Source organism: Daphnia pulicaria, chromosome 5 (genome assembly GCF_021234035.1).
Source record: "Daphnia pulicaria isolate SC F1-1A chromosome 5, SC_F0-13Bv2, whole genome shotgun sequence".
Classification (NCBI taxonomy): Eukaryota; Metazoa; Arthropoda; class Branchiopoda; order Diplostraca; family Daphniidae; genus Daphnia; species Daphnia pulicaria.
The window spans coordinates 1-101043 of record NC_060917.1 but is presented as its reverse complement, the minus strand read 5'-3'; the positions used below and the strand labels follow the sequence as shown (position 1 = coordinate 101043).

The 101043-nt window shown below is 39.7% G+C and overlaps 18 protein-coding genes and 4 long non-coding RNA genes across 32 annotated transcripts; 13 read left to right on the top strand and 9 right to left on the bottom strand.

The window, feature by feature from the left end:
- Positions 1-10224: 10224 nt before the first annotated feature.
- On the bottom strand, positions 10225-12771 carry LOC124340758 (COBW domain-containing protein 1-like). 2 transcript variants are annotated; one of them, XM_046793366.1, is made up of 13 exons: positions 12470-12771; positions 12302-12398; positions 12100-12191; positions 11971-12030; positions 11815-11852; positions 11700-11746; positions 11497-11583; positions 11389-11433; positions 11270-11326; positions 11147-11204; positions 10940-11074; positions 10720-10873; positions 10225-10623 (listed from the first exon to the last, which is right to left on the bottom strand). In XM_046793366.1, exons 1-13 carry the CDS (start codon positions 12690-12692, stop codon positions 10562-10564), a joined length of 1155 nt encoding a protein of 384 aa, XP_046649322.1. In that variant the 5' UTR covers positions 12693-12771; the 3' UTR covers positions 10225-10561. The 2 variants fall into 2 exon arrangements, with proteins under 2 accessions (XP_046649322.1, XP_046649323.1); XM_046793367.1 differs by having other exon boundaries at positions 11147-11189.
- Positions 12772-13089: 318 nt separating this feature from the next.
- On the bottom strand, positions 13090-17198 carry LOC124340759 (ankyrin repeat domain-containing protein 16-like). Of its 4 annotated transcripts, XM_046793371.1 has the most exons (8): positions 17115-17198; positions 15155-15369; positions 14966-15084; positions 14092-14346; positions 13818-14026; positions 13564-13744; positions 13380-13386; positions 13090-13242 (listed from the first exon to the last, which is right to left on the bottom strand). In XM_046793371.1, exons 2-8 carry the CDS (start codon positions 15319-15321, stop codon positions 13218-13220), a joined length of 963 nt encoding a protein of 320 aa, XP_046649327.1. In that variant the 5' UTR covers positions 15322-15369; positions 17115-17198; the 3' UTR covers positions 13090-13217. The 4 variants fall into 4 exon arrangements, with proteins under 4 accessions (XP_046649327.1, XP_046649325.1, XP_046649328.1 ...); XM_046793369.1 differs by lacking the exon at positions 13380-13386; XM_046793372.1 differs by lacking the exon at positions 13380-13386 and having other exon boundaries at positions 14092-14253.
- Positions 17199-17265: 67 nt separating this feature from the next.
- LOC124340757 lies at positions 17266-21571 on the top strand. Of its 2 annotated transcripts, none has more exons than XM_046793365.1 (9): positions 17266-17449; positions 17772-17912; positions 17979-18125; positions 18192-18386; positions 18445-18663; positions 18727-18822; positions 18890-19008; positions 19077-19369; positions 19429-21571. In XM_046793365.1, exons 2-9 carry the CDS (start codon positions 17808-17810, stop codon positions 21024-21026), a joined length of 2772 nt encoding a protein of 923 aa, XP_046649321.1. In that variant the 5' UTR covers positions 17266-17449; positions 17772-17807; the 3' UTR covers positions 21027-21571. The 2 variants fall into 2 exon arrangements, with proteins under 2 accessions (XP_046649321.1, XP_046649320.1); XM_046793364.1 differs by having other exon boundaries at positions 17266-17624.
- Positions 21572-22051: 480 nt separating this feature from the next.
- LOC124340435 (EKC/KEOPS complex subunit TP53RK-like) lies at positions 22052-22930 on the top strand. The gene is made up of 2 exons (XM_046792961.1): positions 22052-22344; positions 22422-22930. The coding sequence occupies exons 1-2, from the start codon at positions 22146-22148 to the stop codon at positions 22886-22888; spliced, it is 666 nt and encodes a 221-aa protein (XP_046648917.1). The 5' UTR covers positions 22052-22145; the 3' UTR covers positions 22889-22930.
- LOC124340434 (dehydrogenase/reductase SDR family member 4-like) lies at positions 22921-24381 on the bottom strand. Its single transcript, XM_046792960.1, has 7 exons — positions 24150-24381; positions 23902-24079; positions 23753-23830; positions 23539-23685; positions 23327-23461; positions 23198-23253; positions 22921-23131 (listed from the first exon to the last, which is right to left on the bottom strand). The coding sequence occupies exons 1-7, from the start codon at positions 24272-24274 to the stop codon at positions 23017-23019; spliced, it is 834 nt and encodes a 277-aa protein (XP_046648916.1). The 5' UTR covers positions 24275-24381; the 3' UTR covers positions 22921-23016.
- Positions 24382-24593: 212 nt separating this feature from the next.
- LOC124340436 (U6 snRNA-associated Sm-like protein LSm1) lies at positions 24594-25311 on the bottom strand. Its single transcript, XM_046792962.1, has 3 exons — positions 25146-25311; positions 24902-25086; positions 24594-24838 (listed from the first exon to the last, which is right to left on the bottom strand). Exons 1-3 carry the CDS (start codon positions 25195-25197, stop codon positions 24662-24664), a joined length of 414 nt encoding a protein of 137 aa, XP_046648918.1. The 5' UTR covers positions 25198-25311; the 3' UTR covers positions 24594-24661.
- Positions 25312-25390: 79 nt separating this feature from the next.
- On the top strand, positions 25391-28917 carry LOC124340427 (GPI ethanolamine phosphate transferase 3-like). The gene is made up of 4 exons (XM_046792953.1): positions 25391-26003; positions 26067-28117; positions 28187-28406; positions 28465-28917. The coding sequence occupies exons 1-4, from the start codon at positions 25698-25700 to the stop codon at positions 28615-28617; spliced, it is 2730 nt and encodes a 909-aa protein (XP_046648909.1). The 5' UTR covers positions 25391-25697; the 3' UTR covers positions 28618-28917.
- LOC124340430 (ornithine aminotransferase, mitochondrial-like) lies at positions 28573-31412 on the bottom strand. The gene is made up of 8 exons (XM_046792956.1): positions 31307-31412; positions 30385-30617; positions 30188-30317; positions 29791-30109; positions 29615-29707; positions 29277-29549; positions 29063-29201; positions 28573-28996 (listed from the first exon to the last, which is right to left on the bottom strand). The coding sequence occupies exons 2-8, from the start codon at positions 30602-30604 to the stop codon at positions 28830-28832; spliced, it is 1341 nt and encodes a 446-aa protein (XP_046648912.1). The 5' UTR covers positions 30605-30617; positions 31307-31412; the 3' UTR covers positions 28573-28829.
- Positions 30879-32221, top strand: LOC124340438. The gene is made up of 2 exons (XR_006918038.1): positions 30879-31588; positions 31660-32221. It is a non-coding gene; the product is annotated as an uncharacterized LOC124340438 (long non-coding RNA).
- LOC124340431 (4-hydroxyphenylpyruvate dioxygenase-like protein) lies at positions 32020-34524 on the bottom strand. Its single transcript, XM_046792957.1, has 5 exons — positions 34330-34524; positions 32803-33740; positions 32530-32681; positions 32344-32456; positions 32020-32282 (listed from the first exon to the last, which is right to left on the bottom strand). The coding sequence occupies exons 2-5, from the start codon at positions 33566-33568 to the stop codon at positions 32108-32110; spliced, it is 1206 nt and encodes a 401-aa protein (XP_046648913.1). The 5' UTR covers positions 33569-33740; positions 34330-34524; the 3' UTR covers positions 32020-32107.
- Positions 33869-36213, top strand: LOC124340432 (BTB/POZ domain-containing protein KCTD9-like). Its single transcript, XM_046792959.1, has 8 exons — positions 33869-34097; positions 34172-34293; positions 34680-35202; positions 35266-35401; positions 35484-35543; positions 35610-35712; positions 35778-35808; positions 35879-36213. The coding sequence occupies exons 1-8, from the start codon at positions 34044-34046 to the stop codon at positions 35993-35995; spliced, it is 1146 nt and encodes a 381-aa protein (XP_046648915.1). The 5' UTR covers positions 33869-34043; the 3' UTR covers positions 35996-36213.
- A 43-nt stretch (positions 36214-36256) lies between these two features.
- LOC124340426 (adhesion G protein-coupled receptor A3-like) lies at positions 36257-41554 on the top strand. Its single transcript, XM_046792952.1, has 3 exons — positions 36257-39117; positions 39187-39906; positions 39980-41554. Exons 1-3 carry the CDS (start codon positions 36439-36441, stop codon positions 41402-41404), a joined length of 4824 nt encoding a protein of 1607 aa, XP_046648908.1. The 5' UTR covers positions 36257-36438; the 3' UTR covers positions 41405-41554.
- LOC124340428 (general transcription factor 3C polypeptide 5-like) lies at positions 41551-43791 on the bottom strand. The gene is made up of 8 exons (XM_046792954.1): positions 43459-43791; positions 43197-43381; positions 42935-43122; positions 42640-42846; positions 42397-42572; positions 42086-42329; positions 41864-42014; positions 41551-41802 (listed from the first exon to the last, which is right to left on the bottom strand). Exons 1-8 carry the CDS (start codon positions 43638-43640, stop codon positions 41597-41599), a joined length of 1539 nt encoding a protein of 512 aa, XP_046648910.1. The 5' UTR covers positions 43641-43791; the 3' UTR covers positions 41551-41596.
- Positions 42323-43034, top strand: LOC124340437. Of its 3 annotated transcripts, none has more exons than XR_006918037.1 (3): positions 42323-42527; positions 42597-42840; positions 42900-43034. It is a non-coding gene; the product is annotated as an uncharacterized LOC124340437 (long non-coding RNA). The 3 variants fall into 3 exon arrangements; XR_006918035.1 differs by having other exon boundaries at positions 42328-42527; positions 42607-42840; XR_006918036.1 differs by having other exon boundaries at positions 42336-42527; positions 42623-42840.
- A 196-nt stretch (positions 43792-43987) lies between the features above and the next one.
- LOC124340429 (RCC1-like G exchanging factor-like protein) lies at positions 43988-45978 on the top strand. The gene is made up of 8 exons (XM_046792955.1): positions 43988-44209; positions 44269-44441; positions 44497-44602; positions 44668-44947; positions 45012-45184; positions 45292-45453; positions 45541-45800; positions 45865-45978. Exons 1-8 carry the CDS (start codon positions 44077-44079, stop codon positions 45940-45942), a joined length of 1365 nt encoding a protein of 454 aa, XP_046648911.1. The 5' UTR covers positions 43988-44076; the 3' UTR covers positions 45943-45978.
- A 346-nt stretch (positions 45979-46324) lies between these two features.
- On the top strand, positions 46325-47517 carry LOC124340763. Of its 2 annotated transcripts, XR_006918178.1 has the most exons (5): positions 46325-46490; positions 46609-46681; positions 46758-46897; positions 46967-47301; positions 47371-47517. It is a non-coding gene; the product is annotated as an uncharacterized LOC124340763 (long non-coding RNA). The 2 variants fall into 2 exon arrangements; XR_006918177.1 differs by having other exon boundaries at positions 46609-46897.
- An 857-nt stretch (positions 47518-48374) lies between these two features.
- LOC124340762 lies at positions 48375-50152 on the bottom strand. Its single transcript, XR_006918176.1, has 3 exons — positions 49943-50152; positions 49443-49882; positions 48375-48970 (listed from the first exon to the last, which is right to left on the bottom strand). It is a non-coding gene; the product is annotated as an uncharacterized LOC124340762 (long non-coding RNA).
- A 2354-nt stretch (positions 50153-52506) lies between these two features.
- LOC124340761 (acyl-coenzyme A thioesterase 13-like) lies at positions 52507-53847 on the top strand. Its single transcript, XM_046793374.1, has 4 exons — positions 52507-52912; positions 52978-53162; positions 53337-53464; positions 53532-53847. The coding sequence occupies exons 1-4, from the start codon at positions 52817-52819 to the stop codon at positions 53555-53557; spliced, it is 435 nt and encodes a 144-aa protein (XP_046649330.1). The 5' UTR covers positions 52507-52816; the 3' UTR covers positions 53558-53847.
- Positions 53549-73453, bottom strand: LOC124340760 (receptor-type guanylate cyclase gcy-5-like). The gene is made up of 24 exons (XM_046793373.1): positions 73218-73453; positions 73127-73148; positions 65824-66032; positions 65044-65281; positions 63555-63701; positions 62992-63147; positions 62799-62911; positions 62503-62736; positions 62306-62388; positions 58809-59046; positions 58559-58723; positions 58305-58458; positions 57967-58135; positions 57745-57903; positions 57576-57671; positions 57270-57517; positions 56169-56369; positions 55712-56108; positions 55470-55641; positions 55233-55386; positions 55090-55167; positions 54991-55025; positions 54379-54586; positions 53549-54291 (listed from the first exon to the last, which is right to left on the bottom strand). Exons 3-24 carry the CDS (start codon positions 65972-65974, stop codon positions 53838-53840), a joined length of 4050 nt encoding a protein of 1349 aa, XP_046649329.1. The 5' UTR covers positions 65975-66032; positions 73127-73148; positions 73218-73453; the 3' UTR covers positions 53549-53837.
- Positions 73454-74608: 1155 nt separating this feature from the next.
- LOC124340481 (BSD domain-containing protein 1-A-like) lies at positions 74609-76633 on the top strand. Of its 2 annotated transcripts, none has more exons than XM_046793016.1 (9): positions 74609-74711; positions 74804-74879; positions 74972-75037; positions 75094-75198; positions 75257-75562; positions 75624-75768; positions 75843-76028; positions 76092-76219; positions 76288-76633. In XM_046793016.1, exons 1-9 carry the CDS (start codon positions 74686-74688, stop codon positions 76288-76290), a joined length of 1041 nt encoding a protein of 346 aa, XP_046648972.1. In that variant the 5' UTR covers positions 74609-74685; the 3' UTR covers positions 76291-76633. The 2 variants fall into 2 exon arrangements, with proteins under 2 accessions (XP_046648972.1, XP_046648970.1); XM_046793014.1 differs by having other exon boundaries at positions 76089-76219.
- A 3060-nt stretch (positions 76634-79693) lies between these two features.
- LOC124340480 (chloride channel protein 2-like) lies at positions 79694-93064 on the top strand. Of its 2 annotated transcripts, none has more exons than XM_046793013.1 (20): positions 79694-80274; positions 88043-88325; positions 88411-88539; positions 88970-89103; positions 89197-89353; positions 89432-89535; positions 89614-89635; positions 89704-89788; positions 89857-89958; positions 90024-90258; positions 90341-90503; positions 90582-90812; positions 90883-91020; positions 91094-91214; positions 91275-91530; positions 91615-91745; positions 91814-91952; positions 92016-92243; positions 92320-92440; positions 92510-93064. In XM_046793013.1, the coding sequence occupies exons 1-20, from the start codon at positions 80218-80220 to the stop codon at positions 92794-92796; spliced, it is 3123 nt and encodes a 1040-aa protein (XP_046648969.1). In that variant the 5' UTR covers positions 79694-80217; the 3' UTR covers positions 92797-93064. The 2 variants fall into 2 exon arrangements, with proteins under 2 accessions (XP_046648969.1, XP_046648968.1); XM_046793012.1 differs by lacking the exon at positions 79694-80274 and adding an exon at positions 87256-87415.
- Positions 93065-94539: 1475 nt separating this feature from the next.
- On the top strand, positions 94540-101031 carry LOC124340460 (chloride channel protein 2-like). Its single transcript, XM_046792989.1, has 18 exons — positions 94540-94865; positions 97107-97389; positions 97463-97591; positions 97650-97783; positions 97850-98006; positions 98072-98175; positions 98260-98281; positions 98351-98435; positions 98512-98613; positions 98749-98983; positions 99056-99218; positions 99312-99542; positions 99617-99754; positions 99818-99938; positions 100004-100286; positions 100354-100475; positions 100589-100712; positions 100774-101031. Exons 1-18 carry the CDS (start codon positions 94800-94802, stop codon positions 101029-101031), a joined length of 2757 nt encoding a protein of 918 aa, XP_046648945.1. The 5' UTR covers positions 94540-94799.
- The last annotated feature ends 12 nt before the right edge of the window (positions 101032-101043 follow it).

Below are 101043 nucleotides of genomic sequence, written 5' to 3'. Positions count from 1 at the left end.
TATAAATCGTTATATGCTGAAAATCGCATAGTGTCCTGTTAACTTTAAGGGGTTGCCTGTTCCGGTCAATCTTTTTAATAGTTCGAAGTTGATGTCAGATTTCGTAGCATTCTAAAACACTTGTTAGTGCTCATTAAAAATTCAAAAGTTCAAAAGACTTTTTCGTGCGTACCGAGCCTAAAATATCCGGCTATTATTCTAACGCCATAATTTTAATTCATCATTGATAATCATGATAAACTATTTTCCGGGAAAAAAAAGTTTGAACAATTCTTAGGCAGTTAGGCTAATATGAATATCTGGCTCACCAAGCCAGTTCTATAGCCACTGCATCTACAGCAGTATTAGTATCGAAACTTTAATGGGATTTTAAAAAAAATACTTGGGGTCGAAAGGAAAGAGATTTTAGTGGCGAGCCAAGATTTACTAATTCCACATCCATGCACAATCATTCAAAAGGAAATATTAAATATCAGAAAAACGAACTGAATTACTTGTAAGCGTAATGAGCTGATGCAATTTATTTTTGTACCGGCTGAATACGATCGAATTTTTTCAAGAGTAACTAACAGTTCGATTTTATCAGTCTTCATGTAAGGTTGTTAAACATTCAAATTCATTAATTTTTTGTATCGTATTCATCCGATTCTGCCGCCCGATTGAAACAACAGGTTACTCAGAAATAGTGCAAGAGAAAAGAGACCATTCTCCGTTCTCAAACATATATTTTTGGAGACCTCGACAAAAGTATGGTATTCCTTATCTGAAATGGAATTTCTCCAGAATATCAATCGTATTTAGTTGAAGAGTGAAAGGCGTTATGATCACGTAATAGACTTCCTTCTGCCGCTCAATCCTTTTTGCAGATGGAAGATGATGTCAGAGTTCATATCATTCTAAGATGCTTGTTAATGCTCATTAAAAATTCGAATATTTAACGTAGGAAAGAAAAAAACAAGGCTGCAATAAGCCCCCCTAAATATTATTTATACAGTTAACCGATCATGCATATGAAGATTTCATTGATTTGAGATTTAGTGGGCAGAAAACGACAGCACCCAGCAACTCGTAATAAATGTGAACACACACAACTATTTTCAGGATTGAATTTGTGTTTTGTATCCCGTCCAACAAGGCCGGTATTTTGTGGTCCCACAGTTTATGTAGTATGGTCTGGTATGGTAAACGGGAGAAAGGGTTTATGCCTTCCTTCTTCGGCTCACGAAGCCAGCTCATGACGACAGCAGATTTACTAATTACATTCACACAGAATTATTTAAATTAATAACCAATTTTCAGACAAATGAACTGACTTGCTCATAGGTGTATTGGGCCGATGCACATTTAAGTTAAGGTTTATTAATCATAATGGACTTAGATAGTGTCATTCTACAAGTAGTAATAGATTAGTCTGTCCAAGATGCAGTTACACCGTATTAGGCATTAAATTTCATCTTTGCAGATATCAACGTTCCAATTGCATGACATCCTACACCTAATTGCTTGTACAAGAGGTTCTTTGCACCGATTGAACGCAATTATATTAGATGAGCGCATAGAGTGCAGAACGGACACACTTTCAAATTTAACTGGTAATCATCCAGAACTTAAATCGTTATAAATAAAAAATCGCACGGTGTCATGGTTATTTCAAGGGCTTGCCTATGCCGCTTAATCTTGGACATAGTTAGAAATTGATGTCAGATTTCGTAGCATTCCTAAACACTTGTTAGTGCTCATTAAAATTCAAAAGTGAACGCTAACAAATGAAGAGAAAAAAACCTAAGCCGCCCTAAATGTTTTTTATTGCAGTTAACCGATTATATACGAGGACTTGATTGATGTGACATTTAGTGGCAAATACCGATATCCAACACCCGTCTGTGTCGTGTTTTGGCGTGAATAATATTTTTTCAGACTTTATCGTGCGTACCGAGCCTTGGCTATTAATATCCTATTATTCTAACACCATAATTTTATTTCATCATTGATAATCATGAAAAACTTTTTGCCGGACAAAAAAGGTTTTAACCATCCATATAGGCTATAGCTAATATCAATATGAGTAATATCTGGCTCACAAAGCCAGTTCTATAGCCAGTACATCTACAGTAGTATTAGCATCGAAACTTTAGCAGGATTTAAAAAAAAATTACTTGGGGTGTGTCCGAAAGGAAAGAGGTTTTAGTGGCGAGCCAAGATTTACTATTTACATCTATGCACAATCATTCAAAAGAAAAATCAAGTTTCTAACAAACGAACTGAATTACTTGTAAGCGTAATGGGCTGATGCAATTTTATTTTTGTATCGGCTGAAAACGATCACATTTTTCGAGAGTAAATAACAATTCGATTTTACCAGTCTTCATGTAGAATTGTAACACTTAAGCCTAAGCAATAATTTTTTTTTTTTCGTAAACATCCGGTTCTGCCGCTCTACCTATCACGGATTAAATAATAGACTTCTACCTCTGTCTAATTATTCTCTGAAGTAGTCGGGCATTAACACGGTGGGCTCTTATTTTACTGGAATTCCTCCAGAATATCAATCGTTTTTAACTGAAAAGTGGAAGGCGTTTTTGTAAAATAATAGAGTTCTTTCTGCCTCTCTATCCTTTTCGCAGATGGAAGACGATGTCAGAATTTATAACAATCTAAGATGCTTGATAATGCTCATTAAAAGAAATTCGTAAATATAACGTATGAAGAGGGAAAAAAGGCTATAATAAGCTGCCTTAAATGTATTTTTTACAGTTAACCGACTATTCATACGAAGATTTGATTGATGTGAGATTTTGAGGCAGAAAACGATACCCTGCAACTCGTAATAAATGTTCACACGCAACTATTTTCAGGATTGATTTTAGCCCGTTCAACGCCGGTATTTTTTTGGCTTAAAGTGTATAGGTATAGTAACGGGGGAAGGGTTGAGACCATCCTTCTTTGGCTCACAAAGCCAGCTCATGACGACAGCAGATTTACTAATTACATCCATGCACAATTATTCAAAAGGAATACCAATTTTTTTACAAATGAACTGAATTGCTTATAGGATAAAGGTCCGATGTAAATATACATTAATGTTTACTTTACTCATATATTGTAGTACAAGAGACACATAATAGGTTAACTTTGATTAGTCTTTGTTAGATATGGCTAGAAGGTTATATGCAATGGATTTAAATTTAAGAACGTAATGTTCGAACTGTAATTTCCGATGAAGTCTCTATAAGCCTTGATGTACACCTTAATCCATTACCATCTTCGTTCAATCGCTGCTATAGAACGCTATCGTAGTTATAATCGAGGTCCGTAATGTAATAACTGGAAAACTATCAGAACATAAATTTATGTTTTGTTTAAGGTTGCATGGCGTTATGTTCACTTGGTGGGCTTACCTGCGCCGGTAAATAATTATCGTAATTCGCAGTTGACGTCAGATTTCGTAGCAATCCAAGCCGCTCTTTAGTGCTCATTGAAAATTCAAAAGTAAATGATAAAAATGAGGAGAAAAATCAATAAGCCGCCTTAAATATTTTGGAATACAGTTAACCGATTTTATATACGAGGATTTGATTGATGTGAAATTTAGTGGCAAATGACGATATCCCGTAAATAACTTCTGTGTCGTGTGCTGACGTGAGAAATATTTTTTAGATTTTTTAGCGTGTACCGAGCCTTAGCTATTGATATCCTATATCCGTCTAACGACATCATTTAACATTTTTTTGTTTAACTTTTGCGTGATTTAAAAATAAATTTCACTTGGGGTTAGTCCGAAAGGAAAGGGATTTTAGTGGTGAGCCAAGATTTACTAATTACATCCATGGTCAGTATAAACAAATGGATAATCATATTTCAGACGAATGAACTAAATTGCTCGTTGATTTTATAGACCATACCCATTTATTTTCATGACGATTGAATACAATCACAATAATACAAGAGTAATTCTAATGTTGACTTTTAACAGTCTTGATATGATGTTGCCACGTGCATATATACATTGATTTTCATTGCTGTAATGCGAACGCACGGATCCGTTGAAATTTTTTCAATTAGATCTCGGATCTTTAGAGATTCGGCACACTCTTTAAAATAAAGTGAACTAGGCGGCAGTGCGGAATAGTTCAACCATACTGGAAATCTTCCAGAATATTAATTGTTTTGTAGATGCGAAATGAATGGCGTCACGTTCCCTTTAAGGGCTTCCTTCTGCTGATTATTAATATTCGCAGATGGAAGTTGATGTCAGGGTTCATGGCATCCTAAGACGCTAGTTAGTGTTCTTTAAAAATTCAAATATTTAAAATATGATATGAAGAAAAAAAAAAGACTATAATAAGCCGCCCTAACTGTTTTTTATTACAGTTAACCCATTATATAATATATACGAAGACTTGATTGATGTGCGATTTAGTGGCAGAAAACGACACCCAGCAACTCGTAATAAATGTGTACACACACAACACCGGAAATTAGAATTTTCTTTCCGTCAAATTGTTCTACTGCGCTGAATAAACACACCGATAAAAAAAATTAAATAAAGAATAAATAAAAAATATAGAATATAGAATATATAAAATAAAATATACATAGACTTTCGCTTTGAAAAAAAAAGAATCAATGTTGCGATTAAAAAAAAGAGAAGAGAATAAATGATGGGTGAAACGGTGCGGACAGCTGACAGATGCTGAGGCATTATCGATGGATTTCCACGGCTGTTGGTCGGGAGGTGTGACGCTCCTACGTAAGGGGGGGGAGAAGAGACCACATCATCATCATCATGGAACACACACACAAAAAAAGACGGTAGATTCTAGCTCTGTGTGTGTGTTTAATCTGGAACGATTAAGTCTGTGTACACACACACAACTAAACATCGAGTTTGTGTGTGTTTGTCATCGTCGGTTGAAGGGAATATAAGAAAAGGTGCCCGATAAAAAACGAGCGATGGAAAGGGGAAAAATCGTATGAGAGCCGATGCGAACACACACACAAGCACAGCATAGAGCGGACGACAATGGCCGCGATGCGGCTGTTTTGTCCCGCCATGTATTTAGTCATTGAACGCGCGTATACGCGTGGGGCAAATATGTGTGCAAGCCCCGTCGTGCCGGAGGGATTATAAGCGCAAGTGGGGATAGGGATTACGTAACCTTGTGATCACACTGTGACCGTCATGGACTGGATCGCGATTCGAATGAAGCGCTTTATATAACAAACACACACACACAGGAGGGTCTCATCTGTGTATAGACCGTAAAGATGAGATGCATTAAGGTTTATTTTTTAGTCCACGGCTGAGTATTTGATCAAACAGTTTGTTCAGTTATTGAATTGATCTTCTCCTTTTATAGAGGGGGGGCCACCTATATTGAGACATGTGGGAAGGTATATAACATAAAGAAACCCACAAGAAGATTTCTTTAAGTTGATCGATTGCCGTGCACCTTGATTTACTTTCAATTTAATCCGAGAGTTCTTTATGATTCAATTGGTATAGATAGGAGCTAGACGAATCCAATCAAAACAGAAACAGTTGGTGTAATTATTGATTCAAAAAACGAAAAGAGTCTTGACCGGGCCTTTTGGCAACTTATATTAGAGAGGCAACTGTGTTGGTTGTGTGTACCGAAAAACCAGCCAGTTGGTAGTAGTACACAATCGGCAGCTAAAGGTTAGACATAAGGCAAGAGGCTCAGCAAACGTCCCTTTGTTCGGCAAAGAAAAGCAGCAAAAGTTCCTTTTCTTATAGTCGTCGTGCGCAAGTTTAACAAAGAAAAAGGGGAGAAAAAAAGGCCGGGAGTTTTTCCTTTTTTCTATTCTATTTTCTATTCTTATAGATTTCTGATCCGATTGGCGTCCACAATCAAAGCTCTCTACCCCCTTCACCACGCCCACCATCCAAGAGGAACATTTACGAGTGATGCTGTAAAAGAATAGAGACGGCCGGAGAGGACAATGAGAAAATGGCTGTCGCTGGATAGAAAGGTCTGTCAGCTCTTATATTGTGCTGGGTCTGCCGTATATATATATAAAGTCGAAAGTGGATGCTCATCGTCAATCTTTTCGATTGGGAAAAACGACGTTCCGCCGTCACGGCCTTCCCTCCGCGCCTAATGATCCCATGCGCCGCGCGTCCAAATTAAACGGATCAATTAAGATAGAGGGTATATAGGACACACTAGGCATAGATACTCCGCCAAGTGATACAGAACACACCAGCCGCCATGTATATACACGTAAAAAATATAGGCAAGAAAGAGAGAGAGAATAGATGAGCTTCAGCAGCCACACCCAATTAGATTCTCTGGTGACCTTTCGATCCCGCCGGTGGCACAGCGAGGGAATAGAGTCTATATAACTTGAGCTAAGGGATGTATAAGGTCGTCTCATCTATATGGCCAATGAATTCTATTACACGGCGCCGACCCATATCGATGTAAATGTTAAGACTCCGACATGTATACACCTATTTGCTCGCGACGCGCCCATCACGAATCCCGCCTCCCATCCTCCCCTTGGCTCCCTCCCTCTCTTCCGCTATACAAAGGATGAGATTGGCCAAGGGGTGGGGAGTTGTCCATTGAGGGAGGATAGTCTTCAATTGCTATTCACCGAGTCCCCCCCCCCCATCATCAAATGGGGCCCAGAGTGAATCCACTGTATCCAGTGTGTCTTTTCTTATTCCAGCATCATCATTGCTGCGCTCACCTTTTTACTTCAATTCCTCATTGCTTTTGTGTCTGTGTAGAATTCTGTATAATGTCATTGATTAAATAACCCTTCCATATTCAACTGTTTGCTTTACTATTATTAGGAATGAAATTTTATTTGATTGACAATTCCAGAAAATTCAATTTAAATCTATTGCGCGAAGACAATTAAATGATGTGGCTAGACTCCAAGATTGTTGTCATGGCGGATGACGTAACCCAAGCAACTTGGCAATTGTCTACAGTATTTGCTTGACTCCGGCTCATGGGGTTTTCGTCAACAGATTGGGTTTGGGCACTAGCTCATTTGAATGACAATCGCATCTATATATAGATGCGGAGAATGCAAACCCGCAAATATATAAGAGACAGTCCCAAGTTTACGGCGCATCCCCCCCCCCCCGCCCTTATATTGCCTTTCTATATATGTACATATATGAATATCATTTGTCAGCACCTTCCAAAAAGGGTATACGTATAGTAGACACACAGAGAAGGCGGAGGAGGCGGCCTATATATTCGATGTGTGCTATTTGGAGAAAAAGGGGTGTTTATAGAGGACATTTAATCAAGACTCGGTGTCACTAATACACTAGGCGACAGCAGCTCTCTTTCATCCCTCACCCCCTCCATCACGCACAACAAGGCAAAGAAGAGTCTATTAATCACTCTTAATGAATTATAATAATGCCATTCTGTTGGAGGGATGATGCTGCGGTTGACTGTCAAACGGGGACATCTGGTGCGGTCGCCGAGATTGACCTCCCCCGCAATCGACGTCAATATGACACACACACACAAACGCCAGACGGCAATGTTTGTCAGTGCGACTTTTCGGGCTATTTTAGAACATTTTTTTTAATGGTTATTTCACGCGTCCCCTCTTCGTTTTGTGTTTTTTATGAGGTGCACAACTGCGTCACCATATATAACCGCTCTCCAATCGACATTGTTAGTCAATACGCGCCGGGCTATAGCGTTATTCATCTCTACGCGCCTACTATTTAGATCACTCCCCAATATACTTGACTGCCACTTCTTTCCTATTTCGTCCCCCAAAATATCCGAAATCTGTCGCGATCAAAAAGAGTCGAGCCTACTATCATCAGCTTATAGTATTGATAAGCTACTTCAAACATTCAGCCTATACCCGGGGGACTTTTCATAATGACACTATTTAAATATCTACTGCGCACTCTCTCCAACAACTATATCTGTCAAACCGCGGAATCAATTTGATTTGAGTCAGTTTAAACTATGCTGCTAAGCGGAAGGGATCAAATGAATTTTGCTTGGGAAAGGAGATAATAATTTTCCAAATGGATCCGCTTTCAGAATTTCAAATCAGTGGATGTGCGTGTCCGTCCGTCCATCCGCAACGCGATCCGGTGTCGTTGGAGAGCCAATCAAAGTCATTCACTCATTATTATATTGGCCAAGAACTTTTGAGTAATAGATGCGGGTGTCTAATGGATAGAAACCTCCGGTGATTTATGTAAATTACGCTTCAATCGGTTACAACGAACTCGAATGATCTGTGCGTCCTGTGTATGTCGCAGCACACACCGGCGGCAATCGAGTCCTTTTACCAATCCCAAGTATACGCCCTAATAGACATGCCGGCGCGGAGTATATGTGTACAGTTCAAAGCAGAATTGCATAAGAAACCCGTCGTCAATTTAGATTTTCCCAAAAAATTCAAAAGACAGAGAAACGCTGCGATGGAGCAAGTAAAGTAGAGAACCCTGTAATGAAATCACGATTGTGCCTCTTTTGTGCCGTTTTGACGTGCATTATATGGGGCGTCGTGGGGAGTGGCGGCGGCGCAACCTCTTGTGACAATCACGGAAAACGCCAAATGTCATTACAATGGGACTGCTGCACAGTACACACGAATATAAGAGCAAAGAGTATATGTGTGTAAAGAATCGACTGAACGCTGCCAAAGAAGGAGGGGACCGAAAAATGGAAAGTTGGTGGGTACGAGGTGCTTGAAGTGCGGGTTTTTTCATTGAATTATAAGCACTAAGAGAGAGAGAGAACGAGAGAGAGAGAATCGCGCGAGCTAAGGGATAAGAAACGGATCCGAATCGAATTTGTTCAGCATTGCTGACCGAGAGACACTTGAGTGACGCTGCTGTCGGGCCATAGCCATCCCCCCTCCTCATCCCAGCAGTGTATAGTGTGTACAGTATTGCCTTGATGGTATAACGTCCATGTATATAGGCGACGTGGTGCTACTATAAAGCTTAGAGCTCTTTTGCCTCTTGTCTTCGTCGTCGTAAGTTATATATAGTTAGCTCAGAGATCGGCTTTCCAGCCGAACGAGCAGACAAGTTGATTATTTCAGGCGGTGCATGCGAATCTATATAACGGTTGCAAAGCAAAAATCACTTATCTTATAGACATCGTCGAGGCCTCCCGCGGAATGATTCAATTTGGTGTCCCCCTTCTATCCAGCGCGTTCCCCGGCAACTACTATATACGTACTATGATGTACATATGCGGGCACAATCGACGCTCGTTATACACCATCACCATCCTATAGAGCAGCCAGCCCCGGCACTACCCTTTTTTTCTTTTTTTTTTTCTTTTGGCCGTCTTAGCTTTTGGATAGACAAAGAACGCACTAATACAATCCCGGCCCCCGCTGATCCCCGCCCGGCACCCATCCCGCGCCACATCAAAGCAAATGAGACGCATTATTCACCAGCACCCGAAACTAACCGACCAACAAACAAAGAGTTCTTCTTCATCCTCAGAAAACCTTCTTGGCCACATGAAACATATCGACTGCTGCTTGCTGCTGCTGCTCTTCTAGTTCCTCATTCTCTATACTTTGGACTTTTATTTCTTCTCATCTTCGCAGCTAGCGTAGTGCTGGAGCATCAAACGATTGGCAACTCGTTCGTTTTTTTGTTCGATTGTAGACTGCTATTGCTATCTGATTTCAAAGCGACTAGCCAACTCCCAAATGACTCGCAACGCTGGCGCGGATTAAAAACGACTGATGATGCTGTTTCTTTCTTTTTTTTTTTTTACTTTTTCTTCTTCGTCTTTGTTGGTTGCTTTGTGTTGGCTGGAAATACTATCATCATATATTAGGCTATTTCTTCCCTTACTGGCTTAATTCTTTCTCGCGTAGCGCTGATGAACAGCAGCGCTGCCCCAGCTTCCTTAATATTTACGCTCGCTCATTCAATTATCGTTAACGACTCTGCCATTGTCGATATTTCACCGAATCAAGTTGCGATTGATTTTCTTCCTACATGTAGAAAATTATTTGAAACAATTTAATTACGAGATTGTCCTTTTATCTCACGCTATTTCGGCTCCGCCATCTCCTTCGTTATCTATCCGCACCATTTTGGAAGATTGCCCTTGGTCTTGAAAAACTAGCCACGCGTTTTCCAAGTAAAACTTGGTAATTCAACGATTTCTCCAAGGCCGGATCGGCTCATGTTGGACCCACGTAGGCGGGAACCAGCTAAAAGGCAATTAAGAATACAAACGGAGCGGGTCATGTAATTCTCTCGACATCTAACACTGCATGGTCAATGGCATAATTCTTGGAAGGGATGTGGATATTGTAGATTAACTCATTGAAACAGTCAGTTGCGTTTCGCAAACTGATTCCGTGTGCAGAATTCTCAGAAATTAGATTGGAAAGAACATTGTATTTGAAAAGTTGTTGTTGATCCTTGACTTAAGCGGACACCACTTACGGACTGGCGATGCCAACACGGGAAGTGAAAAGCGCCTTGTTAACAAGATTCTAAACATTTCATTCCGAGAATTCAACTTTCGATTCCTTCAAAGTACATCTGCACCAGCCGCCACGTTTAGTCCGGACGAAGAAGTTGCAGCAAGATGTTTTTCAGGACTCCGAGCTCCAAATGGCGACCTGCAAAACGTGAGAAAAGAAAGGTTGGTGAAATAAAATATAACTAGATGGTAGCTATTGGTTTTTTCTTTCAAACGAGGATGTTTATATACTGACCGATAAACACAAAGCGAACATCGGGTTGCGAGCTGAGATCGGCGGTGTTCGTCGCTTCTGGCTTGACTGGCATCGTGTCGTAAGTGTCGTAAACGGCTTGAATGATGACAAAGGACGGTTGAACTGATTCCGGCTGCGAATATCGCACGATACCCTTCATCGAAATTTCAAATTTGGAAACGGTTACATTACTTTATAAGCGTGAACTCAGGATGCGTACCTTTATTCGAAATATTTCGAGGGTCAATCCTAATGAATTCACAACATCTTTCTCCCATAATAATCGCTGTAAATAGGTATCCACGATTTCGGGTGTGAGACGCTCGTTCAATTCCAGTGTCACGCTGCGTACCGACTGGATTGGTGAGCAAAGATAATCGGAATAAATTTATATACAAATAAAAATGTTTTGTTTTTCACAACTCACCAAATCGAGATGACTTTCCGACGAATTAGAAAACTTCGATGGGCTATTCTCAAGAGATCTAAAAAAAAAATGGACGCGAATTAAATTTTAAAAATGTTTCCAAGCAAATATGCAAGATTTTACCTGAGATTAGTCGCTTGATAGTATAGTCCAAGGTCTAATACTTCATCTAAATTAACCCTTTAATAGGAAGATTCTGTTAAGGGACGAGCAATTTAATTTCTTTACTTTTGTTTCTATACCTGCCATGATGAGTGGTGATGAATGTAGCCTCACTATTGATAGTTCTGTAAAATCAAATTCTTAAGGTTGTTTGCTACTTTAATAATTTAGAGAAAATAAGAACGTACTGTATGTGGTTTTTTAATTCTGAAAGCTCCTCCGCTGTGACAAGGTCTTCTTTATTTAACAGGATGACATCCGCAAGGGCAATTTGTCTGAAAAAGGAAAAAAAAGAAACATTTCAGCAACCTTCAATGTAAAAAAGTTTTCTTTTCCTCAAGATCTAGTTAAGAACGCGGTGAAATAATCTCTTAATATTATTGGATTTTACCTTGTGGCTTCGTTAACTGAACCATCCGGTTTAACTTCGTTGATTTGCTACGTTTGAAAAACAAAATTAATTAGCTCGAGCTTTACTTAAATTTAAGAGTTGTGTTATTTCCCACCCTTAATCCGTGTTTGGCGTCGACCAGCGTTATCACTCCTGTAAATTATAAATGGAAAAAGAATTTTTATCAAAGTTAAATTTAAATACAATGATTTCTGTTGGTCACTGATTTTTTTATGGGATATACTAAATAGTGATGTGCTTGTATAGTTACCATCTAAATGAATATCACTACAGAGTTCACTGTCAAGCCAAAAAAGAGAAGCAATTGGTCCTGTAGTATAAAAACCAAATGTCCAATATATAAGGATACAGCCTTCAGTTAAAGGAAAAATACTCATACCAGGATCAGCTAATCCAGTTGTCTCCAAAAGAATGTAGTCAAATCTTCCTTTTTTCTTCATCAAGTTTTCTATTGCTTTAACTCCATTATCTCTGTAAATAGTTAAGGAAATAATGTTTTCAAATAGTCAACCAACAAAAACACTTGTAACACTAAAATGGATAAGTTGTAACAAATAATTGTAAAACTAGTAATTGAGTACTTGACTGAACAGCACAGGCAACCATTCCGTAATTCTAGCCATTCTTCATACAAGTCACCTTGTGTCCCCACAGCAAGGCTTTTCTCAAGAACACTTCCTGTTTTTTAAATAATAAGGCACATGGGTTTGGTGTATATAGATATAGAGCACTATAAAACTCTAACTTACCTTCACCAAATTCGTTCAGAATAACAGCAATTTTTTTTTCGTGCTGTTCAGTCAAGATGAAATTAAGAAAGGTTGTTTTACCGGCGCCCAAAAATCCAGTTACTATCGTTACAGGCACGGTTTTGACAATGGTATTTTCAACCACGAGAGAACTTATCGGCGGACGATTGTCCACGATATCAACCAAATCTGGAATAACATCGCTGTCATCAAAGTTTTCCATGATTCATATCTTTCGTAGGCCTATTTCTTTCACGAGTTTTTTATTTTCACTGCTTCAACTAATAGCAGACGAACTTCCTGGATTTGTTTGTAAATAAAAGACAGACAAAGCCATCTACTGGAAAATTTCAGTATCTTTTATCACCGCTATACAAAGTTTTCTTTTCTTTTTAACCTGCAAAATTCTAAAAGATGTATACTGACAAAGTGCATTAAACATGGAGTAGATCCTTAAATTTTATTTATAATACATGTAAAATTAATTAAATATTTCTCAATGTGTCCATAACCGGAAATGAAATGTAGTCTCTTAAGGAGCCGATCGTGTGACAGTTTCACGCAACTGCGCAAATTTCTCTAACAAAAATCAAATAACGAAAACAGTGATTCATTTGAAACATTTGAAACAAGCTTTTAATTTATTCGCCGATCCACTTTGATAAAAAGCATGCCAATTATTCATCAGTCAGTCACAAATTGTAATTCTACCAGTTTTCTTTCAAGAATTTCCGCACAGCTTATTCGATTATAGCTGTTTGCAACCATCAGGGCTAAAAAAAGAAAAGAAAAATAATTTATTTAACACTAGCTTATTGATAGTACACATTTTTTCGTGCAGAGAGCGTTGCATAACTAAAACATTGCCTTAGGGCTGGGAAGAGGAAAAGATGACGGAACAAAGACTAACCGAAATTCTAAAACAAAAAAAAAAACAAAAAACAAAAATACAAAATGGAGACAGGCTAAATATCTCCGTAAATGGTTGGGGATTCAAATTAAAAAAAAGAAGAAAGCATCTACTAATTGAAGGTAATCACGATTATATTAAGTCTCGGCATCCCAAGAAAATAGGCGGACTAGGTAAAACTTACCCGTTCTTCCATGAGAGTCTTTCAAAGAATCATCCGCTCCTCGTTCTAGAAGATGTTGAACGGCATTCGTGTGACCTTCTCTTGAGGCCAAATGAAGCGGTCGTGACAGATCGTTGGCAGGAGAATTAACATCCGTTCCGCACTCGTCAATTAGAAAATCGATGGATTGAATGCTTCCGGCCTACAGTAGTAAAATAAAGAAATACGGTACAATGAGAAAAGACAAGCAAATTTAATCAAACATTTATATGAACCTGTGCCGCTAAATGAATGGATAATCTGCCCATGCCATCACTGCATTCACAACTGCAAACTTTGGAGTCCACCAAACGGCGAGCAATTTCTACGTGGCCTGAACGCACTGCATCCATTAAAGGAGTCGTTCCGCATGTATCTTTCACGTCCTCCGGATAATTAAGACCGTCAATCAGCAGATTGACAACATCCAAATTTCCGTGAAGCGCTGTTGCATTAAATGGGAAATATCATTCGCTAAAGCCAACAACAGTACCCCCCTCACATTCCTACCTGCTGTGTGTAAAGGTGTTCGTCCATTTTTGCTTTTACTCTGTAGTAAAGTTAAATCTTTGCTGAGTAGATAACTAACGATGGATGCGTTCCCCTCCCGACAAGCTAAATGAAAACTATTCCAACCATCTTTGTTGCGCAACACCGGTGATGCCCCGTGATCTATAAGAAATTTAACGATGACATCATCTTGCTTGGTGCATGCCAACATTAAAGGAGTCCAATCCGCTCGTTTACTCGGGTCGATTTCGACACCTGGAAAGGCGATAGGCGAGTTACATGTATGAGTAGGATAAAGTGTGTGCAATGTGTACGCCAGTGGTTACATTCCTATTGCATAATGACACTATACACCTGATAACCACAAATAAACTAAAACACGGGAAAATGCGAGGAAAATGTCAATTCGATTTCAAATTCTCTTTCGGACTTTGAATTGAAGGATAAGTAGGAAAGTAGCCTAGATTGACCAACGGCATAAGAGATTGCGGACCACATTTGAGGTCAAATAAGTTCCTGTGAATAATTATTTGTAGCTATCGAATAAAAGACTGCAATACCGTAAGAACTTTCGAAACTTGCCCAACAATGGAAAATTATTATTAGATGTATAAAAACATATGTTGCTCTCCAATTGAATCAAATAAATGGAAATTGCCGAAAGTTGAAGAAGCAATAAAAGCACGCGTAAACTTTCTAGTGGCTAAATTTAGCGAAGAGCTTAGTACACTAATTAAAAAGAAGAGATGCCTTTCCTCAAAGTTATTCAGAGACGTTAAACCAATTGCGCTTAAAAATAATAAGTTGGAAAATTTGTCAAAGGATTTCTCCCTTTACGAAAATGACAAGGGAATTGGCGATAACGTGAAATTACCTTGACCAATAAGGTATTCGACACATTTGAAGTTGCAAAATTGGGCGGCGTCATGTAGAGGCCGCTTTCCATCCAAATTTGTCTGTTCCAAATTCATCCCACAATCCTCATGGAGATATCTAATGGTATTGCAAATGAGTGCTCTTAAAAATAGTAAGCTTGGAATCAAGGTTAAATCAAGCACCGAACCTCATTAGAAGAAGATGACCGGTTCTTGCGGCGACATGAAGTGCGGAGTCTCCCGTTTTGTCGTAAACGCACTTACTCCAGTCCAATCCGGAGTTGTCGTTCATTTTTCGCAATGCCTCGATGTCACCGCGGCTGACTGCACGTAAAATTTGTTGCTTTTCATCCATCCTCGAAAGATTGTGATTTTGGCTATATAGGCCTAGTATAGACGTGATCTAGTTAAAATAATAAGTTCAATGTTGAAAGTGTTACTCTTCGTTTGAGAAAAATTCCAGTTAGATTGAGTTGATTTTACATAATTTTATATTGATAATAGACTATTTAAAAAAATGATTTGGAAAACAAAGAAACAGGGCATTCGAATTTTTGCAATGACTTTCGTTCGAACATTTTTCGCAAACGTCGCTATGTTACTTGGGATATATGCTGACATCGTTAAAAAATATTGTGCATACACTTCTTTCTCGGGAAATATGATACTACTGGTTTCTTCAGTTCATTGAACGTGGGAGACTTGGATGGATGCATAACTACCCAAAACGCCAGGGGGCTTTAGTTGCTACAAAAGCTAACAGAGTTGAGCTTTCCTGCCCAACTCGATCCTTCGTGAGTAAGCAGTTCAAGGCGAAACGAGGAAAACAAGGTTGAACAGGGTATAAAAACAAGTTGGGGAAGAAAATCTTTAAAACAATTTTGACTATTGCCTTTTTCTAGCTCTTTAATATGCAATGGTTTTCCCCAGACATTTACAATGCAGATAAACAAAGACCATGGTGATACTATGAAGAACATGGACAAAGAATTATTCGATTGACGAACAGCATGAATAAAGAATTCTATTATCGCATAAATACTAACTGTTGATAGAACGAGTCGAAGTAGCGGGTCTGTCAATTGATAACCAAAGGACAGTTGAATTTGCAAAAGCTTTTTATGGATTTTGTTTACACGAACAATTTAATGCTGGGCCATTATACTTGCCTATCGCCCATTTCGTTTAAAGAAGAAAATTTGTCATATGAATTTATTTCTCATTATTTTAATTGAGATACGATTATTTGAAAATAAAAGCTAAAATTCCTTGGTTGACGACTGGTTCAATATCGTGAAAACGACTTTCAGTACACCCAAAAGAATGTGTTAAAGAAGAATCAGAATGTTCACTATTGCCTGGGGAAGTAGAGATTGACATACAATTACTATACACGAACAGGGTAAGAGACAAGACGACGCTCAAGGTTTGGGAAAATCGTTAGTCCTTGAGAAACGACTGTTACGTCGATTAGTGTACAGTAGCATTACAGAGAAGACAGAACGACGAATGATCTAGCAGGCAAGTTGCAAATACAAATGACAAGATTGCTTTTATCTGATTCGTGATAAAACTATCCTTCAAATAATGGTGCCTGCTTTATCTAAATACATCAACTTTCGATTTTCCTCGGTTTCCCTAATAATTTAATTTTTCCGTTCGCAAGCAGGCATTTTCCTCTTGGGCAGCCAAGAGAAAATCTTTTTGGGTTATGGACGTGACGCGTGCATGAACTACCTAATCAAAACAACTAATCAAAATTTCAGTCGACGACTATATACGAAAGCATTAATAATTTTCGTTCGAAAAGATATTGCGCATTTCGCTTTGGCAGATTTATAGTTCCCTATGGCAAAAACTGGACGACTTTAGGCGTCTGTTCTAACTTTAACATAATTTTTGGCACTAGCCGTCTGCTGTAGCCTTCTTTTTGTAAATTCTACACGTATGTAACGAATAATTCGATCCGATTGTGATATTTTAATCAATTAATTCGTTTAGAAAGTTTATCTTAGTTGCGCAACGTACCCTGGCATGAACCAAGTTAAAGATACATAAAACATTTCTTTACACTGATGGTACGACGCATGATTACATAATGTATACTAAATTAAGTAGATTATATCTACTTTTCGACAAAATAGTTACCAAGTGTAGTTACTAGTCTCTGATCCAGTGTTGCCCAGTTGGGTTACCCAAATTCCTTCCAACTCAATTTTGGCACCAGGTGGCAGCAGTGGTAGTAGACTTTCCGGTCGTCATTCTCATGACGATTTTCTGTGTCCTTGAAAACGCTGTTTGTTAGTGAAGGCCTGTCTTTTTGTTGCATAAAGAGAGGGAAGATTCTGTGTTGACTGCACCAAAAAGAAAAGTGAAAGAGGTTTTATCAGTAACATTTGATCGAGTCTTTTCTCATTTATCCAGTGTGTGAACTAAGTGAATTGAGAAATGTCGCGTTTTCTCAGAAACACAGGCGGGAAAAAGTGAGTTACCAAATCGATGGCGTCGTTGACTGGTTGAGTTTCTTAGCTATTTGAGTGTGTCGTGAAGAGTTCTGAGAGGCCACGCTATGTGATGTCTACTACTTCCCTGACATCTACTAATTTTGCCCCAAATTCAAATTTTCTGAAATTTTGGTGAATCGCCACAATTGCTTTGGTAACGAAATATAGATTCCTTTCCTTTCCCATCGATAACATTTCGTAATTGACGTGGGATGTCGTTGAATATGGGGATTTTAGGGCGGATAACAATTTTTAAAGGGATTTGTGCAACCAGAAATTAAGATTGTGTTCTTCATTTCAGATTTAAGTGAAAGTGTACTGTACAACTATTTGAAAAATGGAGAATAAAAAAGAAGACAACAGTAAACAAGATGTGATGGTCTCAAACCTCCCATTGCTGTTTTCTGATGGCAAACCTACATCCATAACATCCATGTCTGTGGTATGTATACTTTTTCTGGATTTTTGTTTTCGGCCAATAATCATATTTTTTTTTTTGCTTTTTCAGGAGGACCTGCAGTACTTCATACCATTTTTGATTAAATGCATACTGGGGTGTGAACCAACTGGCTGGACCAGATATACAAAATTCAAGTGGTGGCCACCTGATGTTCCTTGGTCACCTATAATTCTTACAAAGAAATATCAGACGGAAGTAAGAATTATCACAAGAGTAAATAAACAATTTATAATTGCAAACCCTCATTCTTTTGTTTCACAGAATTGGAGATCCAAACTTACTACTCTAGTGAGAAATTGTTATAATTATAATGGATGTACATATTTGTTGCAATTTTCTGCAAAGTTGCAAACACTCACTGGAGGTTACAAGTTTGAAGACAATTGGGATGGAACAACTTCAATGTATGATAGCACAAATGGAAAGCTACTGGTTACTTTTCAGAATGAAAATATGGTGAGCTTTGTTAATGAATGGGACCGAGTGTTTGTGTTAACGACTTCGTTCTTTTTAGAATTATGACAAGGGTTTCAGACAGCAATCTAGTGCCTCTCGCCCTATGTTACTTCCCCGATTAAACTCTCCGACTAGTCCAACAAAGCTAAATGCTGGAGCCTCAAACACAATGGAAATAGAAGCTCCAACTGCAGCAAAAATGGTTGAACCCCCAATTAATGACATCTATTTGTGTGATTATTGTGGTGCAGATTTCAGCTCACTTTCGGCCATTAAGGTACTCTATGCATTATGATTTGTCTCGGTAACTTATTCTTGAACATATTCTCAAATATTGAAGGCCCATGAAGCAAAATGTATGGCTGATAAAGCTTTGGAAGCCCAATCCAATAACATTAACACTTTCACTGAACTAGAAACACGGGACATGGATGAAGTAAACATTTTAATTTTACTATTAACTTTTGTTAGATATTTAAATTTTTTACCTTTCTGTCTCTTAGGCACAATTTCTGTGGTATTTGTCCTTGTCCAGTCGTAGTCAAACTTTACCACCGCCTAATGTTACTCCTGCTAAAATTCGTCCGGTTGTAAGAAGGACTTGTACACTCAGTGATAAGAGGTAAATCCTTAATATTTTATCTGATAGCCTTTGATGAAGAAAATGCAACAATCATTATTTTATTACAGATTTACGACAATTCCCTTTTCGTCAAATCTTGGACAAAGCTTCTTCAAGGCAATTAGACTAACACCAACAGCTTCAGAACTCTTGATCAATCGATACGAGCGTTTTTGTATAGCAAAACCAATATTGCTCCGATCAGACCCGCTTACAGGAGAACACACGCAACCACCTATCCCATCAGCAACTACCTCTAATCGCTTTCGTCCAGTTGTGTTTAAAAGAAAAGACGAGTGGGCGCATTCTTACAGCTTCAATAAAGCAGACCGAAGAGAGCGCATGGAGACTATCGCGACGGGTAAACTACTTGAACTAATATTCCATGTGTTTGGTATTAACAATTAATTTTTATTGAAGGATTGAATAAACGCGCCCGTCAGTTACTTCAACGATGTCAAGGCATTCATGTGGTGATGGTTAGGTTAAAACCGGAAGAGATAGATATGTGGACTCGTCCGAAACCTAAACCAAAGTATCCGCCACATTTGCTACAGCCGTGGCTACAGCGAAGCATTGCAAATTTACCTGCTAGTTGCACCATCAGCTTGGCTCCTGTTGATTCGCAAAAAACGTTTCTTCGAAACCAACAAGCTGCCTCACCATCATCAACAATTCGCCAAGTATCAAGAAACCATATTTCCGGGAAATCTCAAGCAAGAGCCCCACCAGGGCTTCTTCCTCTGATCACCGGCACTTGGTCTATGCAACCTGTGCAACCTGTCAAACCCAAGCCCACGAAAAACCAGTTCATATTGCCTGATCTGATTCCAGTTATTAACAGACATTCGAAGACGCGTTCCGTTGATCCAGTCATAATCCAAATGCCTTCTGTCTCCTCGCCAAGATCGGTTGCTGCCTCACCACGTACTCAAATGACTTCGAGCGGTAGTATTACAGATATAGTCGATCTTTGTTCTTCAGAAGACGAAGTCGACGATGGCGACCAGCGACAAGGCAGCAAAGATGTGCTGTCTAATTCACTTGTCTTACCACCTGGTATCTCTATCACCAAAATTAAGAAAACGTCTAGTGGAGCTCAGTGCCACCTTCCAAATTCACGGCCGAATGAAACGGCATCTGAAAAGAATAACAACCGATCACGAAGCGTTGCTCAGTGGCTGGCATCAGCAGCTACCGCGCCCCTACCAGTTTTGACCTTCATGGGCCAGCACCAGCAAGCTATAAAAAAAGATCTTGCTAGGAGTGGTGCACTTGATGTTTGTTCAGCTGATTCGTCCCTACCCATTGTAACACCATTGAAACTAGCGAAGCTTCCTGCTGAGAAAAGGGAACAGATGAAGCAGTCTCTGTTGAAAATTCAAAAAAAGGAGAAAAAATCACCAACGTCAAACAGTGACTCTAGCAGTCCACCAACACAAATCAAGACGATTCAAACTACAAGCGATGTAACAGATCCACTTCAGCTCTCTCCATTGCCGAGAAGTTCCGTCAGCCCTAAAAAGGAATTTTCTCCCCCCCTCAGTGACGAATGCGAGGAACTGAAACACAAAGGATTAAGTGGCCTTCTTTTCTCAAACCAGCGGAATACTCGACGCAAAAGAGAAAAAGAACCCGATTTTCATAGTTCTGACGAAGAGGATTCACTATCTGATGGTCCTAGCAAAAAAGCTCGTTTATTGGATCAATCCTCGTCATCGAATTGTTTGGCACCTCAAGCGAAATTAATCCGTGGCAGCGAAAATTATTCTTCGGTTATCGAGGTTGATGTAGGAGGACCAGATAACGACATGTTCTCACGAGCAAGTTCGTTTGGATCACTAACTCCAGAGAGTAGACTTCCACGGAAAAGACAGGAATTATTTCGCTTGTTAAACGATGAATGCAAGGAATTAAGACGTAAAGGGCTGGAAGATTTATCTTTTGAAGCGAATTCCAATCATCGTGTCACTCGTTGTCGTACAAAATCCCAACCACTGATGTCCGGAAAACGGTAAAATCTCTTCCTTTTCTACTTTATTTTTGCCTTCCTCTACGACTTCGAGCAAATGCGTGCTCTTCTCCGGAAACGTTGTTTAGTATTCAACTTCTTTCGTAATTGTGCACCCAGAATCTATGCGTATATTTTACTCGCTTCTTGTCCTTCCTATCTTTTTCATTCGATGGCATTTCAAAATCGTTTCGAATGTCATTCATTCATATTATGTTCTCAACCTGGAAGATCACTGCTTTTGTTTTATGTACATAACGACGTTACATCGCCATCCGTTTAGCTGAAGGATTCGTACCTTATTGATTTGTTGTATAAAAGTATTCTAAATTTTCGATGCGATTTACGATGTTGATGTCTCGAAACCAACAAGCTTTGGTCGTTGTTGAGCAGAGGTACTATTGGTATCATTTTCTCCCCGTGTTTTGAACAAGTATTTTGAAAGTCGCGCAAACTCAGAAACCGAGACGTGTGATTGTAACGGTATTTTTAGTTTAAATCATAACCATTCTCTCCTTCTGGTTACTTGAAATAAATTCTTTCTTATTTCCAGTTAGGATATGATTGTTCTGTTCTGAAACCTTATAGATTTCACAATTCGGGTTTGCAAATTGGTTTTCGTTAAAAACACTGTAGCTCCCTAAATCCTTAATGTAATTTAATAACTCGTGTCTTTTGGGATCTTTGGTAAGTTAAAGATGTCATAATTCCACATTAATGTGTAAACAATGTATGAAGTTTCGAATTATCAGACGAATTCGATTATCTTGGCTGCTTCTGAAATCTGAATAAATTCTGTTAGTTAGACCAAACAAAATCGATGAAGATATTGAAAGATATTAATGATAAAATGAGCGGGTAGAGGGAGCAAAAAAAGGAATTGGTAAAATCTCTTGCTTTATCCTATTTTAACAAATTTGTGTGAAAAGAAGTGCGTATTATTTAATGGAAAAAATATTCATTGCCACCAGGTAGCGTGTCAACCCCAGATGGCACTGACCGCAGTCGACAGACGGATTGCTTATCTATATGTATGTTCGACAAAAACATTAAAACGTAGTCTGCTACTGCTTGTAGGATCATGCATGGTTCGTGGTAACAGAGCAAGCATTTTGAATCTTGTGAAATGAATATGAAGGAGAGAAATTTCGCCTTGATTAAGCAAGGGTCCGAAGCCAAAATATATAGTGGCACTTTTCATGGAAAACCGTGCATTATCAAGGAAAGGTTTGTGAAGCGTTACAGACACCCACATCTTGACCGGGAAATTTCAACTCAAAGACTAAAAAGCGAAGTCCGCTCACTTGTTCGTTGTCGCCTAGCAGGTAATGTTTTAAAGAATTAACTATAGTTTTCTATTAAGTAATATCATAGTAATCATCACAACTAATTGTTTGATTAGGTGTCCATGCTCCAACTGTGTATTGTGTTAATGTGGAGCTAAATCATATAATGATGGAGCACATTACTGATGGTGTGACAGTTAAAGACTTCATTAAGGATCCTGTTAATCAAAATAGTCTTGAGACATTGGTTTCTACAATTGGAAGTACAATTGGTCTGTTGCATTCCCAGAACATCATCCATGGGGATTTAACTACTTCTAATATGCTGATTCGAGGTGGTGATATTTCTAAAATCACAGTAATTGATTTTGGTCTCAGCTTCATTGACCATTCTCCAGAAGATAAGGGAGTTGATCTGTATGTTCTTGAAAGAGCTATGCTAAGTACTCACCCTAACTCTGAAAATTTATTTGAAATAATTCTTAAGTATTATGCAAAGACAAATAAGAAAGATGGAAAAGAAACTCTAAAAAAACTTGATGAAATTCGTCTTCGTGGTAGAAAGCGTTCGATGGCTGGATAAACGATGAGATCTCGAAATAAAATGCCACAGGATCAGAATTAATGTTTTGTATTTGTTACTTATTATAATAAATCTCTGCATTAATTTGATAAATTTTGAGCCCAAATTGTGTCATCACATTCTATATTTTACAGCCTAGACTGAGCTCCACCAGCAGCAACAATATTTTCTCCAGTTATAAAGGAAGCATCATCTGAGCATAAAAACGAAGCCAATCCACCCATGTCGTCTGGTTGTCCAATCCTGAATTTTGTTAACTCTTGTAAATGAATTGAATATAGCTAAAAATGTACAGGCAAAATATCGTACCTTTGCAGGGGTATGCCTTCCAGGACTTTGTTGCGCACATCGTCATTGTCTACCAACTATCGGGAAAAAATGTAAATAGTTAGCTATAACACCGCTTTCGTAAGGAATTATTTAATGTGGTAATGATACCATTGCGCTGAATTTTGTTTGGATTACGCCAGGAGCAATGCAATTCACGCGAATGCCACTATGTCCTACTTCTTGGGCCAGCACCTTTGTTAATCCCAGTAGAGCTGTTTTACTTACAGAGTAAGCTCCTAGAGCCTTTGAGGGTAAGATATCACAAATAAATTTTGGTATTAGTAAAAATCCAATCAATGATAATAAGATATGCTGTTTACAGAAAATGGTTGAAACCCAGCAATTGAAGAAATAAATATTATAGAACCTCTCCCTCTCTTTTCCATATGTGGAACAGCAGATTTGGCAAGTAAAAATGCTGTTTTGACATTAATATCAAAAATTTTATCCCAGGCATCTTCAGGGCACTGTTTAAAAAGAGTAATTAAGTTTATACTTAGTTGCTAAGTTGTGTATAAACCTGATTTAACTTACACTCAATACTGGTCCAAATACAGGATTTACTGCAGCATTACTTATCAAAATATCCAATCCTCCAAACTTAGAAACAGTCTGTATAAATAGGAAAATAATTACATAAATGAATGAAATGTGATAACAACTTTTAACTTATTTCAAAGTACATCTTCTATCAGTTTTTCCCTATCTTCTTTCAATCCAACATGGCAAACCATGCCAGTAACAGTTAGTCCTTCTGTTTTAAGTTTTGCTACAGCAGCATCAACATTTTTCTGTTTTCTACTGCTTACAACAACTTGTGCTCCGTCTGAAGCTAGTCGCTTGGCGACAGCAAACCCAATTCTAAAAACAAAAATGGTAATTCAGATTAACGCTGATAAAAGTTAATAGATGTTATTGTTATTATACTCACCCATCCGTTGACGCAGTAACAATTGCAATTCTTCCATCTAATTTTTTGGCGGTCGAACTCATTTTCAATGTCGTCGTAGTAAAAAGAAAGCGTCTAGTTAGCAGGCCAGCACTTTTCAGTATCATAACGATAACAACAGATAAAGCAATATATATATAGCAATATCTTCTCAATCAGCCAAAACAAGTGTATGGACTTTTATCCGAATGACAACACTGACAAGAGCTGTCAATTTCAAGTGGGAGGAGCTTACGAAATTTTACATTCAGTGAGCCAATCATGAATGTGCTAGTACTTGGCTTATTTATCACACCTGAAAATTAAAATGTCGACAGGAACTAGTTTTATACTGATAGTTTTTTATATTGGCTAATTAATCTCATTAGAGTTTTCATGAAAAAGAAGTTAATTTTACAATGAATTTAAAATTCAGTTAACCAAAACTATACAAAAGGAATCGTTTATGTTCTTTCCTGTCACGAATCAAAACAATTTCACAGCAAGCATAAAAACTAAAAAGCATCATCATGAGTGTAATCTGCAACAGTTGACTGAAGTCCTAGTTCTTTAAGTCTCTTCAATCTAATTTTCTCCTTTGCTTGCTTCTCGTCTTGCTCCAACCTTTGGGCTTCAAGGATCTCCTCTACACCAACTTGCTTAAGGGGGATTCTTTCTTCTTTCTCCAAATCCTGAATTCAGAAAAGGGACTGTTATAATGTCTGCAATCACAATCTGTCAAAATTAAACATTACGATTTCTCCCAAAAGAGCAACATTTTCTCCTCTGACAATAAATACTCCTCGTGGAATGTCACCATACTCTTTACCAACATGAATCCTCTCAATAGTTCGATGCAAAACCAAGTTGGCAAATTGATCAACACTACGGAGGTATCCTATCAAAGTTCGGCCATCACGTAGAACGACTATAACCTTTTCTAAAAATAATCAAGCATTAGTTCATGACACCTACATGGTTCAATTAAGAAAAATTTACTGTCTAAATCTTCAAGAAGAGTCGCCGTCCCCGGTAATGAAGCGACATTCATTTTCGAAATTTCATCAGCCTTTAAAACAAAACTCGTGCTTTTAGTGCAGTTGGGTCAAGAGTGCATGCGTACGCGTTTCTCAAATCGTCTGCAATCGTCTACGAATTTTTAAATTGTAGATGTAGAAGCTTGAAAATTGAGTCATGCAGCCAGTGACCCCTAGGCCAACGTTGAATTGATTGCGTTTCCATGATATTATTTAAATTCCTTTTTTTTTGAAATATTAACCGACTTTTTAAAATCTCGGAAGTAAATTCTTTCCAATATTTTTTAAAAGAACGAAAGAAGTAAAGAACCAAAGAAAGGACACTCAATTTGCAAGAGCGTGAAGTAGGGGTTGTTGTTTAGCACTCATGTTTACACAAGATTCCTTCGTCTGCAAGTAAATTTGAACGAGACGAAAGTTGCAAAGTTCACTGAAGAAAAATGATTTAGTCTATAATATATGTGCAATTTGTGCATACTATATTTTTAAAAAAAATAAAGTATTCAAATCTAAAATGAAAAAAAGAAACTTGCTTGTTTTTTCCTGGCTCATTTTGTTGTATGCAAATGGGGTGATGTACTTTCTTCAAGGGTTTTTGTTAACTCGCCGAGAAATTCATCTAAAGTCCGCAGCGTTTGACGGTGTTTCTTGTTGTTTGGAATCAAAATACGAGAAAATCATCATTCTTATCATTGATGCTCTTCGCTATGACTTTCTTGTTTACAACAATTCCACAAACAAGAGTAGTATACCAATCTACCAAAATAATCTTCCTGTTGTGGAAAAGTTATTGAAGGATAATCATGGTGTGCTGTATCAGGTATGTTTACAAAATAAGCATTAGGGGATAGATGAATGAGTTCTAATCTAATTTTGTGTACAGTTTGTTGCAGATCCTCCCACTTCTACAATGCAACGTTTAAAGGGCATTACCACTGGATCTTTACCTACTTTTATTGATGTTGGAAGCAATTTTGCAAGTGATGAGCTCAAAGAAGACAATATCCTCAGTCAGATTACTTCGTCAGGATTAAATATTACATTTATGGGCGACGACACTTGGTTGCAGTTGTTCCCAAGGTCTTTTCAACGTGCATTTCCTTTCCCATCCTTTGACGTGTGGGACATTCATACTGTTGACCGAGGAGTGGAACAACACTTGATGCCAGAAATGATGAAACCCGATTGGAATTTACTGATTGCCCACTGTCTAGGAGTTGACCACACTGGTCACCGTTACGGTCCAGAGCATCCTGTCATGCCCCTCAAGTTAAAGGAGATGAACTCTTTAATCGAAAAAATCGTGAGTAACATGAATCCTCAAACACTACTCCTAGTCATGGGTGACCACGGAATGACACGAAGCGGTGATCACGGTGGTGACAGTCCAGATGAAGTCAACGCCGGTTTTTTTGCGTACAGCCCAGGATGGAATATCAAATTCAACACCTCCAGGACAACATCAATCAACCAAGTGGATCTTGTACCAACCCTGTCAGTACTGCTGGGCATACCAATTCCGTATTCAAATTTAGGTTCTGTAATATTAGACCTTGTTTTTCCCGAGCAGCTGTGGAGAGAAACTCGCCCCAGTGAAGAGCACATTATGAAAATAGCACAGTCATATTTCTCCGAAGCTCTGTATTTGAATACCAAGCAAATCTGGCGTTATTTGGAAACCTATAGCCGTGATTCGTCATTTCCGAAGAAAGAATTCGAACATCTCAGCAGTCAGTTTGACCGTGCTGTCCATCTTTTCGAACGTTTACAAATGAAACAGTGTTCCAATTCGTGTACCTCCGATTCAAGTTGTTGCGCTCCGGACGAAAAACTCGAAGAATTCATTCAGGCAGCGCAGATTTTCCTCACTGAAGCTAAAGAAATATGCCGTTCCATGTGGGCTCGTTTCGATCTAACGTCCATTTCTATTGGATTGACAATTTTTACTTGCTCACTGTTTCTACATGCGAATTTTCTCATCGAATCCGAATTGAATTGGATGAAACCTGTCAAATATTTCGGTATCATTGGAGCCTTCCTCTCCATCTTAGTGCACAGTTGGTCTTCTGTGTTGACTCTTGGATTAAGTTTAACACCAGTGTTCGTTTATTTGGTTGGGACTATGCGGAAGATTCGACTTCAACAGTTATTTAAATTTGCTTATCTCGCCCCATTTGTCATGGCTGCTTCCTACACTTCAAACAGTTTCGTTGTTGAAGAACCCTACGTCGTTCACTACCTGGCACAATCATTCATCTGGATTCCGATGTTCTTCAGACGCCAAACGAAAAATCGTCAGTGGATACTTCGGATTGCATTGAGTTTGACAACTCGATTAGGATTGGCCTTTTTTCGCTGCCGTGAAGAACAGTTTCCTACTTGTGAAGCCCACAGCCTTCACAGGAGCCTCAATAGTCTTTCTGGAACTAACTGGATAGTCTTTGCAAGAGTGTCTACAGCATTGGTGTCTTGCATTGCTTTTTATCTACTCTACAAACGATACCTTCCGTTTGACCGCAAAAACTTATTTATCGCCATGATCATCTGGTGCTATTGGATTTTACAAAGTGCGTGTTTTCTGACCGACAGTGACACAATTGGACTCGTGTACCTTCCAAGATTGTTCTACATTGTGTTCATCGTAACATTTTGCCATGACATTTATACGTTTTTATTCGATAATGAACTGGGTAAGATGTCAAACTATCGCAAAAAGATATCTAACCTGGTTATTCTACTGTCAACGCTGGCCATTTTGTTAGCTGGTGATGGCCTGGCCCCAGGTATTATTCTGGCACTGGCTAATCTTGTACTATTCTCTCAACTCTTCACCGGAGAAAGCAATTGCGGAGAGATGTGGCCTCTTTATGGACTTTTGTCATTGCATGGTTTCTTTGCTGGTGGACATCATACTAGCCTCGCTAACATTCCATGGTAAATTTAAATTATATCCTTTTAATTATAGTAACTTTTTCCAGCTAATTACTATTTTTTGGTTTAAAGGGAAACTGCTTTTGTGGGTTTATCCCACTCCGATAGCCAAAGTGAATGGGCTAACGTGCTGCCAGTTTTGTTTGTCAGTTATAGCACGGCATTTTCTATGCTCCTACACGCCATGTCCGTCCCGATCGTGTCACTTTCGAACGTGACACGAAAGAACAAAGACTCGCAAATGTTATTAGTTAATGGCTGGCTACACTTTTTGTTTTTCCATGCTGTGCGCGTGAGTAGGAAAACGAAGATTAAATGAAAGTTCTAATACTACTTAATTTTATATTTAGTTGTTTGGCTGTATGGGCGCTGCAGCATTACACCGCCGCCACCTGATGGTTTGGAAAATTTTTGCTCCACGACTTCTCTACGAGCTACTTTTCGCTGTTTACACTTCGTTGGGAATTGTTGCATCTTTATTCCTTTTTCAGGCAACGATGTAAATATATTTCGTTCTTATCATTTTCAACCCGAGACAATCGATCAAAAGACAAAAAGTATTCAAAGAGGGAAATAATCAATTGAGGGATTGTCCGTTGCCGGCTTTATAAAGGGAAACGATTACAACAGAAAGGAAGCCCTTAGAGAGAAAAAAAAACATTATTGAATGGAAGAATTTATGAAAAGCTTAATCATTTTTTCTTTCTTTCTTTTTTCACTTGACATAGGAGTGAATAACTTTGCGGATGATGGATACACATTCCAGCATTTCCTTTTCATTGATGACCAGTGGTGGAGCAAAACGAATAATGTCACCGTGGGTTGGCTTGGCGAGCAGTCCTTCGTTACGCAGCCTCAGACAAACCTCCCACGCGTCAAATTCTTGAGAATAATAAATTTTATTTAGTAATCGGTAACTTGGGCACGATAAATGAATTTGGTTATTACCTGGCTGGATAACGATAGCATCTAACAATCCTTTTCCACGCACTAATTTGATGACTGAGCTAGGAAGTTCCCTCATTTCATCTCGCAGGATCTTTCCAAGTTTTTCCGCATTATCCGCCAACTTTTCTTCCTCAAGTACCTGTAATCAGCAATTTTTGTTTGATTAAGATATCAGCGAAAGGCCCAAACTTTGAGAAAATGCTGATTTGTTTACTTGCAATGCTGCCATAGCCACTTTACAAGCCAGAGGATTGCCACCAAATGTTGATCCATGTTCGCCTGGCTTGATGGTTAACATTACTTCGTCGTTGGCGAGAGCAGCAGCCACAGGAAGAACACCACCGGAAAGAGCTTTACCGAGAACCAGAATGTCAGGCTTAACATTTTCGTGATCAACAGCCAGACGTTTGCCGGTCCGACCCAATCCTGTTTGCACTTCATCAGCAATCCACAGTACGTTGTTTTTAGTGCACAATTCTCTCACGCTCTATTTTAAATCATCAAGTCATTAACGAATTTGCGCTATAATTTAAGGTGGTGTGATTCTCTTACCCTGAGATAACCCGGATCTGGAACGACTACTCCAGCCTCGCCCTGAATAGGCTCCATCATGAACGCGCAAACGGTAGGGTCTTCCAAAGCAGTCTGTTATTAGCAAATGAAAAATAGAACGGAGAATAATGGCAAATCTAGAGTAATAATCAAAACATAGTCGTGACGGTAGATACCTTCAGGGTTGCCACATCGTTGTAAGGAATGATTACGTAGCCAGGCATGTAAGGGCCGAATCCTGCATAGCTAGAAGGATCAGTGGAGCTCGAAATGGCGGCCATCGTTCGACCCCAAAAATTGCCTTCAACGAAAACAATCTTTGCTTGGTTGTCCGGAATCTTTTTGACAGTATAGCCCCACTTGCGAGCCAATTTGCAAGCCGTTTCGCCACCCTCAACTCCGGTGTTCATGGGGAGGACTTTGTCGTATCCAAAAAGTTTTGTAACATATTCCTCGTATTCTCCTAGTACATCAGAATAGAAAGCCCTCGAAGTTCTAACAGAGAAAGAATTTGCGAATAATTTAAGACCCGTACGTTATATGGCATGCGAAAAATGTAATTGAATTACTTACAACGTCAGTACGTCAGCTTGTTGATGCAACGCTTTGATGATACGTGGATGACAATGGCCCTGATTGACGGCTGAATAAGCGCTTAAAAAGTCGTAGTAGACGCGTCCTTCGACATCCCAAACTCGCACTCCTAAATTGAACTACCCAATTCAACAATCATGGAGACAACAATTTATCATTGCAAATGTTTAACCGACCTTCGCCTCGACAGAGGGCTACGGGCAAGGGATGATAATTGTGGGCACCGTACTTATCCTCTCGTTTGAAAATGGCCTCTGATGCAGCTCCCATAGAGGCGGACAAATCTTCAGCTGTGGCCGCCGATACTTTCGTCGCTTTTGTACGAACTAACGAAGCCCTCCAGCCGTTGATAATTCCGGCCATTGGCCGAATGGTCTTGTTCATCGACGTAGCCATTTCTTTTCAAATCCTAAATTAATTGCAACAGTTAAGAAAAAAAAATAGTAATTATATTTGTGTAGACATGTTCAAACATAAAAATAATAACCTGAAACAAAATTTGCATTATGTCTGTATAGTTAGGCTAGGGAATTCAATCACGCTCGAAAACAAAGAGAGACGTATTCGCATCACGCCATACTACTCTCAATGCATACGCATTTCTTCTCTACTGAGTGGTGTCAGATTACGATTTTCATGCTCTTGGTCGAAAACAGTATTCAAGGTCGGAAGTTATTTTCATTCGGGAGTTCACATCTCTACTGCGTCGGCGTGAAGCATCGCTATCATTTTCTCTACTTGTCGTCCTTCACTATCTCGTAATTTTAAATATTCACAATTTGATTACTGCAAGTCTCAGGGCAATGTTTATCGTTAAATCAAGGGCAACACTTCCGGATTTGAATAAAAAATGTTGAATAACCAAGAAAAAACCCTAAGCTTGTCACAATTGACATCGATCGGTTGTGCAGTCGTTCCATTTACAACGCCTCTTATTGAACCAACAGATTGCCACTTACAGTAAAAATCAGTCGAGAATAGGAGATGGAAATTCCCGCAATAAAGTATCAGAGTTGCGTCAGACCCTGTTTTCCGAGCTATTTTCTATAAGACATAACGGGAGTGCAAAACTGTAGAGCAGAAAGCAGTTCTACTTACGAGAGATTATTTACAGTGCAGTGGAGCAGTCGTCTCAGGTGGCACGAGTGTCCCGGAGGCTGTCGCGAGGTAGAATGTCCGTATTCCTAGCGAAACTCGGTCACTACATTGGACGATTGGCGCATATCCAATGGCTTCTGTGGGTTTCCATCACTTACAACTCCGCCGTTAGATGTCACGTTGTGTTTAATTTGCATTGGTTTTGATCAAATTTAAAATTTTACACATTTGATTAACATATATCTGAATTTTTGCAGTGTCGCAGTGCACATTATTTATCTGGTATTGTAAATCCAAATGATTGTAATCCTTAATATCTTCCAGTATTATCTAATCTGCAAAAATTTAATCAGTCTATTTATTCAGTTCGAAAGTAAAAACAGAAGAAGTTTAATCGCAGTTAATTGCTCGGGTTTTCAACAACATGTACGTAAGTTATACGTAAATGTTTGAAAAGGTAAGAAGATAATTTTTCTTTTAACCCAAGTTAAATTTCCCCTTATCGAAATCCTCATCTCAAACTGTGCCCAGGGAAAAGAGGTCAATAACTAAAGGTTGGCGTCCCCCCCTCTCTCCATGTGTCATCGACTCTTTTAAAAAAGAATAGCACACACCTCCAGGAAGGCTATGTTTTTATGGCCGTCAAGATCTAATCGACATTTAAAAGAATAGAAGAGATGCGTGTTTTCATTGAAAAACAACTTAAAGCGACCTTGGCAACAAAGAAAGTTTATTTCGTCTATATTCAGCTTTGGAAATCTCAAAGTCAACAAGTTGTGTCCATTCAAATCACAAAGATATTTAAACTTGGGCGATATTTTGGTTCTTAATAATAATCTGCCGCTCCTCTTCGATAGATCGGGCCAGTGCCGTTACGTTACCGGCACCAAAACCTCTCGCTCCTTTTCTCTGCACCACTTCCATGAAAAATGTTTCTTCGTTGAACAGCGGGAGCGTGAAGATTTGCAAAAGAAACCTGTTTGATAATTAAAACGTATTAGAAAATCTGGATCGGTACACACACAAGTAAAGCTCACCTGTTATCCTGCACTTCATCGCGGATATCCGCCTCGGAGTCGATGAGAATTCCTAACCGCTGAAATTCTTCAATGTCGAAACCAGCCTCTTGGATTTCTTTCCTTTTAAATTCCTAAACAAAAAAAGATTTTTCATTTGGGGTTAAAACGAGCCACGAAATTTGCATTCCAGTCACATTTACGTACATTGCGGTAATAAGCTGCAGGCGGTGTTCGAAATGGAACCTGTTTGCGGATCATGGCACTCACGCAGCTGGTGATATCAAGGGAGCTGAGACCGATATGCTGAAGACCTGGTCCTCCGTGACCGCCAAGGAAGGCGCCAATGTGCGAATTCTCTGTTTTGCCGTGAATCGCCACGTCATTAAAGAAATACTACGTTCGCTCGTATTATTAGACTTAACAAGTTATTTTCCTACTGACAATTTAGGAAGCTAACATTAGATGATCGAGATTTACCTATTCCTGGGAGAGATTCTGCGATAACAATTTTCAACGATGTTTCATCCATGCCATCGGGATTTGAATTACAAACGCCAGATTCAGCACAGGGCCAATAGTCCATCACTCGTAGTCTCATACCAACTCCGTCTTTGATTACTAAGCCTTCTTTCAGATTTTCAGTTGGATTGGCTCTGAACTTTTGCATGCCCAAGCAGTCTTGATACCACTGAATGATACCCGGCGATTCACCAGGATAGCACACATAAGTCAAATGATCAACATGTGTGAATGGTTCTTCACCCTGAATTTTGCTATCTTCTTCAGATTCATAATTAAATGTGGGGAGGAATGATCCCTTGTACTGGGATTTGTCCAAAAGTGTGTGGATTATGTTGCCACAACAGGAACCAACAATTGAGTACCTCACTTTTCCTTTTTTATCTTCCACTTCTGTGACAGGATGAAATAGTTGTCCTCCAAATTTCTGCATCCTGTCAGTGACACCTTCCAAATTTTTCACTTCCAAAGCAACATTGAACACTGTGTCAACCTCATGAACAGGTGTTTGGAAATAAGAAAATGGCACGAACTGCTTGCTGCTAAGTTTTTTCCTTTCCGTTACGACAAATGTAGATTTCTGACTTCCAACTACCCACTGGCTGCTCAGCAATGTATCTCTCCGTGCTCTCAGCGAAAAGCCAAGTTTGTCAGTAAAGTAGGAAACGATCTTCCTTCCGTTTGCGACACACAACTCAACATGATGTAAGGCATTTAAATGCATTTTGAAATACAACGCAAACACCGAAAAGTAAACCGCGGTTTGAAACTGCTATTTAGTTATCTGTAATTCTACAAAACAATACGTATATGGTTACGTGATAAACTGAAGAAGGTTACCAATCACGGTTGTCGGCCTTTGCAGACGACGGGATTGAATCTGGTCTGAAATTCGTCTGCAAAAAAAAACGACAAAATAATATAAACCTTAAAAATCAAATATTACTTAATTTTGTTTTTCATTTCCTTCGTGAACATTTTCATACAATAAGAAAAATCAAAATAGAGCACATTTTACTGGTATTTTAACTTAGCGTGATTTAATGTAAGTGATATAGGCTTACGTCACAACGCTGTTGTGAATCTTGCAAAACTAATTAACAGGAAAAAATAACATTGTTTTTTCACTTTTTCCTTTCTCTGAAAATTGAATTCTGAATATTTGTTTATCAAAAGGCCTTATAAAGTTTGACTATTACATGACACTAAGAGTGACCATATCTAAGAATGGAAATTCTTTATCAGGCAGAAAGGTTTGAAAATCAAATTTCTTTTTTTTTTTACATTTATACTTCATTTTTACAATTTACTATTTCTAATCTAATAGGTCATTGCAGTTCCCTCAACATTTACTGAATTCCTTGCAGTGGCAAGTCTGTCTCTAGGAATAAAAGGAAAGAGGGTTTTTAACCAACATGGTGGAGAAATACATGACATTTTATTTATAAGGTACATTTGTTAAAAGCTTGTTTATTGCCAACTCACCAGTCCACTTGATGAAAAAGAATAAACCAATATGGATTTCTTCAGTTCATTCACAGTATTGACAGGCAGTCGATTCAGTTGCTTATGTGTGTCTGTTGGAGACAACAGATGTTTTACTCCTTTTATTAGCTATTTAGTTTTTTTTTCTTGTTTTTAAATCCTTAATTTGACCTTGGTAGGATAGGATTACATGTCTTCTGCCTATAGATTATTACTATTAGTTCTGGAAAAAAAAAAAACCTCCATAGGCTATTACTGTCTATAACTGTCTAATCTGTGTGCTATAACTATAAGTAGCAAGGAAATATTTCCAGGTAGTCTAATGATTCTGTTTTGTGTTGTATTTCCAGGGACAACGAACTGCTGTACATATCTGAAGGTGGAGATTTTTGTTCAGAAAAAGAATGGGTGGCCCTGAATGTTGGTGGAAAACTTTTCACTACAACACGGATGACCTTAACAGCTAAAGAGCCATTCAGTATGCTCTCACGGATGTTTTCTTCCGATTCCGGACAATTCAACCTTAGCCCGAGCTCAGTTGATGCCAGTGGCGCATATTTGATTGACCGTAGTCCGACATACTTTGAGCCAATTCTTAATTATTTGAGGCATGGCAAATTAATACTTGACTCTGGAGTTAACGTGCAAGGGGTTCTAGAAGAAGCTCAATTTTTTGGAATCGAGTCATTGGTACCTCAACTTGAATCTCTCGCTGATGACGAAAAGTCAAAGAAAAAGCAGCAACCATTGACAAGGGCAGAAGTTATCAAAGCTTTGGTTCGTACTTCACCAACCACCGAACTTCGATTTCAGGGCGTAAATTTGGCCGAAGCGGACCTCTCTAAACTTGATTTAAGGAGCATAAATTTTAAAGTATGCGAGTCATGGCGACGTAAATATTCTTGAACTTGAACCCACTAATGTATTATGTTGTAGTATGCGTGCATGCGTGGCTGTAATCTGTCCGGAGCAAATTTGAGTTGGTGTAATTTGGAGCGTTGCGATCTATCTGGCTCAAAAATGGATGGAGCCCAACTTCTAGGGGTGAAAATGCTGTGTGCTACATTGGAAGGTAGAACACTTCATCGAACATTTTTTTTATAATAGCTGATTTTATTTTAAAAAACTAAAACACAAAACTTTTTGTTTTTTAGGCGCTTCCTTACGTGGCTGCAATTTTGAAGACCCTGCTGGTAGTCGAGCCAATATGGAAGGTGATTCAGCACTTAATTTCAATTCAAAGAAATTTTTTAATCCAAATGTTTTTGAATGTGCTCTAGGAGTCAACATGAAGGGAGCTGTTCTCGAAGAGAGTAATATGGCTGGGGTAAACCTTCGTGTGGGAACCTTGAAGTACGCAAATCTTCAAAACTGCACTTTGAGGTAAATATTATAAATTTGGTGTTTTCTTCGTCCTTAATAATGTACATATGTAAATTGTTTAACAGGGGAGCTGTTTTGGCTGGAGCAGATTTGGAGGTATTAGTTGTATTAAATACATCTATACTTTCCGGTTATTGGTGTTAAACTTTAAAAATTTATTCTGTAGGGTTGCGACCTGTCTGGAAGTGATTTACAAGAGGCCAATCTTCGTGGAGCAAATTTAAAAGATACAACATTGGAATTAATGTTGAATCCCCTCCACATGTCTCAGGCTATTCGTTGATTATAATTTTTTTCGCCGGTCTACTCCCTCCTCGTTTTGATACGAAATATGAAGCTTTACATTAAATTTTTTTATTTTAAAATCCATAAATGAATTGTATTAGTGGACAGTTTTAACTATGTATTATTTTGTTCCTATTTATTGATTTTAATGATTTAGATTTAGGAAGAGGTGCGGGTTTTCAATTTAAGGAAAAATACAATATGTGGAACAGTAAACTGCGCGGATATTATTGTTTATGTCTACTTGTCTCGAGTCACTGGTCCTAGATGGGTCGAAGTGTCATGGCGTCGTGTGTTAATTGTCTTTCATCTTAGAAAGCCAACGCCCAGAACCACCAACGTTTCCTACAATGTTGGTTGGATTTCACAACGAATTATTTTCCGTGTTATTTTGTTGAAATATTTGTGTTCTGGGAGTGATATTATCTTCAGAATGCAAAAATGCGGGAAAACTCTTCAGTTGATGGCAAGAAGAAGCTCGTCAATAGCGGTGTCCCACTAATACTAACTTTAGTTGTATTATTGTGTGTTTTGGAATCTTCAATAGCAAAAGGGAAAACAGAATTTCCCAAGACAAATGCTGATCTACAAGCCACATCACTTTGTCCATCTGCATGCACATGTTCCGAACAAAAATTAAAGCTATCGCAAGGTAGTGTGGAGCAAGAGCTTAACCCAAGTAATCATAAAGAAACCACAGAAAATCTCAATGTATATAGCAAGATAAAGCCTGAAATACTCAAGAGTGGAATTAAAGTACAGTGCCAGAATCCTGCCTTTATAGTGTCTGTGAAGAAGTTAAACCTGCAATCGCTACTGGTGGAAAATATTGTACAATATGATCTTTCTGGAAACAGCCTTACAAGGTTATCGGGTGAAGACTTTGCGAATGGCAACTACTTAATGCTTCAGAAACTTATACTTAAGAACAATCAAATAGAAGAAATTGCAGCTGATACATTTTCAACATTGAAGAATCTCAAATATTTAGACCTGAGCAATAATTTTTTGACAAATTTTTCCAGTGCAATAATTGAAAATGTTATGAGCTTAGACAGAGTGAAACTAAATGGAAATCCCCTCAAGTGTGACTGTCATCTGAGTGCTCTTCTCACCTACGCGTCGTCACGTAACATCAGACTTCAAGGAACATGTTTGGAGCCGCCTCGACTAAAAGATCGTTCATTAACCAGATTAGTCGTGGAAGAACTAGCATGCCCTCCGGAAGATCCAGTTGGTGTCGAGATCAGACCCAACACTAACCAACTTGTTTTTGAAGGTGATCCATTAAAGCTGAGTTGCAAATTCAAAGCGGGACGAGCTGTTGCACCGAATTGGCTTCATCGAAATGCGAATAACCAAACTCCTACCGTTTCGCCTGGTGGAGCTGTAGAATTAACAACTAGCAGCCGTGGAACAGATCAGGGAACGGAGACCGAAAGCCAATTACTTATCCGTCATCTACTTCCCCGGCATGGTGGTATGTGGGCTTGTTCATGGGGTGGTAGGACTGCATCTGTTGAAGTTACAGTCCTGTCCCTTACAACACCTACTTGTTCCAGCCATGTCACTGCATCCAACAAAGGTCGTTACAGCTGGCCACGCACCATGGCAAACCTCAAGATTACTCTACCGTGCCAAGCCAATCCGAATCTACAGGCCTTCCGGCTGTGTGGAGCACTAGGGCACTGGGAGGAACCAGATCTTAATTCCTGCTTTTATCTCAGTGAGGTTACCAAAGTATTAGAACAGTTTGCCAAGACCAATTTGACATTCAGCAAAACTTCTGCATTGGAGAGTGCTCGTAGATTAAAATCTTACCTCACAGATGTGATTAGCTTGACAGACCCGCACGAAGCCATTTTCGTTACTCAAACGTTGCACAATTACCTTGAAGCCAGTGGAAAACATCCCGAACTACTACCCCTTATTATGGATATCTACTCAATCCTAATAACACAAGATCCGCAATTGTTGGCTGATTCGCGTCACGGACTTGTCGGGCTACTCCAGCAAGCACCTCTCAAGACTCAAGAATTTGAATATCGATCTTCCAGTCTGGTGATTGAAAAGTGTGGAATTATCGGGAAATCTCTGAGTGCAGGAACTTGTACGTGGAGACGAACGTCAGAGACAGGAAGCAGTAAATCAGATTCTAAAACTAAAGCACGAAGTCCTTATCAAGCAAGTTGTGGACAGAACTCGAACGGAACCGGAACAATTGAAGCTTCAGTAAGGGTTCCTTTGATTTCAGAAGGAGCATTTTCGGAGCAGAGTGTCGTACTTTCCTTAGTACTCAGCACGAACGCCTTTGTCAGCGCTAAATCGAAACCACTTGCAACGCCTGTATTAGGGGTTACTTCTGGCCCTGTCAGCAATTTAATCAATCGCACAACACCCTTCGTTATGACGATACGTCTTAGTAGGGCAATTGGCACGTCGGACCGTCTAGTCGGAGCTAGATGGAATCATTACACAGATCAATGGAGTCCAGAGCAATGCCAAACTTTGAAGTCATCAGGACTGATGTCGGAAGGAGACTCAGTAACCTTTCAGTGCTGCTGTGGCTTTGGTTTTTTTGCCGCTTTTACCACCCAGGACGAAGAGGATGAACAAAATCTAGTGGAACAGGTGACAACAAAGAGTGGCAGTGGCAGTATTCCTGGTAGCGCATACTTTCCTGGACAACTACATCTTCTACCATCACCGGTCTACGTGGGCAGTGTCATTGGACTACTGTGCCACCTGACAGCTTGTCTCTGCTATCTGATTCACCGACGACGACTGAAGATGACCCAACCCACTCGACACGCTTTAATTAACACCTGGATATCAGTCGCATTGTTGATGGTTGCCTTTACATTAGGTGTCCGTCCAGTCCTTGGCAAACTTCCCTGTCAGATTGCTGGTCTCTTACTTCACTATTTGACACTGAGTTCACTGCTCTGGATGGTAGTGAACGCATCGAGTTTGTACAAGCACATAACAAAATCATCGCGCACTGATCCTGAAACAGACTCGTCTCTCATGGAGGAAGCAATGGCTGTAGGTCACGATTCACCACCCAAACCGGCTTTACGGTTTTATTTAATCGGATGGGGTATCCCACTTATTGTCGTGGTATGTATTGGAATCTTAAGAAATTCTACTAAAGGTTTTGTAAATTGTAAATCTTCCATTTGTTTCCAGGGAATTGCTGGAGCTATCCATTTGGAACAATACTATGGGCCAAAGATTTGTTTCTTGGCATGGACTCCTAGTTTGGGTGCAGTTGGACTTCCTTCGGCAATTTTAATTTTGCTGATCTTAACATTTCACCTATTAACCTGGTGCTTCTTAAGACACACCTCTCGTCTGGCCGCCATTCATCAGAAACAATTAACAACGCTCGCTGCAGTCGAAGAGCCTGGTGCAATGGCAGCAGCTGCTGCGGCCTCTTCTGATGGAAATAAAGACGTGGGCATGTGTGGGCGAATGCAAAAAGACAAAAAGACTTGTGGACTTCAAGGAGGCTATGTTCCATTAGCGGTCGACGGAGACGTTACCAGCTGCCCATCTAATGTAACCAATCAGGTGACAGAGACGAGCGATCTAGCCTCTCTGTCTAGTGATCATGAGCGAATCGCACTTTTGATTCAACGCGGTGAAGCCGAAGGAGCCATGTCAGCCAACGAAAGCGTAGTTCTTCATTCCGGCCGAAGTGAGAGCGAGCGTCCTCTACTAATTGTTACCTCCTCAGCTGCTTCTAGTAGTGACGACCGATTGGAGGATGGTGCCAAAACGGACGTTGACGATCAAGGGCACAGTAATCCGCTGATGGCCTCGTTCACTGATGACGGTGACAGTAAGAAGCGGGAATGTGCATCCAGCATATCACCCTCTATCATGGAACCCGGGATACAAAATGCTGTAAGAAAATAATATCCTTCTTAAAAGAATCGTAACTTAAACTCATTCTTATTTATTTTCTTAATGATTTCAGATATTTCATTTACCTGTACAAGCTGTTATACCTCCCACGCCGACTGAAGATGCCGATGAAAAAAGCACGTTGAGCCAACTGCGCGGCCAGTTTGTTTTCCTTATTCTTTTTTGTCTTACGTGGCTCTCGGGATTGTGTGTTGTGGTTCGTCCGTTCCGCAGCGTTCTTCCCCACTACGACGAGCTTGTCTCTAGCCTTTGCTATGCCATTTTCTGTGCAGCTACAGGATTGCATGCTGTACTTTTTCACCTTCTTACTAGAAAGGATGTCTGCGCTTCCTGTTTTGATCCGCACACCAAGGAGCATTTAGAATCTATTGTAGCCCTCCCAGCTCCATCCACTCATTCTCATACAGATTTGTCCTCCCACCATAATCATCATCATCAGCAGCAGCAACATCATCATCATCGTCATCAGCAGCAGCAACATCAACATCAGCAACATCACCATTCTCAAATCGGTCAAACACCGGTGTCCTACGCAACTCTTTCACGCCATCCCGAAGTTTCAGATGAGGTAGACCGTGGTATGGAAAGAACAACGGCTGGGCAAGTTCACGTTATCGATCCTGCAATCGCGGATGCTATGAATGTGACCCTTATGGATCCGTCTATGGTGGTCAATTCTTTCTACGATCCTCGTCAGAGTAAAACAGCTCGCCGTTTCTTCCAGAAACAGAAATTACTACAACAAATGCAAAACAATCAACTCCATCGACATCATCCTCATCACCACCATCGACACTCTCGCCACTCGTCCGGTCATTCAATTAACAACGCCCATTCCTATCGATCACACTCATCACATTCACCTATTACAGAAGAAGCTTTACTCAACGCTAGCACTTCAACGAAAGCTAAAGTCAGCAACGTCAATATTCATGTTGAGATGGGAGCTTATGATTGGCATGAACTCCAGTCTCGGTTGTCGGACAATTCATGGGGTAAAAGTGGTAAGCAGATGTTGCCGCAACGAAAATCTGAAAATGGAAATTCAAGAACAGAAGTTGCTTTCGCTGATGAGTCAGGTATTAACGCAAGAGAAGAACAATTAGAATCTCAGCCTGCAACAAACGTCCGCTCGAATGCCAAGACCGATAAAGGCAAGAGAAAACGACACGTAATTTATCATCAGCGAATTCCCAAGAAATCGAAATTAGAGGACCAACAGGTTGGGATGGCGGAAATGGGAACGCAAGTAGAAGACGACGTGATTAGAGAAGCCCAAGAAGCCAGCGCTAGAAGAACTCCTTCTGTTGAGAAACCCGTTTATGTGTTTGTCGACAAAGAGTATCGCGAACGAGCCATTTCTCATCTTGGCTCTCATGACGAAGCTATGAAGACTTTGCCTACAGGAAAGACAAAGAAAGTTTTGGACGAATCTATGGACGAAGGCGCCTATCAGAAAAGAGAAACAAGCGTCTGATTTTTTATTTTATTTTTTAAGAATGTTCGATTGTTACTCCGTTTTGGTTCTACGCTGTATATAACCAACAGTATTGCCCTTTTCAACGCTTTACCTCTCCTCTTTTTTGCCCATCGAACTTTTATATTTAAATAAAGCCGACAGAATCTCTCTCATGTTTCATGTATTATTCGTTAGGTACAATTTGAATCTTCATTTCTTCCCCGATGGTTTGTATTCTTCATCGTCATCTTCATCTTCGCCAGAAGAATCCTCTTCATCACCAGAATCTTCCAGGTTATTATCATCCAATTGCAAATCCTCTTCCTCGCTATCTTGAGTATCTTCATCCTCTTCACCTCCCACAGCATCTTCCTGCACCTTGCTTTTCTTTTTTCGTTTCTTCTCAGGATTTAATTCTAAAGAGAAAGGTAAAATTATTACTTCACAACTAACTAATAGCCTTTGTTTCATTCTTACGTGCAAAACTGTCACTGATGTAGTTGTTCAAAATCCTGCGAGTTTCATCTTCAACATGAGACGGGTACCAACCGTAACGTTCATCACAAGTTTTAGACACCACTGAAGAAGAAAGGAGTTCTTTGATTTCCGGGACAAAGATATCAAGATACTAAAGTTTTGTGCGACAAAAAATAGTTTTAATTCCGAAAAAGAACAAAATAATTTTGAGAATAACCGAACCTGATAAAACATTTGCCTGCACTGTGGAATCATGCCAGGTCGATAGACGTACGAGTTTTCCCCTTTCTTCTCTACTGCATTACTAGAAGTGGAGGAGGTATCAGCAGTTTGTCGAATGGACGATGTTTTGGTTCGCATCGTGCTAGCATATTTATGGGGTTGGTTGTATTTAGAATAACTTCTTTTAGGGATCACTTTGTTTCTATAGTTTTGGCTGATGCGGAAATCGAGTATTTGATAAATCCTGTTATTTAAAAAAAAAGAAGTATTAATCACTAGTTAGAGGGAACCCTATAGATCTATTTTCATACCTAGCTTCAGGATCTTTACGTGGATCATACCCTATACGCACCCATGCGTTTCTCCAAGGACCAGTGGTGAAGTAGTAAGCGACGGATGCCAAAATAAAACGAAGGGAGTTTTTATCGACGCCTGCCACATGGTATGTAAGAGCAGCTTTAGTCCATACGGGTCTTTCTTCAAACATCTTTTTAAAATCGATTTCTATTAGTGACGTTCAGTCCTACTGATTTTTAGTGCAAAAAGATATGTACCCTTTTTATTAAGGCCAGGTCATCTGGCATAATGAAACGGACGGTGAGGTTACAAAGTGCCATATCGCGAGGCTTTGTTGGTGCGGGCCCTCCACTGTAATCGAGAAAGATTGTTTGCATAGCCCGCTTTTTTCTAAGTCGACCAATTACGTTGCCATCATACTGCATTCCTAAGGCATTCACAGTATCTTTCCTGAAGTGGTAATCCTAATAGTACATCAAAGATATAAATTATGCTAAACTTACAGTATGTTATACAGAGAAATATCACTTCATATCAAAGAATTATACTTACAACTGGCAAGTCCATCCGAGAGAATACTGGAGGAGACATGAACACTGGGGCAGCTTCTTGCAACCATTCCAGACTTTCTAACTTTTGAGGAGCAACCAGCTCAAGAATTGACATAAACTTATCAGCAAGTTCTTTTCCATCAGTATTGGCTTTGGCTACCATTGGAAGGTATTGAAAGTCACACAAACCTAATAATCAATTGACATAGCCAAGCAATATTTTTAGATGTTATTAATTAGTCCTAAAGAAAAGAAATTTTTACCTAAAAATTTGTACGTTTTTCTAATGACACCTTCAAGTTCAGTGTGGTATGTTATTTCTTCTTTCTGAGTTAATCTGTTTTTCCTTGTTTTTTTTACAATTTTAAATAGCAAGTTAGACGTCTGGATCTGTTCTCCATGAGTTGGCTTACAAAATGGGTCATCTGGTCTAAATCGCAATTCAATTCTGAAAACATAATAAATGTATTGCCAAATCTTAATTCTCAGAAATTTAAACAAAAATCATGTATAAGTTTAATATACTTTCTATTTTCTTTAGAATGGACAGCTGACATCATTCCAAGTCCACCCATGGTTCTGAACGCTTCATCGTCATTAATAACCCGGCCAGGATATTCAATTGAAACTATTGTGCGATTGAGTTGAGAAACATCTAACTCAGAAGGGTGTTGGGGGCTTGTTTTTTCCCGAGATCCCTCTAACATTTTCAATCAATATTAGCAAGTAATAAAACCTTATCCACACTATGTTCAGTAAGTTTTCTTTTTGCTACAATATCAACGATTCAACGTGGGTTTTTGAATTTTGGTCGTCTATCTGTATTTCGTCTTGGTTCGTCTGTTATGTTATTGTTCAGGCCATCAGGTGTTGCCGTGTTGCGCTTGAGCCGCAAACCCACAAAGAATCAAAGAGATTATTATTATATTACATTAGGTTACAGTATACTATTATTATTTCTTTAAATAATTTATTACATTTCTTGAAATACATCGTTCTAAAGAAGTTAAATTTTATAATTGATTTGTAAAATCTTTTTTGTCTAGTGCAAATGCAATCAGCAGACGACAAGCTCCCTGTGTAACAAATTGAAATTTGAAGAGCTCGCCGGTTAGTCATACTGAATATTTGTTGTTGGTTGTCATGCTTTCATCCAGCATGACGAGAGTTTCTCCACAATCAATACTTCTACGAAAGAATAGCCCTATTCTTAGTTTTATCAGGACAAAAGTTTCCAAGAGATTTGTGAACAAAAGCCAGGAGGAATCACTGCCAGGTAAATGCAAAAGACGGCAAGTTTTGGGAAGAAATCTAATACTTTTTTTTATTATATAGTTTATCAGTATACCTCAGGCAAAAACGAAAAGAAGACAAAAGTTTTCACGTGGGGATTAGCCGAACATGGTGCATTAGGAGAAAGAGAGTTTTTGAAACCAATCAGACAAGGGCGAAGACCAGTTGAATATATGCACAGACCGTACAGATTGGGATTTGCAGACGAAAATGAAGTAAATTATTACTGGCATAAACTTTACACCCTAAAAAACCTACTTTGCATTCCAGGTTACAGATATCGCAGCTGGTTATGGATTTACAGTGTTTGCTGCCAAAAGCAAGAAATCATCATCACAACTTTTTGGAACAGGCCTTAATACAGACTCACAAATTGGTATGCACATAAACACAGTATGATGAATTTCACTAATTTTAATTCACATGGAAATAATATTTTAGGTTATCATTCTGTAAGGAAAGATCACCCATTAGAACTCATTGTAGAGCCTGTTCCTATTCATCTACCTCATGATAAAACTTCCGTCGCCGGAGTTGCATGTGGAAGGGCTCATACTCTTGTTCTTACGGGAAAATCAGAAGTTTTAACACTAGGACATAATGGTTATGGGCAATGCGGTCGACACATAGTTGAAAATGAAGATTATCAGCGTCAGTCAACAGTTCACACAATTCGGATTGACGAAAAAATTTCTCAAGTCGCATGTGGACAAGATCACTCGTAATCGTATCTTTTTTTTTCTTTGCTGTCGTCAGATTACCCATAACAAATTTTCTAATCTTAGGATGTTTATATCAGATCAAGGATCAGTGTGGGCGTGTGGTTGGAGCGCAGATGGACAAACTGGTTTAGGGCATTATAATAATACAGATCGAATTTCCAAGTGTGTTGGAGATATCGTTGGAGAGAAAGTCATTAAAGTGACAAGCAGTGCTGATTGCGTTCTTGCGCTAAATGGTATTAATTTTTGTTAATTTCTTGATTTCCTGATGTGTACTAGTTGAATTGGCATTTTTTTAAAGTTAATTTTTATCATTCTTGTGTTGTTTTTTTCCCCCTCATAGATAAAGGGCAGGTCTTTGGATGGGGAAATTCAGAATATGGTCAACTACGCCTAGCCACCTCCGAAATGCAATTGCATACGCCACGTCATTTACCCCTTCCATCTAGTTTGGGGAAAATAGTTGATGTTGCGACAACAGGGACAGCTTGCTTAATACTAAATGGTATGTGAAATTTAAACAGAGTAAAATCTTTCCATTTTTCCAATTTCAAAAGAATCAATATGAAAATGTAGATAATTATGTAAATAGATGCTGGAGAAGTATTCGTTTGGGGCTATGGAATCCTGGGGAAAGGCCCCGTGGTGGACCGGAGTCAAGAGCCAACCGCCATCCCATTAACCTTGTTTGGCTGTAACGAATTCAATTCAGAGATAAAAGTAACATCTGTATATGGTGGACTAAGTCAATTTGCTGCCATAACAAATACTGGTGATCTCTACATTTGGGGAAGAAATAGATTTGGATCCCTTGGCCTAGGGCATCTTCACAATCAATTTTTCCCTATAAAGGTAATATCCACAAGATTTATCTAATACCTAAATAATTTTTATAGTATTTTGATTTTCTTTCTAGATAAGTATTCCCGGATACGTAAAGAAATTTAGTATTGGTGTAGACCACTGCGTTGCTCTGTGTAAATCTTACGTTTAAATTTATAATAAGTAAAAATAAATGAATTCTATTCGATACTTCATTGATGTAGCTACGCAAATCACAAAACAATCATTTTATTTTAAATGAAAATTTCGTTTTTCATGGATTTCATGAAATGGCTGTTTGTAGTTTGTACATTTAAGATTTAATGTATTTTTTAAATTATTTTTTTCGAAACTTTAATGGTGATATGCTATTTTTTTCGAAACTTTTATGGTGATATGCTATTTTGATTTTTTTTTTGAAAAAAATCACAAAAACAGCCTTGGGTAACTTTGCTACCTGAAAATGACATTCCGATTTACCGGCAAAAGTAGTTGGAAATTTCGACACTAGATGGTGATCGATATAAATGTTTACTTGGTGGTCGAGGAGGAGAACAAATCTAATGTGTTATGTCGATGTCGATAGTTGTGTTTAGTTTGTTCTCGCTGTGCCATTCCCAGTTTACAACAAGTTCCTAAATTTTTCCAACTAACCACAACTTCGCCACTTCAACTTTCATGTAACTTAATGACCGAAGAATTATTGATGAATGAAAAAAGGTAAGAATAACATATCTTATTTTTACTACCACATCAAACACATTGACAAGTTGTAGGACTATCTTGGCATTGACAACAATAAATTATAAAAAGTTTATATTATTCTTTCATCTGACAGGTTCTCCCTAAACTCAAGTTATTGGTACTTCCAAAGCAGTTGATGATTTATTATTATCACAGATTGTCTTTAAGTTAGTTTACATGGAATTTTGAGAATTCATCATGTTGACAGCAGTTTCAATTATTTTTTGTTCATTTTTTATTTAGATTTTGCTTAATCAACTAAATTAATCATCTGGTTTTCTTTCCAAGAGAATGTAAAAGGGCAATTTCACGGTCCCGGGTCCCCTAAGTTCTTTGTCTGCTACCTTGAATTTCCCTCTTTGACTTCAGGTCCACTCTTTGAGGTATCGCTTGGTGTCTGCAATCTTCTTGTAATTTTTTTTTATCTAAAGTAAAATCCATTCTCATTTCAGTTTAATCCTGCGCCGCTATTCAATGGACTGAATCCATTGAACTTGGCGAGTGACGAGAGATTAGCGACTACGTGTTGTCATTCAGCAATCCACTTGCGTGCCGTCCTCTTTCGTCGCTCCGGGGCAGAGGGGAGTTGAGCCTGCTCCAGCTACGCAGCCAGAATCTTTCGACTACCCCTTAGGATAGATTTCATTTACAGGTTTTTCTAAATTTGCATGACAGACTTTATGAAAAGTCATGTCCTTTGAAGAAAACGGACAGTGACTATACATACATTCAATAAGGTCCCTTGTTTGATAACCAGTTGGCTGTTACCCTTTCACTATGATTTGAGGTATTGCTTTCTGTCACAATCTTATTTAAAATTACTGTCATTCAAATAAATTGTTCATTCTGCTTACAGGGTAACTCCGTCGTTGCTTATCATGGACTTCATCCATTGGTGAAAACTGACTAGAGAATGCTGTAATTCAAGACTGATTAGTTGTGTAGTTGTTAGATAAATTAAAAGTGCATATCTGGGCTCCCTTCTTTTCTGTGGTCCCGTTTCCCTAACTAACCACTAACCAACGCCCGCCGGTGGTCACTCACCCGCTGTGAAACCAGGAGGAGGGGAGGGCTCTGGTCGAACGGGGACTTGGAAGGCGCATGATCCGACGAAAACTTTTAGAGGGTCATGAGTCTAACCCGGAAGCCTAGTATGACTAATCGCTCCCCAGTAAAACTTGCCTCGCACTCTTCTCTCCTCTTCCATTTCCAGGTAATCTCCCTGGATCTACGCCGACACTGCATGTGCGAGTTTTAGCAAGCAATCCGCCACCCAATTTGACAAAAAGTGATGGTTTATTTTTGCGGAAAGTGCGTCTGACGGTCAAAACAATTTCTAATTCAACAGTCACATGTAGAATTTTGCATCTAGTCTACTGGTACAAATCACGATTCTTTCGTTTTGATTATTTATGAGGTGTGTTAACAAAAATTGTGGTTAGACCGAAAAATAGAACTAATCCACTTTTTCAGAATATCTGGAAGTGGTTTTAGATCACTTAAGTGTGTTTAGATTTTCTTGTGATCTCAAACACTTCAAAGTATTCTGAAAAGAGGATTAGTTCGATTTATTGGTTACCCACAATTTTTCTTAACACATCTCCTAAATAATCAAACTGAAAGAATCGTGATTTGTACCAGTAGACTAGATGCAAAATTCTACATGTGACTGTTGAATTAGAAATTGTTTTGACCGTCTGACGCACTTTCCGCAAAAATAAAGCATCACTTTTTGTCAAATTGGGTGACGGATTGCTTGCTAAAAAGCCTCGCACAAAAAAAATTGTCTTGAACCGGACGCTCTGTTTATTGAATTATTAATTTTATGTACATTCCAGAATACAAATTGGTTTTTACATGTTATATATATAGTTTATTTACTCAACAATATTATACAGATATTACAAACATTTGTGGGGAAATTGGGGTTTAAGGAATAGATGTTGGTGGAGGCTATCGGGTTTGAGGAATAGATGTGGATGCATGGGTTGGTATATGGATGTGATTAACAAAGGATTTTATTTCTATCTTATTAAACCAACTACGATTTCTTGTTAATGAAAATCAAATCCCCCCCCCCCAATCTCCTCCTCGTTGGTTTCCCAATCGCGAAGGCATGTTTATTATTTGTACAAATTCCCCGTATTACTTTTTTTTTCATCCTCAACATATAAACGGTTAACTTCATAAACGCAAATAGCAATTAGATAAAATACTGGATGTAACTCCTGTAGCATAACACCAGCGATTCAACACCAAGGAACTGTTTCTGTTCCTTTTCAACATATAAACAGTTAACTGTATAGACACAAATAACAATTAAAACTTTATGTAACTTTTGTGCTCAACACCAGCAGTCCGGCACCAAGGAACAGCAACAGTATAACTCGATGCAAAAATTCTTTCACCAGTGTAGGCTGCAACAACATGCCATATTGGAAAGCAACATCACTAACCTATGACCAAAATTGAATTAATGTTTGCATCAATGGAATTTTGTTATTAAATTAAAAAAAAATGGAGTTAACCCAAATATTCTATGGCAAAATTATCTGATAACTATAATTGAAACAAAAATTTACATGAAACTAGATTACTCATTTAAGATTTAAATACAAATTGATTTGAAATTTGTAGAGTACTCTGTAGCAAAACAAAAACATTCTACAGTATCTGCCTATCTTGTTAAGAAATTCCTCTTAACCAATCCATTTCCATAGCAATACATATGATCGAAGGAAAGAGCTGTTGACTTTTTGGAATTTCATTTACTTAAATGTCAAGCTGATATATCCCGTGTTGTTTCAACCTAGGTAGCAATTAAAGTAGTAATAAACCCGGTAGCAATTAGGTAATAGAGAAACAAAAGAGAACTTGGCGAATGTTCACTACACTATCATTTCATGAAACTAAACAACGTTTCGATACCTTAGAACCAACCAAGCAGTCAAGCACCAACGAAGCAGCGGTTGGCACAGTGGACTAGATGATCGTTGGGTCATAGCAGAGCTCTTTCCGAAATCGGTAGACGAGTTTGAGATGAATCCGTAATTCTCCTGGCGCGAATCGAAGGACGGAAGGGTGCCGAGTCCAAGGAAACAAAAGATGAGGTAAACGACGATCTCCGTGTCCATGCCGATTTGCCTCACGTTCAGTTAGAATGTTCCGGTGAGTGCTCCCTATGATGTTCAGCAGATGGAGGCCCATCAACACTACCGTGGCGGTGCCAAGGAGTATCAATGTAGGTTGGGGGCCAGCAAAGCAAGTAAGTAGAAGGATAACTTTCATGATGAGAACTCTGATATACGACGGTTTAGGTTACGTAAAGGCCACTGCCGCCGAAAGAAGCATGAGATGCCCAGATGAACCTTAAATATTTGTGAAAGATCGTAGAAAAGAAGTGAAATTTAGTTACTATTACGTTGTACCTAAGAAGTGAGTGCCAGAATCAGGAGCCGATCTGTCAGTGTCGAATGGGTAAATAACGCCAACAATAAAGTTGATAATGACGGCCAGATTGAAGAGAATTTGATTCTAGATGGACATGGGCGAACTGACTTGGAGACTCCAAGCTTTATGAACCAAATTGCAGAGATAGTCTTCGACAAGAATTACAGTCGAGCTGAATTTCTAGTGAACGGCCCCTTTGTTTCTTGTTCTGACGGTTCCGGGACCACAGGTGGGCGTATTTGACAGGTGTGACTGGCTCTTGCAAGTCCAGCATTGATTCAGACATGATTGATTCCATAAAACGTGAAGCATGGAGCTCTTTCACACTTCAGGATAACACCACCACCAAAGACTGCATGCAACAGCTTAAGGTGCACATTAGACTGTAACAAAGAAGCTCAAACTTCACCTGGCTGTTAATCCTACTTGAAAAAAAATATATCAATTACTATTTGGGAACAAAGTCTTGTGTGACATAACAAAATTACACAAGTAAAATTAAAATATTGAATCTCTCAGAATTACCTTCAAAATATTACAAAAGAATCAACATGCTTTTCCAACAAAAAACACAGTTCAAACCAATGGAAATTAAATCATGTAAGCCACATTTCTGGTCTTAACTGAAACTGAGAATCCATTGAGAAGCAAGTCTAATCAGTAGTCATTAACAAACAGAATCTGTAACCCTATGATTAGAAAGTTTTATCAACATAATTACCTTAATAGTTCTTAACTTCTTATGTGTTTCTGCGAGTGACGAAACGTTAAAGCAGGTAGGCCTACACATGAACGCATGGGCATGAACGATGGGTATGAACAGTGAGTGATGAGCACTAAACGAGTAAACGTATCGAAAAACAATGGCGGATGTCGTCTGTATTCTGTAACGAAGATGCGAGCGCCATCTAGTGGACATAATTTAAATTTGAAGGTATGTCAAACCGTAAAAACTTCATTTCAAACAACTCCTGTTTAGTACCCTCGTTGGGGTGTTACTAAAACGCGAAGCGAAACGGCGGAACGCGAAACTCCTAAAACGCAAAACAGTGGTGCGAAACGGTCCCAAAAATTTTCGGGACCGTTTCGCAGTTTAGGCGCTAGAGGTCTTACTAAAATGCGAAACCATAGACGCGAAACAGTCAACGTCAGTGGCTCAGTGGTAAGTGCATTGTTAAAAGTTAACTACTTACTAACCTAACTAACTACCGAACTGGCTTTTGATATGTATGTTGGCAGTTGAGTTTAAATGTGTGTACACGGAACGCTCTGTCTCGGTTTGTCTCATTGAAAAAAGCAGCAGCAAAAAATAAAAATAAAAAAGCAGAAAAGTTGAAATTATTCGAGAGAGAAAAAGAAAAACAAGTTCCTTTCAAAGAGACTAAGTAGTCACGAAGACGTCGTTATCGTTCGTTTTTTTTCTTTTGGCTTCTTCTTCTTTTTGACTCTTTTTTTCTCGTCGACTGATGTTAAAAAAAAATAAAAAAATAAAAAGTATTAATATAATACTCAAATGTCTACACGGTTGGTACTATTATACACATCATCCCACAGCTTCAAACCAAACATATAATATTTCAACCGGTGTGTGTTAATGATGATGAGCACCGGTCTCGTCATATCACGACCACCACTTCTTTTATAATTTAGCGTTATAGACGACAAAATAAATCTATTCCGATCAATTCTGATTGCGAGTCAAACACATAAAAATGTCGTCCTTGGGAATATGATTTCTTTTTCTATCAAATTAAAAAAGAAAATAATAAAGTAGAAGATTTATTTTTTGGGGTTATTTTGTTTAAGAGCCTTTTATTTTCTAAACGCTCCGGAGCATTCGAATAAAAGAGCATCCATCAGCAATGGCGAGACGTTGTGCAAGAGTAACTTCGGTTTTGCCACGCTCCAAGTGCTTCGACCGGCTTCGACAAAATACGACGGAAAATACACAGCCATATGGCCAGGGTGAGAAAGCGCAAAGCGGCATACATGCATTCATTGCCTTACTCATTATCAAAATCAATTAACGGCGAATTATCTTGTGTAGAATTGATGCCCAAATAGCTATACCGGCCAGTTTAATATCAGAAACTATAACCTATTTATGTCTGAGTCTGTAATTATTGACTTTGTACGAAAATATGTATGAATAAACCAACAGAACTTGTTACCAAGCCCATCTTTGTTATTCAATTACTCTTTGAATCTGTTCAAACTACAATAAACGGTGGAATTCAAGATGTTCATATTATTTATTTAAATTAAATAATAGTATCATTTTTAAATTTCAAAAGTAAAATATTTCGCAAGTAGTTTCGCAATTTAGGATGCCCTTGGGCGTTCAGAAATTTAAAAACAGGAAATTTTTATATTTCAAAAATCAAAGGTTTCGCAAATGGTTTCGCACTTTAGGATGCCCTTAGGCCATTGGACCCGCGAAACGGTCCCCAATTTTTGGGACCGTTTCGCACCACTGTTTCGCGTTTTAGGAGTTTCGCGTTCCGCCGTTTCGCTTCGCGTTTTAGTAACACCCCCTTCGTTGCATGAGGCGTCTGCAACCCACGGAAAATTATTTGTTTATTTTTTACTCCACAATCCACATTGTTATTTATTTTAGAAAGTTTTTTTTTTATGTTTAAGTTCAATTACTGAGTTAATGCTACCACTGCCAGCGTGTTTATCATTTCCCTTAAAACTATTTGTCACAAATATTCATACTTATTGTTAAGTTGTCAACAGATGTGTTGATAACAGATTGAAAATAGTCTCAGCTCTCGATCGTTTTAGAAGATAAGTTATAAGACATATCTGAAAGATTACTATACGATAAGTCAGTATTTTTTTTGGACGCCATGTGTCTGAAGAATAAATTACAATTTCTTCAAAGTATTTGGCGGCAACGAATTACACAAGGCCACACAAGTTTTGATCAAAAGATTTACCAAAAAGTATAAATCTATACAAATCATAGAAATTTTACCTAAATGATAATAAACATGGAACTTGAATATAGGTAAAAATTGTTGCTGGAGGTGAAGGAACCTGTGAAGTAGAATTTCAAGTTGACGAAGAACATACAAATCCAGCTGGCTTACTTCATGGAGGATTTTCGGCTTGTCTCATTGATTCTGTTTCTACATTGGCCCTATTAACGCATCCAAGACAAGTACCTGGTGTATCTGTCAACCTCAACATAACGTAAGTAATACACACAAAACCTTATAGAACTTTCACTGCTCTCATCCAGAATAAAATGTGTTTCCAATCAATAGTTTCCTCCATTGTATGCATTGATGACACACCTTTTCTTTTTACCATCCACCATACCGGACCTCCATCACTATTTATGATTGATATCTTGCTACTTGCTAGGTACTTGAAAGCGGCTAAAATTGGAGACAATATCCTGGTCAAAGCAGCTACGGATAAAGTGGGGAAGAATTTGGCTTTTCTCAATGTCCAGATCGTCAACAAGCAAAGCGGCGCGATTCTTGCTCAAGGTCCGTTTCTTTAAAATCTCTTGTTTTCCTAAATTGTTTACATTACTCTGTACGTTTCATTTGGTAGGAAGTCATACCAAGTACCTTGTCTGAACAGTCTGTATTCATTCAGCAACAATAATTACGTAGACATAGCAGGACGACCTCCGTCACAGACTCACCAGCAGCAATTGTAACATGTATGTACGTTACAAACACATTGGAAAGAGAAACAAAATCTATTAGACATATACACCACATACTGTATGAGCGTCAAATTGCCACTTTAAATAGGTTCTTCATTAAGTACATAAATTATATATATATATTGTATAGACATCATGACTGGGAAATATTATATAATGAATAGAAATCACTCTTTAATATATTCGTTTTAAACTTGACTGGACCCATTTTCACGAGTTTCTGCAATGTATATCTGTTCGCCTGAAGTCCTGTGCTGGAGCGTGATGTACTGGGTGACAAAGTGCGATGCAGGATAGGGATTCATCAAGAGTGGATCGCAGAGCAGGCTGTCGCTATTGTTGGCAGAGCCGCCTCCACTTCCCAGAGATAGGTCCAAGGAAGCTAGTTTGCTGGCTAAACTGCTGGATCCCAACTTGTTGTTACCCCCAGAATTGGATTTGCGCACTTGACAGCCATGAACGGTGACAGCAGCAGGTAATTGCAGTTCGAGAGAAGCACTCCCCTCTATCTGAATGGATGACAACGGAATACCTACGCATGGCTGAATTAGACGTGTATTATTGGTCAGTAATTCAACCACTTCGGCCGCCTGAGGCCTTAATGAAGGTGTCCGGTGCCAACATGACTTTAATAGTGTTTCCCTAAATAAGAAAAAAAAAATATGTAAGAAATATTATTAGCATTACTACAACATACCATTCTAGTCTCAGTTCATTTCATGGGCTTACAGTTGAGGTTTAACTCCTTCAGGGATATCAATGGTCATTCCATTTTTTATGTGCCCCAGCACTTGGTTGTTGCTCATTCCCTGAAACGGAAAACTACCAAACGTGATAATCTCGTAGAGAAGAACGCCGTAAGACCAAATGTCGGTCATGGGAGTAAATAGGCCATCCACTAAACTCTCTGGTGCCATCCATCTCACTGGTAACATGCCTATAAAAAAAATACAATCAAATTGCACAATGACTGAATGTAAAGATGACTCTTGTGGACCGTGGTTAGAGCAAGGAATTAAATGTATCAAATAAAGTCAGTCACGTAATGCTCTCGTTTTACTATTGGCAGAGGATTCAGGGTAATCTACAGAGCATTTCTTTTTTGTCGGGAAGACGTGCTGCTGCTGCTTTGTCAAAGATATCATCGCTTTCTTGGTTTACACATCATATTTACTTTATAGAGCTTCCCTAAAGGAATCGACTTATTGCTATTGTTGAATGAGAGATCTGAGCCCTCGACAAAAGAGCTTAGACACGGCGACTGTTTCATATTGCGAATCTCGACAACTTTCAAAAATCGAACAAGAACGAGATGGATGACATTTGGAATACAGCACAGACCTTTGCGGTGGAAGCGATAGTAATCATTCTCGTACCTGATCAATACCAAGAATAAGAGATTAATAAACTTGGTCTGGCTATATCAAATATTTGACTTACATGGGTCGGGCCATTCCAAAATCAGCAAGTTTTGCCACACGATTTGAATTCACCAAACAGTTTCGACAGGCGACATCACTGCAAATATCACTCAAATTGTAAAAATGTTATTTTAAAAATCAAAAATGGACATCGAAACTGACCGGTGCACATATTTCAGTTCGGCCAGATAACTGAGGGCTTTAGCGACGTCCAAGGCGATCGATGTTAACCGACGACCAGATATTTCGTCCGAGTCTTCGCGGCTTTTCTCGTAGACTAAATGCCGTCTGGCCAGCAAGTAAGTCTTTAAGTCGCCTGTCCGGGAAAACAAAAAGGAAATGACATTAGAGCTTACACTGTCTGGTGGTGACACGAGGAGAATAAATATCAGATTTTACCATAGAGAATGAATTCCATGACTGTGTAAACGGGCTCGTTGCGCGTGCAAACGCCCAGCAAGCGCACGATGTTTTTGTGATTGAAGCGCTTCATCATTTCGGCCTCGCTAAGAAAATCCAACTTTTCTTCCACAGTTGAACCGACTTTGAGTGTTTTGACGGCCACAGCGACCTGTGAATAAAATGTATAAAAATAGTTATCAAGGGTTCACAGTTGATCAAATTATGTACAATTTACTTACCCATCCTTTGTCGTCAAAGAAGGCCTCGCCACCGTAGACAGTCCCGAATGCGCCCTCGCCCAGTTTACGGTTGATAACGATCCGTTCACGCGGAATTTCCCATTCGTCGAGCGTGAGGAGAGTTCCGGAAGAGAGTAGTCCAAGCGCCCGCATTCTCTCTTCCGTCTGTTCCACTTTGCGTTCGTAGCGACGTTTGAAGACGAAAAAGAAGACGACAAGGCAACCGGCAAAGACACCAAATCCTAAAATGTTGGCGACTACAATCGCCGCTTCGCATTCTACATTCAATAAATTGGCCAATCCGTCCAGGACGCAGACAGTCGTTCCGGGTTCGGGGTCGTCCACCGGCTGTTTTCCGTCCCACGTGAGCCACTTGATGAGCGATTTATTCAAGTTTCTAAATTCCCAAAGTTGAATGAATTTCAAAGATGAATAAATTCGAAAAGAAATTAATTACGGGTGTACGGGTACGCCCGGTCCGCTAGTCGGTTTGGCGGGTTTGGTCCTTGCAACAGGAAGGAATCGTCCAATGAGTTCACTTGATTTGTTGATCCACTGGAAGACCTGGATATCAGAGTATCGAGACAGTGCGCCAGTAAATCTCACTCTGCCGGAAACGCCGGTAAAATCCGTCTCGTTTATGATTCGCCTAAGACTCCTTTGGGATGGAGAGGAAAAAACGGAAAGATGGAAACATAAACTTAAATAAATAACGTTAAGTCCACCGCAATAAAAAAAAAGTATTGCAATAATCTTTGATGACATTTGCTATTTCCTGGAATAAGTTAGCAAAATAGAATAAGATTGATGTCGTTCGTATTTATCTTGGTCTTGGGATCAGAAGAATGGCGTAGAGCTCTGTTCTAAGTCAATGTAAAACAAAAATGGGGGGATCAAGGGCTCATTGTTCTCGGCGATCGTGACACGACTTTACAGAGTAGCCATATGGATTATTCCAATGCTTTACTATTTCTTGGGAATTATTTCGAATAAAAACAAAACACATAAAATGGTAAATTCTGCAGTGGGCGGAAAAAAAAACAGGCAAATGTGTGTTGGGGAGAGAAAATGCGCTTACGGGAATAACAAGAAAGGAGGAAGAAAACGCCTTCATACATTAGGTGATCTTAAATAATTTATCGCATCATATTTTCATGGGACTACAATAAAATTGTTGCTCCTACTCCGGCTCTGTCTAAAAAGCTTTCACTTTTACTATTCAGTGAAAATGGAATAATACAGCTCAACGTGAAAAGACGTCGAGCGTTTCGATCGTAAATTATCAAGAGCGCTTCGGGTGGAAGAAGGACATTGTTATTCTGTCTCTCATTGTAAAAGAAACCCTTCACGCCGGCAAGTTTTATGGGTATAGCTCGATTTTTCAACTGTCATCAGAAATTTGTGGTTATGCCGAAACAAATGGTCAACACTGCAGACGGGGGTGAGAACGAAAAATGGAAAATACTTAACATAACGGTCGTGAAATAAGCTATAGTGCATACAATCCTACCAGAGCACATAGCATTACCATAATTTATGCATAGCAATTTATACTGACTCTGTGGTGTGGTCTGTGTGGAAATCGGCCGCTAGTGACTCGTTGCCCAGCAGCAATTTGTCCAGCGCCAAGGCGTAGGTCCAGACGGAATCGTAGATGTAACTGGCATACTCTGAAGTTGATGTGTTGAATCGGGCGCACTGGAATTCGTAGCGACGTCGCCAATTACTGACATTCACCCCTTCTTGCATAAGACTTTCGTTGGGTGCGTAACTCGAGTAAGTCATGTAAAAATGACCATCGATTGCCTGCCATCCCATTGATCAGTTATAGTTCGCTCTCCTTCAAAAAAATGAATCGAAATACCTGAATTATTTGCTCGGTTGAACAGGGAATCGCTTCCAGGGTGCGATTTGATTGACTGACGCGGCTGTCGATATCATACCAAATGGGTGTGGGACCCTGGAATAGGAATTCGGTAGGTATAGTTTTGAAATTTGGGATTACTACGTCTAACAAAATTTTGTTTCTATACTTGAAAGAGTTCAGAATTAAAATTTGGCAAAAACCAGACGTATCCTTCTTTGGCTGTCATGTTGAGTCTAAAGGCTTGGCACATGACTTCGCAAGCTCGTTCTTCATCAAATTCGCCAACGATAATCTTGACTCTCTTCGCTTTGAGATCCTTCAAGTACTGCACGAACGATTCATTAGAAATCTTTTGATATCATTTCATACCATCTGAACAGATAAATACCTCCAATGAAGAGATGCTGGTGATTTTACGAGCGGTAACAAATGTGATTTTGTTACTCTCCGCGTAATCTTGGACCGTGTTCACATAGTCAGAGTACTTTTTCCCATCGCTCATCAAAGCGCCAACACGTTTCCAGCCAAGCTGTTGGAGCAGAGTCAAAAAGACGTATCTGCAGGATAACCATCAAATAAAAAGAGAAAAAAGAAAAAAAAAAAACTTGTTTGGCACTCTATATCTTTAGCAGTCTGCTGCTCGCTTTGATTTCTCATTGTCGATTTGGCTAATACTCAAGCTAGGAAACTTTTGGCTAAGAGAATCAATTTAGAAAATGAACGCACTTGAATTGGCCAGTCTCGCCGATCGTGCGGAAAAAGTATGGAAATTTGTTTCGATCCGCAAAACTCGATCCTTGGGCGCTGTAGCTGATGGCGATCGTTTTAAAACGCTTTGAAACTCCCGCCACAGGCTCCACGGTATCGGAACAGGCTGGACCTATAAACCCGTACATGGTCAGTATACAGTTACCGTGAAGTCTTTAAATAATTCATGGAAAACCGATCAGTGAAATAGTGTTGGACGATATAGTACTTACCGAGAATGCCGACCATACGGTTAAAACTCTTGAAGCGCAGATAATCGATGAAGCTCTTCATGACCATGTCGGCTGAGCACTGTCCGTCAGCTACGAGCAGCTTAAGTTCGTAGTCCCTTAGGATCGTCCCGTTTCGATTGATGGCGTCGACGGCCATTTGGGCAGCTAAACGGGACCGCAAGGACTCGTAACAGACCAAGCGAAGCGATTCCCATGATGGGGGTATTTGTCTATGTGTATAATATTGTACCTGGCACCATCCCTGGACCACTCTTGTAAAACGGACCGCTGATGGGGAAAATCCCGCCTATGTAGAGTTCCATTTTCACGGTCAGATCCGACGGTTTCCATTGCGACCAGACGTCCGGATTGCGTTTCATCCAGTCGCAGGCGATCTCTTCCACTAGCGGTTCCTTTTCCGGACGTTCATTGTACAGATGCAACATGGCATTGTACTCTTCCTGTGTGAAGAAAACCCGTTGCAAAGCCTATAGTAGAAAACGGGGGAGAAAAATAGACATCGGATAAAGACAATGTTCACTGTTAGATTTATTCTGCGTTTGTCGTTGAGTGAAAACTATACTGCAGACGAAAACATCGGGCTGATGGCCAACATTACTCTAAAGATAAACCGAGCGCTTGCGTTTCGTTGTAAAGCGCTTTTTCAGTTAGATATATGTAGCCAATAAAAAGTATTTCTACGCATGAACTGTTTAGCAAATAGATATCCCATCCCATTCTCTTTCTTTTCAGCGTTGGCGAGGTTTTCATCGCATAGTTATATACAGTACAAAAAGAAAACGGAAAAGGGAATAACGGCCAGGGACCATAGCCAGATCCGGGAAAAGAAAGGGGCGGGACTTTCAATCGTTAAAGGGGAATTTTATTTTCGTTCCAGTTTGTTTAGTCAAAGCCAATTGAAACTTTGGCTTCCAAAGGGACCGGTTTTGGATGAGAACCTTTAACGAAAAAGTTGAAATCCTCGTATTTTTTTTAAGAAAGAAAAGGCCAATTAATAATAAAGTTGTTAAAAGAAGAATCCAACTAATGCAAAAATCAATAAAAAGAACATCCCTTTGGCGTGTGTGAGAAACAATTTAGAGATCTCCCCCAGCTCTGAATTGCCATTTCTTGCGAATATCTAGCGATGTTGTGGGAATATAAGCGAGAATAATTCTATCAATCTAGCCAATATAGCAAGCATAGCGGATTAAACTAGTTGAGAATGCTATCGATCTGTTGATCACCAGTGAAATATAGCTCACTTGGGTATTCTTTACATTATACGACAACGCCTAAAGGATCGTCGTTGTCGATAAAGTAAAGTTTCGCTTTTTATTATCACCGCAAACACTTGGAAATTTGCTACGAGCTTTTGAGTTGATCTCGCCTATTTTTAAGTTTGAAATAATAAGACTGCACATAAATAAAAAAAGGGATAAAAGTGGATTCGAAGGATTAAGTGTAAAAGTAAATAAATAATGAGTAAAGTCTCGTGAAATGTTGTTTTGGTAACTTCAAAAAGGAAAGGAAAAATTGCTCAGTTTGAAATTCTTCCTCAGAGAATTAGGTGTGGCGGCAGCTGCCTGTTGGTCATAAAATTTTCTAGTTCTAATTAGCTTTACTTGTAGTAAAGTTTAACATGATTTAATTTTTAAATGATTTGACAACCTAAATTGTGAAACATGGGTTTGTCGGCTGTTAATCCAAGAAAATGTTACAAATTATCAGCAAGAATATGTTTGACAAGTAAACTGTTGAAATTAAAATGATTAATACTGAAGTACAAAAGAGCTTTTGAGAAAAACTTGAAAAAACAAATCAAAAATTTATGTTTACCATGATGCTGCCTACGATTGTTTTTCTGACGTGATTTTCCTGCAGGAACAACACTGTATTGATTCACCCACAAACAACCCATGTTTGTTTCACAATTTAGATTACTGAATGATTTTCAAGATGTAAAATGTTTTGACGTCAATCTCGAGAAGCGAAGAGCAATTTTTTTTTATAGAACATGTTGTGTGTACCCCGCTTTCATATGAACAGTTGAACACGATTGCTTTTCAGATGGGATGCAAACATATAGACCTACTTCAACAATGTAATATTTAATAGTTTCAAATTGTATTTTACCTTTCAGCTGAACTTTGAATGTTATCATTTCGTTTTTTTGTGTAATCTTCGTAAACTAAAGCAGACGACACTTTTCGATAGAAACAAAATCGACCCGTCCCCTAAAGTCCAAACCGCTCAGAATTCAAAAACGATAAAAGAGGTTTTCTCACCCGCGCTCGACATCCACTTATCAGGATTATTTTAGTTAAATAGTTCGTTTCAACAAGTGTACTAAGCCCTCCCTAAAGTTAACATATTAAGTCATAATTTGCACGAAAACCGCAGATTAATTACTTTTCGATACAAGCCACGCCTCAATATAAGACCCTGCAGGACCCTCTTGGAAGGCCAATAGGAAAAATGTAATAGGGTGACGCAGCAGGACGTGTCGCTGATGGAGGGAAAGGGTTAACCCTGTTGGATTATTCAAACAGAGGCACATAGCCCAGCTTTGGATACTCTGGACGAAGGTTATGGGCGTGACGAATAAAGCCTCCAGTCCCGTCTGACGAAACGGTCCACAAAGTTCACAATTTCCCACAGATGGGACCCGGCCGATGGGACCTTCGAGATGAATAGCCACCGCATCCCATACATTTACATAGGCCAAAAATTTCCATATGAGATTTTCTTATAGTCTCCCTATCTCCGTTGGAGTGAAAAGCTTCTTTTTAAAAGATAAAAATATTATTATTATCTTATTTTTTTACGGAGTATAATCAAATCAAATCCTTAAGAATAACTAACGGCGTTTAACGTCTATATGGGGAGCTGGAGGAAATCTCAACTTGACATTTGGTGGACGACTGTGCCCGACTGTGCCGCTGGTGGGCAAAACAACAAGTTTAGGCCAGAAATATAGTGACAATTTGATTATCTTGTCTAGAAAAAAGTCTGGGAAAAAGTATATGGTTGCGTCAATATTAAGTTTAGACTGCTTTGTTGGCAATTGCTGTAAAGTGTGGACGGGCCGGCCGATTCCGGCGGGGGCGTACGGAAGGAAGTTTCTTCAAGGCTTTCTTCTCAAGTCGCACTGCTTTTTCGCCCACAAAATGAAATAAATAAATAGTAATAATAAAAAAATAGGGAGAGTATAGATAGATAATATATATAGATAGATATATATGTACTTGTATTCTCTTGCGCACCGCTGTCGTAAAAATCTACGCCAGATGACAAATAGTTTGTTATATATTTTACAGCATGCGCCAGCACAGTCTGTTAGGTTCCTTATATTTCTTTTTTAACTTTTAACCTTTACGATTCTATGCAGTATTCAGTTTTCAAAATTGGAAGACTCCCGCCCCCACCCCAGTTCGTTGGAATCGACTGTAATATGCATTTCGACGTCGTACGTACAGATAATCGAGTCCTTTCAAATTTAATTTGAAGTATAGCTACATCAGCCAAGTACAGTGAATTGAGAGTGGATACTGCTAATGCGTAAACTAGCGGAAGGATATGGGGGAGAAACCGTGTTTTTTTACATCGTTCACCTTGGCACGTGTAAGAAAAATCGATAAACTTAAAATGTAGGGAAAATCATAATTATCCGTCTACAAATGAACGGCATTGTAAATCAAAGTAGAGCAAAGCAATTACCGATCTGCAAAATATTATGTTTCTTACCTCGAAGACGAGTTTGGCTCCTTTCTTGAGGTACGTCCAGGCGACCTTTTCGAAGCGTTGGAATTCGTAGGCGCATCGCATATCTAATCAATAGAGCGTCGTCAATTACTCAAAAGGTTTTTATACGCGCGGTACCTACCACGCTATACGAATCCAGCAGAGAACTAAAAAAAAATAATAATTGCCAAAGCTCTTACCGCTGTCTGGCGTGGAGAGGGTCTCACACTGTGGGAAAGACACGCTGAGAAATTCAGCACTTTCGGTAATGGTGCTGGGCCTCCAAGCGAAGAACATGATGGAGCGTCCGGATAGGCGTCGACCAACGTCGTTGAAGAAATCCCGGACAACGCGGTCGGCATTGGGTCCCAGCCACACCACCTTGACTCGTAGTCCCAGCGATGGAATTTGCTTGATTAGAAAACTCATGTAATCTATTCGATGAAAGGGTAAACATTGAATTATTCCTCTAAATAATCGATCGTTTGGGATATACCTGGATATTCTGCCAAAAGGACGGCACAGGGTGGCATATTTCCAAACTCATCCTCACGACAATATTCAGGGTAGAATATTCCCTTGTCGCAATAACTAGCATCGCAATAGTACCTTTTAAAATGAACGACATTAAATATAACTTGGTATAAAATAGCATTGCCTTATTCTTGGAATTTGAATTTTAAAAAAACCTTCCAGTGGTTGGATCTTTAGTGAACTCGGCTAGTCGTCTCATCTCGTGGGCATCAACGTCAAAACGGGTTGCTATCTCCGGGTCGAGAAGACTCCGCCAGTGATCGGGTAACGGGGTACTATTGATGGTCCATTGAGGCATGAACCAACCGAATCTAAACAAACGTACGCGCGGACCATCAGAAAAGTGCGCCACGGATGTCTAAACATGCGCTGTCGATCGGCAAAATAAAGCCGATCGGATGACGTCAAACACCGCAGGAATCTCGTACGGATAGTTATAAAAAGGAATTCCCGTTTGGATTATTTTTCCAACACTTTTACCGCTTAAAAACAAACTGCTGCTGGTCGATTCTATTTCCGTCATAAGACATCCGATCTAATACCCTTATTTTCTGACTGACACACAAAAGCGACAAGCTCAGCTGACATAAATCGCAATAAAAAAGAGAGGATGAACGATCTCAGCGCAAAATAGTGATTATAACAACGATTTTAATTGGCGCAAAAAAATTTATGAATTCGGTGATTAAAATTTGATTTTTAAAAAGTATCATCTTACCTTCCGCCAGGCCCCAAGAGACCGCACTCTTCCAAGTTCCCGGAAGCCGACCACTGTTCCATGTTGTATCCGAGCGGGACCCAAACTTCCAGATTGATCATCGTTTCCGGAACGAACGACTCCGACTGCAATTCGGCCGAGTCGCAACTGCAATTTCAATATTTCCAATTATATTAAAACAATCGAGAGACGAAACGCTGAATCATTCTGTTGTTTTGTTTTCTCTGAATTTCTTTTGAAATAATCTTTTAACTTAAATATTTGATGTCAAAGCCTAGGGGGGCATATTGAATGACGGTGGCTACATCTAAAGCGAAGAGGCTTCCAATTCGCTTGGCTGATTCCCGCCCGTACATAGCTCCGCTGGTAACTTAATGTGACATTTGACCCGACCGATGGCCTCAATCAATCAATTTCAACGTTCTCAGTGCACTCTAGGGTTTTTCCATCAGTGTATAGCTATATACTGCGGTTCGTTTTTTCTCTTTTTTTTTTTCCATTAGTATAGATTGGTCGCATCAGGTCGTTGTCGCCATTAGAGACACGTGTCCTATAATATAAGAGCTAGGTCGTTATATGTACGTTGATCCTTTTTGGATGGCCCCCGTTATATGGAGGACACTTTCACATGATTCATATGTATGTTGTAGAAAGTTATATTGTAAAATGGGATTATGGCAATCTTTCGTGACTTGGTATCTGGTTCGTGACTTGCACCAATAAAACGCGCGGGAGCGGATGATGTATTTCGTCGGTGAAAGATGAAGGGCGACGATGAAAAAGTAGATCAGCAGGCCTTTATTTTTGTAAAGATTTGTGGGCCTAAATTCTTTGATGTGCCCGTTGTCTCCATACCAACGACGGTCACCATGGCTGTGTTTTATAACCAGCATCTATAGAGACATATAAACCTCCTTTTTCGGTGTTATAAGGATGCGCGCGGGGGTTTAGCTTCTTTATTTTTTCACATTAAGAGGATTGGCTCTATAACAAGTTTTATCTGTATGATTGACATCCTCGAAATGCCAAAGGTGAATCTAGTAGGGACCACTTGTTATTAGCCGAAAGTTTAAAAAGAAGTAGTTAGCTATATAGTATAAAAAGTAGAAATTCAAAAAGTTCATGAGACTATGTGCACTTTTGCCGGTGCCATTTCAAGAAGAAACATACTACCGTACAGCCTATAAACGCGTAAAATATATTAACAGCCGCCATCCCATATAGTGCACAGCCCCCCTACGGCTATATAGGTTGTAGTATAATCTTTATAGCCAATATCAACCCACCCAATATTTTATAGAGCCCCGGTTGGCCCCGGTTTGAAATGTTGGTCGTATAACTATCCTTACGTTCAGAAGGACGACCGTTATTGGAAACGAACCCATATAATGAAAAACGTTTCAAAGAGTTATGCCATAAGTCGTTACAAAAATTGCCAAACACGCAAATCGATATAAAATAATAATTTTGAATTTAAAACAAAACGAACTTGATGGGATTGGAGCATCCGGCCATCCGGCTGAGGACGGCCGAGACGTTAAAGGCGTCGCGACGCTTGGTGACGGTCACGTTGCGATAGCCGAGCACTTCCCGTATGAAGATGGCGAAGACGGCCGTCGAGAGCTGGTGAGTCACTCTGTCCGAGGCTTCCAGTCTGAGTTCCAGCGCTTTATTGTCGTGCAGGAATGAGCGGGCCGGCTTTTGGGCCATATTCAGCCCCACTGCGGCTATATACTCGTTCATATACAAGTATAGCACAAAGATGAGGAAAACATATTAAAGACTATATGACTATATGACCATTAATCATAAATCTTGGGCTGGTTTTGAATGACTGGCGACATTTACTCGTCCTGTTTTATTATTGCCAAAAAGCAGCGGGATTTTTGGCATGAAATGTACACTGTAAATCAGACCCCCGCCGACTATTATATTACGTAACCGCATTATATTACCACAGACATAACATTTAAGATTTTTCTATCCCCCCCACAAAGACATTTTTTTTCTTTTAATGCGCTCAAGTCGCTTATTAAACTAATGTTGTGGCTACGTGAATTGAATCAATTAGCTAATGACGTTGGCAATTCAAATAAAAACCATCGACAAATATAATAACAAAATTATAAGGTAAAAAATGTTGTCAAGTCGATGACGTGGTTGTAGATATACGTCCACAAATTCGGCCACAGGCCAATTATCGCGTCAACATGATCAACTGCTGCTGTTTCTAGGTGGGGAAAAAGGAAAAAATAAAAATAAACCTTACCCAGTTGGTCGTCGGTGAGGCACTTGCTGGTCGATGGAGTCGAAAACGATCCTTCAACTTGAACCGACACGGTGGACGTCATGCTGGCCGCAATCATGGCCGTATGAAGCATTACGTGGAGCGTCATGGCGCTGCTGACTTTTATCGCCATAGTATATCCCGCAGCAGCACAAAGGGACGGGTCAACGGGTACGAATAAGGAGAACCTCCTGCAATGAATGAGATCGTAAATTTGCCAGTGTTGCACAATATATATAAGCGCTGTGCGACCCATAGCAGCGTGCTGGATACAACGCAGCACAAACAAGATTAAATATGAAAAGCCTTTTTTTTTTTGGAAAATGTTAGATTCACGATACGACTAATGAATTCCTCCATGTACGTAGGACTATATAAGAATATAAAGTGTTAACTCTTTTTCCTGCTGGAGAGGCCCAAGCATTAATCATCACACCTTTTGTTCCGTTATAAGCGCTATATAGCCAGCTATGGCTGAATTAACGAAGGAACCAAAATGATGCGCTGAAATTTCATATAAAATATTAGCGATGACGTCAGCTGAATTTGCATATTATACGATGCGATGTTATTATCTATAGCTGGAAAAAGAACCTTGACTTTGTTCATCTGCCTGTTGTGGCGACCCCAAAATGTTATTCATTTAAGTCAACCAAATTTCGCGCTATCCACTGCTGCGCTCATGTTCCATATTGAAATGGGGTAATGGAATAAATCGATATGTTATAAAACTTTTGTTGACAAACCTTGAAATATCTCAGTACACGTAATTAATTTTGCATAAGCCTATACGCGCGTAAACAAAGAAAAATGCAATCACATTCCATGGCTAGAGGACATTCTAGCGTAAGTAATATTTTATCAAGGCAAGTGATTGCACTTGGGTTAATTTGATGAAACCCCAAAAAATAAAATCAAATGAAAATCAAAAGGTGCTGTCGACCGTCTGCTGCTGCTGTGGCGTTGCTCTAATAATAAAAGTGGACACTTGGGCTTACATAGTAGGGCTCTATATAGGACCTAACAACTAAGTGTCTATTTGGCTTCTCACTCTCCTCCTGGTGATTCTCGATCACGCGTATATATACGTAATAAATATATATATGACACAGTGAAAAACTCACGCTGAGAGAGCGAAGACATCCGGGATGATGCATCACGTTGCGGGAATAACCATCCGCCATTTCTCGCTTATTTTCTCTCCCCTCACTCTCCGGATGCTGCACAACGTATTGATCTTAATATAATACATAAGCATAAACATTGGGTACATTCATTCTCATCATCCAGTGCGCAATCTGACTCTCTCAACGGATATTCGTATAAATCGAATCATATAGTATACAGTGGGTACCGAAAGTATCCGTACGGCTGAGAGGATCAGTAGGGAAAACGCGTTTTTCAAAACGCTCCCAAAAATAGAATTCTCGGTGGAATTCGATAAAATTTTTTTCAAAGGTTAATATTAGGGCGGGGTATCATGTGATTTTTTTTGGGAATTTTTCGACAACGCGATATGTGGTTTTTATCGCGTTGCGTAAGTATCCGTACGGCCGAGAGGCCTAGTAGGGAATGGGCTTACTTTGGAGGCCTGTCATTCGGTATCTACGTAATATTATAGGGTGGGAAAGTTCTTAAAAAAAAGAGCTGCATTAGCTCTATGTGTGGTCATAAGATCACATTTTTCAAATTTCATTTATAGTAATGAAATCGAAATTGAAAACACGAATTATAAGTTTTCCGTTTTCTTCCCCTCGATTCCCCATCACCAGTGTTGCCATATCAAAAAATATTTATCCTTTCTCTTTCTCCCTCTTCCGTCCAAGGGAAGAAAGAGATTTTGAGATATGGCAACACTGGTGATGGGGAATCGAGGGGAAGAAAACGGAAAACTTATAATTCGTGTTTTCAATTTCGATTTCATTACTATAAATGAAATTTGAAAAATGTGATCTTATGACCACACATAGAGCTAATGCAGCTCTTTTTTTTAAGAACTTTCCCACCCTATAATATTACGTAGATACCGAATGACAGGCCTCCAAAGTAAGCCCATTCCCTACTAGGCCTCTCGGCCGTACGGATACTTACGCAACGCGATAAAAACCACATATCGCGTTGTCGAAAAATTCCCAAAAAAAATCACATGATACCCCGCCATAATATTAACCTTTGAAAAAAATTTTATCGAATTCCACCGAGAATTCTATTTTTGGGAGCGTTTTGAAAAACGCGTTTTCCCTACTGATCCTCTCAGCCGTACGGATACTTTCGGTACCCACTGTAGATATAGTGGGCGTGCGGTTATTATTGTCCAGGGGTTTATTGGTTTTTCGCTGGAAAATGGCGTCGTAGAAAGTCAAACAAATTGATGCATCCGCGCTCTAGACATCACCGCGGTTTATTCAGTATATACATATACACAAAGCACCGAGCAACGGAATATCAACCGCGGGAGTCTGTACGTACGTGTCGTGCATCTCTAGGGGAAACTGAATGAGCACACGGCAGCATCACAGCATAATATAGAAAGTTCACTTTACACTTCCAACGATTGGTCATTAGTGAACGCATACGAAGGCGTGAATAACCTTTTTTATTTTCTCCCCTATATTATCTAAACGCGCAATAACAAACGGCAACCTTTGTACAGGTGAACTTGCTACTCTCTCCGAACGAGATTACGTGCGGAAAAAAAGAAAACAACGAAAAATCAATTAAATCAGCACTACATACACGTCCACAAGCGAAAACAGAATTTGCTGGCGAAAAAGTTGTTTTGAGAAGACTACACAGCACATGCAGCAAGTTGGATGATTCGATTATTCGAGAATAAATATTTTGGCTGCTGCTGGGGAAACTATATATTTTTACTTTCTTTTTATCCAGCACCAGCGGACCATAGGCTATGTATTGGGAAAAGTTAATAAACTTTTATGTAAGCCTCGTGAAACATTTTCCGGCGTGTGTGTGTTTTGAATTGCGATGCTGAAAAATATAATAAGTCGTTGACGGTTTGTCAACATTTTTGTTTCACAATTTTTGTGGTTTAGAAACAGATGGTCCCATTTCACTAAATTCCACGTGAATGTAAACCATCCATTGCTCGCGACTGTCTGTATTATTCTATGCAGTTATCGATATGATATCATTTCACAATTTTGTGTAACTTTAGAAACGACGAAAACGCTAATTATTAATAAGCTTATTATTGCAAATAGTTTAATTTTCAATGTGAAATCAAATAATCACAGAGTTGATCTTTCAAAAAAGAAAAACTGGATTGTATCATTCTGCAAAGAATCTAGAACAATGCATGACGTAAGGTAGATAATATTGAGTTTCTCGTGTAGACTTCTCTAGCCATCATTTGCGTAATTAGAACAACTCTTCGATTGCGTGTGTGAGAGCAGCTATATACATGCGTGATGATTATGTCCTTTGTCCGCCTTGTACTCTACGTAATTCTCTCGGTAATTCTAATACACACACAACCTTTGTGATCTTTGTAAATGAAGTAGACCAGCTAGATCTATGCAAATATACGTGCTGGGATATTCAGTACAGTACGAACTATGTCAGCTAGATAAAGCTGCGAGACTATATCATCTATTGATCAAAGCCAAACCGAGCGTGAGACAGCCAGAAGTTGGGCAGCAGCAGCACTCGGCGAATAAAAAAATACCCGGCCAGTGCGACTTCCGCCCAAACTTCATGATCCGTTGGCTTTAGCCTTATAGACTCTATACGCCAGCATATAGAGATCGTTTCAAGAACGGAGAGAGTGAGCGAAAGGAGCGAAACGATCAAGATGAAACTCTCTTTTCTTTCCATCATAAGCCCCGCCCAATGGAATCCATCCACGTCCGGAATGGAAAAAGAAAAATCCAAAACATAAATACCATAGTAAAAGCGGCACGGTAGGCTATATATAAAAGATAGAAAACAATTTTTGTACAAAGCAAAAGAGAAGAGCATATAGCACACCGACGCTGTTGCTGTGCACAAAAACTGTATGATGCCGCCCTTCTCCCGCCCGCTTGCTGACACACTGTTGAAAGTGCATTGCATAACGGAACGCGTTTCAATCCTCCCATATATCCCGGCCGCTCGCATAATAAACATTGAAAATAGACTCTGATCAAAAAAATAAAAGAAAGAAACGGGCATCACGCACCCCCCAGTGTTTTTGAATGAGCTCCATTGAGCTCTAGAGAGACAAAAATGGCATCAACATCTTCATAGCATCAACCAGTGCGCCCGGCCAAGTGTTTTATTTCTTATTCTTTTACATGCAAGGTCTTGCACGGATTATGTCACACGCAACTTTTCTTGGCGCGGAGTAAAATCATTTTATTTTTCAAATGTTTTTTAGACAAAGTGGCTTAATACACCCGACCACTTTTGCCTGCTCTGTTTATCTTTAATTTCCTGGTAAAGCTTTTTCCGTGTGTACATCCCGGGAACCCATCAGCATTATTTTCTGTACGCTCAATAAATGAATAATTGTTTCGGCTCTCTTGCGAATATGACGAGACTAATACACGTGACGCAAATGATGGTTGGAACCGAATGTAACTACAGTGTTCATGTTCAAAATGAGCGATTATCCGCCAACGTCTCGTATATATACCTACTGATGATGAAAAGTCATCATAATCGAGGGAAACCCAGAATTACATCATTTGACTATTAGGAATGCAGGCAATCATTATATAATCATTTGTTATCATCTATATTATCCTATCCACCGTATCCACATGCGAATTTATCCCTAATTGAATAAATCCTTTCAACAAAAAATTTGTTTTCAACCAAAAGTTTGATTATATTACAAAAGAATTTCTCGTGTATTAGTCAGTGACTATGCGAATGAATTAATCACTTGGACGCAATAAGTAAAAGTGTTTTTCTTGTTTTGGAAATGAAATTATTGGCAAAGAATAAAATACCTAAGGCGTAGTCCCACTTTCGGACACAACACCTGGCGGATTGTTATTCCTTTTACGCTTTTAAAAGATAAATAGAGATTTGTAGAGTGAGTGTGTGAGATTGGCAGATTCCCAAATAATGATTTTGTTTTTCCTTTCACGCGCGAAAAAAAAAATTGGACACGCCATATGAAACAACAAAATAAAAATGTTGGTGGAGGGATAAAGTTTTTTTTAAAATAAGTATAGACGTGGGAAATTGCCAACGTCACACAATGTTGGCGACACCATGGCCAATCTTGCGCTATATAGCTACAGTGCTGCACACTGTCCAGCTCAGACACAAAGGAAATAAATCGAAAGAATATTTGGAATTCTTTTCAACGTTATTATATAATACCGCCGCCGCCATAGATAATCTCATCCTATTCTCGTTTATAAATGTCGGCTGTCGGCAAAACATGTCTCCGACACTTACGGCGCGCACAATCATAATTCCATTCGGCTTGTGTACAAGTTATTTTGTTTTCGGAGATGTATATAACGTCGTTACACGTTTCTCTCTCGAGTTTCACGCACCACATAGTCTCACCCGTATTGCTTTGAGGCATTGATCGTTACTCTTTTCCCAGTAATTGACTTAGCCGTCTATATCAAGACACACAGCATCTTTCATCAACATTTAGTCTAGGGGAGAAAGTTCACGTTGTTATAATAATACGATTGCTAATTGAGAGAAGCCGAGAGGAGCGGAACAAAAGGCCCCAACCGCACTTGAATAACATATATCCCAGCTGTTCGTTGATATTTTCTTTTTATCACGTGTTTAGACATCTCTCTGATATATAGGCCTGTGAATTGCGATATATAAGGGTGATATATAAGGGTGTGAATTGCGTGGATTGAATAGAGAAAGTCGCACACGACACGGAGCCTGGAAATAACAAGTTGCCTATTCTCTATAGATGAATCGAGTATATAGTGCGACGACGGAAATATAAGGAGCGCGTTGATTGAATTCCGCGCGGGACGGATAAATAGAATCAACACAGCAGAGAGCTCGGCTGACATCGTCTCTCGAGATCAAACGGCGTGACGCTCTGAATCTTGTCTTGGCCAACTCAAAGAAAAGATATTTATGGCTATAATAAAGAGAACTATGCTGCCAAAGGCGTTGTGTCGTTTCGTTTTGAACGCGCCATCGCGGTAGGAGGTTAGGTTATCAGTTCAAAAAAACATTTAAAAAAAAGGGCGCCAATACTTATTTTACTATTCACGCCGACTGCGGGGAATGCGATTTCAATCGCTTAACTGATGGCATAGTCCAAAAGACACACAGTGCGCAGTTGAGATTGACAGGCTGGGGGGTTTTTAAAGCTGTTGCTCCATTATATATTGGCTTACGTCAGCATCTTCTCGTCCTATCGGTTTCGGGATATCGTGAAAGCGCGGTTATTCGGTGTCGTATGTTGTGTTGTTTTCCACATTGCAGTTCATCAGTTAGACCAAGACTCCTCGGATTCCCTTTGACCATCAGACACAACAACACAACGCCCCGTTTGATTTCTCATCTCATTAAGTTCGGTACAAGCCAATGCGCATCTTGATAGTCTCAGATTAGTTGAGGTGATGTGTGCGAAGCAGCTTCGAATTCCCGCCATGTTTTCCGTATCGCATTCCACAATTTTTGGCAAAGGATGTGATGACACACACGCACACATTATCGTGCAGCTAATAACACTCAGTTCTTGTTATTTCGGAACAAAGTCTGACGCCGATAGATTGCTGTGCAGGATGCTGCAACAACCAGTTACCTTGGATCGTTGATTGACAAACCGCACGCTTCAGATATTTATTATGCCAATTTCATCTCTCTATACTATATGTGTGCATCGCTTTCTATATAGCAATAATATAGCGCTTGGCGGGAATGAATGCTGCGTGTTGACCGAGACTGGATGGATGCTGTTGGTATGCCGCAAGCGAATTGGAAAGTTGCGGTTGGACGACTCTCGTTCATTTGATATTTCAGGGATTCTTTATGGCCGACAGTCATGTAACCGGTTCTTGTCGATTACGAAAAGTGCCACTCGATCGACTAGAGCCTTTTGCCATAACTTATTAACGGGTATATTCGGGAATCGACAGCAAGAGAGACATTCGATCTTCGAGTTTGCCATTCGGTTGTCATTACATAAATTATTGGTTTGAGACCTTTTAGATGATGGGGAAAATTTTTTAAACAGCTGTCTGGCTGCTGAAGAGTTTGATCAACATTTTTACAGTCTAGTGAACACCAATTAAGCTTATACTATAAATATTAGTTTAAACAAATATATTCAAATGCGACTTACCTGTAATCAACCAGCGTTAGAACTTTCTCGTCGAAGCGTAGACAAGTTAATTAAGCTTGTTTCAGCCAATAATAAACTCGTTTCTTTTTACCTACGTGATGAGGTATTTTCGCCCGTTTAAAAGTAAAAAGTTCATGCACGTTTTGTAGGATAAAACGGGATAGAACTTGGTGAGAAATCGGCCATTAACATCAGCAGAGTTTGTAAGTTTTGTCATGGCCCTCTGCACTTGAGATTTTTTTCGGACAAGAACCTGCTGTGTTAAATAATCTAATATACCAACACTCAAGTGTGTCTCAACGCTCGGCTAGCGCTGAACTGGCAGATCGTCGTCCGTCTTCTCCACTTTTTAGCGAGAGCGGCCGGGCGGCGACCCGGGAGCCTTGCGCGATGGCGCGGAATCGGTGCGCAATTTCTCTTCCGACTGCTGTGCTGTGTCTGGGAGATCTGAACATGTATCTGTCGATTCCGATAGACGTTTATTCTTCGCCATTTTCACACGAGTCTCTGCTTTGCTCAGCTGGCCAGTGCAAGATTGGATCGCATCAGGATTATTTTTCTATTATTTTTGGAGAGCAGCAGCAGTACGCTGTATTAGTTTGGACAGTGCTGATGGCCGTGTCGACTGGACTACTTATTACATATAGAGCTGCTGCTGTATAACGAATGACAATATGAAAAGTCTTGGGCTCTGGCTATACTTATTTCCCTTATTTCTATTTGATCATACATCAACGCGATGGAGCTGCTGTGTATAGCCATATGGGAATCCTTTTGCTTTAATGTTTTAGTTTCACAAGATTTGTGTGACGCGCCTAATATTGATCTTTGGTGACTTATTTCTTTTCCAACAAAATCGAGCATGAATGAATCTACTTGTCAGCAACTTGGGGGACTGGTGCACATGAATTATTTACTTTTCCGTGAATTACACGCAGCTTTTCGAGCATTGTCATTCAGTTCCGCCGACAGCCTATATAGATATGCGGAACTCGCATTCAAATCGAAGTCTTGCTTCTATGAATAGGTATACACTGACGAGTTTTGGGGGCTCAAAATGGGTATGGCGTGTTTGTTTCAACTAAAAGTGCGACAGTCCGTACTGCGGTTGAATATGCGATTCTCACCGTGAATATTTGAAAATCCCGCGGGATGTATTTTATAGGTCATTGGGTTCGTTAGCGGTTTTCAAAGCGGTCATGGGAAATTGTTTAGAAAAAAGTTGTTAAAGGGATTAAGTTGCTATAAAAGATGTCATTATGCTTTTAGGTTGAGGAGCTTTTCACAGTCTTTCATAAAAGTTGAGAAAATAGCAAGGCGACATTTTAAAATTTTGTCATAAGAAATACTGCAAAAATATTCATGGATACATTATGTATTATTGCAAAGAACTTTTTATTGGTTGGTTTTATCTTGCTTTTCTTTCGAATTTGAATAATCAGCAAAATCTCATGAGATTATTAATTCCTCCAGCAGGTGGCGTTGATAAAAGTAACTTTGTGTTGCTGTCCAGAGGAAAAGCAAAACACACATACGAAGTATATAACGTGGCAAAAGAAATGGCTGAAGCACCCGATGTACCCAAGTAAACAAGATTTAATTCGTGCTTTTGTCATTTTTTTTAGTTTGATTTCTTTAACGAGAAAGTGTTTCTTTGTCATTTTCTTGTGTTTTCAGAGAGGAACCTGTTGAAGAGGCTACTCAAAGCGATTCATGGTGGGGATCCAGTTGGCTGCAAGCAGCCAAGAATAAGGTGATCTAATTACCCCATTGATGTTGTTTGATCAGCTGTTCAATATGTTCAAATATGTTAGTCTGAAATTCATTTTTATTTTTGGAAATTAGTCTGTAGAAGTATTTGACACAGTGAGAAAAGATGTCAATGAACTGGCTCAAACTGCCAAAGATAAGGTATGTTGTTTGTTTAAGTTTGCTCAGTATAAGTTGTAACTATTGCTTCATTGTAGTCTGCCGAAGTTTACGATTATGTCCGAAAAGATTTTGATGAGTTCACTCAGACTGTCTCTGAAGAAGTGAGCACCACAGCCACAGCTTTAAAGGAGAAATTGAAGGTATAACTTTAATTCAACTTTACTGAACTATTTTCCTTCAAAGTTTTCTTGTTATTAGATTGACGATTCAAGTGGAACAGCTGCAACTGTAAAGCGAAGCGTAACCTCTTTCCTCAATCAAGTTTCTGATGTTTTCTACATTCCTCCAGAGGATGATGATGAGCCAATATTTTTAGACCGCCTAACAGCCATCATTTATACATTGGGTAGTGATCCTGCAACTTTCCTGGTGAATCCTGATGAAGCCGAGTTTGAGGCTTGGCAGGAATCTTTGAACCTTGAATCACAGCAGGAAGATATTGCTGCTTTAATGGCAAACAATGAGAAATTGCGTAATAATTTCGAAACGCTTGTCCCATCTAAGGTGTGACCGTTCTTTCGTTTTGTTGTAACAGTGAATAAGTAATGTTAAATTTTTTTACTAGGTGTCAGAGGCTATGTTTTGGGCACGATACTTGTTCCGCATACATGTTGTTCGGGAGGAAGAGACCAAAAGACAAATCATACGAAAAGAAGCTCAAATTCGAGCCCAAGCTGACACCAAGGCAAATGATTTGAACTGGGATGATGGTAAAACATTTATTCACAATTGGGAAAACCCCAATTACTTGTAAAATCTAAAAATGTTATTCAATATTTTGTAGATGAAGCATTAACTACCCCTGAAGAAATTCCAGAAGAACTTCAAAGTAAACTGCTGGCCGAGTATGAGAAGGAATGCCAAGTTCGACTTTCAAGTGACGATAAAGGTGAATTGAAGTGCAAGGAGAAAGGCGACATGGTATTGGTCTCAAGATCAGGTGAAAGTGGAAGCACTTCACCTGGAAAAGGTAAAGCATTGAAGTAATTGGGCACCTAATGGTTTGTTAATAATTTTCTTTCGATTGAAGTAGAAAGCAGCAACGAAGATGACTGGGAAGAAGCTGTTGCGCCCGTCGTTCAGCCCAAGGAACCGGTGAAGGCGACACAGAAATCTCCCCAGAAATCCCCACAGAAGTCTCCCCAGAAATCGGCTAAAAAGGTATCGACTACAATTTCTTCTTTCCTAAGAATGTAACTGACAAAAATTGTCTTTTACTCTTTGTTTAGTGATAAACTGGATGCGATGAACGTTGGGATCAATTACTTTGAAACATTACAAGCACACCGCGTATTCTTTTTGGGATTTTCGTTGAATTTTGCTGTAAATTCTATATATCATCTCTTCCCTATATACTTTCAATTTCATTAGCAAGCGATTTAAAAAACAAACAATCTGTTAACGACGATGGATGCGCTATTGTAACCAAGTTTTTGAATTCCCCATCAAGCCTTTAAAAACTGCGCTAGTTACAACTGCATACAGGACTTTCTTATGATTTCAGTTTTGTATCATGGATAATGGTATATCAAATATCAGCCGGTCATTAGCACGGAATATATTATTATTTACTAATATCGTTTTGTGCGTTTCTCTTTTATCACTCGAGCATTTGTTTGTCAGAAACTTTTATCTTTTAAAAAGCTGTAGTTGCACCACCAGCAGCGCAGTCACATCGTCTGTGTCAGATGATTTATCACAGACTCTGTGTCAGCTGACAAGATTTTTTTTTTTGAAAAATGTTTTCAAAATCTTCGTTCGTTTCGTATCCCTTTTAGACAGTTCTTTCTTTTATTCGTTTAGTTGTTGTAACCAATGGGCTCGTCCATCGGAGACTATTATATCTATTATCTTCTAAAATAAAAGAGAATTAAAAATTTTGTTATCCGATCGAAGAATAGAATCTTGACAGCTGTTTAGAAAACAATATCGATCAGGCTTTTGAGTTCCGATAAAAGATTGTAAAATAAAAGAAAACTTTCGGGATTTCCATGCCGTACATATCACAAAAGCCGTTCTTAGATTGTTGTTTTTAACAAATCAGCCAGTATATGGATATTTTTATCTATTATTTGATATTACGACTTAGTCAAAGTAAAAGGTCAATCTCCAAAATGTTAAGGTTGACTTTTCAGAAATCCATTTCTTTTCGTTTCCTGACCCAATTCGCCGATCGATCCAGTTTTCCCTTATAAAAGCGATTACTCTTATCCTAAACATTTTTTTACTTCCGTACATTTGAACTAAACGGGGTACCGCGCTCAAGATCAGAGTCTAGTTCTCCCGACATTGCGGAAACCCCGTAAAAATTTGTCTTGTCTGTTATCGAGTTGAATTCCAACGAAAATAGGTCACAGCTGAATTAGGACTCCCTAAAAATAAAGCACGTGATAGGACAAAGGAATGACAAAGCTGTTCAACATCAGTGATTCGTTAGAAAAAATCAGCTTTAAGCGTAAAAGGTGCATTCAAGGCTTGCGAAACAGGAAGAAAATTCCTTTTACGTACATTTTTATTTATACAAATGAGTCACTATGTTGACGGTTCCGGAAAAAAACAAAAAACAACACAAGATATTCGTATTCACGTTTTTCGTGAAATCTGATTTTTCACGAACGTTTCTCCCTTCGAGATGCCCATGTGACGTGAGATAGTAAATTGTCGTGATTGATAACCTCCTTGAAGGAGGGACACTGTATATGTTTACTCGTGAGCGATGCAATGACAACCGCTTGAACAAGAAATATGTCAGCAGATGGAAACAAAACGACTGCCAGTTTGAGATGTTCTTGTTAGTTATTTTCGTGCTGTCCTCACCCGTGAAATGTTGAAATATTTTTGGCAATTATTTATGATTGGCTATTGTTTGCGCCCTTTTATCATCCCAGTGAAAAATTATCGCTTGCGTCTGGGCATATACTGACAGACCACTGCGCATTTACTTGATGAATTCGTATGTAAACTTGATTGTTGCGCGTTTTCATGGCCGTTTTTATCCGCCTCTGGTGCCAACTTCATACGGTAGTGGAATCAAATCTTCCGCGCCACAACCCAGCGTGACGTCATTGACGTCCTTGAACCGACTGCAGAGAACACGACGAAACAAGAAATTTTAAGAGCTTTTCCATCACAACTAATAGCTATTTAATGAGTCATTTTCATGCATAAATTCATACAGTTTCTAGGAAAGATGTCAGTTTGTTTCACGTTCACGAAACCATGTGTTACGCGGATCCGTAATACGCAAAATCTACTATCGACGAGCTTCCAACAGGTGGCGGAACGTTGGCTGTGGTGATGCTTCTTTTATAAACAATCAACATCATCATCATATCAGAGAGCTAAGTATCTACTCCACTTTTTTGAGTATACACCCCCATGACGTAATTTCAATGTGTATCTACCTACGTTTCAATCCACAGGAATTTCACCTCCAGCGAGATAATTAAAGTTATTACCGCTCCGGTCTCTTGAATTATACACCCCGCCCAAGGCCAGTACCACCAATTTTATATCTACTGTTCACTAGAAAAAATGGCCTTTCCGTCTTTCTTTTGCCATCTAGCTATATACTTCAAAGAAAATGTACATTCGGGAAAATCCCATCCAATTTTCATTGACTCCACGTGTTATTGACCGTATTATATGCAAGTTGTCAAAGTTTCAGCAACAGATTAATTGAAATCTGACCTCAGCAACATCAGCCATCAACGTGTTGTGGGTACAGATATGTTATTCCACCCCGGGTTTTCGTAATTTAAAGAGATAAACAAATTTGATAAGAGAATCAACAACAAGCGCGTGATTGATTGACTGATAACTCAAATAACATATTTGTCGATTTAGTCAATAGAAGCTGTTCCGCCATATACCCACCAACGGGCAAGGTCGAGTTTCTTTTTCGAGAAATTTCTCTGGGTACATCCCATCAAACTCTTCCTCCTCCTCCTTTGATAAACAAAAAAAGAAAAATGGCTGCCGGTTCGGTTTTCATTCGTCGGGACAAAGAAAAAGCAAAGAAAAATAACTAAAGTTCTTTTTTCTTTTGGTATTTTATGGCGCCAACCGACAACTTGCCTCCCAGCAACCCAAAATGCCAAGGGAAATGCTACCTAAGAAATCTGCAGCTAGGTATTAGCCTAGCGTGATTCTCTCATTTTTTTATTTGTGTGACTGTGTGTGTGCTGTTGGGTTCGATGTCACATAATCACGAGTTGGTATCCCTCTCGTCTTTTGTATCCTAAACTTTATTTTTCACGAAATGAAACCAGAGATCTGAACGCGATTGAATTACTCAACAAAATCAGAAAAATAAAGGGGGTGGGTCAACTGTGACGAACAAAATTTAAAAAACAAAACAAAAAATAAAAAGTTATTTAACAGTCGGCTGACAGGAGTAGGTCAGGTGTGCTGTACCTGGTGATGAATTTCCAAATTTGTCATTTTTGTTTTTCTCTCCCGAAAAAGTGAAATCGCTCGTCATTTGTTCAAAGAGAAAAAAGTGTGATTTTATATATTATAAAAAAATGCCGGGATAAAAAGAACAAAAGAAAAGGAGAGGGTGGGTGAACGAGGTTGCATGTATTATTGAAAAAAATATAAAAAAGCCGGTTCGTCGTCGTCGGGAGTTGCCGAGCTGGTTGGGAAATGGGCGATAAGATACACAGTGTGTCTCGTGTGTGTGTACCCTGCAGTCAGCTGAGAACCGTCAGAGGAGCTAGTCGCTCTCCTTCGCTGCTCCGCACACACGACACGACCGCACCACCACTGCTGCAACAACAACACGCTGCTCCATCATTCCCGCAATAAATAAGAAGGCGCCTGATTTTTATCATCGTGTGTTTCCTTTCGTCCTCGTTTTATTTGTAAGAGAAAAAGAATTATTCGTCCAATTCCTGTTGGGGTTGGTTGTTTTTAATTTTTCGTGGGCAACTTACATCTCAGTCGCCGCCATCTGCGTTCAATCCCGTTTGGTAAATCCCCGTCACTCGGCAAGTGGGCCGTTGTGTTTTGTGTGTTTCGGTGTTGTTCAACGTTCACCCACCACCGTTACATAACCGACTCTTCTTCTCTCTCCTGTTGCTCGGAGAAGAAAAAGTTTCTCGTGAACTAGAACTTCTGACATTCACCAGCAGACAAATCTCTTCCCGAAAAATAAAATGGCGACGTCTGACCAGATTCAAGGAGAGATGGAACTCGGCTATCAACACACGCTGGTAAGTTATATTGCAAGACTTGATTATAATATACTTGGGACACTGTGCGCCCCAGCTCTTTTTTGTTCCAACGAGCACGAGAGTGGATATTTCCTGATTGCTCTGTATGTAAATGAACGTTGTAGTCACTTGTTCTATCAACAAGTTGCCCTTGGAAGTTTTTTTTTTTTTAAAGCTAGTTTCTTGGGAAATGTTATTCTTTTAAGCTGATATCTCTTTTCACTTGCTGCCAATGTTTCTGTTTTATTCGTGATTTTGAACGCGGAAATATTGTTTGACATGGAAACTGGTTACAGCGATTGATTTCGAATCTTTTCTCTCTGCCTGTCTGCCAGCTACAGGTGTTTTTGTTCTTCATAAAAGGACTTTGTGAGTTGGAACTATTTAGCCAACAACAACACAAAGCTAAATGTTTTCCTTTTTTGACCTTGTCTGAAAGAATCAGTTTCAAAATTGTTTGGGGTTTTTTCTTCTTTTCGAATTAAGTTTTTGTCGGGTGCCAATGACCTGCAATTAAAGCTCTCTTCACGGCCAGACACGGCTTTAGTCGTACCAGGTACGAAAATGCAAAAGAGAAGAAATAAAAAGAAAAATAGTTTTAAAAAAAGAAGAAGGGAAGAAAAGTAAAGTGGCGAGCCACCGTGTTGACGTTCGTTCGGTAACAGCCGAGGGGGTTCGCGGGACTCCCGCTGCAAGGAGTGGTCACATTTTGGGGCTATAATGCCGCGGGGTTGAAGGTAGGATAACAAAAAAACGTGAATGTCGTTTCGTTCGTGTTGTTGCCAAGCCAAAAAAAAACCTTGTTTTTGTTATTCACTTTGAACGGAAAAAATTTAATGCCAAAGCACATTTTGTTTAAATTCACGACCAGATAATGAGCTTGATTGAATTCAATTTTTTCTTTCTTTTTTTTCCGGGAGAAATTGATGTTTTTGTGGGCCACCATCACGAGCGCGTACAACATTCAAGCGCGTGATTGATAATGGACATTTGAGAGTTTTTCGGTGGGAGATTTTGCATTGTGTTAACCTAATTCAATCTAAAGAGATGAAAGGCTGGGTTCATTGCAGACGTTTAATCCTTTTTATTATTTCTTGCACGTTGCGATTGGGCTCGTGACACGCCCAAGTCATAAATGAAAGATAAGAAATGGCATAAAAGTATCACACGGATGAAAAGACGACCCCCTCTCGTATTCGCTTTTTCCAGTTTGAACAGATTTGATGACCAAACACAACACCAAGGCAATAACAATCATAGTGTTAACAGCAATCTTGGATCATGTGATGATGAAATATCTTATCACTCGGGTCTAGCGCGCGTGACACTTGAATAAACGCCGACCTCTGAATCGTCGCTTCTTTAGGCTGATTGTGCGTGCGCTTTATAGTGTTGTTTGTTTCTCCAAAGGGATGACGTAATCGTTCAATGTAGACTCTTTTATCTCCTGGATGTTTCTTTTCTCAAAACAGAAAAAAATTGAATTTTCTACTGTCGTGCATCTTTTTTTCCTGTTTTCTATTTTCGAATCTTTAATGAATTTACAACATTCGGACATTTCTTTAGACTGCGCAGCGTGAGGTTGCATATGATTCACGCTTGGGGCAACAACTAACGCGGGATTGAGGAAGAAGCAACATCATTTTTTACACATAGTCTCTCTCCTCTTTCTGACACACGTCTCATGTTCTTAACTCACAGACACCTTTTTTTCCCAGATATCTTTTAAAAAAATTCACTTTCACTTGAAATTCTAGTCCCGACGCCTGCTGATGATGATAGAAACGAGAGATGACCTAGCCGAAGGCTTTCGATTCCTTTTGGGTTTTTTGGCGTTACTTCAATTGGTGTTTTCCTTGCTCTTGTAGAAGGTAGCTGTGGCGTCATGCGAATAGCATTATTCAAATGAAGTATATATGGGTTTTTCCGGCGATGTTTCAAATATTGGCAAGGAAGCGGAGGGACTTTTTGAATTTTTAAAAAGAACTTTCACAGGCCTTGCTTCAGTGGGTAATTTATCTATTGGACATAATATCAGGTAGCTAGCTCTCTCTCTCTGTTGGCTAACTATTACGGTGGAACGATTCCTGAATGAAAGTTTTTCTCTTCTTTTTTCGATGTTGCAAATCCGCAAAGACATTGGTCGATTTTTTCGAAGGAAGGAAAAGTAGAGAAAGTTTTCGTGTATTTTTCTTTCTCCCAGTAATCATTTTTTTATTTTATTTTTTCCTATTAGAAACGGAAAGTTGTGATTGGTATTTTACTCGGAATTAATAAAACAAGTCGAACTAGAAGGAGAAAGCGATCTTCCCTTTTTCAAAAAATGTTTTAAACGCACAAGTGCATTTCCCCGGTGTACGGTAAAAGTCCGTTTTGCTCTTGTTATTTTATTATCTTCCAACTGCGATAATAAATAAGGTCAAGTTTTCTTGGTCGCCGTATTTCTTTTCGTTTTCCACCCAAAGTGGACCCCTCGATATGTTTATTCAAAAGCAGCTGCTTCACGTTGGCCGAGATTATGCTGACGGGATTCTATTGTTATGAAATTCTATCTGCTCTCGGAGACTCGCACGAACAGGAAAGAATTAATTGCTATTGGGTAGAAGAAGAAGTACACAATCCGATTCAGCCTAATTTTTGGTTTGGTAAATTCATCACCTGATAAGAGAGAGAAATAAAACGATTATCGGGAGCTATTCCGTGGGAAATGGAGTGAGATGTTTGTATCAAATTATTTTATTTTTTAGGGGATAATCATTTGAGATTTTGGCGTGTGATAGCTAGCACGGGATGGAGATTAATAATACCTTTCGGCTGGCATTTATTGTCCGTCGTGTCACGAAAATTAACTTTCTGGCCTCCGGATAGTGTTACTATAGTGTTGCCCCCGCGCAAAAAAACCCGTTTCTCTGTCGTACCAGTTGGTACCAGTTGGTACCATGGACGTGGAATCCCGCCGGTGAAGACCTACTTTGATTTATTTTTCTTTTTTCTTCTTTTTCTTATTCGGTTTATTCATCACGGGTCCCTCATTTTCTTTTTATTTTGTTGCAACAATGTTTTTCTGTATTATATTTCTGGTGTTTGTTCAGTCGAACGAGTTTGGAATGCGCATTTTAAGAGAGAACCGCTGCTGGTGGTGGGGTAACAAGTGGAAGAGACATTAGCGGGAAAATGGTGACTGACGGCCATGGAATCGTCTGACTTTTTCTCATGTTGATGGAATTTCCCGACAACGATGTAATGGCACATTTCCTGAAGGATGTTTTGTTCAAATCGCGACGTGAGGAAGTTGACCGTGAACTCGCCCCTTTTAACATGTCAGCAGCACATCCCCCATCTCCTTTGTGTAGATCGAACCGGACCTGCTAATAATATCCAATGGGATATCCGGAGATTATTTCAATGTTGAAACCCCAAAAGTCGTCTCAATGCCAATTCAATCATTTCTTTTCGCTTCTTCTTTCACGTCTTCCCCATTGAACATTGTCTATGTACAAAATGACTCGACGATAGTATTATCAAAAGAATCAAAAAGGAAAGGAAACTATTGAGATTGCGCTTTATTTTGGCGGACGAAAAAATATAACCAGACTCTCGCTCAAGTCAAGGACTGGGCAGGACTATGTGTGTAGAATTGACGGAATATTTTTTGGCATGAATATTCACACACAGTCTGGGTTTTTCAGGTGTGTTTTTTCTTAGACTCACGCCAATTTCTCAAAGGAAAGTTATATAAAAAACCTAAACGCACAAGAGTATAACTGTGTGTATGCCGTAAAACAAGATTGCGCGCGCGGTTTTTCTGTTATCTGGCTGGTTATTTCAAAATAAGGAATTGCTTTTTCTTGTTTTTTCGTCATCCCAAACAGCTGAGCAGAGAGCCACCACCAGCATTTCATTCAGTTCTTCTCTATGACAAACTCCGACGACTCTTTTATTTTACGCAAACCGTTTCGGTTCTATTGGCGTAATCCATTGAAAAACCTCTTGCGCTCATGTCCGAGTCAAGGTTCGCCTTGTTCTCAATTGAACTGTACAACATATCGGGCTACATTTCACGAACATTTGGCCTCTTTTTTCTTATTTTTTTTTACAAGTCTCTACCTAAAATGGAACGCGTTGCCAACTCTCGTACATAAGGAAACCTTGGAAGGAACTTTTTTTGGTTTTTCTTTCGCCAAAGGACCTTCGTGCGTGCGCTCTCATTCGACCTGCCATGTAGGAAAAAAAATGGGGTTTTCACCATACAGGTGATGAAATGAAGAGCACCTAGTGCCTGTGTGTGGTGTCTGTGGGAAATCCTATGCTTCTCTCGCCCTCGCCTCTAGCGACACTTTTCAAATGGGCGTCGGAGAAGTGAAAGAGACTTCCAATGTTGTAACTGCAGTTTCCTAGTGCAGCAGCCCCCCCCCCCCCCCCTGTTACATCAATGAACAACATCCTTTTGACGTTTGAAAATCACCAGCAGTCAGTTGAGTTAATCAGGATATATGGGGACCAATCATTCTCTCTGCTGGTCTCTGCTCTTTGGCTTGGCATTGCGACAAGTTGCTGCTCCTTTGTATACAGTTGAAAGTTTCTCTCCTTATAATTCAACTCTGCAAACAAATGACTGTAAGGCGTGTGCATTGCTTCAGCGACTATCGAACTTCCTTCTTATATTCCACAATTTTTATTCCAACCCACCCGGAGTCATTGCGGTCGCGCCAGAGTTGTTTCCGTTTCTTTTATGTACTACACATCCCAGCACCCCGAACGCTCAACTGCGGTTTGGTTGCAAGCTGACGTCACACACGTATATTCACGCTGCGGTTATTTCTGCTCGGACGAGAGGTGGAAGACGTGGTTGGGCATGAAAATGGATTCTTTGAAATTTGTTCAACTTTGGTGGAGACGAGGGGGGAAAAAGAAAAACTAATAAATCAGGTCCTTTTCCCGTCGTCCTTCTTAGGAAAAACAGCACGCGCTTCTAACATGTGTCCTACATAACCCTAGAATATGATGATGTGTTGCAGCTGGTGAGTGTGACCACCACAAAAACAATTTAACGGGCCGCCCATTTATGGAAAACTCTTGTGAATATATAACGTCAAGGTGATTTCTTCCGTCTTCCCGTAGTCCTCGGCACCTGATCCCTTTGCACCACTCGTCCTTGGTTAGTTTTAACCGTATATATCTTATCTGGAGTTTGAAAAGGGCTGGCGGAATCCTCCATCAACAAGTGGTCAAGGAATACTATACGCTCGTATTTTTATTGTCGTGTTATGTAACGTCGTAAACTACCATCTGCTAGAGGCTCTAAGGTTTTTTTCTTCTTCCTCGGCTAACCTTGTCCCATATTGTGGAAAATTGACGAGGCCTTTCTGTACACTCGAACGTCTGTTTTTCAGCGCGGCCGAGAGTTTGTTATCCCGTTGGATATGGTCACAAAAAAAAAATGCGTTGCCAATTTTTAATGGTTAAAGGTCAGGTAAACGTCCCCCTTAATTTATAGCTAATCATAGAGATTCGCAGAAATTTAACTGGAATTCACGTTTACCTTTCATTCCCTGACATGGTTTTACATAATAACTCTAACAAAAAAAAAGTCAAACTTGTTTTTGTTGTTGTTTGTTCCCAAGTCCTCGTGGAGAAGGATGAAAGAAATCCCAAAATAAAATTTTTAGAATGGTGGGTGCACACAGCGCTGGACTTGTCGGTACCAAGGTTAAAGCTGAATAATGGTAGTATACAATCGTTCCGCGTGCTACCAGACGGCGACCCGTTCGTGTAAATAGAACCAAGGTGGAAAACATGGTGTAAAACTCACGTGAGATATATACGATGATCTGCAACTATAAAAGTGAAAGTACTCTACGACCGTACGTATCTATCGGTTGAGTAGTGTCAATAAAAATGAAGGATCTAAATTAATCCCAAGTGACCTCTATCTAGCTCTATCGTCCAGTTTCTATTTCTTTTTACCGCGCGGAGATTGTGTGTGCGTGGAAAATATATCTGACGGAAAAACTTGAAAACATTCACGAGGGTTATCAGAACCTTTCACCGGTGAATAATTTCTGCTCGTTGGTCGTTTTACCTAAATAGGGTCGTCGCTTAATAATATCGCCAAGTTGTTTTGTTCTTCTGTGCTGTTCACCGCAGTTTTTGTTTTTGTCTTTTATTACAAGCGCAGATAACAGGATCCACTTCACTTTTACTGCTTTACTTTTATGCAGGACAAGGTCCCTATTAAAATGTTTTTTATTTCTTCTCTCTCTCGGTCGAAATAGTTTAATTTCGAAGAAATGCATTTTGATCCAACTCGTCTAGAATGTCACATTCGCAATCTTTTTCCTTTCGATTCGCCGAAGTTGACTCGTTAAGACACGTCTGTCGTCACAAATATCCTTGTCACGCTCTTCCCATTTCAGGTGATCGATCGTGATGTGGAAAGACGTTCCGCCGGTCTCAAATTAGCCCTGAAATATATTGCGCCGATTTATTCAATTCGCCCATTCGTTTTTATTTAAGTCAAATGACCCCGAAAAACGAACAGGTTTTGATTCCATCATTGTTCCACTATCTATTTGACACTAGCTCTAGATGTTGTCCATTTGCTATCGATGGTTCTTCCTTGTTTAGTCAGTTCCCGCAACGTTACAGCCGCACCGTGACGAATGCGGTCAAAATTCCCCCCTAGCTGATATTATCCTAGGTTGTGTGTGTGTGTTTTCGCGTTTGAAGGTCTTGCGGGAGTTCCAAAAAACCTAAAATTAAACCGCGCTGGCTGGATGCCCGCAACACAGTGCAAGATTTTTAGCATGGCGTTCGTGTGTCGTCCTGTTGGGTGTGTGTCCGTAGGTCGCGTTTGATTTTCCCGATGTTGGCGAACTTTTTTTTTTCTCTTCAGCTGGGAGAACCAAAGAGATGCTCTTCTTGTCTCATTATTATTACGCTGGAACTTGTATGAGCCGGGGCAGTCACAGTTCGAGTGTCAAGCGAACAACTAGGGATCTCTGCGTCCGCGCCACTATAGTCGCGTTGCCGCGTCTGTGGCAGCAACTGGACGATGTGGCCGAGTCCAAAGTGCGACATTATGAATAGGAATCCCGAACTAGTCGATATCGACAGCAACTTTAACTACGTTTTCACAATGGTATTTTATCGTGCATGGCCAAAAACATCTACTTTACTTCCCCTACTACTCCTGTACCTGCTACTACTAATAGAATGATTTCAATTGTGGCTCCTGGCTCCTGGCTGCTGCATCACGAGGAGTTATTCCGACGTTTTTCCTTTTTGTTTTCACGATGACAACGGACGTTGCTCTGTGTGGCACAGACATAAAAAGAGAGTGAAAATTCGCGTCTTGTTTTATTATTCCGAGAAAGTTTTTACGACTTTTTCGAACGCCGGTCTATTCTCTACTTTTTAAAATGTACAACTTCTGGATGCAGAGATGTTGTTACACCGTCCACCAAATTTTGGAAATGGCATTTTGTAGTGTGGACGTGCTGCACTAGTGATGGTAATTTACCCTCAGCATTGATGATGACGATGACCTGCATTTTTATGTGAATGTTATCACGCAGTAACCTCCGGGTTGGCCCTGAGGCGCGTGAAAATCCCAGTGTTAACTTGCTCTCCACTCTCGTGACGAAATAAATCCCCGTCGTGATTTTGTGATAATCAGAGAAACTTTGAACTTAACGCCCGTTCCTTTTTCCTTCAATCATTTTGCTGCTGTGCTGTCGATGATGACGATGAACGAAAAATCAAAAAGATGTACGGCCGATACTCGCGGAGTCTTGGCGAATACGCCAGACAACAGGCGGCCGAGCTCCGTGAAGCGGAGAAGAACCGGAAGAAAGAAGAGAAGCAGCGGAGCAAAGAGCTGCGCACGTATCGAGGCAAATGGACTTCGCGTTTCCTTCGAGTCATTTCCTTCATCTGGCGCCATACTTTCGCCAAAATCGGCGAGGATTGGGTTTTTCTGGCCCTTCTCGGCATCATCGTGGCCATGTTTAGCTACATCATGGACTACGGTATCGTCATGTGCAATAACGGTATGTTTATTTTATGAGACAGAACATTTTGTTGGTTATTATCCCTATCATAAAAATGTTTTTTCTTTTTTCATTTTCAAACCAGCTCGAGTGTGGATGTACCGTGATTTGACGACAAATCCTTTCCTGCAGTACCTGGCCTGGATCTGCTTGCCCGTCTTCCTCGTCCTGTTTTCCGCCGGTTTCGTTCACATCCTGGCACCCCAAGCTATCGGTATGTGTTGTCTTCTCTCTCTATCATCTTTCTCTTTAGAGCTTCACATCCTGCCCCCGTCAAGAATATTTACACTATATAATGAAACACTGCACGAGTCTGTTTTGTGTCACTACTACCGCCTCAAACCGGATTATATCCGCTCGCTGGATACAACGAGATTGGCTGTGTGTGTGTACTACCAACTATTTTATAAAGTAGCGATCGTTTATCAGCTGCCATCATCGCCGGGGGTTATTGTACAGCACACAATTTTACGCTGCTGTGAAATGAGAGCATCGATTGTCACGTCAATCCCGACGTTATATGCTAATGCGCATTATTTTCCTCCATCTTTATTATTTCACGCCAATAATGCTGCTGTGCTTTCTATTTTTATAATAATTGAATTTTCCTTCATGTTTTTGTTGTTTGTTTTGTTGCAATTCAGGCTCGGGAATTCCAGAGATGAAGACGATTTTGCGAGGTGTTGTTTTGAAAGAGTATCTGACGTTCCGCACGGGAGTCGCCAAAGTTGTGGCCCTCACGGCCGCCCTGGGCTCTGGAATGCCACTGGGCAAGGAGGTAATAAAAACGTCCGTTTTCTACTCGTTCTGCAAAATGGTTATGACCATTAATAATAAAATTTTTATTTGGTTCCGTTTTGACATTCCGCAGGGTCCCCTGGTGCATATTGCCAGTATCGTCGCCACTCTCATGTCCAAAATGGTGACATCCTTCAAAGGAATCTACGAAAATGAATCGAGAAACAGCGAAATGTTGGCCGCTGCTTGCGCTGTGGGTGTCTCGTGCAATTTCGGTGCTCCCATCGGAGGTCAGTCTTTTTATAGCGGATTATTCATATTTTCTTGCAATCACATGAATAACCGGAAATCTTATAAATATAAAATAGGCGTGCTGTTCAGTATTGAAGTAACATCCGTTTACTTCGCCATTCGTAATTACTGGCGTGGGTTCTTCTCTGCCGTTTTCGGGGCTCTCATGTTCAGGCTCATGGTAAAAATAAAGTATTACTATTTCGTTACGGATGTGTTTTTTAATAACTTGCTTTCTTTTTCTTTTTTTGGAAACCAGGCTTATTGGTTCTCCAATGAAGGTATAAATTTATTAACTCGACGTCGTTTTTATGATCATTTTCTAAATAAGAGTTTTTATTTTTCACAGATACCTTGACGGCCATTTTTGGAACGGATTATCACGTTGACTTTCCTTACGATCCCCAGGAGCTTTTCATCTACGCTCTCGTTGGGTAATTCAATTTTCGAAATTATTTATTTGAATACAATTTTTTAAAATGTTTCTTTTAATACACTATAGTGCTTTTGGTGGACTATGTGGAGCGGCTTTCATCTTGTTCCATCGCCGATACGTTCTGTTTATGCGAAAGAACAAAAGGATCAGTTCCTTCTTGCAGAAAAAGTGAGTTTTCATTCGCCAAAGGATTGAATAACATGTTGTAATTTTATGCTTTTGATCATCATCAGTCGTTTCATCTATCCTGGTCTGATGTCACTCTTGATCACCACCTTGCACTTCCCACTGGGATTGGGTCAGTTTCTCGCCTCGACATTGTCGACTCGCACGCAGATTTTGCACCTCTTCTCCAATTTCACTTGGGTCAGCGATGACTTGACGGTTGAACAAGCGGAAATTGTCTCCCATTGGGTCACGGATAGCTGCAGTATCTTTGTCAACTTGAGCCTTTACATGTTGGTCACTGTAAGTTTTCACTTATTTGCTGTCTCATTTTTGCGGTTGACTTATTATGGCTGCTCTAAATTTCCCTTGGTTTCTCCATTAGTTTTTCACCACCATTTGGGCTTCCACGTTGCCTGTTCCGTCTGGTACTGTCATTCCCATTTTCAAAATGGGGGCCGCTTTCGGTCGCATGATCGGCGAGGCCATGCACCTCTGGTTCCCGGAAGGTGTTCGCATTGGCGGCGCCTTGTCGCCCATTTTACCGGGTACAATTTTGAACAAACAATTACATTTTTTTCTTTTATGGAACTCGCAAATTCACGGAAAACATTTTTCTGCCGCAGGAGGTTACGCCATTGTGGGAGCCGCAGCTTTCTCTGCCGGTTTGACCCATTCGATTTCCATTTGCGTCGTCATTTCGGAAATGACGGGCCAAATTCGCCACATCATCCCCGTTATGATTGCCGTTTTGGTAGCCAACGCCATTTCGACTCTCCTCCAACCGTCTCTCTACGATTCAATCATCATGATCAAGAAACTGCCTTACTTGCCCGACATTATCTCGTCCAGCAGTGGTACGTCTCTTATTATTCATTTATACCTGTCAACTGGGGCTGTTATCTAACAAGTTGAACATCTCAACAGCTGCCTACAGTATTTTCGTCGAGGATTTCATGGTCCGAAATATCAAATACATCTACAACGGCATGTCCTATAAAGAATTGAAGAATCACATTCGCGAAAGCCGACGTGTCCGTGCCTTCCCGCTAGTCGATAATCCAGGCACGTAAAAAATACATTTAATTACAATCTGAACACTTTTATTTAACTCTGGTGTTATCATCTCTTCTCACAGATAGCATGATTTTGCTGGGTTCCATTCAGCGAACGGAACTGATTGGTCTTATCGAGAGACAAATCGGCCGCGACCGTCGCTTGCAAATAGCCGCCAAGAGGCAAAAGGAAGCGCGAGTCAGGTAAATGCAATTTAATTTAGCCGTTTTTGTTACAGCTGAGCAAATTTTTTTAAATTTTAGAATGTACGAGGACGCCATGACGACATTGCAGCTGGATCCCCCGCCCTTCAGCAGAGTCAGTCTGGCACTTCCGGCACCGCCTGCAGGACCTTCCACCGAAGACGCCAGCAAGAAACCTGTTGCAAGGCGGCCATCTCGATTTGAGGTAGTCAAGACGCCGGAAATGTTGGCCAGCGTCGATGACCAGCCACAAGAGCAATCACCTGGATCCGATCCAATGACTCCCAGCTCCGTTCAATCTGGCGATATTGAAGACGTATGTGAAATTTTACTACGCACGACTGGATTGAATTCCCAGTGTGATTAGAGTTAACCGCAAATTTGATTATGTTTTCAACAGAGAGCCTACTTGGGCAGTCGACCTCAAAAGTCCATTCTCAAGCGAACAAATTCACAAACGTTGAAATTTGCTGGCCCGATGGCCACTCCTTCCTTGACGCCATATTCTACCGTCACTGGAGCTGAAGGAAGGTAAGAAAATGCATTTAAAAAAATGTAAATCTTTATTCCTCTATTAATTCCGCTTTTTGTATGATTAGTAAATTCCGGGCGGCTATTGGCGCTTTCATCCGTAAATCGTCTACCATGTTGGATTCGTCCAAATTCGATTTCACTGGCATGGGTGGTAGTGGATCGTCATTGCCGACCAGTCCTACATCCTTCAAGAAAGTCACACTGGTAACTAATTAATGCCATTATATAATTTCAAAGTCAATGTTAATTAATTGATTCATTAATCAGCCGAGGGAGAGAGTGATCGACATGACTCCGGAAGAACAAAAGCAATGGGAAGACAGCGAGATGATGCAACCGGTAGATTTCCATAAATCGCACGTCGATCCCGCTCCTTTTCAACTTGTTGAACGCACCTCACTGCTCAAAGTTCACTCCATGTTCTCGCTGTTGGGTGTCAACCACGCTTACGTCACAACTACTGGCAGACTCATGGGAATCGTGTCACTTAAAGAAGTACGTTCATTTTAATGCAATAATCGAAAGATGTGTTTTTCTAATAACTTGTCATTTGTGTGTTTCTTTATAATAGTTGCGCAAAGCCATTGAAGATGTCAATTCAGGTATCGTCCCAACCAGCCATAACTTGCCAGCCCATCCGATCCATCACGGAAGAGATGTTTCACCAGGAGCCCCCATCGATGTGGAACACGGTACAGAAATACATTTTGTGAAATTGTAAATGAAGGGCCTTTTGTTAAGGGTACTTGTTATATTTTTAGGTCCTGAGCCTCCAGGTTTTGATGATTCCGACTCGGATTCTGACGATACCGACTACGTTGTCGGTCCCGGCAATTCGATTGCGGTTCAGCCATCATCGGCTACTCTTTCTTCCATTGTTCCAGATGATTCAGCCTCCGAAAACGGATCAACTGGCATATACATAACAAGCCATTCTCGTGAAGACGAGAACAGCATCAAACTACGAGTGACTGGTGCTGGATCTTGTTCCGACGAATCCGACGACGGTGCTGCCAAGGGAACGGATGAAACTGAAAGAAAGTCTTAAAACTTTGAGGAGAAAGAAACAAAAGAAGGAGGGGTGGGGAAAAAATTTGTTTTTTTGTTTTTATCGTCAAGCACCTTTTTGTAAAAGGAACTTTTGTTATCAACTGATTTTAGCTAGATAAGCAAGCAGTATGTAATAATGAGCGGTGTATTCGGTATTATTCCTAGCGGATAGCACAGGTTTTACTATATAGACGAGCGAATGCAGTTGTAAGGTCGACTGGAACAGTGCCTTTTTTAAAATGTGTCATTAGAAAAAATCAGAAAACGTGAAAAATAATCCAAACGTGGTGTAGCAAAAACAGCCAATTTTTCAACGCAAAATGTGTAAAATCCCGATAGATGTGTGCGTGTCAATTTTTAACCTTCGTGAACGTTCAGCGTGTACGCGTTTTTATCTGTGTTATTTTATTCTTATTTCTTAAATGTTTTAATCTTTCCCTCGACCAACCTTACCCAGCACACACATACATATAGACTAACACGAATAATGTAAAGTCTCTTTTCAAATATTTTTCTTGGCTATCGCAAATTTTTTAAAAAGTATCACAATTGCTGTATTATTATATGTGTACCATTTAAAAAAAATTAATTGTAGTGTAGAATCGTTATAATGTGTTTGATTGGACAGGAAAAGACCAGCGCAGCAGCATGCTCTTATAGCATGAACTTATACCCGTAAGAAACTACTGGAACAAGATTTTAAAATTTTAACCGGGGGGACGCATCTCACAATTCATTCCCTGCTCTTCTCTGAACCTCAAATCCGCCCCAACCTTTTATCCCATTATATATATCTATTAAAAAATGAGTATGGTAGAAATAAATGTCAGAAGAGCCACTTTCTTTGTACATGTATTGATGATTCGAAATGGTGGAGCAATTGAGTTGAACAACGAAATAATAACCCATATATTAGAATCTTGTGTTTAATAGGAATTTTGTGTGTTTTGAGTCGATAAAATTGGATTCATTTTTCAACGTCTTTCATCCGGCTTTGATTAACACTTTTTGTTTTTATCATCATGTTATTGTATGTTGTGAAAAACTATGCCTATATTTGATGTGAGAATTGTGGCAAATAAATCATGCTTCCAGTGTGCTCGGGAATCTGCAGCGCGTTATGAATTAATGAATTTATTGCGAAAGAAGCTTTAATTCACTCGTTAATACGCATGAAACAGAATATTTTTCCGCCTGTCGGAAATGGAAAAAACAACAAATTGTTATTCCGAATTTCGAGCGCAGAGATTACGGATGCCATTCATTTTCAATCTCAGTTAATATTAATAAGCTACTCAAAATTAATAATTCCGTGAGTTTAATGGCAGGGATTTCATTCCAAACGGAAACAATTAAAGAGAGATCAGAATACAATATCTTGTGTTACATAAACTTAATTCAACATTTTCTGTACTATTACATAAGAGGTAATAAACAAGGTGAAAACTGCACTGCTTATAGGGAAATGTGAATTCATTGAACTCATATTACTTTCTAAACAAAAGCTTCCTGTTACGCCTGTTATTTAAAAAATCATAGGGATGGGTGCAATAAAATCGTCAATGTTGATATGCATATCGAAAACGGATGATGATGTCTAGCCTTGGGGCTGTGTGTGTATACGTAAGAGTGGCCGAGTGGGATAGGGAGGAATAGGGCTGTATATTTAGATTTTGCTTTTGTTATCGTCCAGATGGGGTGAAGGTGGTCCTGGCGCCCTGCACCTTTTTTTTACTGTACTAGATGAACTTGGCCCCAGACAAAAATCTTTTTTTGAAAAAGAAGAGGGTAGAAGAAGTGCAGTGGCACAGCCTCTAACCCTCAGTGTATGGCCGGTCTGCCTCCGAGACTAGACACATTTCAGCCCACCCCCAGTTGACATAAACGACGTTTTGAAAGTAAATTAGTGTTTGCACTTTTATATAACGCACACTGGAACTCAATTGTTTTTCTTGATTATTGCTTCAGTCATCGAAAACATCTGATCGAAGGTTTCAAAACATGGCGACTGACGAAAAAACACAGACATCATCATGCGAACTCGAAATGGGATACCAAACAACTGTGGTAAGTTCCAACATTGCTATATTTTTATTAGTGTTAGATTGTGTCCCCTTGGTTCACTAATGGAGTGAATTAATTTACTTTGTCAAACGACATTCGTCAACTGTCAAAATTTGCTGTCGGCTGCAGCAACTGTCATTTTTACGATGTGGGGAGAGACCGGCTTTCTCGAACACAAAAGATTAGCCATTTTGAATATCATTGTCTTTAATTATACCCAAAAGTATAGACCAAATGTTAATCACCGACTAGCGGTTTTTGTTATTGTTCTAAGCTTTGTGGGAATAGTTCAAAGAACTCGGCGACATCTCTGGGTCGTACTGGGTCGATTTGCCCAGCAACATCTTTCTACCCTCATTCTGACCCTCTCGTCTAGAAAAGAAAATCGTCCTTTATTCTTTATGTTTTGCCCTTGCCAAAAAAGATGCTCGAGGACACTGATCAGCAGTGCATTCGACCTTGTTTAAAATCCCATAGACGTGTGTATTATTGTTAGCCTTCGTGGTTTTACACGGGAAATGTTTGAATACAATAACCCCCCTCCATATTTATTTAGAGGCATAGTTCATTGAACTCTTGTCGTTATAGGACTTAATCTTGTCGTTCACGATGAGATTTTTATTTATGAAATCCATTTCTTTGTTTCGTTTGACATCATCTCCTAGTTATAAGTCGCTGGTCTGTCCGTTTAAAAATCTTCGGTTGTTTTCCCCTCGTAGCCGGGAGCTATAAGTGAAAACGACCCCATTTTCTTGCGTGTAACTAAGGGCATCCCAACAACCGTAAAAGACAGTAGTAGCTATTGTTAACCTCAAACTTGGATATACAGTATACACACGGCCTTGTGGTTTTTTAAAGAAAATGGGGAAAACCCTCCCACGAAATTCCCTTTTTTCCTTCTTTTAACTTCGGCCTATTTTCTCCGAATGCCTGGGGGACATTTAAGACCAAACTACCGTGAACAAGATCCGGATCTGCTTTTGTGACTTTCTCCACTACGGTACTATATACATGTGAAAACAGCAATGCTACTACATTACTACTGGGAATTGTTTTTGTGCTGGGTGGCCAAACCATCCGATACGCTAGCTAGCTACCCAGTGTAGTATGTCGAATATCTGACCAGTCATCTTATTACTAGCCAATGCTGATGGCATGAGAAGTAGTTAGGGAAATGAGATGGTCGATTCATATCCAATACACGTGTATACTATACTATACTTCGCCATGTCCGACTGTGATCTTGTTTTGAAAGACATCACAGAATGATGAATGAACGCGTTATCCAAAACACATATCTCGAATGTCAGATAGTCTTTGACACTCTAACATAGTGAGAACAACACACATACATGCTATAGCCCTTTTTCTGAACAAAACAGCATTTGTAGTTTAAGATTCCCTTGTCGAGATGATGGCCATGCAGTTTTATCCTTTCCTCTTTCCCATTAACTCGATGAAACCGGTAGAAACCAGAACGACCCCCGACAAATTATAAAAGTGACGATAGTTTTTAACACAGTCTTGGACAACAAAATAATTGGTTTTTATGAGATATTAATAATAGCCTCTTTCATTCCTTGGTCGGATTACCATCCGCTCGTAAATCATGGCGACTTTGGTCATTATGAAATCTATCGAGACATTTCAGCCATTAACAGGTTGATGGGTCCATTGTTACACCAATCCATGCAATTACTACTTCCTTGTTGTCTGTTACGTAATTAATGTTTTCTAGCTGTGATTGTCCGATAATGCGGTCAAAAAACCCTTTTCCTACTCGGTAGAGTGGCGCTATTAAGTTTACATGGGGAGGGGGGCTGATGACTTGTGAAATGGCCAGTCTTGTCTTGAATGGATCCGTCCTTCCTGCTGATGGAAGCAAAGAGGGAGGGGTGTTTGGAAGATGAGTTTGTGTTTACACTGCTCTGTGATTGGATGATTTGGTGAACACAACTCTCGCTGCTGATCGATTGCTCTCCTTGGGATGATGATTTCATATCCTCCTATACTACATGAGGCCATTGTCGCATCTTCCTTAATCTGATTGGATGAAAGTGAAGACGATCTGGCTAGGCAAAGTCAAATAAATGCGCCGACTAATTTGCAGTTGAGCGTCAGTCCGTATCCTAATTCCCAATCCTCCATGACTCGTACTGATTGCTACTATCCTCGAAATAACGTCGTTATTTTCTTTCCTTTTCATTCTTTTAATTTGACCCTGGCGTTTGGTGCTATGCTAAGATGTACGGCCGGTACACTCGCAGTTTGGGTGAATACGCTCGAGAGCAAGCTGCTGAACTACGCGAACTGCAAAAGAACAACAAGAGGGAGGAAAAGATAAGAAATAAAGAATTGTGGTCTTATCGGGGCAAATGGACATCGCGACTTTTCCGGGTCGTATCCTACACATGGCGCCACACTTTTGCCAAAATCGGAGAGGACTGGATATTTTTGGCTCTTCTCGGTAGCATCATGGCTTTGCTGAGTTACATCATGGATTACGGAGTCAATCTGTGTAACACAGGTGAGCACACTTCTTAAAAATTCTGGCAGGTGTTTTAGTTTTCTAATTTTTACTATTATTATTTTTTGTTTAGCTCGGATGTGGATGTATTTTGAATTGACAAACGATCCGGCGGTGCGCTATCTCTCCTGGATTTGCTTGCCAGTCTTCCTTGTCTTATTTTCTGCTGGATTTGTTTACTTACTAGCCCCCCAAGCTATCGGTAAATCTTTAAATTGATTATTTATCTTTGAAAAAGATTTTACAATTTTTAATTTCAGGCTCTGGAATTCCGGAGATGAAAACAATTTTGCGAGGTGTTGTTCTCAAAGAATATTTGACTTTCCGCACCGGAATAGCTAAAATTGTAGCTTTGACTGCTGTACTTGGTAGTGGAATGCCACTGGGTAAAGAGGTAATAATGATTTTACCGGATTATTTGTTAAACAATCAATTGTATAGTTGCAATCATTTGATTTAGGGCCCACTGGTACACATCGCCAGTATAGTGGCGACTCTCATGTCAAAATTAGTGACATCCTTCAAAGGAATCTACGAGAATGAGTCAAGAAACAGTGAAATGCTGGCAGCTGCTTGCGCTGTGGGTGTGTCCTGCAATTTTGCAGCTCCAATTGGAGGTACTATAATTACGATTGATTTTTCGGATTAGATTTCTCATTCATAAATTTTTTTCTTCTTATAGGCGTATTGTTTAGTATTGAAGTCACGTCCGTTTATTTCGCCATTCGCAATTACTGGCGCGGCTTCTTTTCTGCCGTTTTTGGGGCTCTCATGTTTCGCTTATTGGTATGATATACATTTGAGATGAACTTTTATCTGTTTGACTTGTTTAGTAACTTTCGGATCTTTGCCTTATATGTTTTGCTATAGGCTTATTGGCTCGAAACAGAAGGTAAACATCCGCCATCAATTATTCCAACTTTCGCTTTCTTAAATTGTTTTTTAAAATTATTTTAATTAGAGACTTTGACTGCCATGTTTCGCACGGATTTCCGGGTTGACTTTCCTTACGATCCTCACGAACTATTCATTTACGCGCTTATCGGGTGAGAAAATATAAAAATTTATTTGTCGTTTTCTAACACGTCGTCAACTTATCAAATTATTGACTTTTGAAATCAGGGCTTTTGGCGGCTTATCGGGGGCTCTTTTTGTCCTATGTCACCGGAAGTATGTCCTTTTTATGCGGAAAAACAAAAGAATCAGCTCATTCCTTCAAAAGAAGTAAGTCTCGCATTGTTGTTATTCATCTCAGTTTACGCTTGTCGTCTCCCATAGCCGAAATGAACAGCAAACAACTCTCGTCTTACTAACTTTGCACTATCTTTTTCTTTATTATTATTATTCGATCCGACCCAGTCGTTTTATCTATCCGGCCGTGGTTTCGCTTTTCATCGCAACCTTGTACTTCCCGCCGGGCCTGGGCCAGTTCTTGGTATCAACCTTGACGACCAGACAACAAATTATGAGCTTGTTCTCCAACTTTACCTGGATGAGTGACGATTTAACGGCGGAACAGTCTGAAATTGTTTCTCACTGGACCAATGAGTATAGCAACATTTTTGTAACACTTGGGATCTACATGGCTACAACGGTACTGACACCCGCTACTATACTTACACCATTATTGCTCAATGTTTCATATAACGGTTCTTTGTTTTGGCAGTTCTTTCTAACGGTTTTGGCCTCTACTCTTCCAGTCCCATCCGGCAGTCTCATCCCAATCTTTAAGATAGGAGCGGCTTTTGGGCGTATCATTGGCGAGGCCATGCATCTTTGGTTCCCAGAAGGTATTCGCATAGGATCCGTCATATCACCTATCCTTCCAGGTATGCCCAGTAGACATAAGAAAATACATAATACTTGCAAGTTCATTGGAAATGGAAAAAACCTAAACCGGTTGGCTTTTCACGCATCCGCAGGTGGTTACGCCATTGTAGGGGCAGCGGCTTTTTCCGCCGGAGTGACCCATTCAATTTCGATTTGCGTCGTTGTTTCTGAAATGACTGGACAAATTCAGCACATCATCCCTGTCCTTGTTGCCGTTCTCGTTTCTAACGCAATTTCGACTCTACTTCAACCTTCTCTTTATGATTCAATTATTATGATTAAGAAACTGCCTTATTTGCCCGGCATCATCTCATCCAGCAGTGGTATGTGATCAAGAAAATTGATTAATTCCTATTTCACTTTTAATTGATTGATTGTCTTGCTAATTTTCTAACAGCTGCTTACGACATTTTTGTCGAGGATTTCATGAATCGTAACATCAAGTACATTTGGAATGGCATGACTTACCAGGAATTGAAAACCGTTATCAAGGATAAACCGAAAATCCGATCGTTCCCACTTGTCGATAACCCAAGTTTGTTACTTCCTGATTATACGGTTGACATTTTCCTCGTAACTAAATAATTCGTTCAAACAGGACATATGGTTCTCCTTGGATCTATTCAACGAGGAGAGCTGATTGAACTGGTAAAGCGACACATTGGACATGACCGTCGCGTGAAAATGGCCGCACAGCGGCAAATAGAAATTCAGTCGAGGTAAGCCAGCTTGTTGGAATGAGCTAAAATTTAAACAAAGCACGTAGTATGTCATTCATGAGTAGGAGTTTCGGACATATTATCCCCATCAACCTCGATCCCCCACCATGCTGTCGTCTGGGTGAAACCGAAGAATCGTCGTTGACACACGATCCCGCCAAGCAGCAACAGCAGCAGACTTCGCGATTCGAAGTTGTGAAAGCGCCGGATGATTTGGGAAATGGCTTAATAACCGATACTGCAATTCAGCGTTCATCGCAACATCTCCAGCAACTCCAGCTGATTACGTTACTGCCGTCACCCGAGCCGCAAACCCCCGTTTCAATTCAGTCAACTGAAACAGACGAAGTATGGGAACGACTGACCCATTGATGTGCTCTATTTCAACACTAACGTTTGTACATTTTCAACTTAGGAAGCGCAACCGAGAAAATCTATTCTGAAAAAGGGAAATAGATTTAGTTCGATTCGGTCAAAATCATCTCAACAAACGATTCAAACTACCCCAAATTCAACGATAACTGGGTCAGAAGGAAGGTCAGTATTCACACCTTAATTAATGACCTTTAAGAAATTGTATAAAAACTTGTTATTTCTCCCCCCTTCTCTTATTACTTCCTTAACAATTTTAACGGATTTTGTTTTTACAGCAAATTCCGTCAAGCCATCGGTGCTTTCATCCGGAAATCGTCGGCTAACGGAGGTATCTTTAACTTTGCTACTGCCACATCACCGCCGACTAGTCCTAGCCCATTCAAAAATGTCGGTGTATCGGTAATAGCCCTTTTTCTTGATTAAAAAAGTACTATTTCATTAAATTATTTTTATACGACAGCACAAATTAAACGATATGACGCCCGAGGAGAAGAAAGAATGGGAAGAAAGCGAAATGTTGAAACCAGTAGATTTCCACAAATGCCACGTCGATCCAGCTCCCTTTCAGCTGGTTGAACGAACCTCGTTGCTCAAAGTCCACTCCATGTTCTCATTGTTGGGCGTCAATCGCGCTTACGTCACCACAATTGGTCGACTTATTGGCATAGTCTCTCTATCAGAAGTGAGTGGAAACACACATGGACTGAGCCAAAAATAGTTGATTTTATTA

Excerpts from the sequence above, each read along its gene's own strand:
- LOC124340758 (XM_046793366.1), bottom strand. The coding sequence starts at position 12,692 with ATGGAAAACTTTGATGACAGCGATGTTATTCCAGATTTGGTTGATATC. Across the intron at positions 11,434-11,496 it reads GAATTAAAAAACCACATACA|AACTATCAATAGTGAGGCTA; the intron begins GTACGTTCTTAT and ends TTGATTTTACAG. Across the intron at positions 10,874-10,939 it reads TCGAAATATTTCGAATAAAG|GGTATCGTGCGATATTCGCA; the intron begins GTACGCATCCTG and ends ATTTCGATGAAG.
- LOC124340759 (XM_046793369.1), bottom strand. The coding sequence starts at position 15,321 with ATGGATGAAAAGCAACAAATTTTACGTGCAGTCAGCCGCGGTGACATC. Across the intron at positions 13,745-13,817 it reads CCATTCATTTAGCGGCACAG|GCCGGAAGCATTCAATCCAT; the intron begins GTTCATATAAAT and ends TTACTACTGTAG. Across the intron at positions 13,243-13,563 it reads AGACTCTCATGGAAGAACGG|CCCTGATGGTTGCAAACAGC; the intron begins GTAAGTTTTACC and ends TTCTTTTTTTAG.
- LOC124340757 (XM_046793365.1), top strand. The coding sequence starts at position 17,808 with ATGGAGAATAAAAAAGAAGACAACAGTAAACAAGATGTGATGGTCTCA. Across the intron at positions 17,913-17,978 it reads CCATAACATCCATGTCTGTG|GAGGACCTGCAGTACTTCAT; the intron begins GTATGTATACTT and ends TTGCTTTTTCAG. Across the intron at positions 18,126-18,191 it reads CAAAGAAATATCAGACGGAA|AATTGGAGATCCAAACTTAC; the intron begins GTAAGAATTATC and ends TTTGTTTCACAG.
- LOC124340435 (XM_046792961.1), top strand. The coding sequence starts at position 22,146 with ATGAATATGAAGGAGAGAAATTTCGCCTTGATTAAGCAAGGGTCCGAA. Across the intron at positions 22,345-22,421 it reads TGTTCGTTGTCGCCTAGCAG|GTGTCCATGCTCCAACTGTG; the intron begins GTAATGTTTTAA and ends TTGTTTGATTAG.
- LOC124340434 (XM_046792960.1), bottom strand. The coding sequence starts at position 24,274 with ATGATACTGAAAAGTGCTGGCCTGCTAACTAGACGCTTTCTTTTTACT. Across the intron at positions 23,254-23,326 it reads AAACAAAATTCAGCGCAATG|TTGGTAGACAATGACGATGT; the intron begins GTATCATTACCA and ends TTTTCCCGATAG. Across the intron at positions 23,132-23,197 it reads GAAGGCATACCCCTGCAAAG|GATTGGACAACCAGACGACA; the intron begins GTACGATATTTT and ends AACAAAATTCAG.
- LOC124340436 (XM_046792962.1), bottom strand. The coding sequence starts at position 25,197 with ATGAATGTCGCTTCATTACCGGGGACGGCGACTCTTCTTGAAGATTTA. Across the intron at positions 25,087-25,145 it reads TCTTCTTGAAGATTTAGACA|AAAAGGTTATAGTCGTTCTA; the intron begins GTAAATTTTTCT and ends GATTATTTTTAG. Across the intron at positions 24,839-24,901 it reads TTGCTCTTTTGGGAGAAATC|GATTTGGAGAAAGAAGAAAG; the intron begins GTAATGTTTAAT and ends TTCTGAATTCAG.
- LOC124340427 (XM_046792953.1), top strand. The coding sequence starts at position 25,698 with ATGAAAAAAAGAAACTTGCTTGTTTTTTCCTGGCTCATTTTGTTGTAT. Across the intron at positions 28,118-28,186 it reads AGCCTCGCTAACATTCCATG|GGAAACTGCTTTTGTGGGTT; the intron begins GTAAATTTAAAT and ends TTTGGTTTAAAG. Across the intron at positions 28,407-28,464 it reads TGTTTTTCCATGCTGTGCGC|TTGTTTGGCTGTATGGGCGC; the intron begins GTGAGTAGGAAA and ends TTTTATATTTAG.
- LOC124340430 (XM_046792956.1), bottom strand. The coding sequence starts at position 30,604 with ATGGCTACGTCGATGAACAAGACCATTCGGCCAATGGCCGGAATTATC. Across the intron at positions 30,110-30,187 it reads CAAGCTGACGTACTGACGTT|AACTTCGAGGGCTTTCTATT; the intron begins GTAAGTAATTCA and ends TTTCTCTGTTAG. Across the intron at positions 29,708-29,790 it reads ACGATGTGGCAACCCTGAAG|ACTGCTTTGGAAGACCCTAC; the intron begins GTATCTACCGTC and ends TGCTAATAACAG.
- LOC124340431 (XM_046792957.1), bottom strand. The coding sequence starts at position 33,568 with ATGCATTTAAATGCCTTACATCATGTTGAGTTGTGTGTCGCAAACGGA. Across the intron at positions 32,682-32,802 it reads AGAATCTCTCCCAGGAATAG|AGAATTCGCACATTGGCGCC; the intron begins GTAAATCTCGAT and ends ACGGCAAAACAG. Across the intron at positions 32,457-32,529 it reads CTGCAGCTTATTACCGCAAT|GAATTTAAAAGGAAAGAAAT; the intron begins GTACGTAAATGT and ends TTTTTTGTTTAG.
- LOC124340432 (XM_046792959.1), top strand. The coding sequence starts at position 34,044 with ATGACACTAAGAGTGACCATATCTAAGAATGGAAATTCTTTATCAGGC. Across the intron at positions 34,294-34,679 it reads CATGACATTTTATTTATAAG|GGACAACGAACTGCTGTACA; the intron begins GTACATTTGTTA and ends TTGTATTTCCAG. Across the intron at positions 35,713-35,777 it reads CTTCAAAACTGCACTTTGAG|GGGAGCTGTTTTGGCTGGAG; the intron begins GTAAATATTATA and ends ATTGTTTAACAG.
- LOC124340426 (XM_046792952.1), top strand. The coding sequence starts at position 36,439 with ATGCGGGAAAACTCTTCAGTTGATGGCAAGAAGAAGCTCGTCAATAGC. Across the intron at positions 39,118-39,186 it reads GTATCCCACTTATTGTCGTG|GGAATTGCTGGAGCTATCCA; the intron begins GTATGTATTGGA and ends ATTTGTTTCCAG. Across the intron at positions 39,907-39,979 it reads AACCCGGGATACAAAATGCT|ATATTTCATTTACCTGTACA; the intron begins GTAAGAAAATAA and ends TAATGATTTCAG.
- LOC124340428 (XM_046792954.1), bottom strand. The coding sequence starts at position 43,640 with ATGTTAGAGGGATCTCGGGAAAAAACAAGCCCCCAACACCCTTCTGAG. Across the intron at positions 43,382-43,458 it reads CATTCTAAAGAAAATAGAAA|AATTGAATTGCGATTTAGAC; the intron begins GTATATTAAACT and ends TTATGTTTTCAG. Across the intron at positions 43,123-43,196 it reads AAAAACGTACAAATTTTTAG|GTTTGTGTGACTTTCAATAC; the intron begins GTAAAAATTTCT and ends ATTGATTATTAG.
- LOC124340429 (XM_046792955.1), top strand. The coding sequence starts at position 44,077 with ATGCTTTCATCCAGCATGACGAGAGTTTCTCCACAATCAATACTTCTA. Across the intron at positions 44,948-45,011 it reads GCATGTGGACAAGATCACTC|GATGTTTATATCAGATCAAG; the intron begins GTAATCGTATCT and ends TTCTAATCTTAG. Across the intron at positions 45,454-45,540 it reads AGCTTGCTTAATACTAAATG|ATGCTGGAGAAGTATTCGTT; the intron begins GTATGTGAAATT and ends TTATGTAAATAG.
- LOC124340761 (XM_046793374.1), top strand. The coding sequence starts at position 52,817 with ATGTGTCTGAAGAATAAATTACAATTTCTTCAAAGTATTTGGCGGCAA. Across the intron at positions 52,913-52,977 it reads ATCAAAAGATTTACCAAAAA|GTAAAAATTGTTGCTGGAGG; the intron begins GTATAAATCTAT and ends ACTTGAATATAG. Across the intron at positions 53,163-53,336 it reads TCTGTCAACCTCAACATAAC|GTACTTGAAAGCGGCTAAAA; the intron begins GTAAGTAATACA and ends GCTACTTGCTAG.
- LOC124340760 (XM_046793373.1), bottom strand. The coding sequence starts at position 65,974 with ATGGCGATAAAAGTCAGCAGCGCCATGACGCTCCACGTAATGCTTCAT. Across the intron at positions 63,702-65,043 it reads GGATGCTCCAATCCCATCAA|TTGCGACTCGGCCGAATTGC; the intron begins GTTCGTTTTGTT and ends TTGAAATTGCAG. Across the intron at positions 62,912-62,991 it reads AAAGATCCAACCACTGGAAG|GTACTATTGCGATGCTAGTT; the intron begins GTTTTTTTAAAA and ends TCATTTTAAAAG.
- LOC124340481 (XM_046793014.1), top strand. The coding sequence starts at position 74,686 with ATGGCTGAAGCACCCGATGTACCCAA. Across the intron at positions 74,880-74,971 it reads TGCAAGCAGCCAAGAATAAG|TCTGTAGAAGTATTTGACAC; the intron begins GTGATCTAATTA and ends TTTGGAAATTAG. Across the intron at positions 76,029-76,088 it reads AAGCACTTCACCTGGAAAAG|TAGAAAGCAGCAACGAAGAT; the intron begins GTAAAGCATTGA and ends TTTCGATTGAAG.
- LOC124340480 (XM_046793012.1), top strand. The coding sequence starts at position 87,329 with ATGTGGCCGAGTCCAAAGTGCGACATTATGAATAGGAATCCCGAACTA. Across the intron at positions 88,326-88,410 it reads TATCGTCATGTGCAATAACG|CTCGAGTGTGGATGTACCGT; the intron begins GTATGTTTATTT and ends TTTTCAAACCAG. Across the intron at positions 89,636-89,703 it reads TTATTGGTTCTCCAATGAAG|ATACCTTGACGGCCATTTTT; the intron begins GTATAAATTTAT and ends TATTTTTCACAG.
- LOC124340460 (XM_046792989.1), top strand. The coding sequence starts at position 94,800 with ATGGCGACTGACGAAAAAACACAGACATCATCATGCGAACTCGAAATG. Across the intron at positions 98,007-98,071 it reads TTTTGCAGCTCCAATTGGAG|GCGTATTGTTTAGTATTGAA; the intron begins GTACTATAATTA and ends TTCTTCTTATAG. Across the intron at positions 100,287-100,353 it reads AGTCAACTGAAACAGACGAA|GAAGCGCAACCGAGAAAATC; the intron begins GTATGGGAACGA and ends TTTTCAACTTAG.